The 128,873-nt window shown below is 39.3% G+C and overlaps 8 protein-coding genes, 2 long non-coding RNA genes and 1 pseudogene across 13 annotated transcripts; 5 read left to right on the plus strand and 6 right to left on the minus strand.

Annotated features, from left to right (window-relative positions):
- The first annotated feature begins 12,556 nt into the window (after positions 1–12,556).
- LOC120289585 lies at positions 12,557–13,321 on the plus strand. The gene is made up of 2 exons (XR_005547610.1): positions 12,557–12,738; positions 12,862–13,321. It is a non-coding gene; the product is annotated as an uncharacterized LOC120289585 (long non-coding RNA).
- A 4,553-nt stretch (positions 13,322–17,874) lies between these two features.
- LOC104433362 (cytochrome P450 CYP749A22) lies at positions 17,875–20,639 on the minus strand. Of its 2 annotated transcripts, none has more exons than XM_010046075.3 (5): positions 20,092–20,639; positions 19,752–19,978; positions 19,299–19,531; positions 18,809–19,214; positions 17,875–18,648 (listed from the first exon to the last, which is right to left on the minus strand). In XM_010046075.3, exons 1-5 carry the CDS (start codon positions 20,492–20,494, stop codon positions 18,220–18,222), a joined length of 1,698 nt encoding a protein of 565 aa, XP_010044377.1. In that variant the 5' UTR covers positions 20,495–20,639; the 3' UTR covers positions 17,875–18,219. The 2 variants fall into 2 exon arrangements, with proteins under 2 accessions (XP_010044377.1, XP_010044378.1); XM_010046076.3 differs by having other exon boundaries at positions 18,809–19,187; positions 20,092–20,636.
- A 7,788-nt stretch (positions 20,640–28,427) lies between these two features.
- Positions 28,428–48,424, minus strand: LOC104433364 (cytochrome P450 CYP749A22). Of its 2 annotated transcripts, XM_039306623.1 has the most exons (6): positions 47,993–48,424; positions 47,658–47,884; positions 47,283–47,515; positions 46,324–46,702; positions 44,589–45,039; positions 28,428–28,726 (listed from the first exon to the last, which is right to left on the minus strand). In XM_039306623.1, the coding sequence occupies exons 1-5, from the start codon at positions 48,360–48,362 to the stop codon at positions 44,611–44,613; spliced, it is 1,638 nt and encodes a 545-aa protein (XP_039162557.1). In that variant the 5' UTR covers positions 48,363–48,424; the 3' UTR covers positions 28,428–28,726; positions 44,589–44,610. The 2 variants fall into 2 exon arrangements, with proteins under 2 accessions (XP_039162557.1, XP_010044380.2); XM_010046078.3 differs by lacking the exon at positions 28,428–28,726 and having other exon boundaries at positions 44,431–45,039.
- LOC120286004 lies at positions 28,585–32,557 on the minus strand (annotated as a pseudogene).
- Positions 38,327–38,900, minus strand: LOC120286282 (cytochrome P450 CYP749A22-like). The gene is made up of 2 exons (XM_039306624.1): positions 38,544–38,900; positions 38,327–38,436 (listed from the first exon to the last, which is right to left on the minus strand). The coding sequence occupies exons 1-2, from the start codon at positions 38,847–38,849 to the stop codon at positions 38,383–38,385; spliced, it is 360 nt and encodes a 119-aa protein (XP_039162558.1). The 5' UTR covers positions 38,850–38,900; the 3' UTR covers positions 38,327–38,382.
- Positions 48,425–52,072: 3,648 nt separating the features above from the next.
- LOC120289660 lies at positions 52,073–52,976 on the plus strand. The gene is made up of 2 exons (XR_005547769.1): positions 52,073–52,202; positions 52,531–52,976. It is a non-coding gene; the product is annotated as an uncharacterized LOC120289660 (long non-coding RNA).
- Positions 52,977–60,564: 7,588 nt separating this feature from the next.
- LOC104435589 (receptor-like protein kinase FERONIA) lies at positions 60,565–63,319 on the plus strand. Its single transcript, XM_010048312.3, has one exon. The coding sequence runs from the start codon at positions 60,738–60,740 to the stop codon at positions 63,183–63,185; it is 2,448 nt and encodes an 815-aa protein (XP_010046614.3). The 5' UTR covers positions 60,565–60,737; the 3' UTR covers positions 63,186–63,319.
- Positions 63,320–76,812: 13,493 nt separating this feature from the next.
- LOC104435590 (receptor-like protein kinase FERONIA) lies at positions 76,813–79,587 on the plus strand. Its single transcript, XM_039306357.1, is given in 2 exon segments — positions 76,813–77,252; positions 77,255–79,587. Coding segments are annotated over 2 exon segments (2,484 nt in total). The 5' UTR covers positions 76,813–76,912; the 3' UTR covers positions 79,399–79,587.
- Positions 79,588–80,091: 504 nt separating this feature from the next.
- On the minus strand, positions 80,092–87,940 carry LOC104433365 (nucleolar protein 14). 2 transcript variants are annotated; one of them, XM_039307293.1, is made up of 14 exons: positions 87,651–87,940; positions 87,380–87,514; positions 86,947–87,106; positions 86,149–86,225; positions 85,611–85,667; positions 85,316–85,528; positions 84,959–85,087; positions 83,630–84,325; positions 82,900–83,092; positions 82,595–82,788; positions 81,773–81,877; positions 81,513–81,652; positions 80,932–81,210; positions 80,092–80,727 (listed from the first exon to the last, which is right to left on the minus strand). In XM_039307293.1, the coding sequence occupies exons 1-14, from the start codon at positions 87,873–87,875 to the stop codon at positions 80,463–80,465; spliced, it is 2,868 nt and encodes a 955-aa protein (XP_039163227.1). In that variant the 5' UTR covers positions 87,876–87,940; the 3' UTR covers positions 80,092–80,462. The 2 variants fall into 2 exon arrangements, with proteins under 2 accessions (XP_039163227.1, XP_010044381.2); XM_010046079.3 differs by having other exon boundaries at positions 85,611–85,670.
- A 12,592-nt stretch (positions 87,941–100,532) lies between these two features.
- Positions 100,533–102,067, plus strand: LOC104433367 (protein BIG GRAIN 1-like E). Its single transcript, XM_010046080.3, is given in 3 exon segments — positions 100,533–101,241; positions 101,243–101,538; positions 101,540–102,067. Coding segments are annotated over 3 exon segments (1,056 nt in total). The 5' UTR covers positions 100,533–100,777; the 3' UTR covers positions 101,836–102,067.
- A 14,155-nt stretch (positions 102,068–116,222) lies between these two features.
- On the minus strand, positions 116,223–118,106 carry LOC104435591 (protein CRABS CLAW). The gene is made up of 7 exons (XM_039307185.1): positions 118,023–118,106; positions 117,624–117,752; positions 117,232–117,334; positions 117,092–117,140; positions 116,893–116,968; positions 116,704–116,760; positions 116,223–116,267 (listed from the first exon to the last, which is right to left on the minus strand). Exons 1-7 carry the CDS (start codon positions 118,104–118,106, stop codon positions 116,223–116,225), a joined length of 543 nt encoding a protein of 180 aa, XP_039163119.1.
- Positions 118,107–128,873: the final 10,767 nt, after the last annotated feature.

Genomic DNA, 128,873 nt, shown 5'->3' on the forward strand with positions numbered 1-128,873 from the left:
TCAAAGTAGGGTGGTCTGGTATTGCTTTGCCCTTCCACCAGCCCTGGTGCTAGCATACTAGCCATGGATCTTTTACTCTGAAGTAAAACACTTCAAATAAAGTGAGTACAAGAGCTCTAATACCAATTGATATAGCTAGTATAAGTACCTAGAGGGGGGTGAATAGGTATATAAAGGATTTTTCTTGATAATTGTACAATACTAGACAGTTGATAGATTTGAGACAAACAATAATCAAAGTAAGACTGAGAGAAGAGAAAATTGAACACGCGGTTTATAGTGGTTCAGCTTATTTCAAGCCTACGTCCACTCTTCTGCACTGACAGCCTATTGGCTAGATTCCACTATGAACAAAGAGATGTTACAGCGTTGTTCTCCCTTGATTTCTCGGTGTAGATGATCTACCACACTCGCTCAAGGTATCACTAAGTATAGACACTCTTTGTGTATACAATTTTGCTCAAATGTATCGACTAATAATCAAGGTGCTTCAGACTCTGGAATTTCTCTATCGATCATGCACTAAAGCAACTAGAACGTCTTCCTTTTATACTCCTTTATGCCATCATACCCGTTGGCACTTACCAAAGGAATTCCTCCAATCTACCCGTTGGACGGAATCAATCAAGAAGATCATTCGAGCTATTAAAGGAACCTGACGATAGCCCATCAATCATGTTCGCCCATACAATCGGGATCTTGGTTTCCAAGAATAGAACCTTCAAGAATATTTCGTCGACCATCGGATCTTCAAACGATCTTGATTACGAATAAAAGAATCCGTTATATTTATCCATCCAAGAGATCTTCTCCAGAGGATAGGACTAAATCCTCAACTAAATACTTCGGCTCTGGATTGCCTTCGTCACTGGATTAGAAAAACTGTCAATGGGAATAGTTTTGAGTCTTGAGTCTGGTGATCTGAAAGTCTTCAGACTTTAAACAGAAGGTCTGTATTTATCCAGACTAGACTGATAGAAACGTTTTGTCAGCTTCAAAATATTCTGGAAAGATTTCTCCAACAGAAATGAGCGTCAAGCAAGGCGAGCAACAAGCAACAAACAAGCGAGCATCAAGCGATGAGTAGCACAAGTGACCAAAAGCAAGCGAGGCAAGTGTCAAGCTCACAAAGAAATTGTTTCTTTTGATTTTGGCAAATTGAAAACTAAGATGACAAATAAGACAAAAGAGAACGAGTACTAAAGAAGAATGCCGTGAAGAATGCCGTGATGAGTTGTTTATACCCTTTCGGATGCCATAATGACTCTTCATTAAAACATTTTTCTCATTTGTAAATTATGACTATTAACACCATAAAAAATTAAAAATCTAAGTTATTAAAGAACGGTGTAAAATTACTTAGACTCCTCACTAATGAGCTGTTTAATATTGTTCCGCCGTTTATTTTAGGGTTTTTCTCTATATAAAAGATTATAAATAATATATTAGATATAATATATATAGTCAGGGTTGGTCTAGGATGAACCAACCCTAAACTAATCAACTCGTAAAGTGCTGATCCAGGAATCTCAGGACCGACCCACTCTCCTTGAGAATCGAATCAGGATTGGTAGGGTTGGGTCGATCCAAGATGGACCCTAAACCGATGCTCACTCTTAGGGTTGGGGTCGATGTCATTTATAAAGGAATCTTTTGTTTGTCCAATCCAACAATTTTTTGAGTATGGTATGACCGTATGAGACATGGAGAAAAGTCAGACTGTGAGACATGGAGAAGAGTTAAAGTGAGATTTGATCAACGTCCTAAAGTAAAACAATGATGAAGCATGTCCATAGCAATTGAATCGAAATTAATAAGCTCTCTCACGTCATGCAGTGCGTTAAGTTTACTTCATTGACACCTAAATTTTTCATTTTATTAAAAAATTAACTACATAAAAAATTAAAAATTAATTTCTAAAAAAAGTAAAATAAATCATTTTCATTAAAATGCATTGCACATAGACATTAAGGACAGTTGCATTATTCCTTTAAATAATTAGAAAAATATGTAATTAATTGATTTTTTTATTTTCCTTTAAAAATCGGAAAAAATAATTAAAAATTATCTTTTAAAAACTTCATGGGCCATTTTATTTAATTCAGTGGGCCTTAGAGCCAGCCCGATTCTTAGCACAACCTGGACCGGGTCTCTTGACCGGGTCCGACTTCCTTTTTTTCTAATATTAAAAAATCTCAAAAAATATATTCATTAATAGATCATTCGAAATATCAAGAATTTAGAAAATTCTTAAAATATAAAAACTCAGAAAGTCGGAAAATATTAAAAATTCTGAAAAAATCTAGAAAAATCAAAAATTCAGAAAAATCGATGGAAAATTAGAAAAAAATCGGAAAATGAAATTCTTTAGGAAAATTCAAAGATATTAAAAATATTTAAAAACTCTGAAAAATTCTCAAAAAATAAAAAAATTCCAAAAAAAAAAAAATAGAATTCCTTGAAAAGCTTAAACATTTGTTTTTAGGTAATCTTCTTTAAAAAAGCAGGAGCTGTTTGATCTAAGATTGTGCTCAAAATTATATTAAGCCTTTAGGGCTTGACCTTAGGATTTCACTTATCCTTATAGGCAAATGCCATTGATTGCATCCTCTCGATATGACTTTGACTTCCTTTTAGCTTAGTTAGGATTGGCATTTATTTATCTCTTAGTGTTAGATGCTTATTTTCCCTTGCAATTTATTCAATACTTCATTTGGTTGTTGATTGTTATTTTAATGATTGAACAACCGCATGATCACCTCATATGTTAGTTGTTAAGTTTAAAATCAATCCAATTTGCTTGACAAAAATCTTTTTTGAAATGAACAATATTAGATACCGAATTAATACTAATTGATTAATTAGTGTAACAAAATCCCTGACCTTAGATTCTCTATATACGTAGGAAATGAGGTACACTCCTATACTTCACTTAGTTTTTAACCGACCCCAATAGGCTAGTGGTAACTCTTTATTATAAGATTATTATGAACACTCCAATGTCGCGGTATGAGCCAGAGAAAGCCCATGCCTAATCATGGGCCGCGGGCTTATTTTTTAGGCAATATCCCTAAATCTAAATATATTCCCTCCCCTAAAGGGTAGGTCGTGATAGTAGTTGCGTGGGAAAAGCATTTGTAAGAAGAATGCTGAAGAAAGAGAAATAGATAATTTTTTATATATTTTGATTACGTATTCTTTTAAATACATCGAAATATACAGAGAATTCATAATTATCTTTTCTACTTTGGTGCCAAGTGCACTTCACACCCAATGCACCTAAAAAACTTCTCCATTCTATTTCTTTCTACTTTGCATTCATGCATCCAAGCCAATTAATACATTCCCGTTGCTCGACAATGTTCAATCAAGTGCATCATTTCCGTCTAAGTAAGCAAAATGGTTGTGTTACGATGTCTCTGACATGTTGCTAAGTTGAGCTTTTCTTTTATACGGAGGTATTTTTTGATGCCGCAAAGACGCGTCTTCTCATAGTAAGTTTTCTCTCAGTAGTGCCTAGCTTATCCACTTGCTATAACCATGCCGATCATATCGGCCATGTTAAAGTTATTGTCCTGATAGCAAAGTTGACCACAAAGGACGCATACTGCTTGGCTTCAATTTCCCTTATTCTTGACCTCCCACTTCTCATTTCGAGAAGTTGACTACACCACCAGATTTGCCACTGTCAGACAATCAAAATATTAAAATCTTCTTGTCAATGGAAGTTGGAGCCATCACATGCCCCACCACGAGCCTTGTCACCTTGGATTTGTTAAGGTAAACTTAATTGAAGATTATTGTTCTGATTATTTTTGAAACTCAAGTTGATTTGTTTCATTTTAACTTGTGTTTGATTTATTTCAATTTAACTTGCCTTTGAGGGGGGATGTTAGCAATATTAGGATATTAAATGTCTTCTAGAGATATTGAAGATATTTTCTTTGATTTTCTACATCTATTTTGATTATGCATATTTCATTTCATTTCCTTTGATTTTATCTATGTAAGCCTATAAATAGCCTCTTTATGTATTATTTTCAATATATCGCAATATACTGAAAATTCCTAATTCTCTTTTATACTTTATATTTAACTCAACATATTGTTCATTTTATGGATTAGTGTCATGGGAATTTTCCGATTTGGATTAGGATAATCACTTTCATTCCATCAAATAGAGAATAATATTTTTATTTATCAAAACATAGAATGATATTTTTTTCTTAATAAGAAATATGGAATAAATTGTTCTCGAAACAACACGACAAACTCACGTGATAGAGGGATGAAGAAAGTAAGTCATCTCAATTATCTTGAACAATCTTTTGTTAGGATGGAGAAATATCAGTTGAAAATGAATCCTCTTAAATGTGCATTTAGCATAAGAGTTGGGAATTTTCTAGGACTTCTGATTAATAATAAAGGGATTGAGGTGGATAAGAATAAGGCTAAGGGTATACTAGAATTGTCTCCTCCGACTAGCAAGAAGCAGTTGCAAATGATAATCGGGAAAGTACATATTCTTAGAAGATTTATCACTAACTAGTCTGACAAAATAGATGTGTTTTCTCCTTTGTTGAAATTAAAAAATTAGGACGAATTCGTTTGAAGAGAGGAGTACCAACGTACTTTCAAAAGGACAAATGCATATTTGACTAGTCCTTGAGTGTTGATACCGTCAAAGATAGGCAGGCCTTTAAAACTTTATGTGTTGGCCACCGATACAACAATCAATAGTATGCTGGCACAAAAGAATGATGAAGGTAAAGAGCAGGTGGTGTATTATCTCAGCAAGATATTGAATGATGCCAAGAGCAGATATAAGGCGAGACTTGGCCATGAGCCGGCCCGAAGGCCAGTCATGAGTCAATTGGCCGTTCAAGGATCGGTAAACTAAGGTTTAGTTATAGAGTATTCGACCATGGAAAGGTTATTCGATCATAAAGATCGATCGTGGACGATCACGTACCATCACGGATCGACGAACGATCATGGCTTGATTTTGCCCAGTCAATGCACTAGTCGCAAGTGATTTCGTCCGATCATTGAACTAGTTGTAGACAACCATGAACTAATCCCATGCAACCATGAGTTGGTAAGAATCGATCAATTTCACATGATTACATGACAACCAATAATCGACCATAGATTGAATGAACTCAACGTGGTTCAATTTCGGACTGAGTAGGATTCATGGTGCAAAACCTTGGACTAGTCATAGGATTGGCTACAAGACTAGTCAGCAGGCCTAAGGATTGACCACATGACTGGCCAATTAGAATTAACCCACAAGCTAGCCCACGAATTGGTTAGAGGACCAACTAACTAGGCCAGGACCTAGCCAGCAAACCCCGTCGTGACTCCTTTTCTTGATAAAGGGGATTTGAACTTGGTTTGGCCAATCAAGCTGGATTGCGTCTGGCTTTGTTTGGGAATGGCTTAGGCATGAACCTCAGGCTAAATAAGGTTGTCGATCATAATCAAACTCAATTAATCCCTACCTAATGACAAGACCTTCAAAACTTAGATATTTTCCTAACGTGCATTCAATGCCTTTGGCTTATAGTTAATTAATGCACATTAACTAAGAGTGGACACTTGGCATGCATGAAAGGCTCTTGCCTTGGAAGACAAGTTTGAAACTTGGACTTTGGCTCATTAATGAGGAGACACCTAGGCCTTGGATTAGCCAAATCTTCCTAGAAATGAGTGTGAATGAGTGTGGGCGAGTGTGAACGCAATAAATGAAGATAATGAATGTAGAGGCTTATGTGTCCCAAGTGATTAATGAAGAAAGGGTGACTCATGACCTAAAAGAATAATGGCAAGTGATCTTACAAGCCAAGAAGGGCGTCACCTCTCCTTCATAAACTTGCCACCTTTGCTCTCCTAGGTTATGACTGCCAGTTTTTGAAACCGCTGGACTTTTCTTGTTTTCCAATTTTATAAGAACTCTTTGTGGTTCGAATTTGGAAACATTTCCTTCATGAAAGTTGTTCAAAATATCTTGACATGTAACACACTTAAATTTTAGATTTTTCTAAAGTGAAATGGTTGGGACAAATGCCCAATCATTTACCATCTTGAATCTGCTTAATGTAGTAAAAACAATTACCAGATTACCTTCTTGAATTTCTATAAAAAATTTCCTTTTGAATTTGGATATACTTCATTCACAAAAGTTTTAAATGACATTCATATCTACAACATATTAAAATTTCAAAGAGTTTTATGAAAAATTGGATTTCGAGATAGGTCTTTCTCCATAACCGTTGAATTTGCTCAACGGATGAATTGTTGGGTTATGTTCAGTGATCTAGTTCTCTTTCCACAAAACGAATTTTTCTAGCATTCCTTCATAAAAAAAAAAAAAAAAATTTGTTAATTAGATCTTCCCTACAACATATTAACATTTCATAATTTTTCAAACCTATTTGATAGGATAATGACATTGATTTCAGAAATTGCTTGAAACTATTTTTCACCCCAAGTATAAGAGAGTCACACGCCCAACTTGGAGGGTAAAGGGGTTGCACGCCCAACTTGATAAGCAAGCTAATTTGGAGTTTTCTTAGAATAAGATGATAATACATTAAATATCTTTGAATTCTAATTCTTCAATGCTAAGTTGAGGTGTCCCTTAAAGGAATAGGCCATAATGCCTCATAACCTAAAAACTTGGAGAGCAAGTTTGTGTGGTGAACATATCTAACCTAATGATTACTCAAAATCCAAACATTAAATGAGAGAGACTTAGTTATTGGCTTAGGTGTCCCCATAATAATTACATGTAATTATTCTATGATGACTCAACCCATTAGGTGGACCAATGGAAAGATGAGCAAGTGTCGCCCGAATAAACTAAACTTGCCACCCATCTCTTTAGCTTGCCACATTCTCAACCTAGATTGTCCACCTACATGAAGATGATTGGTCCATTTGAAAAGATCATCATGAGGGGTTTGCCTATAAATAGAGGCATTTCCCCTCCCCCCTCATTTCCACACCACCTCTTCCTCCTTCACTCTCTCGACCTCACCGTCGCCCTCTCTCTTTCTTGTGGTAGCGCCTCTCTTACCCATTTGCTCGCCTGCACATTGCTCAGTCACCTAGGCCGTCCCTTGAAGTATTGTAAGTAAAACTTACTAATATTTGGTTAGGATGTTGCATTACACTAATCCAAGCGTGTAGCGAGTTCTTAATTGAAATATTGTGACTATGTTCTTGCTTGAGATTCGTTGCGATTGCTTGGATCAGTTTAGATTTTGTTCCTTGATTGAGTTTGATTTTGGTTTGATTTGCTTTGGAAGAAGCCCATTTTGTGTGTGTATTTGATATTCTTTGGTTTTTGCTTTGATACAAACCTATTCGAAAAGCGTTTTTGTGAAACTTTACTATTTCCTTACAAAACTATATCCAACCGTTTTCACAAGTGCACATTCTAGTTTACGCCCCAAGCTTCAAAAAAGGGTTTTGTCGGCCTTGACGTATGTAGGATCACGACGAATTAGTCCACTTTTAGTCTTGATGAGTATCAAGGCATATCATTCCCGAGTCAACTTGGTACTAGGTCAGTGAATATGTCATGACGGGCCAGTCCTTTCATGGTCTCAGTGCAATCTCCCGAGCCAAGTCTGGTACTAGGTTAGTAAACATGTCATGATGGGCCGATCCTATCATAGTCTTGGTGCGATATCGAGGTATATCGGGTGCGTTTGGGAAGACTTTTGGGGAAAGCCTTTGGAAAAATGCAAAGGCCTTTGATTTAAAGGGGTTTTCCAAAATGCAAACGTGTTTGGTAAATTGTACTTTGAAAGTTCATTGTGAAATACCTTTGAGTAAAATAGTGTTTGGAAAGATTACATTTACAAAGGACTTTGGTGATTAATAAAAAAAAAATTATCAAAAAAAATGAAAGAGTTCACCGGCGGCTTCAAGTAACCCCCGAAGACGATCAGCAAGGGCCGCTTAGGGTCGGGCGACCTCACGGCGACCGGCATGACCAGATTTAGGTCACACTGAGGTCACGCGACCTCGTCGCGACCAGATCTGGTCGTCGGAGGTCGCGTGACCTCACGGCAACCAGATCTGGGTTGCACCGGTCACCGTGAGGTCGTGTGACCTCCGGCAACCCAAATCGGGTCCCGCTGAGGTTGCGCTACCTCGCGGCAACCAGATCGGGTCTCGCTTGAGGTCGTGCGACCTCGCGGCGATCAAATCTAGGTCGCACCAGTCGCCGTGAGGTTGCACGACCTCTGGCAACCTAGAGTTGGGTTGCGGCGACGCGACTCGAGGGCGGTCGCCGAGACTCGCGAGCGGTCGCCGCGACTCGCCGAGGTCACGCAATTGACTAGTGACGGTTGCTACGACCTCACCAACCTCGACCGTGACCTCACCGACCTCTCGAGCTCTCCTCTGATCAACCATGCCGCCGGAAAAGGAAGATGAACAATAGCATGTACAGTGACACAACGGCATTCCGAGAATGCTGAAAGCCCAAGGTAGCCTAAGACTTGCCTTGGGCTTTCAGGCTTGCAAATGCCAGCTTTGCCTCAATGCCCCTTGGAAAATAGGTCCCAAACACCTTCAATTTGGCCTAAAGGCTTTTAGCCCCCCAGAGCCCCTTGGAAAGCAGTTTCCAAACGCACTCATCGCTCTCGAGCCAAGTTGGGTGTTAGATCAGTGCTCAACCATGTCAAATCAAGTCGTGATCCTTGATTCGCGCTCGACATGCTTAACGTCTTGGTTTCGGTAAGTCATTTCATACACTTATGCATGGCATGCCTTCAGGCCCCTAAAGTAAAAGTGAAGATAAGAATCGGATTATAATGCTTGATGCATGATCACACGATGGACTAATTTCTAACCGTCAATTGATGAATTTCGCGATGTTGCCCGACGTACTCATTGTCGGAGGATCGCTGTCACCCTTAGATTAAGGGACATTGCCCGATAAAGTTTGGATGCCCAATGGATGCATAGTCAGACGATCGCCATCACCCTTGGATTATGGGACATTGCCTGATGGATTTCGGATGCTCAATGGATTCTGGAAAAGTCAATAGATTTCGGTTGTTAATGAATGAACATTGTTCATGAGTTCATCACATTATGAAAGGGATTTTGGTTATGCTTGCATATTATTAAGGCATGAGTTCCTTATACTTTGGAATGGATCTTGTTTATGCTTGTATAATCTTGAGTGGGGCGTGAGTTCTTCATGTTGTGGCTGAATATTGGTTTATGCTTAAATAATGTTGATTGATGATTTCTCATGTTTCATCTAAGATAAAACTTTTGTTTTGCTATTGATCTATCATTGACTAATATTTTAGATGAGTCATATGCTTGTTGATAGGCGAGACATCCTCCTACTCGGAAATTAGTGGGTTTTACTTGTCAAGTATAACTAACCCCGTTATTTTTCAGAATTGTTGGCATTGAGGTCTCCCACTAGTGCCGGAGTTGCACTTTTGCTAGAGGAGCTAAGGCTTACCTGGTCTTTGGAGCGTAGAAAATGTAGTTGTTGTAAATAGAACGGTTTGTGACAAAGGGGCTGTAAATATATTGATGTAATTATATATCTGCAAGTGGTTGTTTTCCTAGCTGTTTATTGTTGTTCGGGTGTTATTTGTAATGCTTTCGTGGCGAAGTCCAACACAAGTGCCATAACTTGGCACGGGGGACACTTAAGTGCCATAACTTCAAAACGGTACACTTAAGTGCCACTTTTTTTTCTAGTGGGACACTTAAGTGCCACCTCCGGCGACCATTGCCGGAAATCCTACGTGGCAATATTTTATTATTATTTTTTGCTTACGTGGCTCGCCGAAGCTCCAAATCAGCATAAAAATTAAAAAAATTAAAAAGAAAATTTTAATTTTAAAAAAAAATTAAAATTAAAAAAAGAAAATTTTAAAAATTTTAATTATAAAAATTTAAAATTTAAAAAAAATTAAAAAGGGGGGGTCGAGCGGGGGGAGGGCTGAGCCCTCGCCGGCGCCACCTCCCCGCCGTCGCCGGGAAGGGCCGGCGATGGAGGGGCGAGGGTCGGCCGGGGTCGCCGGCCCCCGCCGACCGGCGGCGCCCGCGAGCCCTCACCCCAGATCTGGGTGAGGGTCGCGCCCAGCGACCCCGGCCGACCCTCCCCACTCCGTCACCGGCCCTTCTCGGCGGCGGGGGAGGCGCGAGGGCCCGCGACCCCTTGCCGGATTTGGGCGGGTCGCGGCCCGCGCCCGATCTAGGGCGAGGGTCGCGGCCCTCGCCATCCGGCGAGGGCTCGCGGGCCTCGCCGCCTCCCCGCCGCCGGAAGGGTCGGCGACGGAGTGGGGAGGGTCGGCCGGGGTCGCGGGCCCCGGCCGGGGCCGGCGAGGCCGGCCCGGCCGACCGGCGGCGGGCTGCGAGCCTCGCCGGATCGCGGCGAGGGCCACGCCGGCCGACCGGCGGCAAGGGCCCCGCGAGCCTCGCCCGGATCTGGGGCGAGGGTCGTGGCCCTCGCCGCGATCCGGCGGGCTCGCGGCCCTCGCCGTCGGTCGGCGAGGGGCGGCGACCCTAGCCGACTCTCCCCCTCTGTCGCCAGCCCTTCCGGCGACGGCGGGAGGCGGCGGCGGGCTCACCCTCGGCCGCCCATTCGAGCTCCCCTTTTTTTAAAAATTTTCTTAATTTTTAAAACTTTTAAATTTTTCTTAATTTTTAAATTTTTCTTAATTTTTTTAAATTTTTGAATACTTTATAATTTAATTAATTTTTATATTATTATTTACACGTAGACATGAAACGGCGTCATTTTTGCGTTTTCTCCGCCACGTCGGTGCAAAACAACGCCGTTTTGAACTAAACTCGCCGGAAAATTGTCACGTCAGCCATTTGGCCGGATTTTCGCGGAGTGGCACTTAAGTGTCCCATTTTACTCCGATGATGGCACTTAAGTGTACCATTTTAAAGTTATGGCACTTAAGTGTCCCTCCGTGCCAAGTTATGGCACTCCAGGTGTTCTCACCTCTGCTTTCGCATGTGCTTAATGAAAATATAAAAAGAACAAGACGGCCATGTGCTTGGGATGTCACGAAAATAACCACCGCTACTCGTGACCTTGTGGATGGAGTCGAGGTTGTTACAAGAACAAACCCATGTTTGTCAACATCTCAAAGATGTCTCTCCCCTCAACATAGCTGCTCCCAAATGCTGTCCTCGAAATCACATCGGATGTCGTTAACTTGAATTCTTCTTACACATCAATCTCTTTGCCATCTTGTTGCTTCCATTTCTCAAGCATCATATGAACACTCTCCACCATTACCGTAACCATGTTCTACACTTCGATTAGTTTCGTAAATGAAACATGATGATAGCGATTGCCTCTAAATTAATAAGCTCTCCTACGTAACGCAGTGCACCAACTTTACTTAATAGAGTGGTCCGAACTGCCAAGTCAACGTGGTCTTAGATCACTCGGGAAGCGACACGTGGAGCCATGTAAAAGTGTGGGGCCAGCTCGCGCGAACGAATTTCTGCACGAAATGTGATTTTCTCTCTCTTAATAGCTAGACAGTAGCCCTGCCCTCTCTCTGCTCTCTCCCTCTCTCTTCTGCTCTGCACCCATTTAATTCTCTCTCATATTCTCTCTCCTCTTCGTTCTCTCCTCCAAAGGAAGGAGAAATGCAAATCCTCTAGCAAATTTTGAATCTTTGTCAGATTTTGCTACTCCGGGTTACTTGGTATTTGTCAAGGCTACGCATGACAATGCTTTTGTTCCGGGAAGAGTTTTTTCAGAAATGGTTCTTTTCTATTTCGCTCCAGGGGAATAATTTTTGAGTAAAAGAACCCGTTTGGTAACGACACAAAATTTCTACTCTTGGAATAGAAAAAGAATAGAAATGCGTTTGGTAACGTAATAATTTCTTTTTGTATTTATTCATTTTTTATTCTTGCCGAGCCGTCGCCACCGCCCGCCCGCCGGTCGCGGCCGGAGTGATCGGCGGGCGGCGCCGGAGATGGTGGCGGCCGGCCGGTGACCGGCGACCGACGGCGGCGGCGGCGGCGACCGGGCGGCGGGAAGGTCGGTCAACCTCCTCGGCCGGCGCGGCGGTCGGTCCGCCTCCGGCGATCGGTGGCGGCGACGGCCGGTCGGCCTCCCGGCGGCCGGTGGCGGCAGGGCGGCGGCCGGCGGCGGCACGTCGTCGGCCTCCGGCGGCCGGCGGTCGGCGGCGGCGGCGTCGGCGGCGGTCGACGGCGGCGGCGGCGGCGATCGGCCCGGCAAGCGGCCGCGGGGAGCGACGACGGGTAGTGGTCAACGGCGGTCAATGGCGGTTAGCAAGAGAAGAATAAAAGAAAAAAATATTCACTTATTTCTTAAACTTATTCCAGGAACAAGAAGCAACTTTTTTACTTCTCATTTCTATTCCAAACCATTCCTCAAATGGCTAACTTTTTGTTAGAACAAAAACTAACTCTTAGTTATCAAACGGTTTATTCTTTTTTTTTTGTTACGGGGAAGAAAGAATAGAAATAGTTGGGCTGGGGATGGTTACCATGCGCAGCCCAAGTGGCCATTGCCTGCTGTCACCGACGAAGCACATTAAGGCTGCCCCCTGTGCAGCGGCGTGGGACGGTGAAGCTGAACGGGGCGGCATTACCGAAAGGAAGTGAGGTAGAGGCCGAGGGGCGTGCAACCGCCCTCGACAAGAGCTTTGGGTTCTCGAAGTTTTTCAGGAGCATGTACGGCTTGGGAAAGAGGTTGGGACTTGGGAGAGTGCATCTTCATTATACTTTCTATTCAAGATCCATGATGGCTCGATTTTGATAAAACCGTCTTGGATGTCACGCCAACGATGGCATTTTTTTTTAACTTCACTGCAGAGATCCGAAGCATGCGATTAGCCCTTCATGTTTCCATCCGCGGAGAAGATGCGGAGATGCGAAGAGGGGCGCTGCGGGGGCGTCGGGGAGAGCGAGGTACGTGGAAGATCAGCTGAGACTGGTGGGATGTGTGTATGAGTGCGGGGATGACGGCGACGGCGACGACAACAATGGGAATGTCGGATTTCTAGAGAGTCGTCGAAGTCCTCTCCTCGCTTGAGTTTATCTTCTTTTTTTTGGTATAAAATCTCGCTTGAGTTTGACTGGTAGATGGGATTCGATCTGTTTGACTGGTGGATGGGATTCGATCTGGTGGGATTTTCTTTCTTTCTTTTCTTTTTAGTTATTTCGATTTTGTTTCGTTCGGCCATGAATTTACTTATGTACATGACGAAATGCCGATTAACAGTGGGTAATCACCAAAAAAAAAAAAAAAAAAGCGAGATTGCCTTTCGATCAAGCGGCTCTTTCTTTGTTCTATTTCGCTTTTCTCTTTTCATTGATTGGATGTAAAATGCAATTTCGACCATTCTAGAGCTTTTGACTTCGAATCTTTTGTTCTCTCTTGCTGTCTTCAAAGTCCAACGTCGTCCATAAACAGAAATAACAGACGCTCGCAGAATTCTTGCTCTATGTGGTCACCGTGCATTGCTCAGTTTGGAAACTTCCACAGTTCACTCGCCCCCGAGGGAGCTAAGACGCAATGCAAACATGACAAATTTGTTCTTAACCGATAGGAACTAGGAGATGATACTTAAAAATTGAGGGCGACCATTGAACGCTCGAAAGGGATCCTAATGTGATTCAACACCCCACTTAAATTGGAACCGAACTCGTACTTGCTCTCCAAGAAGTTCGAGAACCCGAAGCTCTTGGGGAGGGCTGTCACCGGCCCCTTGGCCTCTGCCTCATTCTTTTTGGGTATCGCCGCCGCGTTCAGCTTCACTGTCCTGCGCCGCTGCACGAGGGGCTTCCTTAATGTGCTTCGTCGGTGACAGCAGGCCAACGGCCGCTTGACGAACGCCAAGAAACATGGGGTAGCAAAATCTAGCAAAGATTCAAAATTCGAAAGCGTTCGCCGCAGAGGAAAGAGGGTTTGGTTTTCCTCTTCATTCTCCAGAGAAGGAAAGAACTATGAAGAGGAGAGAAAATTTAAGAGAAGGAAATAAATGCGTGTAGAGCTGGAGAGAGAGTATGCGGCACGAGAGAGAGAGAGAGAGAGAGAGAGAGAGCAGCGAGAGGGCTAGCGTGTGCAGGGCCTGTAGGCCAGGTGAAAAAGAAAGAAAATTATTTTTGTGCAAAAATTCGAAGGCCCCACACCTCCACGTGTTGCTTCCTGAGTGGTCTGAGACCATGCTAACCTAGCACTCCCGGGACCACCTAATATTGTCTCCTAGTGGTTGCTGGGGAAAATCAATTGTATATGTATATTTTTTGATTTACTCTTATTTCTTCTATATAAGTCTATAAATAGGCTGTTTATGTACTCTTTTTAATATATCGAAACTTACAAAAAAATTCATAATTCTCTTTTCTATTTTGTATTAAACTTCGCAATCTAAGTGCACTTCGCACCCGGTGTCCCAAGGAATTTCTCTATTCTATGTTTTTTTTTCTTCCTGCTTTGCACTTATGCATCCAAGCAAATAAATCCATCCCCACTACTCGACATTGTTCGGCCAAGTGCATCATTCTCATCTGAGTAAGCGCCACAGTGGTTGCGTTACAATGTCTTTGACATGTGGCTAAGTTGAGCTTTTTTCTTCTGTGTTGAGGTATTTTTCAATGCTGCAAAGATGCGTTATCTACTTACTATAACCACGTCAGCCATTTTGGCTGCGTTTAAGTTACTATCCCGATGACAAAGTTAATTGCAAAGGACTCATGCTACTTGGCTTCAATTTTTCTGATTTTCAATTTCACTTCTTGTTTCGAGAAGTCGACTACACCACCAAATTCGCTGCTGTTTGACAATCAACATATTAAAATCTTCTTGTCAGCAAAAGTTGCAGCCATCACATGCCCCACCACACGCTGCCTCGCTTGGATCTAGCTAATTTTAATTGAAGATTTTGTGTCATTGTTCAGATTATTTTTCAAACTCAAGTTGATTTGTTTCAACTTAACGTGCATTTAAGGGGGGATGTTAACAATATTGGGATATTAAATATCTTTTAAAGATATTAAGATATTTTCTCTAATATTCTATATCTATTTTGATTATGCATATATAATTTGATTTCCTTTGATTTTCTCTATGTAAGGCTATAAATAGACTCTTTATGTACTCTTTTCAATATATCGAAATATATAGAAAATTCCTAATTCTCTTTTCTACTTATATTTAACTCAACATATTGTTCATTTTATAGATTAGAGTCATAAGAGTTTTCTGATTTGGTTTAGGATAATCACTTTCATTCCATCAAATAGAGAATAATCTCTCTCTCTTTTTTTTAAATCAACCCGTAGAATGATATTCTTTTTCTTAATAAAAAAAATGGAATAAATTGCTTTCGGAACGACATAACAAATCCACATAATATATGGAAAAATGGTTATGATTTTTGTATTAGAGATGCTGAATAGAAATGATCAATCGTTTTGAAGATTGCCTTCTAGACGATTTATTGCTTTTATTATATAATGTTCATGCAGATATCCAAATCTATAGAGAGCATTTATTTTTTTAGAATTGTGGGTCAAAAAGATTAAGCCACATGATAGATATACACAAAATTTATTGAGATGCACCACAAAAGTCTGGATCACTTCAAGGGATCACCAAGAAGGAGCCAAGTCCAAATCCATTAACACATCTAGTTAGACCCAGGTTCATTCAAAAGTCTAAACCAACGAGTTATATTTCAATTAGGATATATTAACAGCTCCTCAATTCAGCACATCCCCTATGTAAGAATTCTTTTGCCTAACATCCTCACATATGCATCTCAATAGATCCTCACCTCACATTTTGGCCTCCTGTGTTAGGCTCCCTCCCTTTATTCCTAGCATCCTTCTTCGCCATTGTCATAACTCGAACTTCAGATTCTACCTCAATCATCTTGACTTAGACAAGTTCAAAGGGAAGTTAGGGAACACCATCCACCAACTCGATTAGGAAGTCACATATAAGATTTCTTCATTGAGATATTCATCAAGTATTAATAAATATAGGGAGGGGGCCACCAATCAATTATCGACTCTAATACCATTTGTTAGATTAAACCAATAGAAAGCCAACAACTGCACATGAGGAGATTTTAGCTGCATAACTTTTATTAAGGTTCGAAAACTTTGACCCAAATTCAACCTTCCTCAAAAGCCCCTTTGAATGGTGCGATGTGATGATTTCCTCTGAGAGCATTACAACAATAACATTTTTGTCCTTTAGATCGTCAACCATCTTTCGATTTGGCCAATTCAAAGTGACACGAACGGAGGGTCATCGGATCAAGGTGATATCAAGTGTTTCACTGAGCAAAAAGATAAGATATAACAAATCCCCACCCCCAAATTAATACTTTATTTTATTCAATCCTATTATAGTACTTGTCTTGGTGACTGCCCATAGCCTAATATTTTAATTGTGGCAACAAAAATGTCATCTCTTCTTAATAGATTGGGGTACATTAATATATGGGCCCCTTTTTTCCACCCCTATATTGACTGTATCCACACCCCAATGTAGTAAAATGACAAAAATACTTAAACAGAAATAGAAAAATATCTACTACTTCGCCCATGTTCAACAACTCTTTTCTTGGCAGCGTTTATAAAAGAAGAAAATATCTACTAGTTTTGCCTCTAGCATTTGCTTCCTGCCATTTCTTCTTTTCCAGATAGAGTTTATACTAATGAGGACCAGAGGGCATCCATAGTTTTACAACAAACTTGAACCATTTCAAGGAAATCTATTTGCAAGTGTTGATCGATTCTTACCTAATCTCTTTTGTTCATCTTAAATCCAAGAAGAAAATTTACAGTCCCCATCAAAAACTATTTAGATAAATAGTAGGTCTACTTTGCACACAAGCTAATTCCATTCATCACAATCCCAATTATTTTTACTTGTTTCTCTTATTTTGATCCTATGTTCCCCGTGGACCAAGCACAAGAAGGAGTTCAAGTTCCACACTGTGGCAGCTAACAGGACTGCCGGTAAGTGGCCTACATCTGGATCAAGGTTGTTGTGGTGTTGTCGGTGATCAAGCTCTGTGAAACCTAGCTCAACAACTGCGCTTCCTAGGTCCATGGCATGGTGGATATTGGGATCTTGCGTAAGTTCTTCGCCACAAGGTCTAATTGGTTCGGCATTCTCTAGGTGGGGATCTTGTTGTCCATCTTCGTCAACATAGACCGTCTCCTACATGGACTTCACTAACATCGTCATGTTGGTGAACTTCTTGTACAACCTTGGGATGCTGCTCAAGTTCGCAACATTTGTGTGGCTGCGAAGGAAGCTACCGATGGTGGAGCAGCCTATCGGGTCCGATTGAGCGTGCCTGGCTGCTGGTCACGTGCTTGATATTGTCCGCATCGGTGGTCAGCGATCGTGACCAAGGTTGCGCACGTGGTGAGTGGACTAATGACACTGGGTAGCATTGGGTGGTTCTTCTTAATGAAGCTCTGAAAGTCTAGGAAGATTTTCAAGTTTAGCTTCAACAATGTTGAAGTTGCCGAAGACTAAACACAGTCCAAGGTTCTTCTTCTTCTTCTTCTTCTTCTTCTTCTTCTTCTTCTTCTTCTTTGGGATCGGGAAACACACTCCAATTAGGGCGTGCAATTTTGTGATTAGTGTCGCATTTTGATGAACGTGGTCATTTCATCTTTTTTATCTAATTTGTCCATCTCAACTTGAATATCTCTTACTTGACCAAAACAAAGGAAGAACAACAGTAGTATTAATGTGCGGTTTTTGTTGTGTCGTTTTATTTCATTAGGGTTTCAATGGAGCCAATAGAAGAGGCGTAGCCCTAACATACTATGAAAAAGAAAAAATGAATAAAATAATCAACCGATCAATTTCTTGTCGCGCACCTGCTTCCATTTTTCTTGTCCTCGTCTCTGACATTTTCACAGGTCGGGATGGAGCCCAACAAATTCTATATACTAGCAAATATATGTTGGCACTCATCTCTGTGCATATATAGCGTACTACACGGTAAATGAAGGATGCACCAAACCCCAATATTTTTATGCTGATTAAGAACGATGATATGCTGATCATCGGCATCCCCCTGGCCCCTTTTACTGTTTGACAAATCCTAGAAGCACAACACTGGACATTGAAGTATGAAGGCATCAATGGACAACATTTTACAGACTTAGACATTATTCATATGCTGGTGAACCAAGCTACAGTGGTTGAAATATGACTTGAAGTCCATGCTTCGGGCCAATTGTGAGGACTTGAACTGGACAGTGGACATAAGCAGGGGACAATTTGAAAGCATAGCGTTGCAGAATCATCGAAAGGATGATCTTCACCTCATGTGTTGCGAAGTTCATACCTGCACAGATTCGGGGACCAAAACTGAAGGGAATGAACACGACTGGGTTGTTGTTGGTGGCTCTAGCAATGCCTTCTGCGAATCGCTCTGGTTTGAAGAGAAGCACGTCTTCTCCCCAGATTTTGGGGTCATGGTGAAGCTTGAGATTTCCTATTATGATGTGAATATTGGTGGGAAGAAGAAGTTTTCCCAACCTAAGTTGTTGCTCAACTTGCCTCGACATCCCAATGACGGGAGGGTATAATCGCAGAGTTTCATTAATAATCATGCTCATCTGCACAAACAAAGAAATTATGGCAATTAGGCATCATGTTCATCATCTTGGCCAATCTAATTAAAGAAATTCTAGATAAGGCCATCCGCACTTATTTTTGTGAGATTGAACTTATTTTGTTCAACCAAATTAACCCCACACCCAGAATCCATATTCATACCGTCTTTAATTTTGCAATACCATCAGAGTCGGGATCATTGTTTCCAAACACATGGAGAACCTCCTTTCTTGCTTTCTCTTGCCAATTAGGGTGCGCCGCTAGGAGGAACACAACCCATGTCATCAATGCATTGGTGGTTTCTTGTCCGGCAAGGTAGAATGTCTTGCATTCATCCACTAGATCATCAATCGTGATTTTCTTGCTATTGTCCATGCCACGAGAAGCCTTCACAAGCTGTCCTAGGAAATCATTCCCGACGTCAGCTGCCTCACCGGTCTTCACCTTCTCTTCCCTTTTCTTGACTATCCCCAATATAGCGTCGTATATTCCTTTCTGGAGCTTCTCCGCTTCGATTTCATCTGCCGTCTTCCAAAACTTACTGAGAAGTATTCCAAGAGAGATTCCCCTAGCTTTTTAGGCTCATCAACTAAACAAAGATCATCCTAAAAAATTGCCACAAACAATTTGTTCTTAGGAAAATGAGGCATACCTTAATCCTGGGAACCTTACATGATGAAGATTTTTGGTTAATAACACACCCAATCTTGTCAACATCTGGAAAATATTCCTGCCTTCTATGTAGCTGCTTCCAAATGCCGTTTTTGAAATCACTTCGCATGTTAATAACTTAAAATCTTCAAACACGTCAATCTCTTTCCCTTCTTGATGCTTCCACCTCGCTAGCATCACATGAATGGTGTCCACCATCATGGGAACCATATTCTACAATTTAATATCAACACCCACAAGATTAGTAGAATCTAAATATGTTAGTATAATCTCATTTCAGAGAACCATTCTCCTTTCTCGTCATCTTCTTAACAATTCCATTAATTCGATCTCGAAATGTGCATTCAGCACTTATTAATTGCATGAACTTTTATTAAAATTGAGATTGTTGAAGTAATGAGCTTGGAGCAGTTTACTATCAAATCTTAATTACCTTCAAGCTTTCCCCATGGAAAGCATGATTAGCAAGTTTACGCTGTTTTGCCCATTTTTCTTCGTTGTTAGTGGTCGCAAGCCCATCCCCTAAAAGCTTCTTGACGAAGTCCGTAGCTGGTGTTTTTGGATATGTTTTGTCTCTATTAACTAATACCTCTTTGATCAGTTCTGGTTCTGTAATGACCAGCTGAGCTTGAGTCCCATGCCAACTTAAGTAATTTCTCCCTACAAAAGATCCAATCAACAATTTAAGGTCAGATCATCCAACATCGGTTTTCATTAGGGACATTAAGTAGAGCATAAAATTGAAACTAAAACGTAGGACTTAATTCATTTACCGTATGTGTTAGTCCATGTGTGGATTTCAGGCTGAATCTTGGGGAATATGTCATGAGAGAGGTTATTCATTGGTATGTCCCTAACCTGCGTGATCATCTTGAATGATTCCTTGCTACTTCCGTGGACGAACTTGTAAGGGGGACCTCTAATTCCCTGCTCATTCAGTATCCTCTGTATCCTATGTGGTTTCCACCATAACTTGTACCAGAGTTTGGCAAGAGACAAGAAGAAAAATAGGAACAGGGAGCTCAAGAGGATGAGCACTTGCATGGTTTCTTTCCAAGCTAGAAAGGGAAGGAAGTGGAGGAAACTAGATATCCAAATCTCGGATTGTGAAGTGATGATGATCAAGCTTTTAATGGCTTCAACCGGAGAAATTTGATAGCCGGGTGATAAGGTCATGCTCAAAATGACAGCCTTTCGGCATTGATTGATAGGGACGGCTTATACTAACATTAAAAATGTTGGATCTGCCGACTCTAGGAGATTCCAAGAAATCATCCCTCAAGACAATCAAAGCGACATGATAAAGCTTCCTTGTGGGCTAGAATGTTTCCGTCTGTGAAGTTGTCCTTTACACAGGCAAAAGTTGAGTCCCATTTCTCTTCGTCCTTTTACGGCTTAAATAAGAGCGGCCTTATTTTGTCTTTCTCATGTGACTTGTATGTTGGTATGTTTTGCTAAAATTATTTTCTAATATTTTGATAGGGACGGCTTATACTAACATTAAAAATGTCGAATCTGCTGGCTCTAGGAAATTCCAAGAAATTATCCCTCAAGACAATCAAAGCGACATGATAAAGCTTCCTTGTGGGCTAGAATGTTTTCATCTGTGAAGTTGTCCTTTACACATGCAGAAGTTGAGTCCCATTTCTCTTCATCCTTTTACGGCTTAAATAAGAGCGGCCTTATTTTGTCTTTCTCATGTGACTTGTAGGTTGGTATGTTTCACTAAATATATTTTCTAATATTTTGATAGGGACGGCTTATACTAACATTAAAAATGTTGAATCTGCCGACTCTAGGAAATTCCAAGAAATCATCCCTCAAGACAATCAAAGCGACATGATAAAGCTTCCTCGTGGGCTAGAATGTTTCCGTCTGTGAAGTTGTCCTTTACACAGGCAGAAGTTGAGTCCCATTTCTCTTTGTCCTTTTATGGCTTAAACAAGAGCGGCCTTATTTTGTCTCTCTCATGTGACTTGTAGGTTGGTATGTTTTGCTAAAAAGAATGATTTAGAAAATATTTTCCTAAAAACAATCACTTGTATCACTTATGAAATTAAATAAACAAAAATGTTTAGATATAAATTACTACTGATAATGAAAATATTTTTAATTGACTAATTATTTTTTTGCATGAAAAAGGGCTAAAGCTGAATACAAAAATTTAACATTGTAAATCTATTATCCCTATTTTATCATATAATAAAACATGAAGTAAACTTATAAGAGGGAATAAAAAGAAACTAGTACCCAAGTGCTCTTCAATTTTAATATTAGCAAGTTAGTTAGCAAAGTGATTTCTTTCCTAAAAGTTTATATTACACTTAATAGTCAAAGTGAGTGGATATCTTTAAGCAAAGTAGGGCTAGCATTATCTATCATAAACTTTGAACTAAGAAGATCAGTCATGGCTTTACAGTCAATCTTAATAATGATCTTATAAAATCCAAGTTGTTTTGCGAAATAGAGTTCCAACCACAAAGACCAAAGTTTTGCTTATATCGATGAATATATTCCTACATGGCAAAATCACCAATCCAGTCACTCCCTTTATTTCTAAGTAAATGTGTTCCAAATCATTTATTTCTACTGAAGGAGGAAGAAATGCCAATTGATCAAAATTGAATAAAAAGAAGAAACTTATAGTGTTGATTGAATCTTGAAATGTATTTCCAAGAGAAAGACAAACCTTCAATTATCAAGTTCCACCGCTCAAGAAATCCACATTTAATTGGATTTTGAACAAATGAAAATTCTTCAAATGGGTCAGGTTATATATATAAATTCAAGACATAATTTAACATAGATTTCGATGCCTTAATTTAAAAATATATTTGTTAAATTAGTTTTTATATTTAATCATTGGATTTATCAAAATATGTATTGACAATGATCAATTGGACCAACCTTAGTGTCAACTAACTAAAATTAGACGGGTGGTAAGCTCGCCCAAGTTATATTAATAATGTCTATGTCATATTTGCTCTGGTGCTCACCACATGAAACTTCACTTTTGTCTTGTGTACGTCAAGTGACATGACATATAGCATAGTTTTGCCACATGGCACACATTCGATCATTAAACTTTTAGCTTAATAATTGGTCATATGCTCGTTTTTATTGCTTGTTGGATTTAAATTTCACAAAATAAATAAATGAAAATTCTGAAGATTTTTCTCTTATTGACTTTTAAACTGGAAAGTGAAGAATAAATTAGAGAAAGCATTTTCTATTATACTCTATCATCTCTCAATTCTGATATTTAGTTTATATTGAGTTTAAATATTAGAAAATGGATAAGAGAAAGTATATCAAGAACTTTTTAGCAAGCTTAAACGAAAAAGGACAAATTAGAGAACATATTTTAAATTATATTCTTCACTAATATGGCTTCTTTTCAATTTACTTTCTTCACTGTACTTGTAACCAGCCAAAACTTTGGGCCAAAGATAAAGTTATGAATAAAAATTGGGCTGATACCTGCCTCGTGCCAAAAGGTCAAGGAAGTTGGTGACCTAATGCCAATTATCAATATGTAATTATAATTTGACTAATCAGGAGCAATCACAAGGATCGAAAGCTCGTTCTATCCTACGGATAGGTAGGCACTATTAATTCTGGGGAGTTTCTATCAAGAGTTTCTTGAGAATTAAAGGACTTCAAAAACACGACCTGTTGAATTTAGGTCATCAAGACCTCTATCAAGTATTTTAAATCTTCATGACTTCTGAAACAGATCAGTCAGAGCTTACCTCATTTTTAGGAACACTCGACCATCTCAGGATTGATTGACTCTTTTCGTTTGATACCAAAGTCTCTAGTTCTTTCGCTTCCTCGTATTACAGGTTTATTTGTCCAATACTTTGTGTCTCGAGTGCAATTAGATTTTGTTGAATTTGACTGCCCAAGGGTTTACCGGTGCAAGAACTTGGAATCTCTAAGGTTGGAAATTCAATCTTGATTACCTTAGTAGGGATCAAATCCCATATTCTTCATCACCAAGGTCGAAAGTTCAAAACCGCAGTTGCTAATGTTATAAGAGGAGGGCCATGGTGTTAGGGTCCTATGCTAGTCTCCCCCGAGATATTGGAGTCCAGCCTTTCGCTGCCGTCCGGACACAGGGGCCCTTGGTGGAGTCTTCGGTTACCAAAAAAAAAAAAATCCCATATTTTTTGGTTGTCAATATGATCTAAATAGACATGATAATTGGTTTGACAACTTGTTATTTCTAATAGGATGAAAGCATATCCAGCCGGCCTAACCAAGCAAAGGGGCCTGCCTTCATAGGCCCACTTTTATTTTATTTTTTTAATCATGAACTTTAGTTTGTCTTTTCTTTAATCATCGACCAATCCATCTAAAGAACTTTTACAGTCAATACAGATATGGTCCATGTTGGGCCTTAGCGGATTCCCTAAAATGGATTCGACACTAAATCGAACCCCTAAAACGAATGCGGAAGACGAGCCCAAGAAGAACATGTATCACCGATCAAAGACACGCCACGGAATCGAGCGTACCTTATTGTCCACAAATTAAACACCAATCGTGGAAGTTCGAGGAAGAATCTGATCCCGGTCTACCAAGGAGCATACTATTGGTTCAAGGGGGGAGAAAAGTTACGTTAGTTTTGGGAGAGGGAGAAAAGAAAAGCGTACGTTCAACCAAAAGGTGTGTTCTCTTTTTCTTTTCTCCCCTTAAATACGTATTCTCCAAAAGACACATCCCCTCGACGTAACACCCCTTCCTATCTCAACCCTTCATCAATGGGCCCTTATATTACGGGCCGGGCTTTTAGGCTCAACATGGGCGGATGGGCCCACTTAGGCCCATCAACATATAAATAAAACCATCAGTCCAGTTCCAAATGTGCTTGCTTATGCGTTGATGACGCCGGATCAGCCGCTCCAGGGGTCACCAATCTGAACCGCACGGGGATAAGGCACACGGCGCTTTCGAACTTCTGCAAGCCTCTCCACAGCTTCTGGACCACGTCACCATCTCGACCACCTTTACTTTCTTCAGCTGCATCTTGCTCGCAACCTTGGTCATCCTGGATGTCATGTGGCTGGCCAAATACTAACTCATCAGCTCCCCATATTCTCCTTCCTTTGTTGAAACGGTAGCTTATTTTGCTTTGCACGCCTCTCGAACGACCGAATCGGCCAAAGCGATCTTTCCTTGGGAAGCATATGTACTTTCGTGGAGCTATCTCTCTTGGTAAATTTTATTGTTCTTGCTTGTTTTGTGCGAACGATGAAACTACAGTTATGGGTGATCGAGCATTTTTGTATACAAGTGGACCTTCGTATCACCGACCAGCACATATTAGGTTGTAACACAGGCACAGGGACAAACTCCCTAAAAATGCATCTTCTCCGGCCACTGAGAGCAATTTTTTAATTTTTTAATTTTTTTATAGTCAGAACTGAGAGCAATGTTAGGGTATAAAGATCATACGCAATTGCTTTACAAAGAACGCGGTAACCTGAAATGAAAATTTAAATAAGGGGGTGATACTCAAGCATTCAGAGGAATATGATATCATTTTATTACAAACTAGTAGTAGCTCGGGAAAAAGCAATCGGGAAAGTCGAGATCAAGCAAGCAAAGTCGTGAAAGCTTATGATGGCAGAGGAAAGTAACTTTCGTTCCATCGAAGCACAAAATCAAGATTAAAACTTAGAACTTAATTATGTGTGGATCTGAGGTTAAATCTTAGGGAATATGGCATGACAGAGATTGTTCAAGGGTATGTTCATATGGTCATCTTATATGATTCCTTGGTGTTTCCATGAACGAACTTGTGAGGAGGACCTCTCATTCCCTGCTTGTTCATTATTCACTGTATCCTTAGTGGGTTTCGACATAACTGGTACCAGAGTTCGACAAAGGGACCAGAAGAGAAACAGGAACAGAGAGCTCAAGAAGATGAGCACTTGCATGGTTTCTTTCCGAGGTAGGAAGGGAAGGAAGCGGCGGAACTAGAAAATTCAAATCACGGGTTGAGAAGCGATAATGATCAAGACTTTAATGGCTTTGGTCGGAGGGATCTGTGTGCCCAGTGATACGGACAGGCTCAAAATGACAGCCTTTTGGCATTGATTGTTGGGATGATATGATGATCCTAGAAAAAAAATGAATGGTCCGAGCTCTGTCTATTGTCGGAGTTGGAGACAGGCTGATGCTGACGCTGAAAAAGCCGCAAATGCGGCTCTAGGATTTTTCAAGTAATCATCTTTCAAGACAATTAATGTCATATGATAAAGCTTCCATTGTGTGCTTAAAAGTATAGGTGCTTCATTCAGGGTTGGACGCCATAATTTGAAAACATCTTTGCTCACTTAATTTTTATATTCATGCATTGTATTTATTAGTTTATGTGTGCAAAAGGATTGATTGACTCACCTTAGTGTCAAGTAACTAAAATTAGATAGGTGATAAGTTTGCCCGAGGCATTGTTCTTGTGCCATCGGGAAATTGACTATTGCGATCTAAATATAATTTCTTATCAATCATATGTGTTCCAAATCTAAATCATGAGTTTATTGTAATTCATTGAGTTTCGGGATGCATTTGATTCAACATTCTTAAGGAATTTTTGGCCTCCAAAGCCTCTTAGGAAAATACTTGGATCATTTAACAATTATTTTGAAGAAACTTTCAAATGAAAGTCGGCAAGATTAGAAAGGTTAAAAACCCAATACTAGTAAGGACTAACATTAATTTTTAGCATTTAGCTAAATGTTGAAACTCATTTTTTCTTCCAAAATTACCCAATTCTTCAAATTTTCGAATTTGTCCATCATCATTTTTTTATTATTAAAAAGGGCCAAACCCTTCACTAATCTGCAAAGGTTTGGTCTTTTTTGTTCAAAAAAATTATATATATTTGATTTTTTTCAACATTATTGTCAAAATTTATATTTAAAAAGGTATATACATTATTTTTTTCAATTTTAAACAAATAAAATTAATAAATTAATATTAATCACCCAAAGAGCTTTTCAAATGCGTTTTCTACTAAACAACATTTCTTTTAAATTGTTTTTCAAAGTATTGTTTACCAAACGGCTTTTGTATTTGCCCAAAACCCTTTAAGCTAAACTGTTTTACATGTTCCTACTAATTTTTCAAGATACTGAATCAAATGCACCCTTATAACCTTAAGGTTAAGACTTTCTAGCACCTGAGGTTATGGGCGGCGTATTAATCCTTTTCGTGTCATAGTTGTGTCAACCTATTTGACATTATTAATGAACATAAAATATAGCCTATTTGACTCTTCAGCTTGTATAAGTTAAGCTCAACCATTTGGTCTATAAATTAAAAAGGATCATGTCGATTCGGTTGCTTACTTAGCCCACACTAACATATTTGGGTTAAATTAGTTATATCCATTTCTTTTCCAATACTATGATAAATATATCATATATGAAATATCGGTAATAATCAATATGATTAAAAAAGACGTTATCATTAGTTTGACGGCTCGTTAGGTCTGCTGGGATGAAGGCATATTTGGCAGGCCTAGCCAAGCAATGGGCCTGCCTCCTTAGGCCCAGTTTTATTCATTTTTAATTTTTTCTTATGGATTGCCGTTTCAGTCTGAAACCGCAATTCATTACATCTTTTTGTAGTCAATGATTCTCATTAAGTAGGGAGATATCATATCGTATCTCCGCCCTAATGCGTGCAACAAACTTCCAATGATAGTTTCTCTTGGAGGCACGTGAGGGCGCACGCAGTGGCCGATCATACGAAAGTTCAAGATCCCACTCGCCAGTTGACGTCGTGGTGGTGGTGCCAGCGACTCGGCTGGAGTGTACGTACGGCTAGCATATGAAGTATGACGTCAGCGACGATGTAGAGGCTTCTGGCGCGTGGAGCGTGACGGCATGTAGGGGCCTTACTTATGTGGCACGTGGTAGCGGGTGCGGGTGCAGGTGCATGTGGTGACGATCGGCAGCGAGGCGTATGGTATATGACTCGGCGGCATGGTGAGACTGATGATGGTGTTGATTTTCGCCATCAAATGCATCGGAATTGCACTCAAAAGGCATCGGCTCGATAGAGGTGTGTGAGGGTCCATGAGCTGCGTAAATCTCACTTGCAGTGGCGCGTGGTGGCACACGAGGGCGAATGTGGTGACAAAATCACTACGAAAATTCAGCATCTGGGTCATTTGAGGGTGGTGAGTGTAATGGTGATGTTGATTTCTTGAAACAAGCAAAAGGAAATGTCGGAACAACACTCAAGAGTAATAGTTATAGTGAAAAAACAAACACCGGTCTAACTAACTTAAGGTTATTATGACCACCACCTTGTAAAAGACTCAATGAATGCTTGCTCATCTGAGCTTCAAGCTAACAAGAGATCTAATACCAAGCAATGAATAGTGTACATGAACTTGATTATAAAATTTCCGTACGACCTCCACCTTGTGAAATTTCTGTATTTCTATGTGTTCAATAACAAAAAGTACATGAACTTGATTATAAAATTTAGAGGATAACTATTTTAATTAAATAAAATTACAATGTCGATTACTATCAATCATAATCAATTAAAGAAGATAATACAAAAAAATCTCGAAATACAAATGGAATCAAAGAAAATATATCTGTAACACTTTTCCTTCATGGTTTGATTACATTCCATCACTCCTCCATCAATGTATTTATTATCCTAATTTGAAATTTCGTTGATCATCTTCTATACCTATTATTCATTTTTCCCTGCTTTCACCTCTTCCGTTCACAACTTGGGGCGGCTATTCATGTCCACATACATATTATGTAAGATTTTTTCTTATGTGGATTACATTAATTGATACTATAATTTACCATTTTATAGGATAAGCCTAACAAAGTGAAATATAATGTTTTTTAATTAATCTATTATGAAGCTGAGTAGTATACACCGAGTAAAGCCTGACCAAGGTCTGTGGCTTAAAACATTTTAAATAGTGCTCTAATTTCTCTTTTAACCCTAATGTGCTCACATAAGATGCGCTTATTGAACCTTAAGGGTGAGAGGCAGTCTTGTGATACAGAAGGTGCTATTTTACATCAAAAACGATGAATTCCGAATCAAGTATGCAAATATCTTTACTCAATTATATGTGTTCTTGATTTTAGCTATTGAGATCTTGATTGACATTTCCATGGCTTTCATATTCATGTCTTGTCGACATTAAAGTACATGGTTAGATAGCTCAATCAAACATGACATGCTAAACAATTATTCTTTTAAGAAACTCGATATAGGTTGTCAAAACACGACTTGCCTAATCCATTAAATTAAAAGGATGAAACCAACTCTATTTCACCTGGACTTAACCTGAAACGCATCTTTAAGATCAAATGAACTTCCGTGGTTCTTTCCTGAAACCCCAACGTTAACTAGATCATATATGCTGATAAACAAGCTACAATGGATGAAGGATAACTTGAAGTCCGTGTTGCGGGCGAATCGTGAGGATTTGTACTGGACTATGGATGTACCCCGGAGACAATATGAAAGTGTAGCGCTGCAGAATCATCGAAAGGACAATTTTCGCCTCGTTCATCGCAAAGTTCATTCCCACACACATTCGAGGCCCGAATCAAAGGGAAGGAACACCACTGCGTTATTGTTGGTGGCTTTAGAGACGCCTTCTGAGAATCGCTCTGGTCTGAAGAGGTGCACATCTTCTCCCCAAATTTCGGGGTCGTGGTGAATCTTAAGATTTGCTATAAAGACTTGAGTATTAGGAGGAAGTACAAGTTTCCTTAGCCTAAGTTGCTGGTCGACTTTTCGAGTGAACCCTGTCACAGGAGGGTATAATCGTAGTGCTTCGTTCATGATCATGCTGATCTGCACGCAAAAGGTGACATTAGTTGACAACACATACCACTCATAATTTAAAAAGAAGGACGATTTCATTGTTTCTTTCCCAAAACTACAAATTCTTGTCGGTCCTCAGTAAATTTATGAAAGAGTTGTTAAGTGTGAAAAGAAAATACTGGTACAGAAAGTTACTGGTTAAGTTATTTACAATAACTTACTGGTAAATATTGACGCTTTCATGGAATTACTAAAATTTTTTTCACGGTTTAGCAAATCATCAATGTTTCTTATCTTCAACTAGCTTATATTTGTCTTTCCTGGGAATGCTAAAAATATCAAACTTCTATATGAATTTATCAATATTTATTTGAGTAACTTACCATTTTTTTTTTTCTGATTGTATAACAAAATAGTTTCAAGTTACCAAATTTCATTTCAGTACTATGTTTATTTGATTTTATTTTTCTTAATCTATGAATTTTTGTTGGAGTTTACCATTTTTTTTTTTCTCTCTTTGCAAACATTTTTGCAACTCACCAGTCTTTGCCTGTTAGACTACCAATTAGTTTTAATTTACCAAGTCTCATTTAAGTTGCTTACCGACATTTATTTAATCCTTTTAAAGTTCACCAATTTATCTATTGAGTTATGAATTTCTATTTGTCTTACTTACCAACATAATAAATTTACAAACTCTTTTAGAAATTACCAACCATAATTGGACTGCTTACCAAATCCTTTTAGAAAATTCATATATGACGTTAAATATTCAAAGCGTTGGTAAGCTATGCAACAAAGACCTGTTTGTTCACGTTTTTTTTTAAAAAATTTTCCCTTGAAATTTTAAAACATTGTTCAAAGTTTAAAATTGTGAAAATTATGTATGATTATATACACGTCAGAATTTGGGTGTCATGAAAGTTCCAAGAGTTTTGAGTTTAAATAAGGCAAAATGTTGAGGCGCAAGATTTAAATTATTTAATTAAAGAGTAAAATATAAATATCCATTCAGACATATCCAACCGTTGGAAAGTTAGTACAAAAATTGTCGACAAGTTACACATATAGACTCACTTGTCTTTTCTTTTTCTTGTATCAACGGTTTTTTTCAGTTATCAATGATTGAGCTTCAAGTTTAAGTATAAGGGTGTTCCTCAAATAGAGTTGCAACTGGTATAATTCTAATAATAAAGAGTATCAATGAGTTTCAGTTTTGGACTCAAGCAATCAGGCATACCAAGATGTTGTTAGGAGGATCATTCCTTGTCTACTAAATCAATCAAGACAAAAAAATAGTTGGATTTTTCGTACCATCCTTAACTTTGCGATTCCATCGGAGTTGGGGTCTTCATTCCCAAATACATCAATAACCTCCTTCCTTGCTTCCTCTTGCCAATCAGAATGAACTGCTAGGAGGAATATGACCCATGTCAGCATTGCAGTGGTGGTTTCTTGTCCAGCAAAGTAGAATGTCTTGCACTCGTCCACTAGATCGTCGACTGTGATTTTCTTGCTCTCATCATTATCACGATAAGCCTTCACAAGCTGCCCAAGGAAATCATTCCCATAGTCATCTGCTTCCCCAGCCATCACCTTCTTCTCTCTTTTCTTGGCGATCTCCAAGATTGCAACATGTATGCCTTTCTTGAGCTTCTCGGCTTCAATTTCATCCGCTGTCTTCCAAATCTTACTGTGCCCGAATTCAACAACAAATGCCTTAGTTTGTGAATCTAAAGTATAGATCAATTTTCTGACAAATGTGTGTTCAAATCTCCACCTTACTAGCTAGCTGTATTTACTCTTGTGATCAAAAGTTTGTGCCAATACATATAACATTGTTATGATTCTCTTAGCTTGTTCAAATATTGGGAAGAATCGCAAATTGTAAGCTTGATCACACAATTATTGTCTTCCCACTTGAAACCACTCATCATACTTTTGCTAACTTTACATCTTTTAGTGAGATCTGATGTGGGTCTCACTACTCCTTGAGGTCAAAATTGCTTGGATCCGGATCGACATGAATTGGGTTAGTCATATTTTGTCATCATAGAAGGTCCACATGATTTATACGTGGATCCCACAAAAATCAATGATTTTGATTGTCTATGATCCACAAACATTTATCTTCGCAAGTTTTTTCCTTGGCTTTTCAAAACATGATTGGCATAGTCTATTTGACTAAGCTAAAACGGGCTTATTTATTTCTTTTTTCTTTTTTCCTAAAAGTAAGAAAAACTTTCTTAGGAAAATGTTGAAGAGGAATACCTTATTCCTGGGAACCTCATGCGCAAAGCATTCCTGGACACTAACAAACCCAAGTTTGTCAACATCTCAAAGATGTTTCTCCCTTCAACGTAGCTACTCCCAAAAGCTGTCCTTGAGATCACTTCGGAGGTCAGCAACTTAAATTCTTCAAACACCTCAATCTCTTCCCCTTCTTGTTGCTTCCATTTCTCTAGCATCACGTGAGCACTATCCACCATCGCTGGAACCATGTTCTGCACTTCAATTAGTTCCCGTCAATTCGTAACTTCAATCTAGAGATTGCATGAAATTCTCTTTCCATTTGATAAGCACAAGAAACCTGCAATAAAAATTTGATAGGTTACAAGAATTTTAGTATACACCAAACCTAATTACCTTGAGGCTTTCCCCGTGGAAAGTGTGATTGGCGAGTCTACGCTTCTTTGCCCACTTTACCCCATCTATGGTTGACACGAGCCCATCTCCCAAAAGATACTTGGCGAAGCTCCTCGGTCCTATTTTCGGAAACGTTTTGTCTCTATTGATTAGCACCTCCTTAATCAGCTCTGGCTCAGTGATGACCAATTGAGCTTGCGCCCCGTACCAACTTATGTAATTCCTCCCTGCAAAATGTTTGCACAAAAATCTCAATAATGAACAAACTAGAGTCAGATCAAAGTTCCAAGAGTGGTTAGCACAATTTTATAACAAAAGCTTATATTTTCAATTACCGTATGTGTTGATCCAAGAGTCGATGTGAGGCTGAACCTTAGGGAGTATGTCATGAGAGAGATCGTCCATGGGCGTGCTTCTGGCTTCCATTCTCATCTTCATTGTTTCCCTCGTGCTCCCATGGAGGAACCTATAGGGAGGACCTTTGATTCCCTGTCGGGCCATCGTCCTCTGTATTCTGAGCGGATTCCACCATAGCTGACGCGCCAGCTCGGTGAGAGACCATAAGATTAGAAACACAAAGAGAGAGCTCAACACAATCGCTATGCTGATCTCCATTATTTTCCAAGATTGACATAGATTTTCTTGGGCGTGCACGCTTAAATAATTCGACTATGATCCTACGGGATGGATGGCAACATGGCATCAAATAGATAGAAGACACCGCTTGCCGATGATGGAGATAGACACGGTGGAAAATGACCACCTCCTCGACGTTGACGATTTGGAAGGAGACGTCGAATAGGAGAGGCCGAGCCTTGATCAACACCCTTGAAAATAAAAAAGAAAATCCATGAGAACAATTATTTGATTGACATCGGTGTCAGCTGATTGGGATTGCATGAAAATGGTAAGCTCTTACGTCATGTAGTAGGTGGAACTTCTTTCTATAGACCAATAGTAGCCTGGGAAAAGGCAATCGTGAAAGTCGAGATCAAGCAAGCAAAATCGTGGAAGTCTTATGATGGCATAGGAAAGTCACTTTCGTTCCATCAAAGCACAAAATCAGGACTAAAGCTTAGAACTTAATTATTGTATGGATTTGAGGCTGAATCTCGAGGAATATGCCATGAGAAAGATTGTTCATGGGTATATCCGTACAGTCATCTTAAATGATTCATTGGTGCTTCCATGGGCAAACTTGTAAGGAGGACTTCCGGATCCCTGCTCATTCATTATCCACTGTATCCTGAGCGGGTTTCATCATAACTTGTACTAGAGTTTTGATTAGAAACACCAAAAGAGAGCTCAACACAATGACCATGCTGATGCCCATTATTTTCCAAGACCGACAGAGATTTTCTAGGGCGCGTGGAGTTTAATAATTCAACCAGGATCCTTCGGGGTGGATGGACGGCAACAAGACGTCCTAGCTGGAAGACAACGCCTGTCGATGGAGACAAGACGCGCTGGAAAATGACAACCTTCTCGACGTTGACGATTCGGGGGAGACGTGGAATAGGGAGCGGACCCTTGAAGATAAACGAAGGATTATCCATGAAAAACAATTATTTGATGGATGTCGGTGTCAGCTGATTGGGATTGTATGAAAAATGGTAAGCTCTTCCGTCATGCAGCAGGCGCAACTTCTCTTTATAGATAAGTAGTAGCCCAGGAAAAAGCAATTGCAATGGTCGAAATCAAGCAAACAAGTTACTCATTCAATGGATTAGTGTCGGGAAAGTCTTATGATGGCTCAGGGAAATTACTTTCATTCCATCAAACATTAAATAATCTTCCTTTTTTTTGTTCCAAAAACATAGAATTATACATACATACATACATACATACATACATACATACATACATAGTTTTGATAGGAAACATGGGGAAGTGAATACCATCTTTTTAGTAGAGATGCTGAATAGAAAAAATTATCAATTGTGAAGAAGATTGTTCTTCTAGATGATTCATTGATTGTACTAATGTTCATGTAGATATCATATCCACGTGGGCCATTTATTTCCAAGATTGGTAGGATGAAAGATTAAGCCAAATCAAACAAAATACCCAAAAATTGTTAAGACTAGTAATAGAAGCCATTGCAAATAAAGAATCTGGTACAAACCCATCAATATATTTGTTAGACTCACATTAATTAAAAAATTTGAAGCAACTATGGATCAATCGAGATATATTTAATCGCCTTCATAATAAACCACATCTTGATGGGAGATTTCTTTCTTCTAACATCATCAACTCTACAAATCTCCACCTCACATGTGAATATCTTATGTTAAGCTGAGCTCCTCCTTAATCCAAGAGTCTTTCTACACTAACATTATTATAACTCAAACTTCAGATTCAACCTTACTCATCTTGACCTAGCCAAGTTCAGCAAGAAGCCAAGACACGCCCATTCACTACCTCCACCAAGAAGTCACATCAAAGGTTCTTTCTTCAAGATATCCACCAAACATTAATAAGCTTTGAAAGTGGGTCATCAATTAATAATCAGCTCTAATACCATTTGTTGAGTTAACGTGATGGAAAATTGTTATCATCTAAATTTTAACTCTTTATTTAAAATTTAATTACATAGAAAATTATGGATTAATTTTTAACTCATAAAAAATAATTTTCATTAAATTGCATAGCATATAGATGCTAGGAGAATTTGCATTAATATTTATAGAGTTCATTAGAAAAAAATTTTAAAAATGGGGACAAAAGAAAAAGGGAAAAAATTAACTAATTAATTTTTAAAAAATTAAAAGAAAAGATCAGGCGGGGCCGGGGCAGCCCGCCCCTTTTTTTTCTTCACCTGGGCCCAGCCTAGGCTCTTTCTTCACCTTTTTTTTTTTTTTTTATCTTTTCCGCCTGGGCCCGGCCCGGCCCTATTCTTTCTTTCCTCCTTCCAGTCCTTCCCCCTAGCGACTGGAGCGATGCTGGCAGGGCACGACGAGAACGAAGGACAGAAGCAGAGGGCAGAGGCAGGACGGGGAGTGAGGAGCGCGACCTTTGGGTCGGAGGCAGGCCGGCACGGCAAGCTAGCGGTGGCAGGGGCTATGCGGCCCCCCTCTTCCACAGCGCTCGATTTCTGTAAGTCGATCTTTGCATGCGATCCGCCGTTGTCCCGAGTATCCCGGCTTGGCGACACTGAGATGGCCGACTAGAGGTCGCCTCCCGGCCGTCGTAGCCCAAGCCAGGTAGGGTCCCCGCGGCCGCGCGCTCCGGTGCCCCGTTATTCCCCTTTTTTGCTCAGTTTTGTCCTGTTTTGGACACGTAGGGGCCGGAGCTCGCGGCCGTCCGGTTCACGTGATCACCGGTCCCGTCGGTCCCATGCTCTGTCGTTATCAGTCTCTTCTTGTCGTCCTTCGAGAACCCCTGTGCGAGTTTGACTCCCGTTTGTGTCGAAAACTCCACTATCAGGGTTGCACGTCACCTGTTTGTGAAAATGCCTCCACAAGATCTGCCAACTTTTTCATGTGTCTAATTTGCTTCGCGTGCATCCTTTGTTTTGTGCCGTGACAGGTTTGTTGGGGGGTAACGTCTGTGGGAGCTGGGAGTCGGCTTGGCCGAGGACAACTCCGTCCTGCTGGTTCACGGTCGCGTTGGCCGACGTCGCCGTGGCACCGACTTCAACCAATGGTGGAGTCGGGTCTGTCACGGTTCGGTCTGAGTCGGGTCTGTCGAGCGTAGATCGCTCACGAAGATGTTCCGTTTAGCCGATGGGGTGGTCGTTCGAGGATCTGGTGATTCTTGATTTGATATAGGATAATCGACGTTTTATTGTTCTGGGTTTATTGGACATCGACGGTACTGGGCTTTCTCGAAGAAGACGAGTCGTGGGATTGGAAAATTGGTGAGGTAGGGTAGCGCACTTTGGGCTCATTTAGACTTAGTGAATCTTGGGCTTGTAGTGTTATTCGGTGAATTCGGGCTTCATTTTTATTACAAGGATAGTGAGTGTTGGGCTTAATTGGGCTTGTTTGGATTTATTTTTGATTGAGTGGGCTTTGGGTTTGATCTCATAGTGGCCAGATTGGGTTTTATTTCATTGAGCCCATTCCTTTCTTTAGGACTTTGATGCCGTGGCCCAGTCAACAGAGCAGCGGCAGCCCCAGCTCGTCCATGGGCCCAGCCCAACTCCCATTTTCGGATTAAAAAACTAAAAAAATTATTAAAAAATTAAAAAAATCAATTTTTTTTTTTCTAAAAGTTACGGAAATCTTAAAAAATAGTTTTCGAGTAGTTTTTTTTTCTTAAAATGTGCAAAAATCCATGTGAAAAAAATTGTGCTCAAAATTAAACAATCTGATATGTTGTTTGAGTATTCTTAGAGATAAATGTTTGGTCGTCATTTATGCTTCAAGAAATCTCTAACAAGAGCGTGCCTTCTTCTCCACGTATGGTCGAATATATGGTCTTCAAGTCCACAGTGGACTTTCCAAATCTTGAAATTGCCTCCCACGTAGATCAGGAAAGAATATTTGTTTCCTCCTGCAACTCCGACTCCAATATTAACTTATTCGTCCTCTTTTTTTCACGATCAAAGTCTATTATCATGTTTGACTTCAACGCTGAACAGGAAACTTAGATTTGTGCATATCTCCCTTTTTCGGCTTTTCTTATTAGCAAGAAATCCTTTTTCATTATTAATATTATTATTTCTGGAATTTGCTTTTTGCTTCAAATTTAAATTCGAGACATATTTAAATACGGAGTTTACCCACCTCCATCTAACCCCTCTGTGCAAACCTTGGGGAAAATGAACTGTCCAAAAGCAGAATAAAATAATTATTAAATTCAACATATGTATTTCGAGAAGGCCAAAATTCCATAGTACATTCGAACTTGTCTTAAGCTGAGGCCTTTGGAAATACAATTATATAGTTCTTGCATTTACTCAACTGGCTTTGGAGGCCCTAGGCATTGGGGAAGTGTTCCCAAACACACCTAGCTTTAATCAGTGAGTTCAACCTAGAATTCGTTCATGACAACACGGCAGTGAATGGTTTAATATTTATATAATTTTAAGATGTTTTCATAAAAGTTTGAATGTTTTGTGCTTTTGGACAAAGAGATATAACACAGTACCTCAAACAATTAGCGATTTTCCTCATTTAAAGGATCCGCCGCCAGGAGAAGCCGTGGAAATGCTTGACACGAAGGATCGAATGGCAATTCATTTGAAAAGACTTCACAAACCCAGAAGCTGCTGTCGATTAATGGAGTGCGCATCGACTTTGGGCATTCCTTTTGAGGTTCGTTTGCGGAGTGAAGAAGTCCTGTGCAGAGTTTTCAACAGCCTTGTGAAGGTGTTGAGTCCCCGTTCAATTTGCGGAGTTGTGGGACGTAGGAAGGATCATTGGCCGGAGCTTCAAGTGAGGGAGGATGATTCGACCGGATGCACCTTCGACCGCAGTGCTGCCGGTAGAAATTCAACCATTAAGAGGTGTCAGACAGGACAGAGCCCCAACCGGAAACAAGTTTCAAATACTAGGAAACCTGAGGTCGATGGTGGGTACAGCGAATGGATGCTCGTTTCGCCCAGAAAGAGTAGAAACCTCCAAGCATTTCAATGAATGGTCGTGCAGCGAATGGATGGAGCTCAGGACCAGAGACGATGGAGGTGAACGAGGGAGTAGCTGCAAACGCTGTCATAGTCTATAGATCAGGTATATCAATCTCATCTTAACCATTAATTATGCGGTTTCATCATCGAGCCCAAAGTGATCAACAGTTGAAATTTGAAATGAACTTGGTTTATATGATTTGTAGATTAGGTCAAATAAGTCAACTGAATTTGATAATTCTTGTCATCCAAACATCGGTCATTAGACATTCATTCTTTGCCTTAGTCCAGTACACGCATTTGCTACACTTCCAAAATGTTGCCTTTATTCGGTAAGAAATATGGTAAATCATTATTAAGTTCCACTAGACATGACCATGCACACATATGGGGTACGTGCCTAAAAGATAAAATAACTGGTTACGAGAACCAGAACACAAGATTGTACACCGTGAAGAGTCTTGGCAAATCAAATACACTGCACAATAGGAATAGTGCTTCTGAAATTAAAAGAAAGACAACTTGATACCTATAAATATCACACCCGTCTGGAACCAAGAATTCACAGGCCATTGATGCATGGATCCATGGAGGCATCCATGCACATTGGCGACTGAATATCATGAGGTGATGAACTACTGCTGTAGAGGATGAAACCTGATTTGAAGTCCATGTTGTGGGCGGGTTGTCAGGAGCTGACCTGGGCAGTGGATATACGTCGGGGACAGCTCGAAGGTGTAGCGCTGGAGGATCATCGAAAAAGCAATTTTCGCTTCTGCCGCCACGAAGCTCATCCCAACGCAAGATCGAGGTCCGAAGCCAAAGGGGATGAAAACGACCGCATTGTTGTTGGTAGCCTTAGCTATGCCTTCTGAGAATCGCTTCGGCTTGAATTCATGCGCATCTTCCCCCCAGATTTCAGTGTCATGGTGAAGCTTGAGGGTCGGTATAAAGATCTGACTATTAGCATGAAGAAGGAGCTTCCCTAACCTCAGTTTCTTGCCAACTTTTCGAGTCAAGCCGACTGCAGGGGGTACAAACGCAGAGTTTCGTTCATGATCATGCTAATCTGCACATGAAAATGGAAAAAATTTTAGTTAGTCATCATGTCTAACCTACAATTCGAGTGAATCGAAAAAGGTTGACCGGGACCAAGACTTGAGCTGTTTTCTATACCTTCTTAAGCTTTCCTAGTCCATCGGAATTGGGGTCTTTATTCCCAAAAACATTGAGAACCTCCCTTCTTGCTTCCTCTTGCCATTCTGGATTAATCGCTAGGAGGAATAACATCCATGCCATCATAGAGTTGGCAGTTTCTTGTCCGGCGATGTAGAATGTCTTGCACTCATCCACCAGATTATCTACCGTGAATTTTTTGCTCTTGTCCGTATCGTGCAAAGCCTTCACAAGTTGTCCTAGGAAATCATCCCCAAAGCCATCTTCTTCACCGGCCATCACCTTCTTCTCTCTTCTCTTGATCATCTCTAAGATGGAATTGCGTATGCCTTTCTCAAGTTTCTCCGCTTCGATTTCATCCGTTGTCTTCCAAAGCTTACTGCCAGCAGAATTCAGAACAAATTCCATGATTAGTTAAGCCTAATTAAAACTCTGATTCTGAGATTGAAATGTCCTAAGTCTTTTGAGGCTTGAAGTTTGCATTTGCACAACGAACAAAACTATTGCTTGACCATCATCAGAAATTTGCAGCTCGCTAAGTGTGATCTTACATCAGTAATTTTAGTGATAAGAATGGTTATCAAAAAACAGTGTAACCCCTTCGAATGCATTTACTCACCTGGAAAACTTGTCAGAATAATCAAGTTCAGATGTTGAAAGTTGGAATAAATACACTATCGGTGCCATAAGTTGTGTACGGCACTCACTTTGGTGCCTAAAGTTTCTGTCGGATCATTTAAATGCCAAAAAGTTTCAAAAAATGCTCACTTTGGTGCCAACTCTAATCCAGTTGGCCAAAAATCCGACGTAACACTTTTTTATTAACTTTTGAAGCTGATGTAGCTCGCCGAAGAGTCAACATCCGAACACCAAAACGACGCCGTTTGGTGTTTCCCCCAATTCAAAACCCTAAATCTCCGGCCAATTGCTGTCCTCAACGGCCCCCCGCGCTCGGGCAGCTGCGGCTCGGACCCCAACCCCGACCCCAACCTCGACGATGGCCACTCGGCGGCCGCAACTCCGGACCCGACCCTGATCGCGACGATGGCCACTCGGTGGTTGCGGCTCCTACCCTGACCCTGACCCCGACGATGGCCACTCGACGACCGTGGCTCCGACCCTAACCTCGACCTCGACCCCGACCCCGACGATGGCCACTCGGCGGCCGTGGCTCCGACCTTGACCCCAACCCCAACCCCGACGATAGCCACTTGGTAGCCAAGTCGAAGGCCGTGATCTAGCCGGTGCTTGGGAGGCCGTCGATGAGTGCGCCGCCATTGATGTCTCCCTCTCCATCTCCGATCTCCTCGACAAGTGCCTGGCTTGCGTCTTCCAAGACCTAGGCTTCGGCGACAGAGGCCGGTGCTCCCTCGTGTGCCATTGAGGGCGTTCGAACAACACTGAACAATGGCAGCTGAGCGAGCGATGGCGGCCCAGCGACGGTGGAGGCCAAGCAACGACGGAAAAACCCTAATTTCAATCCCTAAAAAAAAAAAAAAAAATCCCCAAATGAGTTAAACGGCATCATTTTTGTGAGGCCATCCATGTAGGATGGCAAAACGACATCGTTTTTTTTTTAAGGAGGACCGAAAACGATGTCATTTAAAGGCCTTGTCGATTTTTTATTTTTATTTTTAAAAAGGCCACATAATCATTTTGGCGGAATCTTTCGCCAATGGCACCAAAGTGATCGTTTTTCCTCCGATTTGGCACTTAAGTGATTTGACAGAAACTTTTGGCACCAAATGAGTGTCGTATACAACTTATAGCACGATAGTATACTTCTCCCATCGAAAGTTCGTTCTAAAAGTGATAATCACTATACGTTCTAGCTTCTTCATCATAAAAATGGTCAAAAAAAAATTTTCTTAGAAAAAATGCGTGATACTTTATTCCTGGTAATCTTATATTGAAAGCATTTTTGGATGTTAACGTAGCCAATTCTGTTAACATCTTAAAAATGTTCCTCCCCTCAACATAGCTGCTCCCGAACGCAGTTCTTGAAATCACTTCGGATGTCAATAATTTAAACTCTCCGAACACCTCGATCTCTTTCCCTTCTTGATCCTTCCGTTTTCCTAGCATTGTGTGAACACTCTCCACCATTGCCGGTGCCATATTCTGCAATTTCAATCCCCCCAAAATAATTAGTAAAACCTCAAATCAGACAATTCTCTTTTTCAATTGAGTTCAACTACCTTCAAACTTTCCCCATGGAAAGCGTGATTGGCGAGTTTACGCTGGTTCGCCCATTTCTTGTCATCGACTGTACTCACGAGCCCATCTCCTAGAAGCTTCTTGGCAAAGTCCTTAGTTCCTGTTTTGGGTATGTTTTCTCTCTGTCAAGCAGCACCTCCTTAATAAGCTCTGGCTCTGTGATGACCAGTTGAGCTTGAGGTCCGTGCCAACTCAGGTAATTCCTCCCTACAAAGTTGCACAAAGTTCAATATCAGAGCGTCACGACACTAATGAAACTTAAGTTTAGTATTTTGGTAATTACCGTATGTGTCTATCCATGTGTTGACTTGAGGGTGAATCTTAGGGAATATGTCGTGAGAGAGATTGTTCATGGGCGTGTTCCTGACTTCCATCTTCATCTTGATTGTTTCCTTGGTGCTTCCATGGAGGAACCTGTAAGGAGGGCCAGAGATTCCTTGTTGGGCCATCATCCTCTGTATCCTGAGCGGGTTCCACCATAGCTTGTGCAAGAGCTTGGCAAGAGACCAGAGAAGAAACAGAAACAGAGAGCTCAGGAAGATGACCAATTGCATGGTTCAATTAGGGGATCAAACGATAAAGGAAATGAAAACAGTGAAAATTATGATACTGGGTTTCTCTTATGAAATGAAAAAGTTCGATTGATTTAGGTATTTATTGTGTCTTTCGGAGGATTCTATGAGCCGGACGAAACAACCAGCGTATAGGGACGAACGGATTAACGTCATCCGTGACCTCCTTGCCGATCTAGAATTATTAAATTCAAACCAGAAAAAAAAAAAAAAAAAAAGAGCACTTGACGAGCTCACTCTTGGGTGATCCGGATGCCAGCGTATCCAATTCACTGAAGCCATATGAATCGCGTGATTCCCAAGGAGACCAACATCCAGCGGTAATGGTGATGAACAAGTTGTGCATGCGCCCGGTACTCCTCCAAGCCCACGGCAGGTTGGCGTCTCGAATGTGCGCAATCTGTCGAAAAGCCCTTTCCAAAGCCAAACCTTACTCAGAATTCAATGAATATAGAATTCGTCAAATTTTTCAATTAGAGGCATGGGTCTCGATTCGTTTTCTCATTTGGCACATGACACAAGCTGTCTTGGTCGTCTTCTCGACACCGGAACTGTTTCTTAGCAATAATCTCACTTACAAGACGCGACATAGATCGATGAAAAATTCCAGGGCCAACGTATAAAGGACGCAATCGTGAGCACGGGGATGACACGGACGTGACGAGGAAACACCATGACCATCTATCACTCGCTTTCATCTTTTTTCTTGCTTAGTTCGAAAAGTCCTATCCCGCACAATCTTTAATGGCAGATCCAAAAACAAATTTGGCCTTCTGTTTCCGTTGCTTCATCAACACACCCGTATAAAGGTAGCCTAGCCGCCACATAGTCAGTCAAATCAGGAGGGTACCTCAGGGGGGATCAAATCCCGAATCTGATAGGACTTGATGAATGACTCAACCGCTTGTTAAGTCCATTAGGATCAAAACATAAATTGGTCAATTGTACGTAATCCGTTAGATAATTATATTTCAAGAAGCTTGGAACGGACATATGATGAATACGTACCTGATCCAAAACACGGCTCGTCTAATCCGTAAAGTTAAACATAGGTCAATCCCACCCAATTGTGACCCATAACACATCTTTGAATTAAAATAAAACTTCAATAAATTTTTCATGAAACTCGAACCCACAAGCTCACGAAGGAATTAAAAGTAGTCTCCGTACGTTGTTATCTCAGCATTAACTGGGCCATATATGCTGATTAACAAGCTATAGGGGATGAAATACAACTTGAAGTCTGTGTAGGGGACGAGTCGTGACGATTTCAGCTGGACTGTGGATGTACCCAGCAAACAGTTTGAAATCGTAGCGCTGCAGAATCATCGAAAGGACAATTTTCACCTCCTTCATCTCGAAGATCATTCCCACGCACATTCGAGGCCCGAAACCAAAGGGAAGGAACACAACTGGGTTGTTGTTGTTAAAGACAGTGATTTGAAGACAGGATCTGTGGCAATACATAAGTCTGTGGCAATGCATAAGGAAAAAGAAATTGAAAACGAAGCTCATGACTGAGGTGCTCTGCTGATGTTGTGCTCGTGGCAATGAGGAAGAAGTACAGAAGATGGTGAATTCAGAATTCATGACCGACATGAAGAGAGAGATTGTTCTTCACGAGTCTGAAGACTTAGAGCCTGAAGACTTTAAAAGGAAATGCACGTGCTATAACATTAGGGCGGTTAGTTTGTTAGATAAGTAATCGAAGTTGTTAAGTCGGTTGAAGGGTTTCCGTTTTATCATCTTCTTCCTCAAGTCTTCAATAAGCTGTAATATACTCTGTTTTTCAAATAGAGAAAAGAAGATAGAGAGCAGAGAGAGAGATAGAGATGAAATGAGATTGTATTACAGAAGTGATGTAAAGCTCTCGGTGAATACATGTTTTGTTCTTCAATTCAAGTAAATACAGAAGTTCTTTCTCTTCTGCATCTTGTATCTTGTTCTTCATTTCTTCTCAGTTGTTGGTAGCTTTAAGGACGCCTTCCGAGAATCGGTCCCGTCTGAAGAGGTGCACATCTTCTCCCTAGATTTCGGAATCGTAGTGAAACTTGAGGTTAGCTACGTAAACTTGAATGTTAGGAGGAAAAACGTGTTTCCCTAGCCTGAGCTCCTGGTCGACAAATCACTACCAAAATTCAGCATCTAGCTCATTTGAGGGCGGTGAGTCCGATGGTGGTATTGGTTTCTTGAAACAAGTAAAGGAAATGTCGGAACAACACTCAAGAGTAGCAGTTATAGTCAAAAACAGACACGGGCCTAACTAACTTAAGGTTACTATGACCACCACCTTGTAAAAGACTCAATGAATGCTTGCTAAGATAACAAGAGCTTCAAGCTAACAAGAGATCTAATACCAAGTAATGAATAGTGTACATGAACTTCATTTTAAAATTTCTGTACGACCACCACCTTGTGAAATTTCTGTTTTTCTATGTGTTCAATAATAAAAAGTACATGAGCTTGATTATAAAATTTAGAGGATAACTATCTTAAGTAAATAAAATTACAATATCAATTACTATCAATCACAATCAATCAAAGAAGATAATACAAAAAATCTCGAAATACATATGGAATCAAAGAAAATATATCTCTAACACTTTTCCTTCATGGTTCTATTACATTCCATCACTCCTCCATCAATGTATTTGTTATCCTAATTTGAAATTTCGCTAGTCATCTTCTATACCTATTATTCGTTTTCCCCAGTTTTCACCTCCAACTTGGGGCGGCTATTCATGTCCACATACATATTATGTAAGATTTTCTCTTATGCGGATTACATTAATTGATACTGTAATTTACCATTTTATAGAATAAGCCTAATAAAATGAAATATAATGTTTTTTAATTAATCTATTATGGAGCTAGGTAGTATAGACCGAGTAAAGCCTGACCAAGGTTTATGGCTTAAAATACTATAAACAGTGCTCAAATTTCTCTTTAACCCTAATGTGCTCACATAAGATGCACTTATTGAACCTTAAGGGTGAGAGGCAATCTCGTGATACATAAGGTGCTATTCCACATCAAAAACGATGAATTCCGAATCAAGTATGCAAATATCTTTACTCAATTATATGTGTTCTTGATTCTAGCTATTGAGATCTTGATTGGCATTTCCATGGCTTTCATATTCATGTCTTGTCGACATGAAAATACATAGTTAGATAGCTCGATCGAACATGATATGCTAAACAATTATTCTTTTAGGAAACTCAATATAGGTTGTCAAAATCCCAACGTTAACTAGATCATATATGCTGATAAACAAGCTACAATGGATGAAGGATAACTTGAAGTCCGTGTTGCGGGCGAATCGTGAGGATTTGTACTGGACTATGGATGTACCCTGGAGACAATATGAAAGTGTAGCGCTGCAGAATCATCGAAAGGACAATTTTCGCCTCATTCATCGCAAAGTTCATCCCCACACACATTCGAGGCCCGAAGCCAAAGGGAAGGAACACCACTGCGTTGTTGTTGGTGGCTTTAGAGACGCCTTCTGAGAATCGCTCTGGTCTGAAGAGGTGCACATCTTCTCCCCAAATTTCGGGGTCGTGGTGAATCTTAAGATTTGCTATAAAGACTTGAGTATTAGGAGGAAGTACAAGTTTCCCTAGCCTAAGTTGCTGGTCGACTTTTCGACTGAACCCTATCACAGGAGGGTATAATCGTAGAGCTTCGTTCATGATCATGCTGATCTGCACGCAAAAGGTGACATTAGCTGACAACACGTACCACTCAGAATTTAAAAGGAGGACGATTTCATTGTTTCTTTTCCAAAACTACTCATTCTTGTCGGTCCTCAGTAAATTTATGAAAGAGTTGTTAAGCGTGAAAAGAAAATACTGGTACAGAAAGTTACTGGTTAAGTTATTTACAATAACTTACTGGTAACTATTGACACTTTTATGGAATTACCAAATTTTGTTCACGGTTTAGCAAAATCATCAATGTTTCTTATCTTCAACTAGCTTATATTTGTCTTTCTTGGGAATGCTAAAAATATCAAACTTCTATATGAATTCATCAATATTTATTTGAGTAACTCACCAATTTTTTTCTGATTGAATAACAAAATAGTTTCAAGTTACCAAATTTCATTTGAGTACTGTGTTTATTTGATTTTTTTTTTTTATTCTATGAATTTTTGTTGGAGTTTACCATTTTTTTTATCTCTCTTACAAACATTTTTGCAATTGACCAGCCTTTGCCAGTTAGATTACCAGTTAGTTTTAATTTACCAAGTCTCATTTAAGTTGCTTGCCAACATTTATTTAATTCTTTTAAAGTTCACCAATTTATCTATTGAGTTATGAATTTGTATTTGTCTTACTTACCAACATATTAAATTTACAAACTTTTCTAGAAATTACCGACCATAATTGGACTGCTTACCAATCCTTTTAGAATTTTTATATAAGACGTTAAATACAAAGCGTTGGTAAGCTATGCAACAAGCGCCTGTTTGTTCACATTTTTTTTTTTTAACTTTTCCCTTCAAATTTTAAAACATTGTTCAAAGTTTAAAATTGTGAAAAATTAGGTATGATTATATATGTTAGAATTTGGGTGTCATGAAAGTTCCAAGAGTTTTGAGTTTAAAAAAGTCAAAATGTTGAGGCACAAGATTTAAATTATTTAAATAAAGAGTAAAAAATAAAAGTCAATTCAGACAGATTCAACGGCTAGAAAATTAGCACAAAAATTGTTGATAAGTTACACATATAGACTCACTTGTCTTTTCTTTTCTTGTATCAATGGTTTTTTCATTTATCAATGATTGAGCTTCAAGTTTAAGCATAAGGGTGTTCCTCAAACAGAGTTGCAAATGGTATAATTCTAATAATATAGAGTATCAATGAGTTTCAGTTTGAACTCAAGCAATCAGGCATACCAATATGTTGTTAGGAGGATCATTCCTTGTCTACCAAATCAATCAAGACAAAAAAAAAAAAAAAAAAAAAAAGTTGGATTTTTCATACCATCCTTAACTTTGCGATTCCATCGAAGTCGGGGTCTTCATTCCCAAATACATCAATAACCTCCTTCCTTGCTTCCTCTTGCCAATCAGAATGAACTGCTAGGAGGAATATGACCCACGTCAACATTGCGGTGGTGGTTTCTTGTCCAGCGAAATAGAATGTCTTGCACTCGTCCACTAGATCGTCGATTGTGATTTTCTTGCTCTCATCATTATCATGATAAGCCTTCACAAGCTGCCCAAGGAAATCATTCCCATAGTCATCTGCTTCCCCAGCCATCACCTTCTTCTCTCTTTTCTTGGCGATCTCCAAGATTGCAACATGTATGCCTTTCTTGAGCTTCTCGGCTTCAATCTCATCTACTGTCTTCCAAATCTTACTGCGCTCAAATTCAACAACGAATGCCTTAGTCTGTGAATCTACAGTATAGATCGATTTTTCGACAAACGTGTGTTCAAATCTCCACCTTACTAGCTAGCTGTATTTACTCTTGTGATGGAAAAGTTTGTGCCAGTACATATAACATCGTTATGATTCTCTTAGCTTGTTCAAATATTGGGAAGAATCGCAAATTGTAATCTTGATCACACGATTATTGTCTTCCTACATGAAACCACTCATCATACTTTTGCTAACTTTACATCTTTTAGTGAGATCTCGTGTGGGTCTCAGTACTCCTTGAGGTCGGAATTGCTTGGATCCGGATCGACTTGAATTGGGTTAGTCATATTTCGTCATCATAGAAGGTCCACGTGATTTGTATGTGGATCCCACGAAAATCAATGATTTTGATTGTCTATGATCCACAAACAATTATCCGTGCAAGTTTTTTTCCGCAGCTTTTCAAAACATGATTGCCATAGTCTATTTGACTAAGTTAAAACGGGCTTATTTTTTTCTTTTTATTTTTTTCCTAAAAGTAAGAAAAACTTTCTTAGGAAAATGTTGAAGAGGAATACCTTATTCCCGGGAACCTCATGCGCAAAGCATTCCTGGACACTAACAAACCCAAGTTTGTCATCATCTCAAAGATGTTTCTCCCTTCAACGTAGCTACTCCCAAAAGCTGTCCTTGAAATCACTTCGGAGGTCAGCAACTTAAATTCTTCAAACACCTCAATCTCTTCCCCTTCTCGTTGCTTCCATTTCTCTAGCATCACGTGAGCACTATCCACCATCGCTGGAACCATGTTCTGCACTTCAATTAGTTCCCATCAATTCGTAACTCCAATCTAAAGATTGCATGAAATTCTCTTTCCATTTGATAAGCACAAGAAACCTGCAATAAAAATTTGATAGGTTACAAGAATTTTAGTATACACCAAACCTAATTACCTTGAGGCTTTCCCCGTGGAAAGTGTGATTGGCGAGTCTACGCTTCTTTGCCCACTTTACCCCATCTATGGTTGACACGAGCCCATCTCCCAAAAGATACTTGGCGAAGCTCCTCGGTACTGTTTTCGGAAACGTTTTGTCTCTATTGATTAGCACCTCCTTAATCAGCTCTGGCTCAGTGATGACCAATTGAGCTTGCGCCCCGTACCAATTTATGTAATTCCTCCCTGCAAAATGTTTGCACAAAAATCTCAATAATGAACAAACTAGAGTCAGATCAAAGTTCCAAGAGTGGTTAGCACAATTTTATAACAAAAGCTTATATTTTCAATTACCGTATGTGTTGATCCAAGAGTCGATGTGAGGCTGAACCTTAGGGAGTATGTCATGAGAGAGATCGTCCATGGGCGTGCTTCTGGCTTCCATTCTCATCTTCATTGTTTCCCTCGTGCTCCCATGGAGGAACCTATAGGGAGGACCTTTGATTCCCTGTCGGGCCATCGTCCTCTGTATTCTGAGCGGATTCCACCATAGCTGACGCGCCAGCTCGGTGAGAGACCATAAGATTAGAAACACAAAGAGAGAGCTCAACACAATCGCTATGCTGATCTCCATTATTTTCCAAGATTGACATAGATTTTCTTGGCGTGCACACTTAAATAATTCAACTATGATCCTACGGGGTGGATGGCAACATTGCATCATAGATAGAAGACACCGCTTGCCGATGATGGAGATAGACACGGTGGAAAATGACCACCTTCTCGACGTTGACGATTTGGAAGGAGACGAATAGGGAGAGGCCGAGCCTTGATCAACACCCTTGAAAATAAAAAAAGAAAATCCATGAGAACAATTATTTGATTGACATTGGTGTCAGCTGATTGAGATTGCATGAAAAATGGTAAGCTCTTACGTCATGTCATGTAGTAGGTGGAACTTCTCTCTATAGACCAATAGTAGCATGGGAAAAGGCAATCGTGAAAGTCGAGATTAAATAAGTGTTAGCTCAAATAAGTGTTAGCTGGTTCACTTCTATACGGAGGAAGCCCAATAAGTTGGAAACCCAAAAAGGGTTTCAGCTCATATAATAAGTCATATGATTAAATGGGATTTCTCACTGTCTTTAAAGTGGTAGCCGCAAAAGGATGTAGTAACAAGAGAAAAAAAAAGAAAGCAGAAAACCTGAGGTTGAGACAAAGTCTGATTTATATCAAGCTAGCATCGGCGGTCAATTCGTGGTCGATTGATCTGAAATTTTGTCAGCATGTTTGTGGCACTACCTTCTCGAATCTGAATGATTTGATTTTCGTTTGAAAATCCCTACATCAAGTTTTTTGTGGATTGATCAAAATCTGCGTTTTTTGTCAGATTTATCCTTAAGCTCTTGTGAAATTCATGTGTATTGCCAATAATTATGTTCTTGAGATCTTTGCTGTTATGTACCTCTAGTATTTACTAGAGAAGAACATTGTTCACCCAACTTTGTTGGTAGTGAAGATTTTTGGGTGGACTCCGGTCCCGTGGTTTTTTATCTCCTCACATCGATGAGGTTTTCTACGTAAAAAAATCGTCTTGTGTTCGCATACTTGGTATTTTTTTTATTCTATTATATTGATTCCTATTAGGTTTACACAAACTGGGAGATTATTTTATTTCGCTACATTAATTTGATGTTGTTCGAACTGTTACTGTTCTCTTATCAGCAAGCAAAATCATGGAAGTCTTATGATGGCATAGGAAAGTCACTTTCGTTCCATCAAAGCACAAAATTAGGACTAAAGCTTAGAACTTAATTATTGTGTGGATTTGAGGCTGAATTTGGAGGAATATGCCATGAGAAAGATTATTCATGGGTATGTCCGTACAGTCATCTTAAATGATTCGTCGGTGCTTCCATGGGCAAACTTGTAAGGAGGACCTCCGGATCCCTACTCATTCATTATCCAAGTGTGTTTCACCATAACTTGTACTAGAGTTTTGATTAGAAACACCAAAAGAGAGCTCAACACAATGGCCATGCTGATGCCCATTATTTTCCAAGACCGACAGAAATTTCTAGGGCGCGTGGGGTTAAATAATTCAACCCGGATCCTTCGGGGTGGATGGACGGAAACATGACGTCCTAGATGGAAGACAACGCCGGCCTATGGAGACAAGACGCGATGGAAAATGACAACCTTCTCGACGTTGACGATTCGGGGGAGACGTGGAATAGGGAGCGGACCCTTGAAGATAAACGAAGGATTATCCATGAAAAACAATTATTTGATGGATGTCAGTGTCAGCTGATGGGGATTGTATGAAAAATAGTAAGCTCTTCCGTCGTGCAGCAGGCGCAACTTCTCTTTATAGATTAGTACTAGCCCGGGAAAAAACAATCGCAAAAGTCGAAATCAAACAAACAAGTTACTCATTCAATGGATTAGTGTCGGGAAAGTCTTATGATGGCTCAGGGAAATTACTTTCATTCCATCAAACATTAAATAATCTTCCTTTTTTTTTGTTCCAAAAACATAGAATTACACACACACACACACACACACACACACACACACATATTGTTTTGGATAGGAAACATGGGGAAGTGAATACCATCTTTTTAGTAGAGATGCTAAATAGAAAAAATTATCAATTGTGAAGAAGATTGTTCTTCTAGATGATTCATTGATTGTACTAATGTTCATGTAGATATCATATCCACGTGGGCCATTTATTTCCGAGATTGGTGGGATGAAATATTAAGCCAAATCAAAGAAAATAGCTAAAAATTGTTAAGACTAGTAATAGAAGTCATCGCAAATAAAGAATCTAGTACGTATATATATATATATATATATATATATATATATGGTGATTGAGGATCCGTCGGAACCTGCCCTTATCAGTTTACGTTGATTTGGGGTTTTACAGGCCTCCGCGGTGGAGGCCCAACAACGACTATATCTCGGGGGAAACTAGCCCAACAACCCACCGTCAGGGCTTCTCGCTTTAATCGCTAACAACGCAGGATTTCGAACCCTTGATCTCCTTCACTGGAGGAGAGTTCTCAACCAATTGCACTGCCCACGGATGGGTCCCATCAATATATTTGTTAGACTCAGATTCATTAAAAATTTGAAGCAACTATGGATCGATTGAGATATATTTAATTGCCTTCATAATAAACCACATCTTGATGGGAGATTTCTTTCTTCTAACATCATCAACTCTGCAAATCTCCACCTCACATTTGAATATCTTATGTTAAGCCGAGCTCCTCCTTAATCCAAAAGTCTTTCTACACTAACATTATTATAACTCAAACTTCAGATTCAACCTTACTCATCTTTACCTAGCCAAGTTCAGCAAGAAGCCAAGACACGCCATTCACTACCTCCACCAAAAAGTCACATCAAAGGTTCTTTCTTCAAGATGTCCACCAAACATTAATAAGCTTTGAAAGTGGGTCATCAATTAATTATCAGCTCTAATACCATTTGTTAGGTTAACGTAATGGAAAATTGTTATCATCTAAATTTTAACTATTTATTTAAGATTTAATTACATAGAAAATTACGAATTTGGGGTATTGACCCGGCCATCTTTGCGGACTAAGTGCTTTGGCCTTTGCTGTTTCATCACCTACTAGCGTGTCAAGGTCTCATTGCCTTTTCTTTCGAAGGGTTGGTGTTGTTCTTGTCCGTTGGCTCCTTTTGGCTGTTTTCACTTGTCTGGTTGTATTTCCTTGTAGCTTTTCTTTCTATTTGGCTCTTTCATGGATGCCGTTTGGCCTCCTGTTGCTACCTTGGTAGCTTTTGGCTTCTTTTTCCTGGCTTCCTTCCACTCGACCTGGCTTATTACCTCGTTGAGTGTAAGTTTTTTATGCCAGTTTCCGAGTTGTTTGTTTGGTTTAAATCAATATATTCTTACCTTACCAAAAAAAGAAAAAATTACATAGAAAATTATGGATTAATTTTTAACTCCTAAAAAAAAAAATTGATTAAATTGCATAGCATATAGATACTAGGAGAATTGACATTAATATTTATAGAATTCATTAGAAAAAAATTTTAAAAATGGGGAAAAAAGAAAAAGGAAAAAAATCAACTAATTAATCTTTTTAAAAAATTAAAAGAAAATATCACGCGGGCCGGGGCCGCCCGGCCCTTTTTTCTTCACCTTATTTTTTTTTTTATCTTTTCCTCCTGGGCCCGGTCTGTCCTTCCCTCTTGCATTCCTTTTCGGCCTGGCCCTATTCTTTCTTTCCTCCTTCCAGTCCTTCCCCAAGCGACTGGAGCGACGCTGGCACGACGAGGACGAAGGACAGAAGCAGAGGCCAGAGGCAGGACCGGGAGTGAGGAGCGCGACCTTTGGGTCGGAGGCAGGCCGGCACGGCAAGCTAGCGGTGGCAGGGGCCATGCGCCCCCCCCTCCCTCTTCCACAGCGCTCGATTTTCGGTAAGTTGATCTTTGCATGCGATCCGCCGTTGTCCTGAGGATCCCGCTTTGGCGACACTGAGATAGCCGACTAGAGGTCGCCTCCGGCCGTTGTCGCCCAAGCCAGGTAGGGTCCCCGCGGCCGCGCGCCCCGGTGCCCCGTTATTCCCCTTATTTTTGCTCTGTTTTGTCCTGTTTTGGACACGTGGGGGCCGGAGCTCGCGGCCGTCAGGTTCACGCGATCACCGGTCCCGTCGGTCCCATGCTCTGTCGTTATCAGTCTTTGGTTGTCTTCCTTCGAGAACCCCCTGTGCGATTTTGACTCCCGTTTGTGTAGGAAACTCCACTATCAGGGTTGCACGTCACCTGTTTGTGAAAATGCCTCCACTAGATCCCCAAACTTTTTCTTGTGTCTAATTTGCTTCGCGTGCATCCTATGTTTTGTGCCGTGACAGGTTTGTGGAGGGATAACGTCTGTGGGAGCTGGGAGTCGGCCTGCCCGAGGACAACTCCGTCCTGCTGGTTCGCGGTCGCATTGGCCGACGTCGCCAGGGCACCGACTTCAACCAATGGTGGAGTCGGGTCTATCACGGTTTGGTCTGAGTCGAGTCTGTCGAGAATAGATCGCTCACGAAGATGTTCCGGGTAGCCGATGGGGTGGTCGTTGGAGGATCCGGTGATTCTTGATTTAATATAGGATAATCGACGTTTTGTTGTTCTGGGCTTATTGGACGTCAATGGTTCTGGGCTTGCACTTTGGGCTCATTTAGACTTAGTGAGTCTTGGGCTTGAAGTGTTAATTCGGCGAATTCGGGCTTCATTTTTATTACAAGGATAGTGACTGTTGGGCTTAATTGGGCTTGTTTGGATTTATTTTTGGTTGAGTTGGCTTTGGGTTTGATCTCATAGTGGCCAGATTGGGTTTTATTTTATTGAGACCATTCCTTTCTTTAGGACTTTGATGTCCGTGGCCCAGTCGGCAGAGCAGCGGTAGCCCCTGCACGTCCATGGGCCCAGCCTGACTCCCATTTTCGGATTAAAAAACTAAAAAAATGTTTTTATTAAAAAATTAAAAAAATTCAAATTTTTTTATAAAATTTGTGAAAATCTTAAAAATTAGTTTTCTCTTAAAATGTGCAAAAATCCATGTGAAAAAATTGTGCTCAAAATTGAACAAGTGATATGTTATTTGAGTATTCTTAGAGACAAATGTTTGGTCATCGTTTACGCATTTCTATTTCGACTATTATGTGATTGCGCACTTATGATATTTTAATTGTGCTTTCCCTTTGGCTTAGTTAGAAATGATATTTTTTTTTCTTATTTCTTAGCATCAGATTCTAGTTTTCTCTCGCAATTTATTCAATGTTTTCTTGGTTGTTGATTGAAATTTTTAATAATTGCGTATCCTCATGATCACCTCACATTCTAGTGAATGGGTTTAAAATCAATCCAAATTGCCTAACAAACATCTTGCCAAGATTAGGTGTTTAAATGACGCTAGTTGATTAATTAGTGTAACTAAATCCCTAACACAAGACACTTTAGTTGCGAGAAAATAAAGTATACTCTCATGCCTCATTTGATTTTTAATTGGCTTTAATAGTTTAGCGGCAACTCTTTATTAAAAAACCTTTATAGCGTCAATTCAAGCTATAATTGAATTCATCAACATCACGCGTGGTATAGACTTGGATGAGCTTGAGCCTAATCGAGAGTCATAGGCCTACCTTTTAGATGATATCCCTAAGCCTATATTTTTTCCTTCTTGATGGAAAAGGTAGGCTGCAACATTATGATTGTGGGAAAATTTCAAATAAAGACCTAAAGTGTTCTCATTTTCTCAAACAAAGACTCAAAATATATTGTATTAAATAAGAACCTGAAGTGAACATGATTATTTCAACTAAAAGCCAAACCTCATTGGTCGGTGGCCGACTAAATATTCCAACCAATCAAAGGGCTTTTTTGTCCAAATACAATTTTAATTTTAATTTTTTTTCTAGCGAGCAATAGTAACGGCCGACAAGGCCACCCTTTCTAAATCTAGTGAGAGTCGGCCTCACTTAGGGTCGGCGAGGCCTTCCATCGTTGGCCGCTAGCGAGGTGACCCTCACCCAAATCTAGCAAGGACCGAACTCATTGATATCCTCGAGGGTGGCCTCCCCCAAGGGTCACCTCATCAACCATTGGCAATCGCCAACCTCATCAATGGCCGCAAGGTCGTCTTTGGCCCCAGTGGCTAGCGAGGGTGACTCTCATCAAATCGAGCAAGAGCAACCTCACCCAACCCTTTACTGCATCGTCGAGACCGATCAACCACTGGCTAAAGAAGAAAAAAAAGGAATTTTGTTTTTTAAAAAAGGTAAATGATTAAAATGCTCTTGACCAGTCGGAAAGTTAAGCCCCAATTTGAAATAAGATCCACTTTAGACATTTATTTGAGAAAATAATGACATTTCAAGTCCTTATTTGAAATAATGTTCACATTATATCATTATTTGAAAAAAAAAATGAAGGCACTTCAGACTTTATTTAGATTTCCCTTATCATTTTAGACACTAAATTTTTTAAACAACATTGGACCAAATTTGATTCAAAGTCAATTTTCATCCAAGGCTAATTGAATGGTACAAACGGATGATATTCGTTGAGACCCTTGCAGCAATATTCCATTCATCCAAATTTGACATCCAAATAATGAGATATGCATATCTTAATTTGGGTTAGTTCAAGGTGACCCGAATGGAGGGTTGGTGACGGTCTCTAAATTTGACATATATGCCTTCATATCCAAATAATGAGATATGCATATCTTGATCCTCGTGACCAGCCTAATAATTTAATTGTGGTGATAAAAAAATTATCTCTTCCCAACGGATTGGGGCACATACCACATTAGAAACAAGCGAAGATCAATGGAACAATCGACCAGTCAATTTCATATGGCGCACCTGCTTCCCTAGTTTCTTGTCCTCGTCTCCTGACGATTTCACAGGTCGAAATGGAGCCCGACAAATTCTATATCACAGCAAATATACGTTGGCACACATCTGCTCGCATAGATATTGTACTGTATGGTAAATAAAGAACGTACTAGACCCCAGCAGTCTTATGCTGATTAAGGAGGATCCGCTGGTCATCAGCATCCCCCAACCTCCTTTTAATGTTCGACGAATCCTAGAAGCACAACACAGGGCATTGAGATATGAAGGCATATATGTTCATCATCTTACAAATTAAGACATTAGTCTCATGCCGGTGAACCAAGCTACAATGCTTCGAGCCAATCGTGAGGATTGAACTGGACAGTGGACATATGCAGTGGACAATTTGAAGGTGTAGAACTACAGCATCATTGAGAGAACGATCTTCACCTCATGCGTCACGAAGTTCATTCCTGTGTAGATTCAGGGCCCAAAGCTTAAGGGAATGAACACGGCCGGGTTGTTGTTGGTGGCTTTGGCAATACCTTCTGCCAACCGGCCCGGTTTAAAGAGAAGCGTTTCTTCTCCCCAGATTTCAGGGTCCAGGTGAAGCTTGAGATTTCCTACTGAGATGATGGTGGCAGGAAGAACAAGTTTTCCCAACCCGAGTTGCTGCTCAACTTGCCCTGTCAACACAATGACAGGAGGGTGTAATCGCAGAGTTTCATTTATGATCGTGCTGAGCTGCTAAAAAAAAAAAAATAATAATAATAATAATAATAATAACTCTTTTCACCACTCGCCCTCGCTACTAGCCAGCCGCCCACCCACCGTCCGCCATGTGCCATTGCCACTGCTCACCGGCCTCCATCTACTCGCCATCCTCTCGCCGTCACTCGTCAAGTAGTGGGGAGTACCACCCAGAGGCATCGCCCTCGCTACTAGCTAGTCATACCCTTCTCGCTTAGAAGAAATGTGTTACTCAGTGAGCTGTGGTAACTCACTCCTCTCATTTACTTGTTTTTTAGGTTTTTCAACGAATCGCAAGTAGACTTGAGCGTTTGTCTGGGGGGACTTTTGTGGTGGAAACTTTTGGTATGACTTGTGCATAGTTGATAAGTTTGTGAGTTAGTCTTTGGAGGAGGTGTACATTTGATTTGGTGGATTATAAATTACTCTGATATTGCAACCAATTACCCTAATTGTCATACATAAATGTGTGTGTATATATGGGGATGTATATATGTTGATATCAGGCCAAATTTTGGTTATGTTGAGGCTGCATTCTTTGATGAAATGACGGTCGTGTCATGCCCTTATTCTTGTGGATCGGGATGTGACAGAATTTTTGGGAAATATGTCATGAGAGAGATTGTTCATGGGTATGTCCCTGACCTCCATGGTCATCTTGAATGATTCCTTGTTGCTTCCATGGATGAACTTGTAAGGAGGACCTCCGATTCTCTGCTCATTCACTATCCTCTGTATCCTAAGCGGGTTCCACCATAACTTGTACTAGAGTTTGGCAAGAGACAAGAATAGGGACAGAAACAGAGAGCTGAAGACGATGAGCACTTGCATGGTTTCTTTCCAAGGTAGGGAAAGGAAGGAATTGGAGGAAACTAGAAATCCGAGTCGCGGGTTCTTAAAGTGATGATGATCAGGATCTCAGTGGCTTTGGTCGGATGAATATGCAAGTTGAGGGTGATAAGGATAGGTTCAAAATGGCAGCCTCTTGACAGTGATTATCGGCGTGATATAAGTGATCTTAGGAATAGTCGTTGGTCCTAGCCTTGTCTTTTTCCGGAGTTGGGGCAGGCTAATGTCGACACTGAAAATGTCCCATTTGCCCGCCCTAGGATTTTTCAAGACAGGCTTCTAGATAATTTTTCTTTTTCTCTTTTCGTTTTTCTTTCCCTTAGTTAGCCACAATGGAAAAAAAAGAGTAAATAAATAAATACATAATTTTAGGCAATTTTTTGAAAAAATTGTTCATGTTATTGCTAGTTGTATCATGTAAGACAATTGATATTTTTGTCGATGATTTCTAATCAAAATTAATCAAAATGACTATATTAACAAATCGTCAAAAAATTTAATATTAAATTGAATAAACTGAAAGATTTAGAACATAATTGGTAGTAGTACAATAGGACGAGACATTGTTTTGGTAATTTTTTTCAAAATTGACCTATAAAATGAATATATCAAACAAAGCTAGATCACTCGAGCAACAGGAAGCTCACACAACTCTCTCCCCAAGTCAGAAATGAGTAGATTGCAATTGCAATCCTTGTAAGGTCCGGCTCTATCATAGTATTTTCACATACAATGAATAGAGTGAACTTTTTTCATATTTTAGCATTCTATGATAAGACTAGTCCGAAGAAATGCTTGTTTAGCGTATCCAAAGTAAATCACACATTGTTATTATGTTTTGTCTCTATCATAGTATTTTCATAGACAATGAATAGCGTGAACTTTTTTCATATTTTAGCATTCTATGATAAGACTAGTCCGACGAAATGCTCGTTTAGAGTATCCAAAGTAAATCACACATCGTTATCATGTTTTGTCATCCTATGAACATGAATAATGTGTACTTGCCTATGGCACATCATCCATCTATATCTCGCTTCATTTGACAAAATAAAAAGCTTAAGGACACATGACTTGAAAAGGAAAGCAAAGTTACCAAAACGAGAGGAAAAGTACCAAAAAGTGTTATACCTATTACAATAGTATTAATTCAGTCATAAACTTTTTCATTAGACCAATTTGATCTTAAAATTTTTCACATTAGTACCAAATAGGACCTGAAGCCCTCACCAGCCTTGCCGCGAGTGAGGGTTGCCTCGCCCGCAGCTCCCCCGAATAGGAAAATCACTATCTCCTCCTTCGACTTCAAAGCTTGCTGAGGGAGAAGAAGAAGAGGAAGGAAAGAAAGCTGAAAGTGAGGAGAAAAGCCGATGACCCCATTGCTTCTAGCCCAAGTGAGCAAGGAGGGGAAGGGATTGGCTCAGCTCCTTTGGGGAGCATGTGGTCAGCTCGCGCGCTATTCTTCCGTTTCTGTCCTCATCCTGTTTTCAAAATCTAGAATGACCAGGACTGTTCGCAAATCCCAGATCTTTTAGATTTTCCATTGGTCGCAATTGCTCTTTCGTCCTTTGAATTGATGCAAGCCGGCCAGCAATGTGACGGCCCAAGCGACGGTGCGCAGGGAGGATGGATGGCGGTGCGTCTGCACCTCGGTCCCCAGACATGCGCAGGAGATGGCGCGCCTCTTGTCCCACATTGCCTAGGGAGGAAATCCTGGGTTAGCTTATAAGGCTTGGATCCCTCTAACTGTATATACGCGTTTTCTTGGGATAATATGGGCTACCTCGAGAGGAACAAAACTGTGAGGATTTAGTGTCCAAAGCGGACAATATGTCTACAGTGTAGACTCGGGATGTTACAAGTGGTATTAGAGCCGACTCACCACGCCTCGGTCCCCGGACATGGGACTCCCGGTGCTCCTAAGGGGTGGAGAGTGTGACGGCCCAAGCGACGGTGCACAGGGAGGTCCCCGGACATGCGATCTCCCTGTGCTCCTAAGGGGTGGAGAGTGTGATGGCCCAAGCGACGGTGCGCAGGGAGGAGGGATGGTTGTAGACCCGGGTGGAGAGTGTAATGGCCCAAGCAACGGTGCGCGGGGACGGTGCGCGGGGAGGAGGGATGGCTGTAGACCCCAGGATGTTACAAGAGCTATCAGAGCCAACTCACCGCGCCTTGGTCCCCGGACATGCAATCTCCCTGTGCTCCTAAGGGGTGGAGAGTGTAATGGCCCAAACGACTATGCGCGGAGAGGAGGGATGGTGGTGCGTCCGCGCCTCGGTCCTTGGACATGCGATCTCCCTGTGCTCCTAAGAGGTGGAGAGTGTGACAACCCAAGCGACGGTGCGCGGGGAGGAGGGATGGCGGTGCGTTTGCACCTTGGTCCCCAAACATGCGATCTCCATGTGCTCTTAAGGGGTGGAGAGTGTGACGACCTAAGTGACCATGCACAGGGAGATGGCACGTCTCTTATCCCACATCGCCTAGGGAGAGAGTCCTAGACTAGTTTATAAGGCTTGGGTTCCTCTAACTGTACATACGCGTTTTCTTGGGGTAGTATTGGCTGCCCCGAAAAGAACAAAATCGTGAGGACTTAGTGTCCAAAACGAACAAATATGTCTACAGTGTAAACCCTGGATGTTACAGGCAAAGTTTGCTTCGCTTTAGTTCGGGATTGCCTTCACCCAGGCCTTGGCGATGGCCGCCATGGCCTCGCCAACCACAAGCAAGGGCGCCTTCGAGGTTGGCCTCGCATAAATCTAAGCGAAGCCTCCTCACCAGCAGCCCTCGGTGAGGTATATGTCTACAGTGTAAACCCGGGATGTTACAGGCAAAGTTTGCTTCACTTTAGTTCGGGATTGCCTTCACCCAGGCCTTGGCGATGGCCGCCATGGCCTCGCCAACCACAAGCAAGGGCGCCTTCGAGGTTGGCCTCGCATAAATCTAAGTGAAGCCGCCTCACCAGCAGCCCTCGGTGAGGTTGAGCAAGGGCCGCGACCCCCACTAGAAGCTCCGCTGGCCACTGTGAGAGAATTCCATGGTGAGGAGAGAGAAAAGAAAAAGAACATGGAAAAAAATGAAAAAGAAAAATTAAAAAAAAAAATTAAAAAAGCTATTTAAAGAAATTGCCACATCATCTGGCATCCATGTCAACACCAGCCGGCAAAAATTGGCTGGATTACGTGCTATTTTTGTTGGTAGAAACTCTCCAAATTTCCCTAAAATTTCCTAAACAGTGGACCTAGCAGGGATTTTCGCATGCCATTACAACCCTAAGCTACCGCTTTATATTGGGAAAATATCTATTGCAGTTGTAACTCTAAGACTGAAAAGCAATACTGTATTGATAGTGAAAAAAATTACCTAAAGTAATTTTCCCGCTCTAATTTTGAAAAAGTTCTTTACCTAAACATGCGTACGTATTCTTTTTTAATTTATTTCTCTTCAATAATTTGTGTTCCTAACTGCTCATCCTCTGGTCAAGAGGTTTAAATTCTCTAACGAGAACTAGGACATTGAGATGCTTACGTTCAATGGGATGAAATGGAACGCCTGTTTCCAGGAACTTTCCAAGCATTGCTACATTGAGCGGACTTTGGACACCCTTGACAATTGACTATAGAATTGATTGGTCGTTGATTTGGACGGACAACTTCACCATTGAAGCAGTCAAGTACTTGCCAAGAACGTTGTTAAAAAAAAAAAAGTACTTGCCAAGAACGGATATTCTACAAGAGTATCAAGTCTCTGAGATCATCAATACTTCTATAATGCCTCTCGGAAGATTTCCCTCTGGCATCCATCTAATGTAGCCAAGTTGCCAAAAATAAAAAAGAAAAACAATCATGCCTTTGTACTTTCACAATTAATCTCCACTGTAGGACCCAGCCAGGATTGCTACTTGAGCAGACTTGATGTGTCATATTTCAAAGTCTTCGCTTAGAACGCGTAATCCGACACATTGCCCTTTTCTTCTACTTCTATCTCAGAATTAAATGGCAGGAAGAGATCAAGCACCAGGAGTCCATTTCTGTTCACGGTATTACGGAAGCTAACAAGAGTTTGATATCTAACCAAAAATACTTGCTCTGTGAAAGTTTCAAATTTCTGTTTCTGCATCATCATTCTTCTCAAGTTCCATGTCTCAAAACCTCATGCGACTAATACTTGTTCTGTGTTCCCTCGGTCTCTTGCTAGAAACAAACTTTGTAGTTGTGTATGCAGATGAAGATTCTCTCCTGCCGATGGAGATGACAACATATTGCTGTGATTCTTCTGCAGAAGACATTCCATCTGATGTCCAGATAAAAAGTCTTAGCCTGAAAGTTAAAGCCAGTGAAGCCGACCTCGAGGACTATGGTACCCCAGCGCATCCCCAGATATCTGTTTGTATGTCTCATAAACAATTTACCCACAACTTCACTGTCTCTCCTGGACACAAGTTCACCAGACTTCATTTCTGTCTAGCCTCGTATCCAGGCCTAAATGTATCGGATGCATTATTCTCTGTTAGTGTTGGTCAATACACTTTGTTGAGAACCTCCCAGTCCTCCTATTCGAGAGATTCTTCAGATATTAAATGTGTGATTCGAGAATTTGTTATGAAGGTGGATGCCCAAATTCTAAGCATCACATTTACCCCCTCATCTGGTCATTCTAAAGCCTATGCATTTGTGAACAAGATCGAAATCATTACTATGCCTGCGAATGTATACATGCAAGATGTTCGACTTCCACTTGTTGGAAATTCCTCCCAAATATATGCTGTAAATTACACAGTACTCGAGACAATGCACAGGGTAAATGTAGGTGGCGATGACATCCCTCCCGAAGGTGATGCCAGGATGTGGCGCTCGTGGTCAGGAGATGAAGATTACTTTGTTCCTGATGGAGCCCTCACTTCTATCCTTCAATCTAAACTTGGAATAAAGTACAGCCCTGAGGTGCCTGCCTACACTGCACCAGAGAAGGTTTACTCGACAGCAAGAACATTAAGTCCAAAATCTGGTGGAAATATGAGCTGGTCATTCCTTGTGAATTCGGGGTTCTGCTACCTTGTCAGGCTTCATTTCTGCGAGATCACAAGAGAGATCAGACAAAATGGAAGGGTTTTCAAAGTCTACATCAATAATATGACTGCTGGTATAGTGAGATGGAGTCGTATGCCTGGAAGGCCAGTCTATCGAGATTATATTATTGATTGCTCAGAACTAGATACAGGAATGGAGGATCTGCAGATCACAATAAGTAGTGATAATGGGCCATCTGAAAGTGATTGCCAGGGCATCTTGAATGGGTTGGAGATTTTCAAATTACCAGACTCCAGGGATAATTTGGCAGGGCTCAATCCATTTGGTACAGCAACTTCTCATGGTTCGCCTTACAGAGAAGATAAAGCTACTCGAATTAGTTTGAGCATCTTTTATGGGCTTTTTGCAGTGGTTTTTCTGTTTTCCTTTACACTGTTGTACATACCTTCCGAGTGGTATGGCACATTCTCCCTATGCCAAAAACGAAGTTCAAAATGCTGCAAGCCATTTGGGGAGAACGCCATCCCATTGACAAAGATCATGTCCACGACCAACAACTTTTCTGATGACGCTCTCATTGGAACCGGGGGATTTGGGAAGGTCTACAGGGGATCCTTGGATGGTGGTGCGACTTTGGTTGCTGTAAAGCGTGCCGATCCTTCTTCACACCAGGGTTTACACGAGTTTCAGACTGAAATATCCATGCTCTCAAAGCTACGCCATCACCACCTTGTCACCCTTATGGGGTATTGCTTGGAGCGCAAAGAAATGATACTCATCTATAACTTCATGGGTCGAGGGACCTTGCGAGAACATCTATATAAGACCAACAGCCCTCCACTTCCATTGAAGAAAAGACTCGAAATTTGCATCGGTGCAGCACGTGGGTTACACTACCTCCACACCGGCTGGAAGCAGATTGTCATCCACCGAGATGTGAAGAGCAGCAACATACTGTTGGACGACAAATGGGAGGCTAAGGTGTCCGACTTTGGATTGTCAAAACTTGGGCCCGATGCAATGAACCAATCCGACATGCAAGTTAGCACTGCAGTAAAAGGAAGCATAGGATATCTTGACCCCGAGTATTATCGCCGTCTCAAACTTACAGCAAAGTCAGATGTGTACTCATTTGGAGTAGTGTTGTTTGAAGTTCTCTGTGCCAAACCTGCAATATTACCTGCCCATGGGAATGGGGATGGACCACAGAGTCTGGCTGAATGTGCCTTAAAATGTTATCATTCAGGTATGCTTGGTCAGATGATTGATCCATATTTACAAGGAAAGATCGACCCCGACTGTTTCCGGACATTCACTGATGTAGCAGTTAAGTGTTTGGCAGAAACAGGAAGAGAGAGACCCTCAATGGGATATGTTTTATGGAACCTAGAGCTAGCATTGCAGCAGCAGAGCAGGGCTGATGGAGAAAAGCTCAGAGGTCCAGCAGATAAGATATTGGCCGGCAATTCATCAATATTAGTTGCTCATCAATTATATAACTCCGATAAGAATATTGGGGCAGAATTTTCTGAAATTATTCACCAAACTGCTCGATGAAAGATTTATAAGTAAGTTAGGTTCTTGTGGTGTAGCTATATCTCTTGTTCGCTGCTGCTCCTTGTAAACCTCAAATTCATGTAAATCCTATTGTGTGATTGTTCTCATGTAATAAGAGTTGAGCTTCGAATGATTAGCCCAAAAGAGAATAAGGAGACAACTAATCCTGGAAGAACCTTGATGGATCAAAACAATTGACATCATCCATTACATTGCTTTGTCAGTCTCATCCCCTTGCTCTAGGCTCCTCTAGGTTACCGAAAAACCTGGGTAACAGTGCACTTTTTGTACAAGTCTCAGAAATCTAAGCAAAACCGATGTGGTTGATACAGGCCTAGCTGATACTTGCGCTAGGCGTCATGAAGCTTCTTTATCGCTTTAACATAGAAACTCTGACAATGCTATGTGCACGTCACAATGTCCTATCCCGTGAGCAGTAGGTTCTAATCAATTTAGGTAATGTTCTCTATCTTAAAACCTTATTTAGTAATGGAGTTTTAGGTAGAATCCCTCATAAACTCCCAAGAAGTATCTTTGCGATATCAATAACAAGAATTTCTCAAGCGGTCCGTAACTGCTACTAACTCCGCAAAGCTTCAGTTGGGATTGCATGTTAATAAGAAAATAAATGTTTCCACAGATCTTCTATTAAAATTTGAAGATTGAAAACTTCTTCCTGCTTATCTTCATGCATAGTAAGATAAGATTTGAAAATAAAAAACTAATCTAACTGATCCAGATTGACCAACTTTCAATATTTTATGAAAAACTAGAGTGAACTCTTGAAATCTTTATGACAAATCCACCTTTTATAATGGAGAATTAGATATCGCAGGTCAATAGCTACTAAAACTTTTCTAAAGACGAGCGACAACACTTAAAAGAAATTGTGGCTGTATTCCTTTGTCATACGGAAACTGTAATGTGAGCACAAGCGCATAGACATATGTCACCGGTCGGCAGTTCCTTGACCGCGGAATAAGGGTCTATTTGTTTTTACTCCAAATAATGTTTGATCTATTCTTTTATTCCCTAAAACGAAAAAAGAACAAAAATCCGTTTAGTAAAATTTTTAATCTTGCGAACAAAAATATTTTTTTTCTGTTCCTGAGATTAAATTAGGAATGGAATCAAGAAATAGAAAAAAGTAGTTTTTTTGTTCCCAAGAACAATTCTTAGAATCAGTTCCTATTTTTTTCTTTTCATCTATTTTTTTTTTCCTCTTCTTCTCTTCCCCTTTCTTCTTCCCTTTGGCAGGTCACCAGCCTCGGCTATGGCCTGCGACCGGCCAAACGAGGGCCAACAACCTCGCCAGAACATCGCCAGCGCCCAGTGACGCCAAGCCATGGCTAGGCTCGTCGGCCCAAGCCTCACACAGCCACGATGAGGCTCAGCCTTCCCAAGCGAGGGCGAGGCCGACCTTGCGTTGCGTGGGGGAGGTTTGGCCTTGCCCAAATTTGGCCGAGCGAGCTCACCAAACCTTGCCCAGCCAGTCCGCCCGCCACGATGGTGGCCACGACCGGCTACAAAAAGAATGAGGAAGAAAAGAAAAGGAAAAAGGAAAAAGAAAAATGTAATAAAAGTATTAAAAAATTAAAAGAAACATAAGAATTTATAATCTTACCAAACGCATTTTTATCTTAGGAATAGAAATTTAAACAATTACCAAGTGCGTTTTTTTTACTCAAAAATTGTTCCCGGGAATAGAATTCGAAAAAACAATTTCTGATAAAAAATTATTCCCCGAAACAAAATGGTTACCAAAGTGCAACGCTTAGCGAGCAGAAATCACTAGGCTAGCCTTCGTTCAATAGTTATTCTAGAGAACAATACATTGAATAGCTTCCTCATACAAGATTGCATCACGCCCAACTTAGCTTGAGTGTATGTTCTCTCAAATGAGATAGCATATCAATTTAGGCTTGACAGTTGGTTTCAGCCTACCATGGCCTCATCAGGAGAATAGCATTAGCTCCTGATTAGTTCGTGCACAAATGGCCAACCTCGCCTTCCGAGCTCCCAAGTAACATAGTCTTTCTATCCTAGAACTCGTACCAACCATCTTAACACCACTCCCTTGGACTAGTTGTGTTCATCCCCTCTGGATCACTTACTCTTCACCCAATAACCCAAGCTCCACTCACAAGTGTCACCGGTACAAGAGAATCACAAACCGTGACATTCTCCCCCACTCTACTCCACAACGCTCTCGTTGCAGGATGTTCTATTGCTTCCTAGCATTTCCTTAACCATTGATGCGCCACTTTAGATCATACACCAAATGGTAACACTCGCAACAAAATAGGCCGCTCCATTGGTAGCTTTTTTTTATCACATTCTTTTTGGGCCCCTTCGGTCACTTGCGCTTTCCTTGGCAAGTGTGGCATTTTTCCCAACCTTTTGGCAACACAACCTTTTGGCAACACCCTCTTCTGCCTACTAAGCTTCTTAATCCTAGCAGACCAGTGGAGGTTATTTCCTTGTTGGAAACATGGCAGTAGGCCTTTTCTTGAGAATCACCAATTGATCCAAGAACGTTTCCCCTGTTCAGTGAGAAACTGGATCTTTCATATGCCCCCATTGCCGTCCTAGATGCTAGTCGAGAGCCATGCTTTATTCATAGATTTTCTTCAGCTCAACTCATTGATTGGAGTGATCTTGCTTTGATACCATATATCATAGGTCAGTAGTTCCTTGGCTATAGAATAACTCGTGCATCGCTTGACAAGTAGAAATCACCAAGCCAACCTTCGTTCAATAGTTGTTCCGAAGAACAATTTCGCAAACAACTTCCTTATATGAGATCGCACCATACCTAGTTTAGCTCGAGCGTCTAGTCTATCAAACAAGATAGCAAATCATTTTAGGCTCAACAACTAGTTTTGGTCTACTATGACCTCAATAGGAGATTGGCATCAACTTTCGACTAGTTTGTGCATAGGAGACCGACCTCGCTTTCAGAGCTCCTAAGTAACATAATCTTTCTATCCTAAAATTGCTAACATCAAGCGTCCCGACACTACTCCCATTGACCGGTTGTGTTTATCCCCTTTCCATCATTCACTTTCCACCTAATAACCCGAACTCCATTCACAAGTGTCACGAGTATAGAGAATCACGGACCATGACACATACATATAAGCCTTAGAAAATGCTAACTAGACGTATATGCATAGTTAAACACCTTACTATTACTAAATAAATATAAGCATAAACCAACATCTTGATAGATGTAAAATAAAAAAATCCATGCCTTCATGTGTTCCTGCGTCATCCGACTTGAAGGTGGGCAAATCACCCTCAATGGAAGTGGCAATGGATGCATTCTTGAAGGAATCCAGTGATGCCTAATCTTGAGAATATGTACTTCCTCATGTTACCTGACAAAATTTAACTGCACATCAATAAAACATCAGTGAGTGTTTATTTTCATTGGCTGAAAAGAATGGAAATTCACACAATTCAACATTGAGATGCCAATTTGACCAGCAAAAACCAATCTCATTGTAAGTGTTTAGCAACAACGGTAGATCGTAAAGCATTTTAATAACTAGAATCAAACATAAAACGCCGGGATTGGAATGTAAAGCCAAAAGGATAATCTTCGTCCTGTTTTACATAACTTTCTTCAAAATTGAAACGACATTCCTGTAGGAACAGACAGGAGCCTGACTGAAAAACTTCTCTCGATATATCACTTATCCATCCGCTGCAATATTTATATGCCGCGTGCAATCAATGCATTGCAACAGTGGCTCCCACTAATCCTCTGCCACGGCAACAACCAGTGCTACCACAATCACAAGCTGAATTCACAAGTTCCTAAGCGTCGAGACTCCTTCAGTCCATCATAATGTTCGGTGAGAGAGTATTGTCAAGTCCCATTTTCATCTCCTCTGCCTGCCTTTCCCAGTCGTCCTGATTTAGAACCATGCTCCTGGTCCTGCAGAAAAGCTTTCGCTCTTCCGTGCTTCTCCAATCTTTCTTGTTCCAGCAATGCCTTATCTCTTTCTTTCACCTCAAATGAGAAATAATTTTCTTCACGAAGTTCACGAACCACCTCTTTGGCTTCCTGCTTTATAAGTTTTTTCAACTTTCTCCTTTCAGGACGCTCATGATCTGGACCATAATCTCTGTCCTTAACAAAGCTGTCAGAAGAAAAAAAATCTCCATCAGATTAGTAAATCATTTACTAACAGAGGGCAAAACTGTGTATATGCAGTCCAGACTAAGCATACAGTGAAAAAGGTGCACTACGCGTATTCAAAACACCACATGCATGACACCTCCACATCTGGCCTTCAATGGAAAAAACATATGTAGGTACCCTGGCCATACGAAAGTTTCAATCACACACCACCACCTTACCACCTAGAGAGTCCCTGACTGAAGATAGACATACAGCTGCATTTAGCCAACGTGAGATTTTATACACAGTGAGATCCTTTTGAGCATATTTCACTTTTTCTGCTTACAAAGTTGGACATTTGGAAACTGCAAAATAGCTAACATCCATTCTGCACTAAAAAGAACGATGGGCAAAGAAAGATAAAAGATAAACCCAAAACATGCTAACTGATATCATCGGAGCTGAAAAAAGAGGATTCCTCAGGCATGTCAATTATTTTTCAGAAAATTCAAAGAGCTAAATTCACTTGCACCTTCGCGAATACACAGTAGAGGCCTTTGCACTCTAAATTCCATATGATTGTCAAGCTGTCACAAAACAACATACTCGTGCATGCCAGTCATTTTCATCTCAACTCATCAGTCTCCTTGAAATTCCCAAGTTGTCAGGCAAATTCACAAATGGAAAGGAAAACCACGAGATGTACCTGAAAATTTTGGTTAGGTCCTATTTTTCCGTCTGTTGCTGCAGAGAGCAAAGTTTTTAGAAACATTATGGCCTCTGGACAAAACTTCTGAGATTGTTTAGTTACCTTCAATAGAAACAAGTGACATCAGTTAATTGCAGCTGCACATCTAAAAACCAATAATGAAGCTTCAAAATACCAACCACTATATGATCAAGGTTGCAAATGCATAGTAAAAAGATGAAAACACTATGTCAAGAGTGCTAAAGACTACTTTGCTCAAGTATAAACCCAGCAGCCAAGCATTCACAAAGAGCAATTAGCTTGCAACATGTCCAATGTTTGTAACAGCCTATAATACAAAAACACGTTTACGGATTATTGATGATCTATGTGAGGAAAACTTACTCCGTATTATTCAATAAAGTTTAATATATATACATCAAAAATAAACCTTAAAAGTGGTAAAGACTAATTTACCCTTCTTGCTCCTAACACTCCCCCTCAAGCTAGAGCATAAATATTAATCATGCCCAGCTTGTTACAAATATGTTCTATCCTCCCATTACCCAAGGACTTAGTAAAGATGTCTGCAAGTTGTTCGCTGGTTCGAATATGATTAGGAAGAATTACTCCACTTTGCAACTTCTCTCGGATAAAATGACAATCAACCTCAATGTGTTTTGTTCTCTCATGAAACACCGGGTTGGAAGCTATATGCACTGCAGCTTTATTATTGCACCACAGAGTCATGGGTACTAAATCTTTAAAGCCTAACTCAGTCAATAACTGTCGAATCCACACTAATTCACACGTCACTTGTGCCATGGCTCTATATTTTGACTCAGCACTAGAGCGGGCAACAACACTTTATTTCTTACTTTTCCATGATACCAGATTTCCTCCGACTAAGGTACAATACCCAGTAGTTGATCTTCTATCATCTGGAGACCCAACCCAATCAACATCAGAAAAACCTTCAACTCTAATATGACCATGGTTTTGGTAGACAATTCCTTTTCCCGGAGCTTTCTTCAAATACCTCAATATCCGAATAACTGCATCCCAGTGAGATGTATGAGGGGAAGACAAAAACTGGCTTACTACACTGATAGGAAAAGCAATGTCTGGTCGAGTAATTGTAAGATAATTCAGTTTACCTACCAGTCTTCTATATCTCTTGGGATTATTAAGAATTTCTCCTCCATCAGCAACTAATTTAACCCCTTGTTCCATGGGTGAATCAAGAGGCTTTGATCCCAACATACCTGTCTCAGTGAGCAAATCCAAGACATATTTTCGTTGTGACAGAACAACACCTTTTTGTGATTGCGCCACTTCGATTCCTAGGAAATATTTCAATTTTCCCAAGTCCTTAGTTTGAAACTGTTGCTGAAGATAGGTTTTTAGCTCAGCTATACCAACCAAGTCATCTCCCGTGATGATAATATCATCAACATACACAATCAAGAATAGTTTGCCTCCCCCTGATTGTTTATAAAAGAAAGAATGATCATTTCCACATCTTGATAGCCCAAAAGACAGTACAACCTCATAAAATCTTCCAAACCACGCTCGTGGAGATTGTTTCAAACCATATAAAGACTTTTTAATTTGCAAACTAGTCCGACTCCCCGAGCAACAAACCCTGGAGGTTGCTCCATATAAACTTCCTCATGAAGAGTGCCATGCAAGAAAGCATTCTTAACATCAAGCTGAAATAAAGGCCAATTATATGTTGCAGCAAGAGAGATCAAAATACGAACAAAAGTAAGTTTGGCAACAGGAGAAAATGTGTCTAGATAGTCAACCCAATACACCCGAGCATACCCTTTTGCAACAAGTCTTGCTTTTAAACGAGCAAGAGAACCATCGGGGTTAACTTTTACAGCATACACCCATCGACAACCAATAGCATTTTTGCCTAGAGGAAGTGGTACTAAGTCCCAAGTTTGATTAATCTCGAGAGCCTGTAATTCTTCTTCCATTGATGTCCTCCAGCCAGAACTTTGTAACACCTCGGCGACAGACTCGGGGATAGGATATTGTTCAACAGTAGTTAAAAAGGCTCGAAAAGTAGGAGACACAGAAGAGTGAGAAATAAAATTTGCAATAGAATGTTGAGTACAAGTACGTGTACCTTTGCGATGAGCAATAGGAATATCAAGATCAGATACAAGAGGAGGGACAGCTAATGGCGGATCTGGAGCAGAAGACGACGTAGTAGTGACATGAGGAGCAGGGGGAGCAATAGTAGCAACACGATGACGTCGAGTATAAACCTAGAGAGGAGGTGGTTTCTCTGTAGATACTGGTGAAACATTTGGAATAGTAGACCGAATGGTGGTCACATACAAGTCTTCATCCAATTTAGACACATCAATTGGAACATTATGATAAGGAGTGGATTCAAAAAATGAAACATCAGCTGTTACAAAATATTTTCTCAGTAATAGAGAATAACAGCGATATCCCTTTTGAGTGCGGGAATAACCCATAAACATACACTTGAGTGCCTTGGGATCAAGTTTTGATACTCTGGGTCGATGATCACGAACAAAATAGACACAACCAAAGATACAGGGTGGTAGGACAAACAATGGTTCACTAGGAAACAAGGTGGAAAAAGGAATACCACCTTGCAGAATAGAAGAAGGCATGCGATTAATGAGATAACATGCAGTTAGAACAACATCAGACCAAAAGGTTTTCAGTACCTTCATCTCAAATAACATGGATCTAGTAACTTCCAATAAATGCCTATTCTTCCGTTCAGCAACACCATTTTGTTGTGGAATATCAGGACAGGAAGATTCATGGATCATACCATGTTGAGTCATAAAATCATAAAAAGATGTGGAAAAATACTCCTTAGCATTATCAGAACGCAGAACTTTAACATGCGTGCCAAATTGAGTATAAATTTCAGATATAAATGCACGAAAAATAGAAAATAATTCTGAACGATATTTCATTAAATATAACCAAGTAACTCTAGAATAGTCATCGACAAAAGTAACAAAATATCTTAAACCCAAATTGGAAACCACATGACATGGACCCCAAATATCTGAATGAACTAATAAAAAAGGAAATGATGATCGTTTAATGAATCGAGGTGTATAACTAACACGATGTAATTTGCCAAGTTGGCATGACTCGCACTCTAGACTAGAAAGAGATTAAAAACTAGAATCCAACTTTTGAAGACTACGTAGAGAAGGATGACCAAGACGACAATGGATTTGATGTGGGGACGCAACACTTGTGCAAGCAACTGAAGAAGCATCTTCAAGTACATATAGCCCCCCTTCCTCACGTCCTCTACCAATCGTCTTCTTCGTAACCAGATCCTGGAAGACACACGAATCAGGATAAAAAGTTACTGAACATTGAAAGTTTTTGGTTAACTTACTAACAAACATGAGATTAAATGGAAATTGTGGAAGATAAAGCACTAAGGACAAAGGTAATGAAGGAGTTGGGTTAACTGTGTCAATTCCCTTAACATGTGTAGGTGACCCATTGGCTAGAGTAACTATGGACGAAGATGGAGAAAAAGAGGAAAATATACCTGAAAGACCTGACATGTGATCAAAAGCCCCTGAATCAATGATCCAAGGACGAGAAGTAGCCGAAAGGCATGCAGTAGCATTACCCGTCTGTGCCAAAGTAGCAGTGGAAGAAATAGGCTGTGAGATTTGAGACTGTGTGTACCGAGCATATTCCTCACCAGACATAACCACCACCTTGTCTTCAGATGACTGTGGAGTAGAGTCAAAATTAGACGTCGTATTAGCAAACTGGTGCTGCTGCCCTGGTCTCCCATGTAGCTTGTAGCAAAATTTTTGAATATGACCAGGTTTGCCACAATAATGACAAACTCATGTAGTTCCCGAATTATCAGTAGATATATGGAATTGTCCATAAGGATGCTGATTACCTTGACCTCTCCCTATTTCAATGCCTCAGCCTCCTCCTTGGACACCACGCCCACTATATCCGCCACGGGTTCCTCCATCACTCCTATTACCACTACCAGTTTGAGTCTGAGACACAAGGGCTGAACTCCCCACCATAGATGTAGTATCCTGAGAGGACTCACGAGATACTCGAAGAACTCGAGCAAATGTATCTGTGAGTGACGCTATATTCTCTCCTCCAAGAATCTAAGACCTAACATTTTCATACTCAGAACCAAGACATCCTAAGAATCCCATTACAGCCAATTGTTCCCTTTGACGTTGCATTTGTTGAACATCAGCTGAAATAGGGAGAACAGCATTCAACTCCTCATACAATCTCTTAAAGTCTGCAAAGCACTGAGTAATAGAGCATCCCTTTCTTTCAAATCAATAAAACTCCTGCGATAGCTCATAAATCTGTGACAAATTATCTTGGCTAGAATACAGCACATTCAAATACTCCCATAGTTCTCTGACTGTATCAATATGAGTTACCATGTCAACTATATTACTCTCCATAGAATTCAGCATTTGACCAAGAATACGTGCATCAACACCATCCCAAGTTACATCATCTCTGGGCTTAAACTCAGTTAAGTGTCTATGTTAATTCCTGTCTGTCAAAATAAGCTTCACAATTTTCTTCCATTGGTGGAAGTTAGCACTACCTGCAAGCTTCTTATCAGTAATTCGATTAGATGAAGAGGAAATCACCTCAGTCATCACAGTATTATTCTTCTCATTATCTACTTCAATTGCACTCTTCGACTGATCGCCCATTTTCCAAACAAAAATAAGCAAACTCTGACCTTAGCTTCCGTCAAACAACTCAGCCTCAATAATTCAATAACTCAATATTACCACTACCAAATAAAATGACAGAAGCTCCCACACAACTTTCAAATCATCAAATAAATAACTGCACTATACCCAAGTAGCAACTTGCTTCATCACAAGTCTCAAACAAATTAATCAGCCAAATCAGCAACTTTAAAGCAAATTCTAACCCACAAACTCATCCCTATCAGCCAAATCAGCAACTTTAAAGCAAATTCTAACCCACAAACTCATCCCGATGAGTGCTACTACACTCTGTCACTACTGCTCTCTGTTACCCTTTCTCTCTCTAGGGTTGTCCCTCTCCTTCACCGACCTCGCGTACAAGAAGCGGCACAGCTAAGTGCGTGTTCCCTTGCTCCTCCACCAATGACCAGCACTACCACTCCGCAAGGCACAGCAAATCGCACAAGCACAAGCGCGCTGAAGTCGCGCGAGCGCGAGCGCGCCGCACAAGCAGCACAATCAAGCTGTGCGGGCAGCGTGAGCGGCGCGAGCCGAGTGAGCCGTGCGAGCTGCGTGAGCACCGCGAGTGAGCCTCGCGAGCGAGCCGCGTGAGCTGCGCGAGCACCGCGAGTGAGCCTCGCGAGCGAGCCGCGCGAGAGAGAAGCCCTATTCCGGTGAGCAGCGGTGACAGCCAACTATTCCAGCGAGTCGACGGCGGTCCGGTGAATCGACGGCGGCGAGCGGCTGCTCCGTCGTCTAGGGTTAAGCCCTAGGCTCTGATACCATGTGAGGAAAACTTACTCCGTATTATTCAATAAAGTTTAATATATATACATAAAAATAAACCTTAAAAGTAGTAAAGACTAATTTACCCTTCTTACTCCTAATAATCTACATGGTCTACAGGATTGTAGCTCGTATAAACAATAAAATCAACACTTAGCAACTACGATTAACCTTAATTTGTGGGACAGGTGTACCAATGTAGACTGCTCTTAAAGAAACATTACGCATGTCTGAAGGCACTACCCGCCAGATGAAATTCCACAATACAATGATGGAAAACTCACATAGGAGGTAAAAGTAATCAACTAAACAACAAAGAAAGAAACAAGAAGTATTTAAAAGAACTTGTTCATGCACTCAAAAAAGTCCAAGGCACAAAAGCGATGATGGACCCTCAAATTAGTGACATTGAACTACGGTGCTTATGCATGCCATTATTGACCTAGAAATAGTAATATATCTCGGCGACCTATTGAGGAAAGGAATCCCATATGCAAAAACTTGAACTACATTGAGAGAACATACCACGAGAAGCAGAGAGCATAGAAAAGATCCCAGAGCAACATCCCGACCAGAAAGAATGGGGCAACGCATTAGATATTCACACATTAATAAGACAGCTGGAGTCAGGACAACATGACGAAAGTCAGAACATGGAAATATCAGCGACCACAACCTCAAAAGGAGCAATGTCTTCAGTGATGGCCAATTGCTGATCTCTATCCAATGAATAGGAAGCAACAGATAATTAGCATCTCATACTTCAACAGAACTTTTCCAAGCTTTCATCCAGCAATAAGATTGTTATATAATTTTCCCCTGCAGCTAACCTGAGTTCTTAATGGCCCAACAGAACTATGTCCTAGTACTTAGGATTCTTTGACAAAGCACAAATTGCTGCAAAGTATGGAATCTCCGTGCTCATTTCTATTAATGGCTTGACCAACATATTTAACAACTGAAAATTCAATGGCTTTTTACTTGCTAAGACGGCAAGTAGTACACCATAAAAACACCTGCAAAATGAGATACATCTAAGATCATCCTCAGAAATGGTTGCAACCGGTATTGACAAGAAGTGAATTCTCAAACCATAGGCTTCAGCGACAAATTTGTACACAAGAGTGTTTGGCTACTCCTCAAATGCATCACCAAAAATCACTGGCAAAAGTAAACAGTTAAGAAATAGAAGATTACATGTCGGAAACACAATCCCAAAATATTTCTGTCCCTTTGCCTTCTCAGTTAACTAACCTTACATTAATAGATATATGGCAATCCCAAACTCAAGGACTCTGGCCAAAAAGCATTCAACCTCCCCTGCGCCTTTAGATTGTCGTAGCTTGCAATGAACTTTTCAAATAACATGCATAAGTAAACCGATACTGCAACTTTACCGTTATGAAAGCAATTTGAAAAAGTTACACTGGAGCTGCAGGTTTAAAATGTCAAGCTACGATGAGCAGATACAAAGTCCAGTTTGTAGCCCTCAGATGACCATGCCATTTGAAATATCGAACCTTCATGACCACCAAGTCTACAGATGAGAAAAGCTTCATAGGGAAGACATTCATGGAGGAAACTGTTGCAATTGAAGATGGAGCATCATGATGGGGAACCACTTTCCAGATTAAAATCTGTGCAATACAATACTTAAATTCAGGAGGCTTCGTACAGCAAACGAATTCTGCAATATTAAAGAATTATTGGTTCAGGTTTGCTTCAGACAGCCAACGAATTCTTCAATTCAAGCTATAAACCCAATTAGTTTGAAGCAAATTCCAAAATCAATTTTGACTTCGGTAGCACATGATTTTTTTGGAGAAAAAAGAACCTAGCTTATTCAAATTCAGCCAAAGTAGAATTGTTTTGGACAATACTACCCCTGCTCCAGTCACAGGAGCAAGCTGTTTGGCAAAAATTAGGCCGACCAGCAAGTTCGGGCTCTTATTTGATATAGAGAAAATGACACTAGAAGTGCCAAAAGTTGTATACAACGCTAACTTTAGTGCCAAAAGTTTTCGCCAAGCACCGAAGTGATCACTTTGTTTTTTTATTGAAATTAGTATTAAGGTGATCACTTTTTAATAAGAATGTGTACTGAAGTGATCACTTTTTTTTTTTTTTTTGCAAGGGCTGTCACTAAAGTGATCACTTTCTAACCTGCTATATGACGTTGTTTAAGGGTTATGTGCTGACTGATATGCTGCAAGTCACGTAGGATTGAGGAAATTAATTAAATATGGCCATGTCGGATTTCCGATAACTTAGATCAGAATTTATACTTAAGTGATTATTTTATTTTAAAAAAAATGACACTTAACTGATCTGGAAAAAAAAAAAAAAACTTTTGGCATTAAAGTGAGCCATATACAAATGTTGACATTTCTAGTATTCTCCTCCCCCTTCAACCATTTATTTGAGACAAGATCCACTCTAGGCCCTCTTTTGAAAAATGGCCCCATTTCAAGCCTTAAATCGAAATTTCCCAAAAATGAAATTGAAATTACACCACTTGACCGTGTGTTACTAGATTAGATTATTCATCCACCGTCCTGACCTAGCTAATGGTTAGAAATCATTATCATCTCATTTTCATTGGGACAAGTCTTAATCCTTTTGATGAAGACCCCAATGATGAAGCGGTACAAGAGATGCTTTTTATTGCCCATGTAATCAAGAGATTCATCCTCTGGTCGAGAGATGTAGATTCTTTAACAAGGCTAATCCATTCAAAACTAGGACTTTGAAACAGCGATGGTCAATAGAAATGTACTGAAGAGCCCCTTTCCAGCGCCGGTAATCAAGATTCATCCTCTGGTCGAGAGATGTAGATTCTTTAACAAGGCTAATCCATTCAAAACTAGGACTTTGAAACAGCGATGGTCAATAGAAATGTACTGAAGAGCCCCTTTCCAGCGCCGGTAATCAAGATTCATCCTCTGGTCGAGAGATAGAGATTCTAACGGGGCTAATCCTTTCAAAACTAGGACTTTGAGACAGTGATGGTCAATAGAAACGTACTGAAGCGCCTGTTTCCGGGAACTTTCAGAGCATTGCTACATCGAGCAGACTTTAGACGCTCCTGCCAATTGATCCAAGAATTAAATTGTCTTTGATTTGGACTGACAACTTCACCGTTTAAGCAGTCAAGTACTCGCCAAGAACTTATATCCTACGTGATTGACTGCTTTCTTGTTTGGTTGTGGCTGAATTATTGGCCGGCAGAGGTCAAACTCCAGGGGTCTCCTCCTTTCCGCTTAGTAGGAGAGCTATCTAACCACAGGACTTGCTACGTCAAGTATCAAAGTATTGTTTCTCTGAGATCATCAATCTTTCTCTCGTTCCTCTAGGAAAATTTCGCTTTGGAATCCATCCAATGTACACGGATTGCAAAAACAGACATGCCTCTATTCTTTTGCTATATTTTATGCTGTTCTTGTTGCTAAAAACAAACTCTGTAGTCCTTGTACGAGCAGATAAACCTCCTTACGTGCCAACCGAGAAGGTAACACTGAACTGCGACCCTTCAGCAGGAGATATCCCTTCTGGCGTCAAGAGAAAAAGTCTCAGCTTTGCAATTAAAGCCAACAGAGATGCCTCCCAGGATCCCGGTACCCCATATCCCGAGACATCTGCTTGTATTTTCCCCACTTCAGTTACCCACCCATTTTTCGTCTCTCCTGGCCACAAGTTCATTCGACTTCATTTCTATCCAGCCCCCATCAAGGTTTAGACATATTCGACGCGTTGTTCTCTGTCAGTGTAGGGCCATACACATTGTTGCAAACCTCCCAATCCTCCTATTCGAGTAATCCTTCAGATATTGAGTATGTGATTCAAGAATTCAGTGTGGAGGTGGATTTCCACGTCCTGAACATAACATTTACCCCCTCGCCCAATCATTCAAATGCCTATGCCTTCGTGAACAAGATTGAGGTCATGTCAATGCCTCAAAACCTGTACATCCGAGATGTTCGACTTCCACTGATAGGAAATCCATCTCAATTCTACGCCTACAATCATAAAGCGCTCAAAACAATGTACAGGGTAAACATAGGCGGGCAACCGATCCCCCCTGAACATGACACTGGCATGTTGCGTTTTTGGTCAGGAGATGAGGATTACCTTATGCTTCGTGGAGCCTCCACGGCTATTCACCCATCCAAGGTCAAAATAAGTTACAGCCCAGGGGTGCCTGCTTACACTGCACCAGTGAAGGTCTACTCCACAGCTAGAACATTGATTCCCCTCGGTGATACCACTCAAGGTAATATGAGCTGGTCATTCCTTGTAAGTTCTGGGTTCTGCTACCTCGTCAGGTTTCACTTCTGTGAGATCACAAGAGGAATCGCTCAAAATGGAAGGGTTTTCCAAGTCTATATTAATAATGCAACTGCAGAAGATCATGCAGATATCATGAAGTGGAGCAGTATGCCAGGACGGCCCGTTTATAGAGACTATATTATCAATTCTTCTTCATCGAGGGATGCACCAGAAACGGGAATGAAGTATCTGGAGATCACAATACGTAGTAATGTGTCGCGTAGCTTTTACAATCAGGGAATCGTGAATGGGCTGGAAATTTTCAAATTGCCAGGCTCTACTGGTAATTTTGGAGGCCTCTATCCATTTGGTTTCAGTACTTCTAGGAGCTCGCTTCAGAACAATTGGACATCTTTCCGGATTTTCCTGCTTGTTATATGTGGGATCCCAGCACTGATTTCTCTGTGTTTCTGTATAGTTTACATACCCCCGGGGTGGTTTAGCTTTTTCTCCCAATACCGAAATAAAAGCCTCAAGCCCTGCGGGCCACACTGGGAGAATGTCATCTCACTGACAAAGATCAAGTCGGCAACCAACAACTTCTCCGATGCTGTTCTCATTGGAACTGGCGGATTTGGGAAGGTCTATAAGGGATGGTTAGATGGAGAAGCCAGTGCAGTTGCTATAAAGCGTGCAGATTCCTCTTCGCACCAGGGTTTGCATGAGTTTCAAACCGAAATCTCCTTGCTATCAAAGCTTCGCCATCGGCACCTCGTCTCTCTCATTGGGCACTGCTTTGAGAAGAAAGAGATGATACTCATCTATAACTTAATGGCTCGAGGGACCTTGCGAGAACATCTGTACAATACCAAAAATCCTCCACTTCCATGGAAGAAAAGACTCAAAATTTGCGTTGGCGCAGCACGCGGATTGCACTACCTTCACACAGGTTCTAAGCAGATTGTCATCCACCGTGATGTAAAGAGCAGCAACATACTGTTGGACAAGAGATGGGAGGCTAAGGTATCCGACTTTGGATTATCTAAACTTGGGCCTGATGCGATGAACCAATGCGACATGCATGTTAGCACCAAAGTAAAAGGAAGCATCGGATATCTTGACCCTGAATATTATCGGTGCCTAAAACTTACAGCTAAGTCTGGTGTGTACTCATTCGGAGTGGTGTTGTTTGAAGTTCTCTGCGCCAAACCTGCAATAGTACCTGCAAATGGGAATGAGGATGGACCGCAGAGTCTGGCTGAATGGGCCTTAAAATGTTATCATTCAGGCATGCTTGATCAGATCGTTGATCCATATCTACAAGGAAAGATCGACCCTGGATGCTTCAAGACATTCACTGATGTAGCAGTGAAGTGTCGGGCAGAAACGGGAAGAGAGAGACCGTCAATGGGAGATGCTTTATGGAATCTAGAGCTAGCGTTGCAGCAGCAGAGCAGGGCGGATGGAGAAAAGCTATGTGGTCCAGCAAATAAGATATTGGCCGGCGATTCGTCAATATTAGCTGCTCATCAATTATATAACTCCGATAAGAATATTGGCGCAGAATTTTCTGAAATTATCCATCCATCTGCTCGATGAAGGATCCATAAGTGAAGCCAGATAGGTTATTGTGATGCAGCTGTTTCTTATGTTCACTGGTGCTCCTTGTAAACCTTAAATTATAGTATGTACTGTTGTGTAATTGCTGTTTTGGTCTTCTTCACTTTCGGATCAATCTTTGCTCATCACTCTCCAAAAATCATCAATCGATAATCTTTTATCTTGGAATATGTCATGAATACATTACAGGTCATAGCTCTACTAAAATATTCTAAAGATGAAGGACAACACTTCCACAGATATATAGACACACATATATGCCTAGAAAATACTACATAGACACAAGCATAATTAAAGAACTTATTAGGAAATAGACAAGCATAATATATCATCTAGATAAATTTTGGAAAAAAAAAACATATCATGCCTTCCTATGCTACTGTTACATCCTACTTAAAGCTGTATAAATCACACTCAAAACGGCACTGAATCTGTTCTTGAAGAGATCAAGTGATGCCTAATCTTGAGAATATGTAGTTCCTCGTGTTAATCTAGAAATTTAATTGGACTTCAACAAAACGTCACTTAATGTTAATACTCATTGGTCCAAAAAGAGCTCAACATTGTGATACCATCAATAAAGGATTTCTTCCTTTACATTTATTTCTCATATCTTTTAGATATTGGAAATGGTCTAGCAACAACCATAGATCATAAACGTATATTAACAACTAGCATCAAACAAAAATCACCCGGATTGGAACTGAATGTCAAAACAATAATATTAGTACTCTTTACATCACTGTTTCAAATTTCAAATGACAATTCCTACAGGAACGATGTCCCTCAAAATAACGGATCCCTATTCACACTAGCCCTTGATTCAACAAGCTGGAGCATGACTGGAAAACTGCTCTTGGTATATCACTAACTCATCCGCTGCAATATCTACACATGCCGCATGTACTCAACCGCATAGCATCAATATCCTCTACGACACAGCAACCAGCGCCTCCACAATCAGAAGCTGAATTCACAAGTTCCAAAGCATTGAACCTCCTTTACAGTCCAACATACTCTTTGATTATTGTCAAGTCCCACTTTCATTTCCTCCTCTTCTTGCCTTTTCCAAGCTGTCCCGATTTAAAAGCATGCTCCTGCTCTTGCAGGAAAGCTTTAGCTCTTCCGTATTTCTCCGATCTTTCTTGTTCCAGCAATGCCTTATCTCTTTCCTTCACCTCAAATAAGAAATAATTGTCCTTACGAAGTTCACGAACCGCCCCTTTGGCTTCCTGCTTAATAAGTTTCTTCAACTTTCTCCTTTCAGCACGCTCACGATCTGGATCATAATCTCTTCCCTTAACAAAGCTGTCAAGAAGGGAAAAAAAATTAGAAATATCTCCATCAGATTATACTTGATGTAAATTATTTACTAACAGAGGGCAAAATTGCAATGAATGCAGTCTACACTAAGCATACAGATAATGAGGTGCATGACACCTCTACATCTGCTCATGAGAGACAGACAGAAAGACAGAGACAGACAGAGACAAAGAGAGAAAGAGACAGCACTTCTCCTCAAATTTAGGATTAAGTTGCTTGATAGGCACTGGCTTATGCTTCCGCAGTTGAAGTGGTTGCCGGAGCGTCTGATGTTCATCAGCTTTTCTCTTGATAACTTGAGCAACATCCTCAAATTTATTTCGCAGCTCATTTGGTAAGTTTTGTTGCTGTGCCACTTCCAGTAACAAAGTTGAAATTGGCATGAATATTTCAGGGAACGAACTCAATTTCCCATATATATTGGCAAAACCGCTAAGGGTCTCAATCACAGATGCCAATACGCTAGCCCTGCATATAAACAAGTTTGTTTTTTAAACAAAATGATTTGAATCCTGATACTCTCAATGAAGAAAATATATGTAGGTACCCTGGCCATACAATAGTCACACACCATCACCTTACCACCTAGATTTCTTGACTGAACATAGACATACAGATGAACATGACATTTTATACACAATGAGATCCTTGTGAGCAGATTTCAGCTTTTCTGATGACATTTTGAAAACTGCAAACAGCTAACATCCACACTGCACTTAAAAGAGCAATAGGCAAAGAAAAGATAATCCATAAACCAAAAACATACTAACCTGAAATTATCGGAGCTGAAAAAAGGGGATTCCTCAGGCATGTCAACTATTTTCAGGAAATTCAAAGGGCTGAATTCACTTGTGCCTTCACGAATACACAGTAGAGGCCTTTGCACTCTAAATTCGATCAGATTGCCAAACTGTCACAAAAAATCACATGCATGCATACCAGTCATTTCCATTGCAACCTATCAGTCTCCTTGAAATTCCCAAGTCGTCAGGCAGATTCACACAATGGCAAGGAAAACTACGACAGATACCTGAGAATTTTGGTTAGGTCCTATTTTCCTGTCCGTCGCTGCAGAAAGCAAAGTTTTTAAAAACATGATGGCCTCTGGACAAAACTTCTGAGATTGTTTAGTTACCTTCAATAAAAACAAGTGATATCAGTTAACTGCAGCTGCACATCTAAAAACCAATAATGAAGCTTCAAAATACCAACGACTATATAATCAAGGTTGCAAATGCAAAGTCACAAACTGAAAACACCATGTTAAGACTGCTGAAGAAAATGACTATTTAGTTCAAGCAGAAACGCAGCAGCCAAGCAGCCAAGCATCCAAGCATTCTTAGCAACAAATTAACTTGCATCATGTCCAATCATTGTAAACAACCTATAGGACATGAAACAACACATTTATAGATTATGGATGTTATACATGGTCTACACAATTGAAGCAAGTATAAATCAATAAAACTAACTACTTAGCAACCACGATTGATCTTAATTTGTAGGACAGCTGTACCAGTGAACACTGATCTTAAAGAAATGCTAAGCATTATGAAGGCACTACCCACAAGACAAAATTTCAAAACACAGTGATGGAAATACTCACACAGGAGGAAAAACTAACCAACTGAACCACAAAAAGAGGAACAAGGAGTATTTAAAAGAACTTGTTCACACACCCAAACAAGTCCAGGTCACAAAAGCAATAATGAACCCTCAAATTAGCGACATTGAACTACAGTGCATTGCATGCCATTATTTACCTAAAATCAAAAATATATCTCGGTGACCTATTGCGGAAAGAAATCATATATGCAACAACTTGAACTAAAAATATGTTTTGAGAACGTACCGAGAGAAGCATAGAACATAGAAAAGACCCTAGAGCAACATCCCGACCCAAAAGAATGGGGCAACGCATTAGATATTCACATATTAACAAGACAGCTGGGGTCATGACAACATGACGAAAGTCGGAGCATGGAAATATCAGCGACCATAGCCGCAAAAGGAACAATGTCTTCAGAGATGGCCAACTGCTGATCTCTATCCCACGAAAAGGAAACAACAGACAATTAGCATCTAGTCATTCAACAAACCTTTTCCAAACTTTCATCCAGCAATAAGATTGTCATATAATTTTCCCCAGCAGCTTACCTGAGTTCTTAATGACCTCACAGAACTGTGTCCGAGTTCGTAGGATTCTTTGACGAGCACAAATTGCTGCGAAGTATGGAATCTCTGTGCTCATTTCTATTAATGGCTTGACCAACATATTTAACAACTGAAAGTTCAATGGCTTTTTACTTGCTGAGATGGCAAAATACTGCAGTAGTACGCCATAAAACACCTGCAAAAATGAGATACATCTCAGATCATCCTAAGAAATACTTGCAACCAGTGTTGAAAAGAAGTGAATACTCAGACCATAGGTATCAGCTACAAATTTTGTCACACGGTGTTTGGCTACTCCTCAAATGAATCACCAAAAATCATTGGTAAAAAGGGCAAAGTTACTCTAAGTGAAATTGTAAAACCTGCCCAAAATGTTCACATTAACTACATATAGTTTTGCAGCCTGTACCACCAAAAAAAAAAAAAAAAAACACATATAGATATTCAACAATACAATGCTGGAAAACAACCTGAATTTATGTAGGCAGTACATGCCTAGTATAATTGTATAGGTTTTAGTATTATATTAAATAAACATTTACTAACAATAATTATACCAAATAGAACTCTATCAAATCAGAGAAAACCACAACTGAAGCATAGTTACTTGGCTAAAGTAATCAGTTAAGAAATAGAAGTTACATGCAGTAGAATGTCCCATCAGAACCACAATTAAACTACAAGCACAATATAGCCAGGTAATGATTCATACCTGCATCTTTTTTCGATTTTCTGCAGCAAGAGCTATTGCATTGCTACCCCGAATTCGAGTAATTAATAGAACAATATCGGAATTGGAACGATTCTCCAACAAAACATTAAATTCTTCCAAGCTTGTTGGTGCTTCGATCAAAAAGGGAAGGATGCTTGTCCCTTCAGAATTCACAACTTTCTTCTTATTTTCATGCACAGACACATTCTTCATTGTTTTATTGTCTACACGCCCGACTTGTTCTTTACTATTCTCACCAGCATCAATGCGAACTTCTTCTTCATCTTCTTCTTCTTCTTCTTCCTCTTCCTCTTCTTCTCCTTCTCCTTCTTCTTCCAGATCGGCATCAAGTCTTTCATCATCACTTTGCTCCCAGTCATTGAGAACATATGTTTTGTCATGATCATCTTTGTGATCATCAGATCCATCATCATCTTCAGAACTCTCTAACTCCTCAGAAGAATCCTCATCTTCATCCTCAGAGTTAGCAGCAGCCTCTCTTTCAAGAATCTCATCAACCCAACCCTTCTTAGTCTGGGTTTCGTCATCTAGTGAGAAGGAATCACCAAGGTCATCGCCTGATAAGGATCTAACCTTCTTAGCAGATGGTTTCTCATCATCTTCATCATCTTCATCATCTTCATCATCCTCATCACTATTATCATCAGCGGCAAGCATCCTTTTCTTACGTTCTTCCTGGCATGTAGTAAAGATTATAAAGTGAAAAATCGCATTCGACTTTGAAATGAAGGGTTCAATCTCTTCTAGATGATTTTGAGTGAATAGAGGACACCCAACTTCCAAAACCTAATTAGCATATCCTTGTCGGAGATGGGGTTAATAGGTGAAATAGCAAGTCCACGCAGGCATTACAAGAATTTTCAAAGAAAATGACATAAGCATCCTGCTGAGATGATTAGAGCAGCTGTAGTTGCCATGTTCCTCCTAAATACTGCTGAAAGCTAGCTGACAACTAGCAAAATAATAGGGCGATGCAATGGTTTAATAACTAATATTCTTCAAAATATAGAATGAGATATCAACTTCAACCCGATTAAATATTTGAGAACAACTATTTTGTATGAATTGAATTGTTCCACCATTCAGAGACAATATTTTCCAAAGATAGTAACAGCACATCTAACACCAGAAAGGACAAAAGGTGAGCTATGACATCGAACATCATTTCCACTATTAATCCACTGTTTCCCGCCCATATAAGAACTAGAAGATAAATTTCTCAAATAATTGATTACAGAAATCTAGCAAAATAGAACTGCCCTGGATGGAAATCAAAGAGAAATAGATACAAATTATTGCAGTTTATACCTCAAGTTGCTCAAGTCGTTCTCTTTCTTCCTGGGCAATCTCTTCTGGTGTCTTTGTTCGGTCAGATGGCCGAGCTCGAATATCTAAGGACATTTCCTTTACAAGTTTGTCATAAGTATCAGGCTTGTCCTGTCACAAACAGATCCAATAAGGAGTCTGACACTGACAAATGATCACGATTCACCGGATGTATTAAAAATTCTGACAGTGTTAAAGGTGGCCACCATGCATAAGCTACAAAGTGGAACCAATAAAAAGGTAGACAAAGACTGTTTCGACAGCTAAACACCACAACAAAAGATTCAAATTATCTGAGAACCATAATTATATGGGGAAAAAATAATAATAGAACTCTACCTGTGCAAAAGTCTCCGCTTTCTCTGTGGCAGATAATTTAGTAATCTTCAGAGGCTCTTTCGGGACACTCTGGTTGACAAGTGCCTTTAATGCACTCATCTTGCCAGGCTCAGTCAAAGAAAGTAAAGCTTCAGACTGCACTAAGGAAGAGAAGTTTTTGTCCAGTTCTTCCATTAATTGCTCGTTCTCTTCCTTATCTTTTGCTTTTTGAGCCTGGTTAAAATCGAGAAGAATCAAAACGTTGTGCAATACAGCCTCAAGAATGAAGCAACACAATAACAAGAAAAGTTCCCACCTTGAACAACTTGCTCTTAAATATAATCTCCTCCATAACTTCTTTTTTGCTTTTGTGCTTCTGAAGTCAAAAGCCATCAAAAGAAGACCACATCAGTATCTAGCATCAGTTACAAATCATTAGAATGCATGATGCAGGTGCCAATGCAACAACAGGAAGATATCTGATCGACACCCATCACTCTTTCACTGTATAAAAAAAAAAAAATTTGCTAGAAAGAGGTAAACGTCTAATCATGAGGCTAGCCCTGTAATATAATCAGGAAAGAAGATTTGGAAATTCATCGTTCTGGAAGATTTAGAAGAGGAAGGATTATATAATCAATGATACAAAGATGCAACTTAACCCAAATTATCACATAGGCTCCCCATACTGATGCACAAGCCGAAATTAAGAGAAATAACTTTCGCCTGATATCTAAAACATAATGCAGGAGATGTTGCAGCTAGCAACCAGGAGGATAGTTCCTAGTGCTAAAAGCAGAAACACACTTCAAGTGATGTCAAAGCGGTAAGTGAGATAATACGGTAAATCTCACATTTTCTTCGCCTTCTACATTTGTTTCAAGTGAATTCACACCATGAGTAGAGAGTTGTTTCAAGATAGATGACTTATCTGCAATAAGGCAAGTTAGTGTTACTAGATATCAATACTATCCAAAAGGGGCACAGCAAGAGTCATCAGCAGCCAATCCAAATGTAAATAAATCACAAGAATGGGTATTTGACAAGGCTAACAAAAAAAGTCAACAAAGAATGGACATTGAATACATTACAAGTATGGACATTGACAAGGCCTTCAGAAAAGAAAACAGATAAAAGAATGGACATGGGCAAGATCATAAGTCAAAATTCAAGGGGATATTATTGTCAGTCAAAATCCAAGAAATGCCATCAACTCCACACTCATTTTTACTATGAACTGCATCTCTCTAAATATTCACCTCATAAAAAGCGGCTTTTTGGGAGGGAGACTTCTTATAAGGAGGAACAAATCTAGATCTTCATCTGAATGACTTTTCCCCACATATGAAGTTAACATTTAAGAATAATGAAAGTAGTTTTCTTTCTTAAAACTACTTCACTTTGGCCTCCGAAAGTCCTTCTAGATAGATCCCCAAGTGCAAGGAAATAACTTCACTAATTCAATAACTACATGTTGCATTCCACGTTGCTAGTCTATCATTAAAACAATGCCTGCTCCAAATCATGCATAGCGAGGAAAATAAGGTATTCATGCCCTTCACAAGACCAAATAGAAACTATAAGATAGATTCGATTTCCCACATCATTGGCCAATAGCACTTTAGCACGAAATTGCCAGAGTCATGACATACCGTAAGATCCAGCTGTTTCGGCACCACCACCATTATCATCATCGTCCGGCAACATTTCATCCTCAAAATCGTCCCTTCCCATAAATTCACCAGCTTCATAGTGATCATCATCTTCTTCTCCGTCAGATAAATTGTACTTGCTCTTTTTATTCAGTTTCAACTGCAAAATCAAAGATACAATTACAAAACTATAGAAAGGAGAAGGGAAACGCTCCAATTTAATCTCATTAAACAAATTATTTTATCCTGCAGCAGTGGTCAAGCATGTTATGTACACAATACTGAATAACACAACGGTTTTCCTCTCCATAAATATCAACCTGAAGAGAACATCGACGCTTCTCGGCCACCGCAACTTAACTCTTGCTAATTAAACGCAAGCGAGCAAAAGTAAATCGGCACGCGAATGTGGGAAGCTAATATCATCCCTTACCTTGTACTCCCGCTGAGACCTCAAAATAGCTTTCTCGAACTCCTCCATCCCTTCCTTATCCTCCCCAATCCGCTTATCCACAAAAACCGAGGCCTTGCCGCCCTGCTCGTACTCCTTCAACAGCGTATTCTTTCTCTGCAATCAACCGAAAACACCCCCACGCGCAAACCAACCAATCAGACAATCCGCACATAAGCACCCAAAAAAAAAAAAAAAAAAAAAAAAAAAGCACGCAGGTTAACGGAGTCGAGGAACAGCAGAGGCGAATTGCCTTTTCGATGGCGCGGGAGCGGGCGAGGCCGACGCGGCGCTCCTCGCCCTTGCGCTTCTTGCCGAGGATGTCGAACTTGCGGCGGGACCAAATGGTCTCGAAAGGATTGGGCTTCGGGGCTTTCGCCTTCATGGCGACCGCGTCGGGGCGCGACTTGCCCTTGCTCTTCTTCTTCGTCGTCCTGCTGCCGGAATCGGCGCCGGCGGGCCCAGATTTCTTCGCCATGGCGACGGAGGAGCGACGGTGACACCGAGGGTTTTAGGGTTTATGAGAGTTTTATCAGGAGACGGTTGAGAGATCCATTCCCCAAATCGACGGTGATGGACGAACCGGGGGTGGGTCGGATCCGATCCGAATCCTCCTTACGATGACGGGTCGGGAATTCCGGGTCGGATCTATCGTGGGCCGGTTCTCCTCTTCGAGCCGGCCCGTGTGCTGAAGGAAAAGCGGGGGGAGGTTGGGCCCGGCGGATCCAGTAGTGGTTAAAGAGCAAAGCTTTGAGCAAAATTGATTTCAGTGCTCCACTAGATGAATAGGAAAACTCAATAGATTGCAATCTTCTTTTTGTGCCTCTACAATTGTTACACCAAAACAAGCACAATAAAATTGAATAATCTTTACAATCGTATGGGACGGCGATTATATTTGAAGCATTTTGTTGGGTTTTATACTTTGCGAAAAGGAAAAAAATTAATAACCATTATAATATATAATTTAACGCTCTCTTAGCATACTTTTCCTTTGTAATTTAACGAAGCATTCTATTCTTTTTTTATTTTTCTTGTAGTTTCTCTTCTCCCGACCTCAATAGTGCAATTAGATTGTTACGCTATTAATTTTGCATGTTTTTAAAATTTTCCTTGGATATAATAGAGTGAAAGAGGAAAAAAAATGTATACAAAAAAAAAAAAGATAACCCCAGAATTAATCTTATGAGAATTTATCTGAAAATAAAGATTTAATCGTGGATATAAAAAAATTTGAATTGATTAGTTTGACATCGGCGAAATTAATTTACCTCCAAATGCTATTAATGCAACAACACTAGGTAAGTACAAGTATGTTTGGCAACTAGCAGAGTCTATTGCCTCAAAACAGATTTTTAGAGGTAAATTTACATGCCTCAAATATGTTTATAGAGGCAAATAAGTCTACTTCCATATAGTTATATAAATACACGTATGTGCTTTTGAAAAATTATGTAGAGGCACATAAATAGTAGCTACAAGTGATGATTAGAGGCAATAATATCTAGCACTAAATACTAAGGTTAGCAAATTTTCATTTGCCTCAAACTATTCGATGTACTCATCAGCTACTGATCCCGAGATGTGGATCATTCAAGGCACACTAGCATGGCATGCTTCTTCTATTCGAATTAAGTTTTAAACCAAATCTCTCCTCAAAAGGATAGATAGAGCAATTTAGGCGGCACGTATTTCTATGGTGCTTGTTTTTTCAATTATAAAGCATAGCTAAGTGACCCTACTCACATTGAACCTAATGCTTAGATGGTTTGGCCAATAGTGGGCCAGGAAATATTAAATGGTGATTCAAAATCGTGATGTAACGCGTATTATTCACTCTTCCAATCATGGAACAAATGAAATAACTCAAAGTATGTATTATTGTTCAAGAATGAAATTTTATAGGAATTGTGTATATCCAATTGATATCTAGGAGTAACAGTATTCAAAAAAATTATCTATTTGACTCTATACTTTTAAGGGCAAAAGTTTAACTTGGCTAGGCTAGGCTAATACCTTTTTACTTTAGAAGGCGTTATTTTTATTGGTGGTTTTAAAATTTGTCGAGACGCCAGTGAGAAACATCTTCCTTATCCAAGAAACCCTTGTCAAATCGAAGAGTGCAAAGGAACATTATGTCTACCTTGCTGGAGGCAAGGGTGATTTGAAAGACGATAAGCCTATCCAGCTTTGACAAAATTAAATTATTTTTCACATGAGCCGGCGACTAATGAAAGGACATTTTGTCACGATCGACCCACCAATTGCCGATTCGAATGTGAGGATAGGAAATTTCAATAGATATATAGTTTGCTTTGAGACTGTTGCATATTGTTAGTACTATTCTTTGTTCATTTCTTCTGGTTGCGAGTTACAGAACTTCTGTCAGGTGCGATTTTCTTGCTTTGTGTAGGCATTATAATGTTTGGTTAAATATATGGCTTGTCTCCAATGTTACGATGTTGCCGATTTCAATTGTACATAGAATAAAAAATGGTTAGACCATTATAAAATCGATATGAAAACTAAATTCAGAGTTTTAGCACCCTCCACAAGGCATGCTTCTTTATAAAGCCCTACCGGGAGAAAAGAGCAAAACTAAAACATGTGGTATCTTTTATCGTTCTAGATTCAAGGAAAGTTACAAATTGAAGAATTGCTTAATATTATACCTATCGATTTATTTGTTAAGTTGATCAAAATACTAAAAATTCTGGGTCTCAAGGAGAAATAATGTAACCACGTAGGAAAATTGATCAAACCACAAAAATTAAACTCCCTAGGTCATGGGGTTCAATTTCATGCATGTGAGTTTGTGATGCTCTTTCTGCACCAATTTTTAGGAAAAGTGTTAGAAAAGTCTTAAACTTGTCAATTTAGTTATAAACCTTTTGGCTTTGAACCATTTCAATTCTTTCAGTTAATTTTGATCAAATATTGCTAATTTGGTTATCAGCCGACTTACATGACATTGTTAGTGCTGATGTGAATAACTTTCAATAATTGTTTTATTTTTTATTATTTCTTTTGTTTTCCTTTTTCTCTCCTTCCTTTTTTCCTCTTTTTGCCACAAAAGAAGAAGAAGAAGAAAAATCAGAAAAAGATAATAAAAATAAAATATTATTAAAAATTGTCTACATTAACAAAAACGGTGCTATGTAAGCTAACCGGCATCCACGTTAGCAATATCCAGACAAAAGCTGGAATGACTAAACTAGTATCAAATCAAAAGATTTAGATATACATTGGTACTAGGTCAACAGATTTATGATTAAATTGGTATCGTTAAGAGATTTACGACTAAATTGGTAGCAATACAATAGGTTTATGATTATTTTGACTTTTTTCCTCCACATTCCCGAAGTAAATCCTTTGAATGCATTATTTGATTTACCAATATAAGAAGCTTTCTTTTAATAATTCAGAAGTTGAATCCGCATTTAAGATTTAATTACAGTTGGGAAAAATCTTTTGGTCCCTCCAGGACAAGTCCTAATGGCTAGGCCCAGGTCTCTCATAGCCTTGACCGCCGCGTTGGTGCCCAAGCCCGTCCGCAGCAACCATATCCTACAATTGGGGTTATACCCGAGACTTTCTTTTAAACGTGCATTCTACAATTTTCTATAATAAGTATTCATAAATAATTTTCATATCGTTAGCGAAATTCAAGCAAACACAAGGGACCAATTTCCGCAGAATAAAACGAGCTAGTGACCACTTTTAGAATCTGCTTTTTTCCCCGTCTAGCTCACTTAGAAGTCCTACTAGATCTAGGGAGTATATTAGATATTCAATATTGGACACCCAAGTGCGGTTGCACTTTTGAAGAGCAAAGCCTTGAAGTCCACTTTTGCATGCTTCTGCTATACATTCACCATACGTGTTCATCTATAGTCTACTTGCATCGACATCATCATCATCATCAGATCTGTCTCATCAACTTGGGAGGTCACCAACAGGATAAGCCGCATGGAGCTTTGCCTTTCCAAGGACACTCAAAGTCGGACGATAAAGCATGCAATATAATAAAATATGACCTAGAAAAAGATGAGCCTTTTTGAACTCAGAAGAGGAGGCGTAGCTTGCGCGGACAGATTCGCTCCACGGATCACAACCCTATCGCTTCTTTATCAGATGCATGTATTTTGCTCTACGAACGAGCTTCAAAACCCACGAACTCTCATCGCACATGTTCATCTTATCTCATCCGTTCTCTTTATGGGAAGGTAAGCACTGGCCAACTCAAACCGATTGCACATTTCAGTTGGGAATGGGCCTCTAGCTCTTACCCAACCAGACCACTGATGATCGCTTTGAGGTGACATGGAGGGACAGATTCGGGTTGTGTTACATCTGGACCGGGCACAATGAGCAATTTCTTGTTGGGTCATGTAGGTCCGATAAGACTTAGCTTGAAGATAATGAAACTATCTACGAGAGTTGAGGATATAGACGTGTGACTAGGGTTTGATGAGGGGGTTGGTAAAGCTACACTTTGTATATATTTTAAGTTGGTTCCTTTTCCAGCTACTGCTCCAACTTGGAGCGGCAATTCATGTCTGGCTAGCTAATCAGCCAATCGTACATTTATTACGCAAAGGGTTTCTAAGCTAAAACCAAATCGAGCTCATTTCACGACCGAAAGGACAAGTCCTGAAAATAGCATGAGATCACTTAAGCAATGATAACATATCATCGATCCAAATTTGGTTAAAGTGATTGACACTAAAACCTTTACAATTGGCAGAGATCACTACTAAGCTGCATTTAGATATAGTCAGTAGATCCGCTGAAATTTTCACGAAAACTTTACAGCGGTCTTTAGCCAATCAAGTTTTAAACATTTTTAACGTTACTCTCCCTCTTATTAGTTTATCCCTAATAAATTAAACTCATGCGCGTGCATGCATTGAACACTACTTTCCATGAATGAGACACTCTTCGACAAAAAATGTTAACCGGACTCAATCGTGTACGATCTCCTCCTACTCGACCAAGAACCGGACAAAATTAAGATCGATCGATCCACGGCCACATCCATTGAACCAAGCATGCATTTCCTTCAATAGGAAGGACACTCACATGTATTTTGTGGCATCCGACACAAAGAAGAGAATTCCACTTCTCGAGGATTCCTAATAACGACAGTAGGGCTACGTTTTAATGGGGACTTTTTGTGACACTGAACGGGAACACGAGGGGGCGACATTAGATGGGACTCGCGGACGAACCAAGGCCATAAAAGATGACTTTTAGAACCCATGGTGCGCAACCAAAGAAAGCAACGGAACATCGCAGGCATATGTACCTGTCCAAAGGATAAGAAAGAGAACAAGAGAGATCGGCCCCGAGACAAACTAGGATATGCATGTCGGTTTTCGCCTTGCAGGAGGCGAGGCAAGGCCAGGGTGTGCAGCTACAAAAATGGGTCACGCGCTTTTCGAGCTTCGCGATCCCAAACTCATCCTATCCTGAAATCATAACATCTTTTTACGTAAACTCGATTCCGCGAGTGATGTGATCGATGAGATCAAATTAGTGTGCGGAGATATATCGCCGCAATTGGGTTTTTGTTTTTTTTTTAATATGCAATTGTTCGGATTTAATGAGGCTGTGGTTGATTTTTGGGCAAAAATCAGTCGATAACTCGGCACTGAGCGAGTATCTTATTGGCGGGTTTCTCTTGATGAGAGCGTGGGTGGGTCATCCATGGAGGCCTGATATGGAGCACCAGATAGGGCTGGTCGATTGAGCTTGTTTCCTTCTCTCGACCATGCGATGCGAAGAGCAAACGATACTTGAGAGGCATTGGCCCGTTTATCGGGATCAGAATAGAATGTTCCCATTTAACCACATTTGTCTAGCTTCTTAAGTCCAGGGCCAAGTTTGGCATACAAGATATGGATATGAAGGATACCCCGACATGATTTAATATGTATATTACCCGGATCGCAAAAACTATTGGCCGAGGGTTGAGTTAATCGTACATGTGGTCCGGGTACGAGTTGTCATGTCTGGACAATAAATAAGAGAAGAAGAGATAATGAGCAACATAATATCGTTCGACAATAATGTGGTATCTATCTGAGAAACATTGTCTCCGCCGGTTGATTGGTGGTGAACTTCATCAATTTTGTGGCGATTGTTGCTCTCTCTCTCTCAGGTTGTCCCCTCCGTTTATTGGACCAAACGCTTCTCTATTTTCAATGATTTTTTTTTAGCTCTCAGGTTTTGCTTTTCTATCAAACTTTAACTAGAAAATTATCCAAAAAATCTTAAATTTATTACATTTTTACTAATTCGATCATAAACTTTCCAATTTTGAATTTGATCTTAAACTTTGAGTCCATTTAGCTAATTTTGGTCATAATTCGCTGACTCAAACACTAATCGTCCTAGGTGATACAGTCAATGTTGACTCGAACAATTTTAACAATATTTTAATATTTTTCCAATTTTTTTTTAATTTTCCTTTTTATTTTTTCCAAATGCAGCCAATGAGGGTCGTTGAGCCCTTGTTCACTTCTGGCAATGGCCACAACGCCCTCATCTAGCCTTGCCCAAAACTTGGGCAAGGCCATCACAATTGCAATTATGAGTGAGGTAGCCTCACCATGGCCTCAGTGGTCGCAGGCAAGCCATCTTTTCCAATAACTAACAATGCTAGCCTTGTACAAATCGAGGCAAGGCTACCTCACTCACAACCCTCACCCAAATCTGGACGAGGCTAGCCAAGCACCACGTGACCCTTTTCAACCTTACCTAGTGGTTGATGAGCATCAAGCCTTAATTTAAAAAAAAAATTGAAAAAGAAGAAAATATTAAAAATTAATTAAAAAATTCAAAAAAAAAAATCTATTATGTAGCCATTTTTCTATTCCAGAGAATAGGTTAATTAGCTAATATCACCAAATAGATTTTTGTTCTTTTTTGATTTGAGAAACAAAAAGATAGAAAAATAGAAAAACAAAATAATTACCAAATCGACCCTTAATGGCGAGGTCTATTGATTTGGGATTCTCTCCCTGACTTATTAGACCAAATACTTCTCCATTTTTATCGATCTTCCTGATCTCTCGGATTTTTGCTTTTTCTCTTTAAATCTAGTCCTATAATTACTACACTCACCAAACACTCCAAAAGACAGGATATGCATGTTGGGATCAATTTTCCAGTCATTTTCTAAACACCGCTACTAGATGTCTTAGCCTACATCCTATCCAGTCCTGTTAAGAAAACTCAATCCACCAAACACAACGTCAGATGGCGAGGGCGAGATATTTTTATGTATCCGTAAGGCTTTAATTAACTTCACAAAGTATAGTCTTTTGGCATCTAACTTTGTGATTTGAAATAAAGTAGACAACAACCATCCAAAGCAAATGGCAGAATGTTTAGGAATTGTGTAACTCCTTGATCTAGTGAAGACAGTTCGATTTTCTTGCATCACGATATGGTAATAAGGTACCACCTTCATCTGATGTTCCAGCACGAATAGGCAATTGCGTCTGACTTACTGATGGGGGCTACTCCATGGAATTGTGGGAATTTCCATTCGGCAATCAATCCTTTTCTTGGCAAAACATAATATATTGCTAAATAAGCCCCTTCCTAGCCAAATATTCAGAAGCTTCAAATGTTGCGAAGTAGAGCATACTTTTAAATTTATAATGACATTTATAGGTAAATTTGATAGTATCTTGATCATAACTCTGTGTTACTGTAAAGGTGATGCTTCGATTGAAGTGATAATAATTTTCTTGTCCACTTCTGGCGTTTGAACTTAAAATACGAACTGCGAGTACCGACACCATTTGTCTTCTCTCCCGTCCCCACGTTCACACCGAAACGTCAATTTTCCTATAGGGCTGTCTGGTCACATGATCTGCAAGCTGACAAAATGCTTCTAAACTCCAACAGAAAGTTCGCCTTTTGCAGCTCCCAAACTCTCACATGGGGTTTCTACGCGCGAGTTCCTGAAACATATCAACAAAAGATTCGATCAAGAAGGTTGACAGTGAATGATCACAGCCCTTTGGTTGGTGTTCGCGGTGGTGACTGATGAAAGAGCAAGGGGCCATCGCCATTCAACCCTCTCGGAGCGAAGGCTATTCCCCAGAATCCAGGGCCAAAAAATGATCGCTGTTGGATACTGACAAAACCCTCATCGTATGGTTAATGCAACCGTCGAGATCAGATCATCTCGGTTTCCGGTCTGGCGTTGGCCAATTTTTTGTTTGCTAGGGTACGTTCGTTTAGTTGGGTTCGGTGTCGCCTTCTTGCGTGGAATTCCATTGCTTGCACTAGCGATGGCACGAGCGCAGGCCGACACAAAAGGAGATGGAGCTTTTCTTTAGGGACCTAGATGAAGTGATTGCTAGCTAATCTCTTTGGATTTTACTATTGCGCAAATCCTTACAGATTCTTCTCGACTAGTACTAAGCACTTGCATTTATTTACACGATTAATTTATAGCGCAACAACAGGATATCGGCTGGTGAATTTCCCACCAATTACGCGCGAGCTTTTATGGAACACCCGGTCTATAGGAGCAAGGCTATCCATACATGCCAAAAGCTCGTACTCTTCATTTTTTTTTTTTATGAGACTTGCGAATTTTTTTTTTTTTATCTTCAATTAATCAAGTCTATGCAGTCCTATTACTGAATTAGTTTTTTTTTTAAAAAAATGTTCCTCCGTTGAGTTATTAACACTTCCCATTAATTTATGAAAAACAAATCATTTGCAAAAATTCCTAAAAATGATTGTTTGTATTATTTGAAATAATTAGTCAATGATAAATATTTTCATTATTAATAACAATTTATGTCTAAATATTTACATTCAATATCTTTATGTTTATTCATTTCTGTAAACAATAAAAATATTATTTTTATGAAAATATTTTTCAAATTGTTCATTCTTTGCAAAATAATGGAGTCCAAGTATCCTCTTTTTATCTCGTTCTTTTATAGTCAAAAGTTCCTTTCACTTTTTCTTTTTCTTTTGTTTCTCATCCTCGTCATTTCAAATCAAATTCCAAACAAGACATAGCAAAAGTTTTTCTATCAGAAAATTTTCATTTATCTTTTTAAAGTCGTTGATCATCAATGGTACTTCTTACTTTAAAAAAAAAAAAAAAAATCTTTATGTGTTGCCAATGCTAAGATATCCTAGCAAGTTACACAGTTGTAGTCCAAACTCACACCCCCAGAATTGCCTTGTTTCATATAACTTATGCGATGTGTGATTTTGTTTCGCCAACATTCCCACAATTGCATCTTAACAAATCCATCCTCATGTGTGTCTTTGATTTTAAACCTTTTATTCTAGATATCCTTTTGACCGTGTTTCAACTAAAATCTCCATCTTGGTTTAACCAGACTCGGCAAGAACCGGATTCCAACTCCTCTTAAATCACTGTTCGCCACCTCATTCAAGATTCATCCCATATTTCTCCCATGAGATATTCATAAAATGTCCATACATATCGAGGGGGCCGGCTCATGTGATCAGCCATGATCTCCAACGCCACTTGTTGAGAGCGAGTAGGAGAACCACTACTACATTCTCACTCGAGAGATGACCGAAAATAACTCGAAATCAAGCTCATCAATATTTGTAGTTCAAATTCAAGCCATTAATATATTCTCGCGCCCATTTATTGCTTCTTGCAAAAATGAAATCCTACTTCCTAAACAAACTTGACATGTGGCAACCATCCTTCTAAATCAATTTTACTAACAAACGTGCACATGTATTGCGAGTATACAAAAAAAATTGACCCTTGAAAGACTAAGTAAAACTACTTTCTTATGAAATACTTAAAATATAACGGTGAAGACAAATTGTGTAGAAAAATACATACAATACAATGAAATTGTATAATTACACTTGAAAAGATAAAGGTATTTCAAGATTTGAACTATTCTGAAACATTGTTTTAGGCCGGAAAAAAAATTCAAATTTTAGTATTTCAAACAAGTGGGAGATCAAAATAGAATCATCGATTTACACAAATGCTGACATCGGGATACAATTTGGGGAAAAAGTTTGAGATATCATAAAAGTAAGAGGTTCCCTTTATTTTGTATCACAACATGTATATAGTGTCGAGGTCCCTCAAAGCCGCACGCACACATAGCTAGGTATCCATCAATTCCATTTCTATAATTGTGAATCTAGATATATGGATGTGGTAGCCTTTTTAGACACAGAGATCAAGGAAGATGCAAATTAGGAGCATACCCCTTTTTCTAAAGGCTCCATCACCGGCGTGGTGAGTGGAAGGCATGCAAATATTACTGGGCCATGCTTGGTTTGCTTTGCTTTTGCAAAAAGAAGTCGATATTAGTGCCAAAAAAACCTTTAATGTTCCAGGAATCAGATGCACTAAAATATGTTCCCGAATAGGATGGGTTACTGTAGGACTTCTTTGGATGTTTATTCGGGGTACTCACGTCATATGATCCATCGTATTAAAACCCAATTTAATTTGCAAAAAGTATCAGAATGAATACCTCAATTTACTAATGAAATTTGAATATGGAGCAAAAATCCAAGCTTCGGTTGTGCTGGTTTCGGTGACAGAGTTTTTGGCGAATTAGATTTCCAGATTTTCACATGTTTGATTTGCTGAAAATAATTAGTCAAGGGAAAAATATTTATGGCCAATGAAAATATTCATATTAGGAAAATGGATTCCAAGTTCTGAATAGGAAAATCATTTTCCGAAGTATAAAAGCATCTTAACAAACGCTCTTCTCCACTTTTCTTCCTTGAGACTCAGTCCCTCTTTCACCTTCTTCAAGGGGAGCTCTTCATTAGTTCTTTACTGATGAACAAACACACCAACTCACAAAACACAATACCTAGATTCCAAGTGAAATCCTAACATCTGAAAACATTTTCAGATGTACTTTTTCACCAGACCACCTACAAAAAAATAACCATTTTTCATGAAAATTATTGTGAAGTTTTCCAAAAAAACAAACACACTCTTCATCCATGTCTTATTGAGATTGTTAGAAAGTCTTATATTGAAGAATTGATGTGCTATAGAGTAATTAATACATCTTAATTATCACATAACTTATTAATATAAACTTTTAAGTGATGATAGATCTAACCACATGTACTAATGGGCTCGGACTTGAATTTTATTTTGACAATCTCCCTAGATGAAAGTATTGGATTTCTATTGCGCACTCGGAATATATCTTAATTTCCTAATGCATGCGAAATAAAAGTCCCATTAGAATAGACTTGCATGTGTTAACTAATCTACAGTGCCTAGGGCAAATTTAAGTAAACCGGTCCCTTCAAGATCACATCAACACATTCAAAAACTGAGATCTGTCTTGTTCTTTTATGTGTCTTTTTTCCCTCTTTTTTCCCTCCTCTCTTCTTCCCCAAGATGGCAAGTACAATCCGCACCGATCCGCTTCTAGCCATCGGTCCATCACAACAGGCTCTCTCTCCGTCTCCCTTCTTTGCCAGGGTGGCTGAGGTCGTATCAATGGTAGGTATTGGTGACAGAACCACCATAGAGGGGTGTTAGGCTAAAAGGGTTAGATAGAGCAAAGAGAAAGAAAAAATGACAGAAATAGTTATTTGACTTAATATTTAAACTCATTCTTATACTTTTAATTAGTTCGATATAATTCCTGAACTATTAGTAAATGTTTAATGTAGTGTTTATGTTTGCTTAAAAATATAACTTTTTATTGTTGTTTACTATTCAAACTCAATAGATTAATGGTCACATCAACAGATTAGTGGAAATAGTCAATGTTTACTAATAATTTAGAGGCTATATTGGACAAATTAAAAGTCCAATGACGATATTGCATATTTGACGAAAATTCAAGGACCATTTGTGTGATTGTACTCAGAGAGAATTTGAGGGTAGGACTTGATAGGTGCCTTTCTTCACAAATATGAAGGTACTTTGATAATATTAGGATATTCTAAAAGATTTAGTCTAGTTTGAGCCTCCCATTCGATTGCAGGAAAATTTGAGTTTACCTCGTCAGACCTAAAGCAATACAATCTGTATTTCTCTTACAATGGCTATGCATGGGCTTTGGAAGCTTTTATCTTCCCATTGTTCCTTCCAATCCAAGCATAAGGAAAAAAAAATTAAATGGGGATTGTCCATTGTACAACAATGAAAACGGTGCAACTGACCTTCAGTTTTTCTTGTTGTAAGACATTTCGTTGTATTTATATGCAATTATGTTGGCAAGAAACTTTTCACAGTGTAATATTGTACCACACAAAATCCCAAATTGAAGTTCGACCAAAAAGAAAAGAATTCCCAAATTGAACAATGCGGACTTCTTTCCAACTTCAAAAGCAAAGACCAAACTGTCAAATTTTTCTTTCCCCTTCCACACCACTGATATATACTTTCTCATTACCTTTTAACATGTAGGGGATACAGATAGTTGTACAAAATGTCTTTCCTGAAAAGAGAACAAGTGGGGCATCATGAAAAATTCCTCATCACTATCATGATCATCCAGACCACCAAAGGCTAAGCCCCATACAGTACAGATTGCCCATAGATGCATCAATTCCACTAAGAACCAAAGTCCTACCATAGAATCCAAGGTTCTTCACAGATCATTGCCCCCCATCATCCCCAACATCACTTCTCTCTAATTCATATCTCAGAAGCATAAAATCATGAAAGCTTGTTCCCTTCTGCCCCCACAGCTCTTCCTTCATAAACGAAAAAGCAAAAAAGAAAGATTTTTTTTTTTTTTTTTTTTTTTATCAAGGGTGGTTCTCTCTTTCCAAAATCTCTAAAGGTACCCTAAATCTGTATAAGCGGTTTTTGGGCCAAAAATAGAATACTCAATACGTGAAATACCTCAACAGTGTCATGAGTTATATAAAATATGAGTGAAAAAACAAGCGGGTTACCCAATTTTGACGTGATGATGTAATATTAGTTAGACTAGATTTATAATGCAATGGACTGACATAAATGTTCGCTTACAAATTTGCTGGTAAATGTATATTATTAGGTGATTGACTTGACCCATTAACAAATCGAATTCAATTATTACTCATCATACACTGTATTATGAACAGTGAAGAACTAACAATTCTTAAAGGCCACCTTACTCCCACCTCTCAATCATTCCCGATCGCATCACTGATTTATTTCTCTCCACACAACCTCACAAATTCTCACTTTTCTAATTCCTAGATCTCCATTCTCCCCACAGTGCCCTTCTCATCATAAGTACCTCCCACGCCTTAGAAACACAACAACCTCTGAAAAAAGGGAACAGAGGAGAGAGAGAGAGAGAGAGAGAGAGAGAGAGGGAGAGAGGGAGAGAGAGAGGGGGGAATACCAGACTCCTGGCAATGGCCACGTCCATCACTCCATATCCAGATGCCGACAGGACGATCAGCCGGAAGTCGCTCCACCGGAGGAATGACTCTGGTGAGCTCGATGTGTTTGAGGCTGCCCGGTACTTCTCCGGTTACAACGACGTCGTTTCTGCCTACGATGCCACTACCTCGGAGCAGAAGGCGGCAATGGCGAGAGATCAAGAAAGGCAAGCCAATTCTAGAGGAGGAAGAATGAGCTTAGACGTGCCAATGAAACATCACCACCATCATCATCAACATCACCAAGTCGTCGCTCATCAACACTTTCATCTCATCCCAAGCGAGAACAAGCAAACGAAAGAGAAGAACAAGATCACCAAACCACGGCAACCGAGCTCGCCCGGGGGGCGACTCGCAAGCTTCTTGAACTCCCTCTTCAGCCAGTCCTCTTCGAAGAAGAAGAAATCATCGTCGAAGTCTTCCTCGAGCACAGTCGATGAAGGATGAAGACGAGAGCCCAGGGTGGAGGCGGCGAAGGCGGAGCAGCATCAGCCATTTCAGGAGTTCGAGCGCCGTGGCAGATTCGAAGTCGGTGTATTCCACTTTGAGCTCTGGGTCCAAAACTCCTCCAGCATACGTACTAAACACTCCCACTAAGTCTTACAAGGAATTTAGAAGCTACTCTGATCACAAGCAAGTGGCGTTTCCAAAGAACAACCGCAACAACGAGCACTTGAAAGTGCCAAACTTGGGAAACGACGTTGTCTCAGGAAACAAGAGAAGCAACGACCTGAGTTGGCTTAGACGAGAAGTTTAAGCTGATAGAACCAAGCTCGGAGAAGAAGAAGAAGAGTTTTGGCCATAATGGTTTTGAGAAACATGCATCAGAGAGCACAGCCGTGAAGAGATTCAAAGAAGAAGAAGAGGACGATGGCGCAGAGAGCGACTCAAGCTCCGATCTGTTTGAGTTGCAGAATTATGACCTCGGCGTTTACTGCTCGAGTGGGTTGCCGGTATACGAGACCACTTGTATTGAAAGCATCAAGAGAGGATCAACAACAGCAACAACAGTTTCTGGTGCTGCATTTTGAGATGTAATTAGTGCCTTTCAATTGCGGTTAATCAATCTTGATTTTTGATACTCTTTGTCAGTATCGTGTCCTAGATTTTTGCTTCTTTTTTGTTTTTTCCTGCTGATGATCAGCATCTTTGGAAGTCCTCTAGTTCTTTCTCTTTGATGTACAGATCAGAATCGTTTGTTTTGTTTTGCTTGTCATTTTACCCAAATTCTTCTGTTGTTTTCATCTTGATCAGAGAGTTAAAGATCTCTCCCGGTGGCTGATTCTATATACAAAAGCAAAGTGACGTGACAAATTGTAAAAAGACAATTCAATAACCATGTCTCATCTAATATTTAGTTAGAATCTAACGATACAAGAAAAATTACGAGCCATCTTTTTCATTTTTTTGGTGCAAACATTAGAGTCGCTTTATTAAAGATATGTGGAATGATTCGAGATCTGATTCCAAACTAAAGTAATGAGTGTAAATTGATGACATTCGCAAATCACGAACCCATGTGGAAAAGGTCTAATCTTTTGACTTTGGAGACGCACCAGTTTGTAATTCTTTAATATTCCTCTCCATCTCTCGATGCATGTGTGCGATGGACAAGCGCTATCAACTCGTTTGCCTCGTTCTCGTGAAGAGGAATGGTCCCGGCGTGAGTAGTGTCAAATTATTCTTGGAATCAAAACCTGGCCGATTTTATGATAACGTGACTCGATTCTTGGCGTGACTCGATTCTTGGCATGTCTCACTGACCAAATGATTGGTAGCATGTCTCCATGTTTAATAGGAAATTGAGGCAGTCAATAGCTAAGAGACATCCGATTCGGTTTGATTTACAACGCGAACATGACTCGACAATAGTTTGCCAGTGAAGACTACCATTCCATCATTTTCAATCACGACTTGCATATATGCACGCGCTATATGTGGGCGAATAGCAATTTTGCTTAGATTGTATTATTTAGAGGATGATAAGAGTTAATAACAAAAATAATAAAGTACAGTGCATTTGAAATTCTAGATAAACAAGATTCAAGGTTCGGCTACAATTGAAGATGTGGCGCTATGTTATTCGGATCCATAGCATGGGAATATAACAATAGACATAACTAGAGTGAATAAAAGAAAATCGATAAATAAATTTTACTAGTGAAGCCCATTCTATCAGCCTAATGATATAACAGAAGATGTATACTCTAAAATAAAAAGGAGAAAGTACTGAAACAATTTAAAATATATTTCACCTATGCCAATTCAATCATAAATCTTTCAATTTAGTCAATTTGTCCTAATTTTTTTTAATGATTTGTCAATTCAATCTTAAACATTTTAATTATGTCAATATAATCCTAAATCTTTTAACGATTTATCAATTAGTATGAAAGATTTTGACGAATTGCTAATTTAATATTTCCAACAAATTTTGATTGGAAATCGTTGACATGCCGTCTAGTCAATGTCGAATGTCTTATATGACAAAGTCAATCTTGAACTTGAATAATTTTTTTTAAAATTTTCTGAATTCTTTATTTTTTTTCCCTTTTTATTCTTTTCTTTCTTTCCTAACCCTAGGCCAGCAATGGTAGTGATCTCACCAACCATAAGTAAGGGCCACAACCCTCACCTATTGATTGGTGAAGGCATCATGATCATTGCCTAAACTAAGCGAGGGTCATTAGCCTTCACCAAGCAACAAGTGAGGGTTGGCTAGCGACCTCACCAGCCTATAATTAGGAAGAAAAAAAGGGGAAAAAAAGAAAAAAAAAAACAATAAAAAAACTTTATGAAATATTTTAAAATTTTATAAAACTATTCGTATCAATGTCGATTGTGCCATATAGGACGATTGATGCTACTATATTAGTGATTTCCAATCCAAATTAATCGAAATGACTAAATTGACAAATCATCAAACGAACTAAATTAGCATAATGGAAATATTTATGACCGAATTGACAAATTGCCAAAAAATTTAAGACTAAATTGGGGTAAATGCAATAGGTCTAGGACTTTTTCAGTAATTCCCCAAGACAAAAATATATATTTAGATTTTTAGTGATAATTGTAATATGAATTATTTATTCATGGTTTAAAAGGGTAAATTTTAAATTATAATTATAATATATTTGTTTGAACTTCAAGTATTATTGTTGCTTTACGTGTATGATAATTCATATTTCTGTTACTAAAGTTGAAAGTGTATTGAAGGGTTTCTCTCCTTCTAAGTAGGAACTCATGATTTATTAGAGAAGTGTAAATATAGAGAATGAGTAAGTTATAATTTAAATCGCCAAAAGTATAATCGATGTTGATATATAGGAATTTTGACCAATAATATAAGAAATTAGTTGTGAAATGATGTATAACGATAACTAGGATACTAGAAGTAGATTTTATTTGATTAAAAATTTTAAATATATAGTTGCTTTTTTTTTTTTTTACTTTAATTCATATCTTTCCTGGTGTAGAGACTATTAAAGGATTATTAATTGTAGTTAACGTAAAAAATGGAATGCAGAAGGGGTTTCTCTTCTTAACGTAGGAAGCATTCTTCTCGCTACAGTAGAATAAAAATTTGAAGATTCCAAGGACACAGCATATTTCATACGGTTGTGACTAATCAGTATCCATGACTTATATGTTTGGTAATTTATGATTTGTAAATTGCAGCACCTCAAAATTAGATGAAATAGTTTCCTAAAAATTGCTATAAGTCGTCGTAACTTTTGAGATGCTATAAGCCTACAGTTTTTAAGATGTTTGTCAAACACCTTTAAAAATGGGCAGCATCCTTTTCACAATTTTAATTTGTTTTGGGAAAGTTATACTAAGGATGCATTTGATAGTCATTCTATTTTCAAGAACAATTTTTCTTTGAAAATAGTTTTTTCTAACTCTGTACCATATACAAGTTTCTAAGCATTCGAATACGTTTGATAACTATATAAAATTTATATTTCTAGAATAGAAATACATTCGGTATAACTCTCCAATTTTTTGTGACTTAAAATTTCTTTTAATTTTTTAATAATTTCATTACATCTCTTTTTTTCTTCTTTTTTTCTTCTTCCTCTAGCTGGTCGCCAACCTCAGCTATGGCTAGCGACCAGCCAGAGAAAAGCTAGCAAGGCTCTAGCGAGGTCTTTGGCCATTGCCATGGTTGGCAACCGGCGAGAGGAAGAGAAAAAGAAAAGAAAAGAAAAGAAAAAAAAATTTGGGCTTGATTATTGAGTCATTCTCCGGAATAAATAAGTAATTTCTTTTTTTGACTTACTAATTTTGTTCCAAACGAATTTCTGTTTTTTTATTTTATTTCGAGGACAAAAGAAAAAAATAGTTACTTTTTGGCCGATTACTAAATAGGCCATGAACAACTTATCTATAAAGTTGGTATATCAAGTGATGCATTTTATGCTTTTTCACTGTTTAATATGGTCCGGCCTACCTTATACCATTTAGTATACCAATTTTATAAACAATGTAAGTTAACCTAGCATAGCTCTATAGTATTTATTATTCTCTTTGTAATTTCTAGAACTGGGATATAGTTGGAGTATCAGGAGATTTCTACTTCAAGAACTGAAGTTCACCTGTTTAAATCCCACCAATCATACAAACTACTCCAGATCTAGCCGCTTGCATAAGCCTAATGCATGGAAATAATCGGTTCGTAATGTGGATTATTCCATCAGCCTCTACAGGCGTCTAGGCAGCCAGACCACATCTGAGTAATTCGAGAGGAAAGCAGGCTCTCTTTTCTATTTGTAGTTTTGCATACAGTTTGAATTCCAATATAATCCATCTAATTATGCGAAGGATCAAAGTCGAATTGTAAAGGAGTTGTCACAATAACTCAATTAGCTACGGTTACCTAACTAAGAGCATCGATATTAATGGTGCAATTCCACGAAAACTTCTTAATTAATTTCTTGTACCTAAAAGGATATTTGTTCATAACCTTAAGATTCTCTACCAAAGTCCATCCGCATAACATGGATGCCCAAAATCCGAGGGTATGCGTAAATGTCGATCCATCAAATGTTTTGTTTTGTGGCCTGATTCTCTTCCTCATTAGTAAGTTAATCATTAAATCTTCCAGATCCACCCTTCCAAAATAAAGGTTGCCTCTCTAAAATTCATACTCGTTTCTCCCCATTTAATAAATTTTGTATCCCTTTTTCTTGGGCCAATTCGAATAGACATGGACAGTCTAAGTTTGAAACCCTTACCAAAAGCAAAAGGAGCTGTAGTGGCCCATCGAGAGCTATTATAATTTTCTAGGAACAGCATAATTGCTTTTTCCGACTATGGATCTCTCCACCCATCTTCTCTTCCAGATAGATTCAGACATTCGACGCCGCTAGGAGCACAAAATGATTCCCTTTTAGGTCACCCTGGGGTTTTTTGTGGCCAGTATTCTAATGCATTTTGCACTGTTCAAGTGGAATGAGGATTAGGTATCGCAGGACAGGATTGCCTCCAAAGACATCGGGTTGGCCGCTCTTTGGTGAGAGCATATAGCTTTTCTCAAGCAAGGACCAAGCTTCATGAATAAGAAGCAAGCAAGGTAAGTTCATCACATCATTTCTTTTTATGATTATGCCGTTGCGGTTGTCCTTATGATTGCTTTTTCTTGAAGTGTCAACTCTAATCATTTTCTTACCCAAAAAAAAAGAGAATCTAGTCATTTAATTTTTTTGCATATGACAACCATCAGATAGCTATTAAATCTGTAATCAAATTATATATTGAGATCTAAGAGCATCACGTGGCCATGTCCTTCGAGTGATACATCAGTAAACATATCGAGAGGTTTCATTTTCGAAAGTAATGGATCTTGACAAGTTTCAAGAGGTCCGGACTTCAAAAGATCTATATGGAAAATTTAGGATATGTCAAACTATTTAATGTTTTGTCTCTTTGAAAGCACTAATGGAAAAATAATTTAATGCTTGTAAAGTGATAAATCAAGCAATTGTCCTGTTGAAGGTAACCTTATTGAATTATAAACTATCACAGCTTCAATTGACACATTTTAAAAGTTGATTCATAAGCTAAGACAGAAATGATGATGATGGCGGCATACTTTCCTCCTTTAGATTTATTTGTGCTTATTATACATTAATAGGCCTCATCAGCTTAGACTTGGGCCTCGAAAAAGTTAGCCGAACCGTTTTAGGGGAGTCGGCCAAGTTAAGCCCAATAAGTTTTTCACTCCTTACATTCTCACACTTGATATTGTTTTTTCCCGCTTATCGACCAATTCTACACTTCGTGCCAAAAAGAAAAAGAAAAAGATGGACTTTTTTGTGCTGGCGAACTTCGAAAAGAGTTGGGAAGGGTAAAAAATTGCCGGTTAATAAAATTATCAGTAATTAATTCGTAACTTACCAACATATACATGAAATCAATTGCCACCTATACTTTTTTGTTGGCAAATTACCAACTTTTGCATTAATTTAACAACTTATTGGTATAATTTATCGATGCCTCGAATTTATCAACTCTTATTGTGTTTTTTTGGGAAAACTCTTATTAATTTATCAGCTCTTGTTAATTTGAGTGGCTAATTTTTGTCCGATTAAGTTATCAACTCCTACTTGAGTTACTTGCTAATGTTCATTTGATCGTTTGGAAATTACCAACAGTTTGACCAAGTTACTAGCACTCTACCAAGTTACTAGCATTTTTGTACATACAGTGTTAAATAAATTACAATTTCCATTTTCAATTTAAGTGATCATACTAATAAAATTATTTATATTTTTCCAAAACCCTAACTTACACATGGCATGTCGTCCACTCGCTATATTGACTAGAGATCTTCTAGTAATAAAATACACATGGATGACCAACCAACATGGATTTTCTTAAATTTATTGTGGAAAATAAGATCTTCAATGTACGCAAACTGTTATATCTTTTGTTTTTCAGTTTGAAGCATCTCTATGTCCAGTCTTGCAAAGGTTTTTCAAACATTTGATAAAATACTGTCGCAACCTAAATTTTTTGGGGTGAGCCACCTAAAACTAGGTTAATGGATTACTAAGTCTTTAAGCTTAGCTCAGGCTCTCCCAAGCCCATACCAATTCGCGACTTAAGTTTGAATTCTTAACATGCAAATGATTTTCAATCAGGAGTCGCCACTAATCTATTTTTTGGTGGGTCGATTAGAAACCCAAGTAAAGTAACGAGAGATTTACTTTATTCCTACGAACCCGAGAGATTTATGAGTTCGGGGACTTGGTTACACCGACTATCCTAGTGCCCTTTCGGTACATTTTTATTTCATTTTCAAAAATGTTTGGCAATTGAATTGATTTTAATTTAACTTACGACATGTGAGGTGATCATACATGTGCACATACCACCAATTTAACACTCAAGAAAGCAATTAAATATTGCAAAACATACCTATGAGCAACGAAAGCATCTGCATTGTTAAATCGGAATTCACATCAATGACCTTAGATATGATTTCTAATTAACACGCAATTTCAATTTTTGTTTTCACTTTATTTAATGAAAATCATGACTTATGCAATGCATGTTAATAATCTAATACGACATGGCGAAGATGACCTAAACTATATGACATGAAGAAATGCAATAATTAAATGCAATCTAAATGACCTAATTCTAATGACATGTAATACGATGCAATGACATACAAAATTATTTAAACTAAGATGACATGCCGTATATAATTTAGCACGCGAGTTATATGTCATGAGACATTTATTAAATGATTTAGTCTAATGACGAGAAAGTTCTAATGAACCTAATAAAAACTAAATGACGTGCATTTTGATATTTCTATTTAAAAATGCGAAAATGATCTAGCTAGATTCAGATTCTATCTAATTTAAACTAAGGATTAAGTCACATTAAATCCTAATTTAAACTAAAATATTATCTTAATCTAACATGTAATTGATCTAATATGCAATGACGTGCGGAGCAAGCCCTAATTCTACATGACATATGCACGATATTTTTTATCTTTTATTTTTTTTATTTAAAATTCAAAATTTAAAATTGCCACGTAATTAAACATGCAACTAAAATCCTAAATGAATGCATTTTTTTCCGTTTTTATATTTTCTAAATTCGGAATAAAATCCCTATCCTAGATATGCAAGATAACAAGAAATATTCTAAAACAAACTGAATCTTAATTCAAATATTTTTAGATTTTTTTAGTGATTCTCCAAAATAAGCCATTATCAACTAAACAAGAAAATCTAAATAATCAAGATATGCAATCAAATAAAGGATCAAAATAATCGAAAAAATAACTGTTGTCTCACGGGTCAAATTAACGATTATCCTAACCCTAATTATCACAACAAAGAGTTCAAAATAACTAAAAATCGATCCGAATTCTTACGGATCAAATTAATAGTTATATTGATTCAACACGTAAAATACTTATCGACAAATCCCAGAAATTATTATAATAAAAAAATAATCCGAGATCTTACGGATCAAATTAGTAATTACAATAATTCTAGGGAATATCCTGTGGATAATGCCTACAAAATCCATGAAATAAAGATCACTTCTGAACTTAAAAGAAATAGTCGAAAAAAAAAAAAAACTTAAAAGAAATAAATAAAATAAAGTAAATAGAAAAAGAAAATAAAACTACCTAATTTCCCTTTCCTTTTCTTTTTCTTTCTTTTCTTGCTTTCTTCACCCACGGCTTGCTAGTGCGGCTGATCTCCGGGTAGCGGGTCAATCGGTCCGGCGAAGGGGAACTCCGGCAAGGGCGGCAGCAGGCACAGCTGGTCACGGGTCAGGCGAGACAGGGGCGGCACGGGTGAAGGAGACAGCCGGCGTCGGAGTATTGGCGCGGACTGGGTGGCAGCAGCAACAGGGAGGCGCGTCGGTGGCCGGCGAACAGCGGGGTTGCGGATCGCAGCGGTGTTGTCCCACGGGTTTGTAGCGGCTCGGCGTTCAGTTCCGACGTCGTGGGTCAGCAAGCAAAGCAGCAACGGCGACAGGGCACGAGCTGAGGCGCGGCAGCGGAGCTGCGGACGTCGTAGGCGCGGGCGAGGCGCGGCGTGGCAGAGGCGAGCGAACCAGTGGCAGTGCGGAGGCGCGGCGGAGCTCGGAGATCGACGGGCGGCGTCGCGGGCGGAGCGGGGGTGTTGCAGCGGCGCGGCGTCGGCGAGGGCGAGAGCGCGGTCGTCGGGGGGCGCGGTGCGAGGTCAAGAGCGGCGGTGGTGCAGTGACAGGTGGCGATCGGCAAGGTCAGGAGCGGCGGGCTTCGTCGGAGCTCCGGCGTCGGGGTACGTTGGAGCAGCAACGTGGGCAGCAGGTTGGGAAGACGATGAACAGTAGGGTCAAATCACCCTTTTTCTTTCTGCCTTTACCCTTCTCCTCTCTGCAGCCGCACTCCCTTCGTACTATCTCTCTTCCTTCACTTTTCTGCAGAAGCTTTTTGCTTTTTTTCTGAATTTTTTTTTGTCTCCAAAGAAGCTCTCCCCAAAAACTCTCCCCCACCCGGATGAAGAGAAGGCCACCCCTATTTATAGAGTGAAAACTTAGTCAGCTCTACCTACGAAGATTTGCATAACAACTCAATTGCTGAAGATCATCCTTCGAAAGGACGAGATTATCGTGTATGTTGACTCACTCGACCATTGAAATCATCTGTTAAAATCTTCCAAGCTGACTCGCTCGATCATTAAAGATTATCTTCTGATAAGGCTTCATTATCCAAATTCTAAAATCTTTTAAAATCTTACTCCATAACAAAATATTTTAGATTATTCCTTATCCTCCTTAATATTCCCAATGATTTTATCACAAAAAGACTAAAGATAAAATTGCAATATGATTTTTAAATGTGAAAAACTAACGTAATATTGCATCAAATCTCAATTTTCCACGAGATAATTTTCAATAAAAAACATGGGCTTGGGCCAACCTGCTCGCTTTGTGGATTTAATTAAATTAATTTGAATCCATCCGTACCGATCCAATAGATAAAAATGCAAATTAGAATAAAATGCACCTAAATCTATATGATATGCGATCTATATATATATTGATAAAATTAAACCCTAATTTTCTATGCAATAAATAACTAAACGGGTAGCCAAAATTTAGGTGTCAACAAATACATAGCTAAACACTTTCCTAATATTCTTACAAGTTTCAATCGGTACATTCATTGCAGATGGGAAGAAACTGGTATTCTTTCAAATATCGAAATACTAAGTAATGATTTTCATTTCCCAACACATGGTCGAGAACATGGAAAGATTCTTGGACTATTTATGCATAAATAATTAGTAGAAAGTTCTTTTCTCTACCGTCTTTTAGGACTATCGTAAAGTATTTATTAGTTGGGTAATTGATCCGATTCAACTGAAGTCTCTTTATGAATCGTGAATCCAATAATTCCATATTTAAAAATGAATTATGTCCCAAATCTTATTTAAAAATAAAAAGAAGGAGAAAAAGGACTTTCTTAGCTAGGTTTTTTTTTTTTTTTTTTTTGGCCGAAAGATAAAGATTTTATTGCTAACCCACAAAAGGGGCACCATTAGTCGGAAAGTCCAAACATAAGATAGAAATTAAAGGCAAAGGAGGAAAAGAAACCTAATTAAAAGGAAGAGAGTTGGCTCGGTAGGCTTTAGCGAGCCAATCCGCAGCCTTGTTTGTTTCCCTCGATTCGTATAGGACCGAAACTCCGCTAAGCTGGGCTAAGATTCTTTGGCAATCATCTACTGTAGATTGGGCCGGCCAAAGGGGTTCAGCTCGGACCAATACGTATTCCACCACAGATAGGTTGTCGGATGATATGTGGACGTGCAGATCAGTTGTGTTGAAGTCTTGCTGCTGAGTTCAGTTCGTATTGATCTACTCTCCCTTACCCATAGCAACGCCTCTCTCACGGCTAGGATTACAGCCACCCAGGCCAACGAAGCATAGATCCTTTTAGCGAAACCAGTGATGAGGAGGCCAGTATCGTTTCTGCACACGCCAGCGACTGCACCCACCAGCGATGACGATAATAATTCTAAAAGAATTAATTAATTGAAATAACAAGGGGAAAGGGTAAAAATTGCTATTTATTGAGAATGCAAAGACCACACATTGTTATGAAAACACAAGACTGACTATATTGATCGTAACAAGAATATTTTATTCCACCACTTCATGTAATTTTCCGTTCGTTTTTGTGATGGGTTTCAATCTTGTTGATAATCTTTGTTAATTAAAATATTCTAATAATTATAATTATTAAGAGTTCACAATTCTAACCAAAGATTTTCCTCAACACAAACTTAAACTTGAGAATTGAATGCGACAATAAGTTATGCCAGATTGATCTTAAGAGAAACATCGCAAATAAATGTACTTTATTAATATTCTTTTAAATTAGAATCTCGATCACCAAATCATGTAAAAGAAGAAGACAATAGACATGTAAACTTCTCTAATTAAGCATAAAAGAAGAAACAAATTTAGCAACGATTGATTAAAATCATTATATCAAAGCTATAACTTTTCCTCTTTCATCAATCTTATTACTAATGAGGTTTTAATGAGGGCCATTTTAGACTAATTTAAATTTCAATGTGTATCTAAAACTGGATGGAGATAATGTGAGCTTTTGACAAAAAAGACGATATCGAACATTGATATATATATATATATATTGGGTAAGTTTTTTTTTTTTTTGGTAAGGAACATTGATATATTTACTTCATGTAAAAATTGAAATTTTCAAGTGGGTGAAATTTGTGCCATCGAAATTTGACGAAACTAAAAGTACTCTATATTTAACACCTCCAAAGCAGGGCCTAGATGAAAAGTTGAAAATCAACAATCTTAAAATATGTAAAGCTAACTTTCGAGAGAAATGCTATCAAGACGAAATTATTTCTACGACGGGATAGGATAGGAGCCACCAAATCACATCACTTACGTGTTTGTGAAAAGATTTAATAATACAAGATTAACACAAAAATCTACAATGAAGAGACAATGTCATCGTGTAATGTCCCTCCGTGGAAGAAGACAAAAGGCTTCCACATATAAATAAAAGGCTTTACCAAGCTTTCTGACATCGATTTTTTTTTTTTTTCTCTTTCTATCTTTATTCTACACTCACCCTCACACTTTTGCCCTACCTCTTACAGGGCATGGGAATCGAAACCCACTCCTGAAACTTACTCATCTCCACCCCATTCTTCCCTGAGAATGTGAGGATTTGAACCCCTCACCTTCAATTTTCATGTTGGAATGGTGGCCACTGGAGCGAATCACAGTGGTTTCCGACATCGATTTAGATAGACAGAGATTCACGAGCTTGAACACGTTTTCACTGGATGTTGTGCATCTCTCTGTGGGGCTCGCCCTCTCTACTTGTCCCACATCGATGGCAGGATCCCTATCTATCCTTTCTAAGTAAACACCGTGTAAACCACTCGCAGGCTAAGCCGCTGGAAGAAGTAGATGGGCCATAACCCAACTAATGTTGGGCCGGGCTTACGAAAGTCCCCGGGCCTTTCTCTCCTGAAGCTTGAATTGGCCGATTCTCACGGTTATTCACTTCGCCCAGATGCCCAAATCAAGTTTGGGCTAACGGAACGGGGCTTACGCTCCAGTGGCTTCTCTTTTTAATTTTTGCTTAAACGAGAAAATTAAGGTAATTATTATTGGTTTCTTATATATATATACAAACATGGGTTGTTGAATTTGAATATCTATATCGTCATTGGAAAAAAGAAAAGAAAAAGAAATTATCAATGAGGCAAACCACCACAGTGCATGGTATAATCATGGACTATGGAGCATCTATAATGGAATCGAATAATTAATAATTATTCTTATAATTAAAACAAAGAGGAACGGACTAGACAAAAAGCAAAAATAATAACTTAAATTTTCCCTTTGAGTCGAGAACGTAGTTTTAACTAGTAAATTTTTGAGTAAATGCAACGTGTGCGAATTTGTTGAGATTTAGTAACAAAAAGGAAATTACAGCAAGAAGAGAAGTATGAACTTTAATATGCCCACTAAAAGAAAACCTCGGCTTATGTTTGATAAAAGGACACTGAAGGAGAAAGGAAAGTAAAACAGCCCATCGGCATACCGGAACATCCTCAGTCTTGCTACTTGTGACTGCAATTCTCTTCATTCCTGCAATCGAGAGAATGACTTGTTATTGCTAACCAACTACTCTAGAGAGCTTACTGATATTCACATCATATTTTCCTCTTCTTCTTCTTTTTTTATCTAGTTTCTTTTATTTCTCCAGACTTATTTGGCTCAATTCACAGTCATTGGAGGATTATGTTTCTCCAAGCACCGAAACTTCATTGCATGCATGGAGATTCAATCCCCACAGTTGATTTATTCTACAGCATGTAGTGCAATTACTAGTATTATGGAATATCCTTTTTACTCCGAAGTTAAATATATAAATCTCACATCCTGAATAATTATTTATCATGTCATAAGAGTTAATTTAGGTATCAGTGTCTCTAGATAAATTGCAGCCTTAAAACCTCATGCGGGACTACTATACACTTATTCTTTGGTAATTAAAACCACTTGGGCGAAGAACTGATTCGCACATTTTCCTCGGCCTGTAGCCACTTAAATTATTAATTAACTTGAATATTTATTAGTCACCAAGCAAATAAAATTCTTTAATAAATGTTTTTTTTTTCCGTATATACACTTCCTTTTGATAGGACCAAGCAGAAATAGGAAGGGATGATTGCCCATGTCGATATTGTTTTTTCCCACTTATCGATATAGATATTCAATAAGTTAGGCCCAATTAGTGTTTCACTCCTCACATTCTCGCACCTCGGTATTGATTTTTTTCCCACTCATCGACCGATTCTAAATTCCGTTCCAAAAAAAAAAAAAAAAAAAGACTTTTTTTTTATGCTGGCGAATTTTGAAAAGAGTTGGTAAGGATAAAAATCGTCGGTTAAAAAGAAATTATCAGTAATTTACTCGTAACTTACCAACCTATGCATAAAATTAGTTGCCAGCTATTTTTGTTGGTTGGCAAATTACCAACTTTTTTTACTAATTTAACAACTTATTGGTATAACTTATCGACGTGTCGAATTTATCAACTCGTATTAATTTGAGCTGCTAACTTTTTTCCAGTTAAGTCACCAACTCCTACTTGAGTCACTTGCCAATGTTTATTTGATTGTTTGGAAATTACCAATACTTCTACCAAGTATCTAGCTTTTTTGTACATAAAGTGTTAAAATATTACAATTTTCAACTTGAGTGATCATGCAAATAAAATTATTTATGTGAAAAGATACATGTCATTGGATATGTTTGAAATATGAATCACTATTTTATCTTTCAAAACCTTAACTTACACACGGCATGTCATCCAAATACCCTAAACTGACTTGAGATCTTCTAGCAATTAAATACATATGGATGACCGACAATATGAATTTTCTGAAATTTATTGTGGAAAATAAGATCTTCAATGTACACAAAGTAAGTTCATGTCCTCGCTTTTCAGTTTGATACACATCTATATCTAATCTTGCAAAGGTTTTTTCAAACCTTTGATAACGTACATAGCTATACATCGTTCCAGTATTCTTACAAGTTTCAATTGGTGCATTCATTGCAAATGGGAAGAAACTGGTATTCTTACAAGTATCAAAATACTAAGTAATGATTTTCATTTCCCAACACTTCGCCAAGAACTTGGAAACTTGTCGGACTATTTATGCATAAGTAATCAGTAGAAAGTTCTTTTCTTGACCTTTTATAAGATTATCATCCAAGTATTTTTTAATCAGTAGCTAAACATCGTTCCTATTCAGCTGAAGTCTCTCTATGAATTGCGAATATAGTGATTCCACATTAAAATATAAATTGGATCCCAAGTCTTATTAAAAAAGAGAACTTTCTTAGCTAGGTTAATTGATTGTCATTCAAAATGATTTTTCACTCGGTTACCCTTGAGTTGATGGCGCGTGTGAAATTAAGTTGAGCTACCTAATAATCTAAGATAGTATATTGATTGATAAAACATAAAGTTACACATACATAGAAAACACTTATACACCTCACATGGTCATCAATCTTAATTAACATGACAACATTAGATAGCTCTAAATCGCTCAATCTAGTAGCTTGTTATTTAGCGAAATAAAAAGGACACAGAAGGAGAAAGGAAAGTAAAACGGCTCTGCTTATGTGGATACACAGCATCAGCAGGACGGAACATCCGATATGCCCTTGTGCTCTCTGCATGTCCTCTATCATGCCGTTTGTGACTGCAATTCTCTTCATTCCTGTAACCGAGAGAATGACTTTTTATCGCTAACCAACTAATCTAGAGAGCTTATTGACATTCACATCATATTTTCCTCTTTGTATCTAGTTTAAATTACTTCTCTAGACTTATTGGGGTCATTCCACAGTCATTGGAGGACTATGTTTATCCAAGCATTAGAATTATAGCACTCATAGAGACTCAATCACTATAGTTAATTTATTCTACAATGTGTAAGTGCAATCGTTAGTTTTGTGGAATATCTTTTTTACTACGAAGTTAAATATATAAGTCTCAAGTTCTGAATGATTTTATATCATGTCATAAGAGTTAATTTAGATATCAGTCTCTCGATAAATTGTAGCCTACAACTTCCTGCAAGATCACTATACAGTTTTTCTTTGGTAATTAAAATCACTTGGGCTAAGAACCGATTCCCACATTTTCCTCAGCTTGTAGCCGATTAAACTATTAATGACCTTGGATATCTATTAGGCACCATCATCGAGCAAATGAAATTCTTTAATAATTTTTTTTGTAATATACACGTCCTTTTAATTGGACCAAGCAGAAATAGGAAGGGATGATTACTTACATGGCTACTGCTGCCAGGAGCCGATCCCGAAGGCGAATGTGGAATGTACCTCGCCCACTATGGAGAAAGAAACGGCAGATCAAAGATAGAAAATCCCACAGTAATAAATTTGTTTTTCCTTGAAAGGAATAAGTCTCACTAAAAGTTAGGGCAAGGGAACGTGCGGATGGGTCTCGAAAAGGTGCTTACGTTTTTGGCTGCTGCACTGAATGCTTCTCTGTGTGGTATCTCAGGATTCGCCGCTTTGATGCGCTGTATCTCCTCTCTATTGTTCATATATTTTACATGCAGGTATTTATTGGTTAGTTCTTCACTAGTTTCTTTTTCTTTCCATATGTCTATGAGCGGAAGAGAAAATGAAAGAGAGTAAAAAATTATCTGTGCTTACTTCATGAACCGGTTGTAAGCAGATGGAAGCCTGTGCTTCTTCTCCGGAGCTGAAAAAAGGTTAACGATCCATACAGGACTCAATGGGCTAAGAAAAAAATGAAAGAAAGAAACGAAGTTAAATGATGAGTCTATTGATACGTTTCACAACAAAGGGGGCAGCTTTGGGTGATAATGGCTGATCGCCCGAAGTTGAGGACGAGGAGGATGATGACTGGCCTCTCCTAAAATCACTGGAAAACCCCTGCTTCCCCAACAATACAAACACTTAGCCGGTATAACATAGCATAAAAAGCCTCGAATAAGTTTTAAAACGATTAGTATGAAACTTGACATGGCAAAAGATCGATTTGAGTAGCCGGTGCTAGAAAGAGTAACATATATGTAGTATTGATGCATCATTTATGGAATTAGAGTTACTATACGAAATTACAGACATGTCATGAAGATATAGTTAGGACTGCTTATAAAAGGCATTCCTTGTGCTCGGGAGATGCGTAGAAAGAAGTAGATAGAGAGGAGAAGAAATGGACCTGAAGGCTCAAGGGATGATCAAGACACTGGCCTTGAAGGGGAGTCCTGGTGCTCAGGAACGAGAGATTGCTGCAATGCCCACATTTCACCGTCACTGTGTCCAGCATCCTCTTGCATGGAATCCCCACCTTCAAGATTGATGAAGAAGAGGAAGAAGAAGAATAAACCCTTCCATTATTACAAGACATAACGCTCTCTAGACATGATTTCATTAACTCATCTTGTGGACTTTATAAATTGATCCCAAAAAAAGGAAAAAAAGACACGAGTGCAACAATATTCGTTCTTGGCGTAGAGAGGAAGCTCAAAGCTTGTCTCTCTCTATTCATAAAGCTATAAATTCATGAAGTTGGCGATGAGAGTAAGATTGGAAAGTGATTAACTGAGGTAAGACATACAGCAAGAACGGTGTTGCAGAAGTTGCACCGGACATAGCACAGATGCTCGGACGGGGGGACTTCCATGCTCGCCTTGTCTTCCATATGATTCACGACTCCTTCAACCCAACCAGAGGAAAAGGTATATATCTAAGAAGAGAGAGAGAGAGAGAGAACTAGGGGTTGAGGGGCTATGTAACGATATTAAAGAAGAGAGAAGAGAGCGAGTGACTGAAGCAGAAGGGGATGGGAGAAGCGTCAAAAGGAAAATCTAGGGTTTGTGAACACCGGGTCATAACGTTGTACCTGCACTGCGATTTGCAGATACGGAAGTTTGCACGGGGACTTGGTTTTTGGTCTTTTGCACTTATGACTCTCTCCTGCTACTCTTGGGGGTACTTCTGCTTTACTAAATACTCACTCCTCCAAACTTAGTATCCCTCGTTAGTCTCACGATGTTCTCCTGCCACACATGCACACGCAGATGCACAATCATAATAGCTCCGTAATATAATGTCAATTCAAACTTTACCCGCCATTAATCTGATTCGATTTTACTTACGATTATTACTGGGATGGATTTCTCTGGGTGACAATTTGGGGACTGATAGGTCAGGTAGATTTCATCATTACTCATTGGTTAAATTAGCTTGAGTTCCATCTGATATAGATATGAAGTAGAATGAGAACTATTTTATGCATTAGAGATGGATATCATTATTCCTCTCGTTATGAATAAGGTCCACATCGCATATGAGAGGATGAGAATTTATATCGAATGTACCTTATGATGTCTTATGTGTATTTATCAATTGGTAGACTCGTGAGATATTAGGAAATGTGACTTAATTCTTCTCTGAGTTTATGTGTAATATTACAAAAATAAGAATGGATCTTCAACTTATATATCTTACTACTTCATTTTTTAAATGTAGGAGATAATAATTTTTCAATTACATTGTTTAAAGTAATAAAAAATGATTTGCATATTATTCTTATTTGCCACTAATTATACTGTTTAATTTATCCAAGATGGAGATTCTTGAAGCCGCCACGTAGCAAAATAATATGCTGTCTATTGTATATTTTCCATTACTGATACTTTCATATCCAATATAGTTACTCATCCAATATTGTGCTCGTATGGTAGATCATGCAACCATTCTCTATTACACGCAGATAACTTCTCTCTCATACACAAATGGAAGTGTAGGAGAGTATTCCATGGTCAATTTATCATCATCATAGAACATGCTCACATAAAGGAGAAACATATTGAATTATTTCCTATTTTCATTCAAGACATTTCAAATTACTCTCATTGGAATATTTATCAAACATGGACTTATTATAGGTTGATGGAGTAGGTTGCTACATAGATATATCTCGCACGTTGTCGAGTCACTTTTCGAAATGACATGCAATGCCTACGTTTATTAGCATAATATTGTCATGTCAAAAACCGCGTAGTGAAGGATAATGGTAGCAAGAGGATTAATCAACGGGATGAGCGAATTTGATGATATCCCAACTATCGTCCAAGGCTGTATAAGATTGCGATTGAATGGCTTTTTGACACGAAGGAAAGATGTCATTTCTGTCGATGCTTTCAAACATGGATGTATCTCCACTAATCTATGATCAAATTATAGTTATGGCCAAAATGACCACAGAAAAGCATATATTTTGCAAGCTAAGTTGAATTGCATGAAAATGCTGCAGCGGCTAAAATATCTAGTATATAAAGTTAAGGTAGCAGAAAACCACGCACAAGAAGAAATCCTGTAATGATTGGTGATTGCCGAGAGGAAGAAGCAGGAGTAGATTGAAAATGCATGAAGTCAACCCTTGTCGATCACATCAACGGAACCCAGATAAAAATAGGCCACGATCTGCTTTGATAAGTGAAAGTCATTGTGTATAATAAAGCAAAATGGAAATAAGAAAAGAAGGAAAAATCGCTGTTCATCAACCAAGATCGTTAGAAGAATCTCCTTTCGTTAGTCTTGGACAATATAGATTAGTACCATATTAACGTAGACATTTTCTAGTTAGGCATGACGAGAGACCGAATCGCAGAGAACCATTTAGGCAAAGGTATCTTGTCGATTGCCCCTATTGTGGCAAGAAAGATATCAATGAAAGCTCATGAATGAGCATCGAAATTAGTAAGAGACGTCCACTTGGATACATAAGTTGAGAAAAGACCAGTCGCGAGTAGACATGAGTGGAAAGAAGTCAGGATCATCACCGAGAGAATTGTCCTTTATAGTCTTGTTATATTGCATGAAGGTAAATCATGCATGAATATATAATTAGATCTTACACGTTTTTCTATTATATGTCCATCATTCGAAAAGAAAAATACGTATAAATAACCTGTTGAGTAGAATAATGCATGGATGAAGAAAATGTCAGTGTAGAGAGAGAGAGAGAGAGAGAGAGAGAGAGAGAGGGAGAGAGATTAGGGTTATCATTTTGATATTTGATCCATTCCACTTTACGGGGTGCAATATTAATTTTTAGGAAAATGACAGAGACAAGTGCTCAAATCACATGACAACTGTCGACCAATGGATTATTTAGGGACATGATGGGACGATTCCTGAATTGCCAAAACTGGAAAGAAGGCCATTCCCACGCTTGATTTCTCCAGTTTTCTTTGTTGGTATAAATCGAATTTCCCAAGAACCCCACAAAATATATGTTGTACGCGCACTCACTCTCTTTCAATTCAATTCAATCCTCCTCAACCCCCCGCTCTCTTCCCCCTAGGCCCATATATATGTCTATACATTTATATGTGTGTGTGTGTTTTGGTTTGTTTTATTTGTCGCATGGACGTGGTTGGATTTGAAACCCTCGCTAGTTGCATCAGGCCATTCTCTTTCTCTCTCTCTCTCTCTGCACTGTGGTCTCTGATCCTTAACGGATTTGGACACAATCATTAGATCTGTTGTCACCCTACAGTAGTACCTCTATTTGGAAACTGTGATTTGACTCATCCCTAGCTATGCTCTCTCTCTCTCTCTCTGAGAACGAATTGCATCTTACTTCTCGTGCGACTCGTGGGGTTGCTCCTTCCAGGAAATGAAACTTTGGTTTCCTCTTGCTGGTTTCACCCCCTGAAGAACTTCTTTTCGATACCCTTTTAGATTTTAAAATTTGTTGTTCCAATTTGTCGGTTATATAGTTTACAAACGCATCTGAGTCTCTCGTCTTTTAAGACAATCTGTCAAAATCTCGAGAGCTTAAATCAAATTATTATATACTTGCGTGAATTTTAATCCAAAATATGTTACCAAAAACAAGGTTTGCTTATTTTAATAGCTTGCTTCTTCGTTATTAATCAAAGAATCAACGGAGAACTTCTTTTATCATACCTAGAAAAGTAAAGTAGTAGAGAATTTCGATGTACTTGAACCAAACATTTGACCACTCCACAAATATTTTTGGGTTTCAATGGGCTTCATCAAAATATAAAGAATTTGAAATAGTTAGTGATAAATTAATGATAATAAATTGAGAAATTAAACAGATTAGCTTTTATTAGTTAAGCTCATTCAAAAACTAAACTTGTTTAGTTTAGAATTTTCAAAATTATTGCTTCATTTGAATTAAATCACTCATAAGCGAGGCTGAAACCTTTCAGAAGTTTCTCAACCCGCTCTTGAGTTAAACATGCAATAGAAGAATGAGAAATTACTAGCTCTTATACGAATGCACCTTCCAAAGTCGGTGGCACTTGAAACCCAATGTCATAAACAATGAGAAGAAGTAAAAAGGACAAAACGAAGAAAAGAAAAAATTGAAGGGAGAGGCACTTTCTTTGCATGCTCTATGTTTTGATAACGAAAGAGTCGCATGGTAGTGCCCCTTCTCGTAGGGTATTGCCAAATGTGGCTTTAACAACTCTAGAGCTGGCTTTGGTTCCATGGCATCGAGGCAAAAGTACTCTCTAGGTTACTCTCATGCGATCGATGGGATCCATAAAATAAAAAATAAAAAAATTAATAATAATAATAAAAAAAAATCAGATTCTTTTAAAGCTCAAAAGAGAATCTCCTTTTATACTGTCTCGAAATATTTGAGAACCACCAAATGCAAAATGAAAATTGGTGAATGTTTGAGGCGTGCTAAGTATTGTCCACAAGGATAATATCCGCCTATCATAGAGTGCAGAATGTTAAATGTGACTATTATTCTCCGTTCAACAAACCTTCCAATTAGTGTGCATCCGCTATCAGGTAGATCAAAAACGGACGTGAAATCAGAAGAGAGCAAGACTAAAGAGAATATATCATATTAAAATTTCCGGTATGTAAAACCTAACGAAGAAATAATCGGTATGTATAGAGGAACCAATATGAAAGTAAACTAGGTCAAGTAATGGCTAGGAAATGTAAATGTCAAAACAACTAGAAAATTAATTAAGAAAAGGCTAGCTGAGTAAATTTTACAGTAGCCAGTTTGATAGTCAAGTTAATGTACCAAAAACGGAGGTTGGAGATGTGCACCCATTTTTCAAGCAATGTGGGGCAATGAAAGTGAGGAAACATATCTTTTAAAGTACTACGACACTAACGACCAAAAGAAAGGTACCACGACACTTATATATGTGGCTCAATATTACTACATGAATCGTCCCATCACCTTACATAACATATTCACTACATAGATGATATGATATTCAAACAATGGTAAGGGCAATTACTAAAAAAGTTCTAAATTTATTGTACTTGTATCAATTCAATTTTGGCCAATTTTGGATGGAAATTACTAATGTGACTATCTAATCAGCTTTAGCCATCTTTCATTACATGGCAAGGATAATTTTTACAATTTTTTTTTATTTCTTTTCTTCTTCTTTTTTCTAATCCTAGAGCAGCGATATCGTTGGACTCTCACCTGGTCTAGGGAGGGCATCACGATTGATGCCCAGATCCAAGCGAAGGTTGCAACTGATGCATTTGCTTGCCGTCCTAGAGTTGGAAAAAGAATAAAAATAATTGCAAAAATTATCCACATCAACGCCCATTATGACACGTAAAATGATCGACATTGACAAGACTATCATGTCAATGATTTCATATCAAATTTGGTTAAAGAGATCGAATTAGCCAATCATCAAAAAGTTTAAAGTAAATTGGCACAATTAAAAATTAAGGATTGAATTAGCACAAGTAATAAGTTTAGAACTTTTTTAAATAATTTTCCCATCAATTGTAGGTTTCTCATATGGATGCCATGATCAGCCAGCATTAAAATGATAAGTCATATGTATAGAGAACTTTCGATTTTGGTTTCATTTGATTATGCATCACAAAAGCCGTACAAAGAACTAAAGGTAAATCAAAGAACACCAAGGGGTATAACGAGGTCAAATATACATGCCAAATTCATAATGTTTGACAATAGACAATCAAATATCAGAATGGAAGTATTCACCGAGTGAAAAGCATTTTTTTTCCCTTTCTCATATTCGAAATATTAGTTATATATATATGTTACATGCGAACTTACGCATTAGACATTAGGAGTAGGCATGGTTTTAGGGTAGCACCTAGAATCTAAGAACCAAACCGATGCAAATTTGTAGGTTCCGAGTTCTAATGTATGCAAGGTAAGTTCCAGATTCCAAAAATTAATAAACCTGTTTCGATGGGTGGGTACTGGATACTTAGAGGAACCTGAAATCTGAAACCTGTAACATTAAACTTGGAACAAGTTTTAATATTTTTCTTGGTTCATGTATTCATATGATCTTGTAATATTCCACACCATTCGATGATGAGTATATAATCTATAGGCACTAGTTTGAGCTTTCATTTCTTGATTAAGACTTTTACTTTATTAATATTCATATTTTTCATGTGTCTTTATGGTTAGTGAATTGAAGTAATAAATAGTGATCATTAAAAGTTTTAATTCATTGCAATAGTTCAATTAACAATATATGTGGAACCTGAATAGACCTTGGAACTGATCCTAAAACTTGTGATAAGATAAGTTCCAAATTCTAGGATATGTAGAGTAAGTTTTGAATTCCAAAAAATGAAAAACTTGTTCTAACAAGTAAGTTTCAAGTTCCAAAAAATGATAAACTTGTTCTAACAAGTAAGTTTCAAGTTCTAAATGGAATCTGTACGGAACCTAGAATTGCTCACCCTTATTAGACACACCAATTACATGGGCCCTCATGCTCTTTTGCATTCATTCATTTTACCAAAGAGTGGGGCGAAAAAAGGGGGGAAAGCTCTTCATTCCTGGTTCTCTTGTAACTGGACCCCTCTAGAGCCACAAAAATCCTTACTTAGAATGGGATTCCAACCCAGCTCTATTCCCCTTATAAAACCTTTGTTATTGGGTAGTCATACACTTCATATATTTCTAGCGATTCACATGTTATTGAAATAATATTCAAATTAAAAAGTAGATTTAGACCAAAATGACATCATTTTAGCATTATCATTCATGTTTTAGCCACATCCGCGCCACGTAGGGGAGAGAAAATAATTTTAAAAACCACTTCAGCATTACCTTTATCTAAGTTAAACGGAGTTAATGGAAGGATTTGATTACACTAATTTAATAAGTTTTATGACTTGATTATATTTTTGAAAGTTTTAGAAATCAATTGTATTTTCGTGATAAGTTTTAGGATTTTTCATGCATTTATCTCGGCGGAAGAACAGCCCAAGTGCCATAACTTGGCACGGGAGGATACTTAAGTGCCATAACTTTAAAATGGTACACTTGAGTGCCAGTTTTGAAGTTAAATGGGACACTTAAGTGCCACTCTGCGAAAATCCGGCCAAATGCCTTACGTGGCGACTTTCCGGCGAGTTTGGTCCAAAACGACGTCGTTTTGCACGGCCGACGTGGCGGAGAAAATGCAAAAACGACGCCGTTTCGTGTCTGACGTGTAAATAATAATATAAAAATTAATTAAATTAGATTTAAAATTAATTTTATTTAAAATATTCAAAAATTTAAAAAAATTTAAAAAATTTAAAAAATTAAGAAAAATTTTAAATTTTAAAAATTTTAAAAATTTAAGAAAAATTTTAAAACTTTTTTTAAAAAAGGTGGAGGTCGAATGGGGAGGCTAAGGGCTGAGCTCTCGCGCCGCCGCCTCCCCGCCATCGCCGGGAAGGGGCCGGCAAGGGAGGGGGAGGGTCGGCGGTCGCGACCCCAGGCCGGCCGACGGCGAGGCTGCGAGCCCTCGCCGGATCGTGGCAAGGGCCGCGACCCTCGCCCGATGGGCGAGGGCTCACGGCACTCGCCGCCAATCGGCCTCGCCGGCCCCTAGCCAAGGCCCGGCAACCTCGGCTGACCCTCCCCACTCCGTCGCCGGCCCTTCCCAGCGGCGGCGGGGAGGTAGCGAGGGCCCGCGACCCTCGCCCCATGCGAGCCCTCCCCGCGACCCTCTCCCGGATCCGGCGAGGGCTCGCGGGCCCTCACCCGGATGCGGGGCGAGGGTCGCGACCCTCGCCGCGATCCGGCGAGGGTTCGCGCCCTCGCCGTCGGTCGGCTGGGGGCGGTGACCTCGGCCGACCCTCCCCCCTCCGTCGCCGGCCCTTCTCGGCGACGGCGGGGGAGCGGCGGCGGCGAGGGCTCGCCCTCAACCGTCCCGTTCGACCTCTCCCCCTTTTTTTCTTAATTTTTAAAATTTTTAAATTTGCCTTAATTTTTTTAAATTTTTTGAATATTTTAAATAAAATTAATTTTCAATCTAATTTAATTAATTTTTATATTATTATTTACACGCCAGACACTAAACGACGTCGTTTTTGCATTTTCTCCGCCACGTCGGCGTGCAAAACGACCCCGTTTTGGACCAAACTCGCTGGAAAATTGCCACGTCAGCCATTTGGTCGGATTTTCGCCGGAATGGCACTTAAGTGTCCCATTTTACTCCGATATTGGCACTTAAGTGTACAATTTTAAAGTTATAGCACTTAAGTGTCCCTCCGTGCCAAGTTATGGCACTCTAGGTGTCCCAACCTCCATTTATCTCTATATAAAAATACATTAAAAAAAAAAAAAATCATCATCAACATTACATCAATGATCAAAGAAACAACCGTTATAGCTTATGTCTTATTTATTATCTTCTATGAATCAAGGACTCTCTTAGCATCATCAATTTCTTTTTTTCTGAAGCCCCAGTCGTAGCTTGATACTCTGATATGCAGCCCGTTGGGTGCTTCAACTCCCGGAAACTCATGAATTTCACTCTTCCCAACTTCTTCCCTCCTGCAATTGAAGCAAAATTATCTATAGAAGTCCCTTGTAAATTGACCTGATCAATACTTTAGCAATTATAAAAGGCCGGATGATTTAAAAAATAATAAATAAATAAAATAAACTTACACTAAAATTAGAGCAACATAATTTACTTGTATCTAGCTGAGAAATAGTGAAGGAACGTAGAGATTTTGAGGAAAATTTACCAAAATAGTCATAAATCTTTTGCAATTATGGCAATTCGGTTCTAACCGTATTTTTTTTTTTATCAATTGAGTCATAATAATTTTATATTTTTCTCAATGTAGTCAATTTGGTCAATTTTGGCCAATCCGACACTAACATGGAAGCTAGATATCTTACGTGGCGCAAGTGTTGCTAACATGAATAATTTTTAATAACATTTTAATATTTTTTCAAATTTTATTTATTAATTTTTTTTCTTTTCTTTTTCCATTTTTATCTGTTTCTTTTTGTTTTCCTTCCCCCTACGGCTAGACACAAGGATCGGCACAATTAGCCCTACCAATTGCTAATGAGGGCAAGTCATGGCAAGACTTGACCTCACCCAGCCACTAGCATTGGCCTCGCCTAGCCATGGCAAGTGCTATTGGCAAGGTCAACCGTGCCACTAGCCAATCGCTAAGTTTAGAGGATGAATGATAACTCTATAAAAATAGAGTTATTTTACCTATTTTAGGCAACAATTAATGCATTATCTATGAGAAAATATTTGGATTTCCTTCTGATTATTTAAATTTTTCTTATTTATGCAGAATAATGAGATATGGAGAAGATAAGGAAAAGAATGGCAATTATCAGGAATTCAAATAAAAGCAGCAGTGGAAGATAGATATCAAATCAGGAAATTCTTGATTTTGTTCCCTAATGTGTTATCTACAAGTAGATATTTTAGATTTCATATAAATAGGAAGAGAGAGCAGCTGGGGTTTTGGGGAGTGAGACCATTTTCCATTGTTCTGAGAGTTTTTTTCAAGTATTTTGAAGAGAAGACAAAAGTGGTGACAGAATTCTTGTTCTTTGATTCAAGATGCTGGGTTTGATTTATATTTTTATTTTTTCTTCTACTATGTTCTAATTTTCTTTTGTTAGGGCTATGATGTAACCTAACCATGATGATATGAATTTCATGATTTTTATGTTTTACAATTGATTTCATTCATGTGAGTTATATATTATTGCGTTTAATGCTTTTGAGTGACCGGCCACCACTTGAATGATCGATGTGCATGTTTGAGGCGAGAGGTGATAATATGCAATTGCTCATTATAATATATAACCATGAATTAAACGTGGATAGAAATATACCGCGTTATTTGTGTAGCTTTCGGTGATAAGGTGATCCAAAAGACTCATTGTAAACCGGGAATATTCATAATTTTTAATGCACTCATGTTTATTTTAATTCACATAGAGATATAGTGGATTAATAAGCTGAGTAGGTTTGCTATACCTAGAGATATGATAGTAAATAGATTAGGAAATTCCGCTATCACATGTTTGATATCGTTCTTATATTCACAACAATCTGAAATTCATATATAGTGGTTATGGTGAAATCGGATGCTCTAACATATTTATCGATTGATTTTACTGCATTTAGTCTACAAATTTCGTTTTTAATTCATTCTTAATTATATTTTGATTTGTTAGATAAATTTTAGAATTATTCTATTTTAGTATTTAATTGGTTTATTAATCATCGATCTCCGTGGAACGATACTTTATCTCATCATTATATTACTTGTTCGATACGTGCACTTGCGTTTAGAATTTTACGAACAATGAAGATGAAGGAAAGAGGGGAAAGAAAATGAAAGAGAAAAAGGAAAAGGGAAAAAGAAAATTAAAATATATATATCATTGAAAATTGTACCTGTCTACACCGACTGTACCACATAGGACAATCGAGTGTTTATGTCAATGTCAGTTAACCAAAATTGATCAAATGATCTAAATTGGCATAAATACAAAATGTTTATAATTCAATTACCAAGAAAAAAGATTATGATTGAATTAATACAATTATAATTAGTTTAGAATTTCTTTGATAATTCTCTTGTGATTTTGACAATGCCCCCACTCCTTTCTCGGGCACGGCCTACTTCCTCCACCAAAGAGGGAGCAATAATAATGGGATTCTATCACTGGCCATGATGGCTTTGCTGGATAGGCTCCTGCCTTTGAAGGGAAATGTCAGGTGTTCGAAGTAGGGGTGTGCATGGTCCGGGCGGGCGGTTCCCGACCTAGAACCGGGAACCGCCCGCTAAGGACCGGTTCCGAAAAATCGGAACCGGGATCCACCCGTTTGTTGGGTGGATCCATGGAACCGATTTTGACGTGAAAAATTCTGGTTTTCAAGAGCGAAACAATTTTGGTTTCCCGGACCGCCGCTGTGGAAACAAGAGCAGCGGAACAAGAGGCGGAAAAATTCTGGTTTTCAAGAGCGAAACAAGAGGCGGAGGAGCAGCGGCTGTGGCGAGTGGCGACCGGCGCGAGGGGGCGGACAGTGGCGGAGGAGGAGCAGCGGCGGCGGCATGAATGCTTAGTGAGGAATCGAAGACAAGGAGAAGAGATTGAGGAAGAAACAGAGAGATAATC

This window comes from Eucalyptus grandis, chromosome 2 (assembly GCF_016545825.1).
Source record: "Eucalyptus grandis isolate ANBG69807.140 chromosome 2, ASM1654582v1, whole genome shotgun sequence".
Classification (NCBI taxonomy): domain Eukaryota; kingdom Viridiplantae; phylum Streptophyta; class Magnoliopsida; order Myrtales; family Myrtaceae; genus Eucalyptus; species Eucalyptus grandis.

What these genes read in the sequence shown, in the direction of transcription:
- LOC104433362 (XM_010046075.3), bottom strand. Translation starts at nt 20,494, where the DNA reads ATGACCTTATCACCCGGCTATCAAATTTCTCCGGTTGAAGCCATTAAA. An exon ending in CACATGGACTAACACATACG is followed by an intron (nt 19,979 to 20,091) that starts GTAAATGAATTA and finishes GATCTTTTGTAG; the next exon opens with GGAGAAATTACTTAAGTTGG. An exon ending in GTAAGGTTCCCAGGATTAAG is followed by an intron (nt 19,215 to 19,298) that starts GTATGCCTCATT and finishes CTAAAAAGCTAG; the next exon opens with GGGAATCTCTCTTGGAATAC.
- LOC120286282 (XM_039306624.1), bottom strand. Translation starts at nt 38,849, where the DNA reads ATGATCAAGAGAAGAGAGAAGAAGGTGATGGCCGGTGAAGAAGATGGC. An exon ending in GACTAGGAAAGCTTAAGAAG is followed by an intron (nt 38,437 to 38,543) that starts GTATAGAAAACA and finishes TTTCATGTGCAG; the next exon opens with ATTAGCATGATCATGAACGA.
- LOC104433364 (XM_039306623.1), bottom strand. Translation starts at nt 48,362, where the DNA reads ATGATGCAATGTTGCCATCCACCCCGTAGGATCATAGTTGAATTATTT. An exon ending in ATGAGGTTCCCGGGAATAAG is followed by an intron (nt 46,703 to 47,282) that starts GTATTCCTCTTC and finishes ATTTGAGCGCAG; the next exon opens with TAAGATTTGGAAGACAGTAG. An exon ending in GAATCGCAAAGTTAAGGATG is followed by an intron (nt 45,040 to 46,323) that starts GTATGAAAAATC and finishes TTTTGCGTGCAG; the next exon opens with ATCAGCATGATCATGAACGA.
- LOC104435589 (XM_010048312.3), top strand. Translation starts at nt 60,738, where the DNA reads ATGTCTCAAAACCTCATGCGACTAATACTTGTTCTGTGTTCCCTCGGT.
- LOC104433365 (XM_010046079.3), bottom strand. Translation starts at nt 87,875, where the DNA reads ATGGCGAAGAAATCTGGGCCCGCCGGCGCCGATTCCGGCAGCAGGACG. An exon ending in CGAAACAGCTGGATCTTACG is followed by an intron (nt 86,226 to 86,946) that starts GTATGTCATGAC and finishes GCCTTATTGCAG; the next exon opens with ATAAGTCATCTATCTTGAAA. An exon ending in GACCTAACCAAAATTCTCAG is followed by an intron (nt 81,653 to 81,772) that starts GTATCTGTCGTA and finishes TTTTTGTGACAG; the next exon opens with TTTGGCAATCTGATCGAATT.
- LOC104435591 (XM_039307185.1), bottom strand. Translation starts at nt 118,106, where the DNA reads ATGGAAGACAAGGCGAGCATGGAAGTCCCCCCGTCCGAGCATCTGTGC. An exon ending in TCTGCAACACCGTTCTTGCT is followed by an intron (nt 117,753 to 118,022) that starts GTATGTCTTACC and finishes TCAATCTTGAAG; the next exon opens with GTGGGGATTCCATGCAAGAG. An exon ending in TGCCCCCTTTGTTGTGAAAC is followed by an intron (nt 117,141 to 117,231) that starts GTATCAATAGAC and finishes ACCTTTTTTCAG; the next exon opens with CTCCGGAGAAGAAGCACAGG.